We start from the raw sequence: 144,179 nt of genomic DNA, 5'->3' as shown, positions 1-144,179 counted from the left end.
TCAGGCGGAACAACATCCGCATTCTTGGGGTGCCCGAGAAATCAGAGGGCCAAACACCAGGTCAGTTCGAAGACATTGTCTTCAACCACCTCAAGCCTAAAGGGCTAAGTAACTTCTTCACGATTGAGAGTGCGCACAGGGTGCGGGGGGGGGGGGGAGGCCCAAGCCCAGGGCCCCCCCCTGCCTTATGATTGTGAGGGTCCTGAATTTCCGTGACAGGGATACGATCTGACAGGCGGCACGGGCAGGGACCCAACTGAGGTATGAAAACGCAACCCTCTCCTTTTTCCCGGACTTCACTCAAATGGTACAGAAACAGCGGCAGAACTTCTTGTCGGTGAAAAAGAAATTGAGAGACAAGGGACTAAAATACACCATGATGTTTCCGGCCCGCCTCCGGGTGGAACTTAACGGGAAGGCCTGTTTTTTTGATAACCCTGAGGTGGCGTCGGACTGGTTGGAAGGTGTGCACTTGAACGAGGCGGAGAGTCGGCAAAGAGGTGACGTGGATGAACAATAGGACTACGCACAATGCAGATAGCAGGACTTAAGTTGTTGTATGGTATGCTCGGGGGATGGGATAGGTCTACAGCGGTTCTCCTGATTTGACTTGGTAGATTAGAAATTACTCTGGGCCGGCCCGGATTGAAGAAGTAGTAGCGAGGCTGGGGGGGGGGGGGGCAAGTGGGGGGCGGGCGGGTAGATGGGTTTGTGGGCTCTCCTTCCATTTTCTACCTTTAGTTTGTTTGTAGACTAGTGTTGGGGCGACAGGCACACTGCTAGTTTGGAATGAGCGTAAGCTATATGCAGTGGTGCAAGGAGGGGGTGGGGGGCTGAGTTTTATTTTTTTTTAAATCAAGATTGTATTGTGTGCAGCTATATTTGCAATTCGCTTTTATTCTTTGATTACATCAGGTAACTTTGCTATGACTTACCACTACAATGTCTTCTGGTAGACAGGGACTGGGGATAACAGCGCTCAGTTGGAATGTGAATGGACTCGGGATAAAATTAAGAGGGGGATGGTTAATCAGTTGGTTAGGAGGCATTCCCCGGATGTGGTGTTGCTGCAGGAGACGCATCTGGTTGGTAATCATTGCATGGCCTTACATAAGGGAGGATACGAGCTGGTGGCACATGCTGGATTCACTATGGGGTCCAGGGGGACGGGCAACCTGGAGAAGAACTCCTTTCCACTGAGGATCCAGGCCACATGGGCTGATAATCGAGGCAGGTACATTGGCGTTTCGGGGCTGTGGGAGGGGAGGACTGTTACCTTTATGTCTGTGTATGTTCCGCCTGGCCTACAGACTGACACCTTCCGAGACTTGTGTGTGATTTTCCTGACTTTGCCCGTGGGGTTATTACAAAAAAAATAATAATAATAAAAAATCCCTCAACCGCTCCAAGTTATCCCTTCATGCATGGAGTGGGTGGGGCCAGTAAAACTAATTAACAAATGGGGAATGTGGGATTGAATAGTCCTATGACCCTTCCTCAACAGAACTGGGACCCCAAGAAGACTTGGTGCCTCAACTGTAAAAAGACAGGGCACCAAGCTAAGAACCCTTGCTGACCTAAAAACCAACTCACTAGTAGACCTCCAGGGGTTGCTTGTGAAGCTTTGAGGATAACTCCTTGGATTAGGAGGTCCTCCTAGCATTTAACTGGGAAGTGGGCCCAAAAGGTGAGCTGAAGATTCCAGATGGGAGTAGACATTTCCAGCAGCCACTGGTAAATGGAAACCCGCCCACTGCCCTGAGATACCTCTGCCAGTCAAACCAGTATATCCCATATGACATTAAAGGGTTAGGTTTATCCCAGGGGAGGTCACTGTTAGAGCTGCGGCTGTTGAGCGCCTAGAAATAGCTGGGTCCCTTAGTTGGAGAAGGGTGGTAGTAAGTAAAGAATGGTTCCTTGGAAATGATTCCCCAGAAGAGGTACTGGTCCAGTGCCAGTCATCACTCAAGGCAAGTAAGCCCCGAAAGAAAAAGAGCAAGAGAAAGTGTACGAAAGGTGGACAACTTTTAGCCAAGGTTCCAGTGAGCCAAGGAGATTCTACACCAGTAGTGGAGAAATCCAAAGATGGCACTGGTGTAGTCTCACCTGTCCCATAAGTCCTGACTAGTAAGGCAGCTGTTAAGCTTGAAATGGAGGCTCCTCAGATGAGAGAAAAGAGGGTGGAAGAAGGTTGGTGACTACAGGAGGTAGTACCCCCCACTCTAAAGCAGCAGACAGGCAACCTGAGCCCCAAGAAACCTGTAAGTTAGATCCTTCACCTGTCAGTAAATAAATGGAAACTACCATTACATAGCAGGCATTTCAACGCAACTTTTACATTGCAGAAGCCATTACAACACATGCCATTACAACACAGATGCCACTACAACGCATTTTCAGGTAAGTATAATAGGTACATTTTTATATTAAAATTATAATAAAATTGATGTTAATTTTGTAAAAATAAGTTTTGTGATTTTTTAAATTAATTTAAAAAATATTAATATTGAAGGGATGTGAGGGAAATATGGGTTTTGGGTGTTCAGGGGTATTAATTTACATGAATTTATAATGTTAATATTATTAAAAAATGTTAAACTTAAAAAAATATTCTTGGGGTGAGACACCCACCCTCTGGCACAGGATGTGAGGGAAACAGGAGTTTGGGAGGATATCAATTCTGAGGTATTAATTTTAATACTTGGGTTTTAACTTATTTTAATTTTTACTGTCAATAATATTAAATAACAAAATATATATATATTCTTGGGGGGTGCAATTCCCACCTTCTGTCATGGGATGTGAGGGAAATAAAGATATGGCGGTGTATTAATACACAGGAATTAATTGTAATACCTACGTAATACTTTATTTTTTCTATTATTGCTTTTTAAAAAGGAGAAAAAAATACCCTTGGGTGTGTAACACCCACCCTCAGGCACGGGATGTGAGGGAAAAAGGTGGTTTGTGTGGGGGAGAGCATTAATACTCAGGTATTCATTTTAATACCTTGGTATTGATATATTTTGATTTTAATATTGCGTATTTTTAAAAAAGCCAAAAAATATTTTTGGGGTGTACCACCCAACCTCTCGCACGGGATGTGGGGGAAACGGGGGCTTTGGCTGAGGGAGTGTTTTCATACTTTTTATTTGCTGGGTATGAATTTGTTTTAATTTTAAATATAAATATTGTTAAATAAAATACTTTTGTGTATGTAACACCCACCCTCTGGCATACTCGGGTATTCATTTTAATACTTAGGTATTCATTTTAAAACAATTAATAATTCAGAGTGGAGAAGTGTGGCTCAATGGTTAGAGCGGCAGACCCTGATGCAGAGGTCTAGCCCGGGACCAGGGTTCAATTCCCCGCCTCGGTGGGTCTTGGGCTCAAAAATTCCACGGACCTGATAATTCTTGCCTCGGTGCCTATTCCAATCATGGAGTCCCACTCTGCAACTCTGGGCAATAGCTTGCTTAATCTCCACAACGGCCCCCACAACGCTAAGGATGCCTGGCCTCCACCTTGGGGGTGCCCAGGAGTGGACACCTCACAGGGAAAGCCAGGATGGGTTCCACAGCGGTATTCGTACAAGCGCCTTGAGACCCTTGCGGGTGAGTAGTGCGCTATACAAGTAACAATTTACATTTACATTGTAAAAGACAAAAAAGATATATAGCATGGAGAGATGTACTCTATTTAATTTTAAAATAAACTGTAACTAAAGAACTCATTTAGAAGTGAAAAAAATAAATGGATTAAAATCATTTTTAAGGGCAGACAAAAAATACATATCCAACTGTATTAAAAAATATATTTAATAGTGCTTTAAAAATCTGAACAAAACATATTTCTTATGCAAATAGTAAAAAAAAAAACTCTTTAAAAAAGAGTGTTTTCCCGTGCTTTTCAATTGAAATCAATGGGAGACATTGTCCTTTTTAGGTCTCGCTGGCGAGATTTTATGTTTTTAAGTAGCTTCAGTTATGTGCTTTAAGCCCCGCCCCTCTTTCCCATTGGCCGGCATCACTGTTTATGCTAAACGGTGGCCAGCCATTGGGAAAGAGGTGTTGATGACGTACACTTTTCTCTTTTTGAGACGGCCCACTTGGACAGGCTTGTCTGACTTCCTTTTGGCGTAAAAGGTTCCTTATCTCTATGGGGGCATGTTGGCCCCTTAAAGATAGGAAACCTTTTACGCCAAAAGGAAGTCAGACTCCAAGTGGGCCGTCAAAAAAAGAAAAAAGTCTGTCATAACCGCGGCTGCCTGGCGAGCGCTTGTTTGCCAGTGAAAGAGAGCATTTCTTTAAGCCTTAATTAACTCCCGTGTACATGATTATTTCTCTCCCGTTTATCAAATAACAGTGTGTAATATTTACAGAGGGGCCGATTCACAGAACTAACTTCAGACAAAATCCTAAACTTACTACTTTTGGTATTCACAGAAGTTAGGATTTTGTCTTAAATTTGTCTTAAGACAAACTTAAGACAGACTTAAGACAAAATCCTAACTTCTGTGAATACCAAAAGTAGTAAGTTTAGGATTTTGTCTCAAGTTAGTTCTGTGAATCGGGCCCAGAGATTATAGATTTCTCTCGGTTGACAAATGCATCGCGCTGCTCCCAGTCCCACATATTGTGCCGGAGTCAGTCCTTTCACGGCATGAGCCCTCGTCGCGTGAAGCGGTATTTTCAAAGAAGGGTCATACCCGGTCCTGGCTGAACCTCCATCCATTTGACCACTTCTTTGATTGAGTTGATCCCGGGCTCCTAGGTGGTGGGAGAGGTTGCCCCACAGTGGCCGTTACTAGCAGAAATCTCCTATTAACCGCCACACTGAGGAGCGCTCTGAGGTAGTCAGCATGCCTTTCCACGATTTGATCGCTAGTTTTCATAGTGTGTAGCCGCTTCTAAGCGGCGTCCTGTGACAGACATTATAATAACGTTAGTTTCTCACGTACCTATGAGGAAGCAGAGAAGGTGCCCGGGGATGCTGGCCAGCTCCAGAGCCATGGTCCAGGGAGGGACAGTCGCGCCGGTGAGCGGGTGCAGGAGCTGCTATTCCAGGCAGGGGGTACACGAGAGACCCATGAAGAGGAGCTGGAGCCGCTGCAGTCTCAGACCTGGGACTCAGCAGATCAACAGGAAACTCCGGCTGCGTGTGGGAGTCCGGGTGTGTGGAGGGAGCAGGTGCAGCACAGCCGTGCCGGAGCCAAACCGAGGAGTCAGGCAGTGCATGGGTGATGCTCTTTATTAGGGTTCTCCTTCGTGCACATGAGGGTTCAACTCTGCACAGGGGTTCGAGAGTTGCACACTAGTCCCAGCGCTGCACAGGTGTCTCAGCTCTGCAGAGGGGTCTCAGAGCTGCATAGAAGCCTCCGTTCTGCACAGAAGCCTCAGCGCTGCACAGTAGAACGAGCACTGCACAGGGGTTTCAGCTCTGCATAGGGGTCTCAGAGCTTCACACTAGTCTCAGCGCTGCACAGGGTTTTCAGCTCTGCACAGGGGTCCGAGAGCTGCACAGTAGTCTCAGCGCTGCACACGGGCAACAGCTCTGCTTAGGGGTCTCAGAGCTGCACAGTAGTCCGAGAGCTGCACAGGTGCCTCAGCTTTGCATAGGGGTCTCAAAGCTGCATAGAAGCCTCCGCTCGCACAGGAGCCTTAGCGATGCACAGTAGAATGAGCGCTGCACAGGGTTTTCAGCTCTGCATAGGGGTCTCAGAGCTTCACACTAGTCTCAGTTGTCCGGGCGCTGCACAGGGGTCTCGAGGTGAACAGTAGTCCGAGCGCTTCACAGGGTCTCAACTCTGCATAGGGGTCTCAGAGCTACATAGAAGCCTCCGCTCCGCATAGGGGTCTCAGAGCTGCACTGTGGCCTCAGGCAGGTCAGCACAGAGGTCTCTGGTCTCCACAGGGGGTTTCTGCGCGCTCAAAGGGGTCGCCCTTTTTGCACAGTGGTCTCAATTCGGCCAGGAGGGGGTTTCCCTACAAGTGTCTCCCGGTTCTTCACATGGAGTGGGGAGAGTAGTTCTGACCTGTGCCTCCCGCTGCTCCAGAAGATCCGGGGTCCAGGCCGTGCTAGGTCTGCAGTCCCCAGAGTGTGCTCTCCCCAAAAAGAGGAAATCGTCCAGCTAGTGAGTGACGTCCCGATGCCCGCTGAACTGTGTGAAGGCCCATTGCAAATAAGTGCTAAAGAGTTCGAAAAGCGCGCAGGAAATTGCACACCCCATGGGCAAAACCTTGTCCACGTAGATGGCTCCCCCGATCCCTAGGAGCGAGAAATCCGCGGGGTGTATAGGCAGAAGGCGGACCGCTGACTTGATATCACATTTTGCCAGTTCCGCCCCAACCCACACACCTGCACTAGGCGGATCGCATCGTCCACTGAAGCATAAAGCACCCTCGAGTCCTCCTCAGCGATGAAATCGTTCATGGATTGTCCTTCGGGCCACGAGAGATGGTGTATCATCCGAAACTTCCCCTCCTCTTTTTTGGGCACTACCCCCAGTGGAGAAATGATAAGGTCATCCGCCGGCCAGTCGCTAAACGGGCCAGCTATTCTCCCTTCCTCAACCTCCTTCTCCAATTTGGCAGCCACCACTCCTGGTAACTCCTTCGCTGACTTCAAATTCACCGCCCATCTCCTCACCTTGGGACCTTGATAGCCCACCCGAAAGCCCTCCGTGAAACCCCTCCGAATTCGCAATGCCGCCTCCTAATCCGGGTAACACGAGAGCCACGGGGCCATCGCCTCCACCTTAACCGGTGTAGGCGCCCTTCTGCCCAGCCTGTTCCCTTCCCTTTGCGTTCCGCCACTGCTCCGAGGGGGTGACCAGGGTAAGACACTGTGTAAGGGCATGTTTCCCCCATACTTGAAGCACTCATGCTTGAACTTACAAGGGTAGCGCAAGCTTTATCCCCGGTTGTAGCTCCAACAGGCCCCTGTGTTATAATCGCCCGGCTTGGTGGTTCCACCTGTGGTAATGGCACCGGCAGCACCCCCCTGCCCCGCTGTGGGTGGGACACGGCGAAAAGGACCGATAAGGCACCGGCAAACCGCTGGCAGTATGGGTAGATGCCGACGAGTGCATGGATGCCATCCATTGCATCCACAATTCCTGATCCACCTCACCCCAATGCTTGTCCGTATTCGCGCTAACCCTGGCCCTGAACTCCTCATCATAGCTCGGCCAAGCAAACCCACCGAACTGCATTTGGGCCTTCATGATTATGTCCATATATTTCATTAAAGCTATGGCCCTGTCCAGGTGCTTTTCACAGTAAATACTAGCGTAAATGAGAAAAGCGGAAGTCCAATTCTACATAGACACGGGAACCCTGGCCCGCCTTGTCAACTCCTAGTCAACTCCCACTCCTCCTCCTTGGAACCCTCCTTCGCCTGCACCTCCATGTGCAACACCTTAAACACGTCCACATACTCGTGTTTCCAGATTCTACCCTTAATCTTGTCAGACAGGTGAGACCCCAGGGGCATAGCCAGCCCCATGTAGGGGAGCTTCTTCTGATGTTTGTCATCCGACCTGTCCCACTTGTCGTCCTTTCTTTTCACCTTGTCAGTCTGGACCCCAGCCATAGAGACAGACTTACCATCTACTCGCTTGTCAACCAGTGGCAGCCCACCCTTATGCAGCCCTTCGACCTACTGCACAGACCCATCCCCCATGCCCACTGACCTACTCGCCTTCTTCCTACCCCCTTTAGGGCCCCCGTCCCAAGCGCCCACCCAGTCCCCTCACCTGTTAGCGATGAGGGCAGCTCCCCGGGCCGTCCTCTGGGGGTAGAAACCTTGGTCATCTCCGCCTACTCCTTGCCTTTCGATGGCCTAGGAACCTGTAAAATACCAAGGCCACTGTTGTCCTTCACTCCCCCGTCCCGTCAGTGTCATCCCTCACCTCCCCATCCTCAAGCTCCTCATCATAGTCCAACTCCACTGCAGGCTCCACATCCACAGTCGTCCACAACATCTCTTTTACAGCCCTCTTCACACCCTTACTCTTCACAGCACTCGCTCCCCATCCCCCAGACAGACCCGACGTGGTTGCCCGCTCCCGCGCCGGAGGGATGTCTGCCGCGGACTGCCCTGCTGCTTCAAGCCGGCGTTCCGGGGCCGTTTTGCGCCCCGCCGGGCCACCCAGAATTCTGCCGACAGCCGCAGGCTTGGATCCCCACCCACCCCCCCACGTCGCTCCAACCTGAGTGGGCCCCGGCACCATCGGGCCTCAAAGTCGTCCTTTCGGTCCCTGACTGCGCCTGCTGGCCCTTGCCTCCCGCTGCGCCACCCTTCTTGCCCTTTTCTGTGCTGGCTGCCTCCTCCTGCTCTGCCCACCGTTCCTCCTCAGAAGTTGGAGTAGGGGGCCCCTCGACCTCATCCTCCCAGACATCGCCTACCCGGCCCGCATTCTGTTCTGCCCACCTTGCCTCATTGAGCTGCACAAGCAAGCACTGCTCCCGAATTCTGTCCTCCCACACCAACGCCTCCCAACTCAGGAGGGGAGGGGGCGGGCAGTAGCCCTGGAACCCCCCTCCAGGAGGCAATAACCACTCATGTGCCCCCCAAACGCGGAGGTACCCCCCTTCTCAACCCCCACCTGAGCAGGAGCCTAAATCGCCCCCCCCCAGCCCCTCCCCTTGGGGCCGGAGTGCCACCCTGGACCCTCTGGAGAGGTCAATGGGAGCATCCTCCCATTGCCCCAAGTCAGCCTCCCCACCCTCAGGGGTGGAATCAGGCACAATTACAGGGAAGGAAGGGCCCCCGCCCCCCGCCCTTCCTTCCACCACCTCGCCCTCAGATACTGAAAGCGCCTCTCCGCGCTGCAGGCCAGGTAGGCCCGCCCTCCTCCTTCACCCACCCGGACTTCACTCTCCATTAGCTGCTCCCCAGTGGGAACCTGCACAATAGCCGGCCCGCCCGTCCCCTGGACCACAAAGTCCAGCTGGGGAAAGACAACGTGCAGAGGCCAGCTCTTCCGCCTGCCCCCGTGGACAGGCTCCCTTCGGGCTTGCCCCTCCCTCGCAACTGCACTCCCGGCAGCGGCGTGTCCTCCTGACATGCAAGGACCGCCGCCGCCACCCCCACCGAGACCGCACGCGGGGGCCACGAAAAGCCCACCCACGCCAGGCTGGAGGAGATCATCCCGCGCACCCCAACAATTGAAGGGCCGCCCTTACCTCGTCCGGGGACACAGCCGCCATAACTGGAAACCGCCGCCCTACCAGGAAAAGCTCCCCTGAACCACTGACCAGTGGCTCCCGGAAACACCGCACACAGGATCAACGCCGGACCCTTCTGCCGCAATAACGGTAAACACACCAAAGCCAAATAGAACCTGGCTAAAACCCCTACTGCACTAACTAACCCCACACTTTCAAAAACTCCCCTCCCGATGATGTAGAGCGCAGGAAAAGGAAGTTGCCTTTCTCCGCTGCGCTCTTATACCCACCCCCTAACTCCACCCCTTCCCCTGCCTGGTCCTACCCTCGCGCAAATGACCCCGGGGGAAGACTAGTCTGCGAGTTTGCTTCCCCCGGGGCCCGGCACTCTGCTGCAGTTGTGTTCCTAAACATCCCCCTGCATGTTTTAAAGCTGCCTTTGTTTGCTTTGTTTTTACTAAGACTCGCTAAGCGATTTAAAGCCATGTGGCGCCGAGCCATTATCAGCCTTGGAATGAAAGGATGAAAAAGGTGAACAGCATGTTAGACTGATTTCTCTCTGCTCTAAAAGCTGTGTGTGCTACTTCAGCTCTGTGTGGCCACACTTTCCCAAATCCCAGTTCATCCGTGGGACATATGAGGTTGTTTACTACAAATCCGAGTTTTTCAGTAATACTGATGTCAGCGCTTCCGGATTATTTAGTTGTATAGGACTTGCGTTTCATCCACTAACATGCGTGATTTAAGTCTGTGGCTGTAAAACGTGTGCACAGTTTTGAGTTAAATGTGTCTTAGGCTGTTATAGGGCAAAGGCAATTTGTATTGTAAACATAAAAGGAAACTTTGAAATACATACATCATACATGCATCCCCGTTGTACTGGCCCGGCAGTGTGTCATCTAGCATTACCTTCAAATGCATGTCTGGCTTCTCTGTGTTTACAAAGAACAGCATGTTTGCTGTGGTGCTGAGAATGAAGGCCACTCGATGTCAAGAGAGGAGTGAATGTTTCAATTTAAAGTTTCTGTCCAATAAGCAACCATAAGTGGTAGTTCTCCATGTTCAAACCATTGAGTTTCCAGTTCCAAGAGTGTGAAGCAAAGCCAGTCCTGTTTTTCCATCATCTTTCTGGTACTTGTAGTCCTTTTATCAATGATAAATTAAATGCTAAAAATCACTAGAGTTAAATCCTGGCTTCAAATATTTAATCATGTTCGAAATAGGGAAATGTTAGCTTCCTGTGTGCAGTGGCGCAGCCAGTGTGTCATGGGACCTGGTGCAGGGAAAAACATGCCCATCACCCCAACGTATCCTGTTTGTATTGTCAAACACAGCAGTAATCTAGGTACAACTGGCTATCCCAGGGTTCTAGGCCCTGGTGCCACTGCAGGTGCTGCACGAATAGAAAATAAGCTGCTGCCTGTGTGAGAGATTATTCTTATTTTAAACGGTATTCCATTTCTTTCCTTCTTCTCCTTGTTTATTCAATTTGCTAACAAAACTTTGAAAAACTGCATCTCTGTTTCAATTACACTCATAAATAATGCTAGGTACTGGTTTCATCTTATGTTTGGCAAATGCAGTATTTATCAAATCTGTAGTAAATACACTGCATAGATTATTTCAGTGTCCATCTTCCTAGGCGTTATATAATTCACTTTCATACTTAAAAAATTAAGGAAAACGGTGACTTTGAATAAATACTATGACCCACTCTACTGTACACTAATACACTCTACTATACACAAAAGCACTCTTTGCCACTACACTCTATACAACTCCAGGATAGGCCACACCATTATGGTTTGCACCAGTCCACTTTATGCTGCTCCATACTACCCTACTCAACACCAATCAATTCTACTCTTTATCACTCCATTCTATACCACTTCCCTCTACTCTAAAGCAATCTACTCTACACCACTACACTCTATGCTACACCACTCTTTCACAATCTGTTCCACTCCACTCTACTGCACTATACGCTGTACCACTCTATGCCACCATACACAACTTTACTCTATGCCACTGCACTCTACATCACATAATTACTGTACACATAATTCCAATGCAACCATACCAAATAAATCCACTCTGCATTAAGCAATTCCAAGCCACACAATTATACTACTAACAAGTCCAATCCAACACACATAATTCCACTTAAACCAAATACATCCATTCCGTAACACATAGGTAAATCACATAGCCATTTACAACGCCAATAGCGTTAACTAAAAACAATGAGAGACCTATTGCATTTCTAAATGCTTGTTTAAAACTTAGGGCCTGATTAGAATGTTGATGGGACCGCCACCGACATCCAGCTGAGTGGTCGGACTGCCGCATTATGATGCGGTCAGTCGGTCTGCATAGGTCGGATCGTAGTCCCTACAATAAGGACAGTGCTTACTCAGGGATTATGATATCCCTTTCCGACAGCCTTTCCATGAAGGTTCGACCGTCATAGAATAGCTGTCGGAAAGGTACTTTGGGGCTCAGTAGCAGAGGCCCCATCCATTGGGCCTCTACTATGAGGCCCAGGGGGGGACCTGCGGTGCCACTCCAAAAATCCATGCCCTGTGTGCTAGTCACCATGTGGTGCCTGGTACATGGTGCAGAGATGTTTGTAAACATTCCTTTTGCCAATGGGGCTTGTGCTGCATCCCTTTTCCGGGCTGCAGCCCAAGCCTCAACGACAAAAGGCATTTTACTGAGTGCCTACACAGCGGTTAGGTTGTAATTTGGCGGGTGAGGCCAAAACATACACCGCTATCAATGAGAGAGTACCTTAACCTACCACCAATTACAGGTCATCACCAATGTGGAACATGTGTTTGTTGCCCTTTGACGATAGAAGGAGATCTATTCCAACATAATGGAGTGTCATGGAAACATTGCAAATTTACAAACTGCAAGACAAAGTATGTCGTTTACGGCATACTTTGCCCATGCAACATGTTGTATATAGGTAAGACCAGCCAAGAGGTGCGACAGCGGATCAGCCAACACAAATCAAGAATCAAAAAATCCATCTTATCTGCACCACTTGTCCAACATTGGATAGATCATGCACATACAGAAAATGACATCAAATGGACAGTAATCTCCAAGGTAGAACCCGACCAGCGAGGAGGTGACCTAGAGGCAAAATTATCCACACGGGAGGCAATCCTCATTCTAAAATATAACTCAGCAGTCACAGGACTGAATGAGATGTCCGAATTGTACCATCTATGATTGGACCTCTACTAAATCCTTGTTGCTCACACACGTTTTGAACAATCATCCTCAACGAGTAGTAACTTGCGAAAATAGACCTTGCATTGCACACAACGTGACACTTCCAATATTATGACAATAATAGTAGGAGCTCATGTTACATTGACAAATTTCAGACGATTGAAACTTCTGCCACAAGGAACAAGAATCCCCCGCCTCACATTGGTGACATCACCCATCCAAAATACTTTATAGACATCAATTCAGATGGCGACTATACTCCAGTTATAGTACAATTTATTTATTTTTTACAAACGGATGACTTTCGCCATATGACTACAATCCCCAGAATTCCGAGCGTGAGGAGTCGCGCACCGTTTTTATGACGACTTTTGGAACTTCCAGCGCGACGGCAGAACTGAGCATGGCGAGAGCGAGAGAGAGGAGTGACTTTGAGTCCGAGCAAGGTAGGTCGCTTCTGCACTCTCCAACACCTGATTTTCGAGCCTCGGTGTCTGCGGGCACACGAGTGCTCTGACCGGCATTGAAATAGTTAGGCGCACGATTTAAACGTAATTACATAGACTCACGGCTTGCTTCTTTTTTATGTAGGCTGACACACAGATTAAAATAAAAAGGAATCGAAAAGAAAATTATCACCACGTGCAAGGCATTGATTTTCATCCCGAAGGTAGGAGACAGTTTGAGTGAGACTATGTGTGCTTTAAATTACTTAACAGAGTGTTCAGAACGACTGAGCTGACAGCCATTTTTTGCTTACAGCTCTGACTGGTGTGCAACATTCCATTTCGAAAACGGATTTTTTCAGACTAACAAGTAGATGAAAAGCACCGCATGAAGACAAGGTATTACCTTGGGTTGTGTTTTTCTGATAAAAGTTGAAGGTTCCGCTTAGGGTTGTTTGAGTAAGACGTTGTTGTTTCTGTTTTTGCAGGACTCATCCCTCTAAGGTCCTGAGGAGAAACCCCATATTGAAGGGGTTTCGAAACGCGTCTACCTTTGGTTTTTTGTTATATGGCCAATCTTTGTAAATAAATGATTGAAAATTAACTAGCGTGTATATAGGTTTGATGGCCTGACAGAATAATGATTTCAAATGCTATGTGAAAAGAACAGTAGCACCCCACCAAATCTGAATAACTTGTTCGCATGAACATTGGTGAGGTTACTTGTTTTTCTCAAAAAAATCACAGTATTTTCCAAAAGAAATAATCCCCCCCCCCCTTTTTCACTTTTAGGATTCCCTTCACTATTCACTAATTTCACCTTCTTTTTTTACCCATCCCTGTGAGTCAGAATTGTTGCATAAGAGTTTGTACAAATGATGGTCTGTATGATAGTATATGAATGATACCCTCCCAACCATTTAAAACATTCTTTTCACTCCTTTTAGCTTACACTGCTCTGAAATTTTTAAATATATTACACTCCCTCCTTTAATATGAAACTAAAAATTAAAATGTTGTGAATATCTTTTTCTACATGTAAAAAGGAAATAAAAGGATTAATTCTACCACACTGAATTGGTGGTGATGCTACAATTGTTTAACGTCATTGTGCATTAAAAGTTTATTTGTTTTGCAGTACTGGCATCTTGTTTTGTTAAGATTGATATGTGGCGCAGCCTTACTGCGTTTTGAGCCAACCCCTTTTGGTGTTTCTTGTTGTCAATGGTTAGAGCGGCAGACCTTGATGCAGTAGTCTGACCGGGACCAGGGTTCAATTCCCGCCTCGGCGGGTCTCGGGCTCAATTTCCTCGGACCTGATAATTCTCGCCTCGGTGCCTATTCTAATCATGGGTCCCACTCTGCACCTCTGGGCAATAGCTTGCTTAATCTCTACAACGGCCCCAACAACGCGGAGGATGCCTGACTTCACCTTGGGGGTGCCCAGGAGTGGGCTCCTCACAGGGAAAGGCCAGGAAGGGTTCCTCAGCGGTATTCGTACAAGCGGCGAGATGCCTACGGGTAGTCGTGTGCTATACAAGTGCGTAATCATTTCATTTCATTTCATCATCAAAGGGTTAAAGAACGTAAACAACTTCAGGTAAGAACCCCAAAATTCCTTTAGTTAAAAAAAAGAATTAACAAAATGGCAATTTAATTTTTAAAAGAAATGCAAAACAGGCAAGTAAGAGAGTTAGTGTTTGCTAGAGATGTAGTATACGTGCAATATTGTGTAGGTAGTCTGAAGCCACTATTGACGAAAACTGTTGAATTTGACACAATAGTCGCTCTGACATTTCTTTTGTTCTTTTTGAAACAAGTTCAGACTACCTGCCAATGATTGTGCTATTCTCATTTCTTGGAAACGTTGCTCCTTCCTCAAAATTTCCAAGAAATTATAGAAGTTTGGGTGAGGTTTTCCGATTGATTTGTTGAATAAGTTGTGCCATCCCACTATGGCAATATTGGTCTGTGACCTCCCTCTAAGCAGATTGTGTAACAGTTCCACCATTCCACAGGGAAACTTGCTTCCTCCAGGACCCAACCAGGTTAGATGGCCAATCCATATGTCCTCAAAATAGTTTAGTAAGGGTGCCAATTTGTCGTTGTTTGAAGGTACAAAGCATAAAGCAGTTAGTTTGTTTAATGCATACTGCAGTTTACTGTCTGAAATATAATCCTCAGCTAAGGATGTTTTTTAAATTTTTCTCCAATAAGCCTGAGAAAAGTGAGAATAACATCCTTGAATTTGGGTATCAGGATATCATTTTGTAATGGTGTTAGTCATGGGTAATTCAGAATCAATAATCACTTGTATAGGACTTTTATTGAGTGTTTTCGATTTTACCACCGTCAAATATTCAGTGTATGTTGAGATTTGCTTATCAGGAAGTAAACTGTACACTAAAGGAACTGTAGTGTCATTGATATTGACCTGAATCCATACTAATATTATAAAGAGAGAGCCCAAACCTTTGAGGCGGGTAATCTCAGTAACCACAGCACCAATCACAACACCCAATACAGCGTTGGAAAGGGCACTTGCAGCAGAAGGACATAGGCTTTGCAGACGACCACCATATATTTTTTTTGCAGAGTTTTATATAGTGCGAACTTGTCCCGAACTGAATCAGATATCAGAGCACTTTACATAGCACCAGTTAAGTTACATGAGGACACACATTCATTTTCAGGCACGGGGAGATTAAGTGATTTGCCCAAAATCACAGGATGTTTGGCGTCGTTACCAAGACTCGAACCAAGATCCCCAGGTCTGAGGTCGAGCACCTTAGCCGTTAGGCCAACTCCTCTATACATTTAAAAGGTAAAAGAACTGTGCCAGCAAAGTAGTCCCTTGTGGGCGTGTCTGCGTTGTGCTGTGAGCGTGGGTTGGGGGCGTGACTAACGCTTGGGGTGTGTGGTACGGCTATCACATTGTGGGCTGTGGGTGTGTGCTGGGGGCGTGACTCACACTGGGGGCGTGTGTCCGCCCTTCATGCCATATGAGTCGTACATACAAGCGCCAATTACGTTGCTGCGCAGCATCAAGGGGCACGCTGGGGGCGTGACCCTCTGGGGGCGTGAGAAACGCTGGGGGCGTGTGTCCAGTCTTCATGCCATGTGAACGCAATTGCGTCACATTAAGGGGCACGCTGGGGGCGTGAGAAACACTGGGGGCGTGTGCTATGTGTGGAGAAGTGTGGCTCAATGGTTAGAGCGGCAGACCCTGATGCAGAGGTCTAGCCCGGGACCAGGGTTCAATTCCCCGCCTCGGCGGGTCTTGAGCTCAAAATTCCACGGACCTGATAATTTTCGCCTCGGTGCCTATTCCAGTCATGGAGTCCCACTCTGCAACTCTGGGCAATAGCTTGCTTAATCTCCACAACGGCCCCACAACACTAAGGATGCCTGGCCTCCACCTTGGGGGTGCCCAGGAGTGGACATCTTACAGGGAAAGCCAGGATGGGTTCCACAGCGGTATTCGTACAAGCGCCTTGAGACCCTTGCGGGTGAGTAGTGCGCTATACAAGTATCAATTTACATTTTACAATTTACATTCACGTTCCGCCCTTCATGCCATGTGGGTCGTACATGAATCAGAAGATCGTCTGCTGTGGCTGTGTGCTGGGGGCGTGACAAACACGTTCACCTGGAGGCCTCGTACGTAACGGTACTGCAGCCTCTCCTGCGCACTGTTACTGAACTCTCTCATTTAACGAAATTACACGCGCCTGCTACCATCAACCAGGGCTCTAGCCGGGTACAGGCGGCGGATCAGTACACTAATTACATGCACCTGATAACATCAACCAGGGCTGCAGCTGGACCTCAAGCGGGGGAACACGCGCCTGCTAACATCAAACAGGCCTGCATCTGGGCCTCATCGGGGGAACAAGCAAATGAGCGTGTCTGCGGGGACAATTACTGCAGCCTCTCCTACTCGCTGTCACTCAACTCTCTCATTAAACGGATTTACCCGCGGCTGATAACTCTCTCATTCAACGACATTACACGCGCCTGCTAACATCAACCAGGGCTGTAGCCGGGCTCAGGCGGCGGATCACTACACAAATTACACGCGCCTGCTAACATCAACCAGGGCTGCAGCTGGGCCTTCTCCGTCCCTATTCTAATGAAACAAAAAATGTTGTCTACCGTGAGATTTTAAAATAAATTGCCCTTGCCAAATACACACATTACACACATTCTATTTCATACCCGGACAACGTGGGGACGGGCTGCTAGTAATGTATATTTGGGTGAATGGATGGGGGTGTGGATTTAAATGTCCTACTCATTCTCCAAAGTTATAAGGTTATAGGTGTGCTAAAGATTAGTATGCTTTTTTGAGGTTTTTTTTGTCATGCAAAAGAAACGTAAAGAAAGTAAAGGTTATAGTAAGTTCATGGTTAATGTTAATGTCCGAAATGTTCTGGGGTGTTACACATTGCACGCTACTTTCCTGTTCTTTTCTTTGAATTATTCTGCTGAGGTTAGGAATTGTGAGCATAGAACTTGTTACATGCATAGGAATGTTTTGGGATACCTCCCTCGAAACTGAGCTACAAGGTTCATTAGAGGTGGATGCCAAAGTTTTGATTTGCTGGAAGTTCTCTATGACCTAAATCTATATTGCAGAGCAAGAGTAGTTATGCTCAGTGTTTTTTTTCAACAGTGTCACCAAAAGTAACCGTTCTACCTGTGCAAACTACTGCACACATCGCCAATGACTCCTGGGTTCAGTTAATCTTTCCTTACAATAAAGGTAGACACCGTACTTTAGCAGTCAATTGCCTCTGTTAGATTTGATGTAGATTGCCTCTCTTCCTGTTGCCATATTGTATTTGTCTGTAATACAAGGGAGAAAAAGTAACTTTGTGTTAGAGTTTTTAGAATTAGAAATGTTTATTACGTATGACCTGTAAAGAAAATTTGTTTTTTATTTCTGGGCTGCTTATTGACTTTTCTAAACACATATTCTTTATGCTATTGCTGGACTCTGATTTTGCCACCAATGATTTTGTATTGTGATTTACAGTCGTGGCTGCTGCCAATATCCAGTGGGGGAGGAGGGGGCGAGGGGGGGGGGGGTAGGGAAGGGGCAGCGGTGGGGGGTAGGATTATTTAATAAAAAAAACAATAAACACTTACCTTATCCTGCCCTAGCCTCGCGCTTCGGTGCTCCTTCTTGCCTGCAGCTCACGACAGTCCCTACGGCAGACTTCACAACCATATCAGACGCTGCTCTCATACTATGAGAACAGCGCCTGGATTGGCCTGAGCGGGCTACTAAGATGCTTCGCTCAGGCACAGGGAGTCTGGCACATTTCTCCACAGCCGGGTTGTAGAAAATTAACTGCGCCTGTCTGTTTGGCCGGGCACTTAGAAGTGCACTGCACTCCTCCCTGTGACCCCAGCCCACCCTCCTACACACACCTGCTCATCCAGCAACTGAAAAATAAAACAATAGTAAAATATTGTTTTATTTTTCAGTTGCTGGCTCTGAACCAGTAGGGGGACACTCCTGAGCCACTCCGGATGAGCCCCCGCTAGTGATTTGTAGGTGACGCCTATGAAAAGAAAGCCCGTTTTTAAAAATAGTTAATGTCTGTGTTTTTAACCTTGTTAGTTTCTTTGTTTGACAGTTTGTCCTTTTAGTGGTTCAGGACTTTTTCCAGTTGATATTGTTGAGTTGGATTACTCCCTTCTGGGAGTTGTTGGGTTGGCCAGTAAGGAAAGGCTTATATAAACAGAAATATTCAAATTGATTGTTATCTAAAGTACATCTCTTTTTATATTTTTTTGGTTTATTTTTAAATTAATGGTTGTGTTCCATTTTGGGTACATAAGAGGAAGTTTTTGATTATTTTGGGTTGAAATCATTTTATCTCTCAAGCTCCTTCACAAGTGCTGGTATAGATGGATTTGAGTCCTGATGTTTTTATTTTGACCTTTTTGATGGGTAAATTGCAAGTCCTGTGAAAAAAGTATAATGTCTGTATGTTTAACTGTATATGCATTACATTTCATGACCAACAGACAAGCACCTTCCCTGAGGCAAAAACCCGGTGGAGTTGGAATAGTATTTTTGCCCCATCACTGCCCATATCTTTACAGAGGCAAGCACCCAGTGGGGTTGGAGAAGTAATTTTGCCCCCCACCACTGGCTAGCACCTTCCCTGAGGCAAGCAACCAGTGGATGTGGAATAGTAATTTTGCCCCCCACCACTGACCAGCAACTTCCCTGAGGCAAGCACCAGGTGGTTTAGGTCACCTTACAGTGGTTTGCCTCCAGGTAAATAATTTCATTTTAAGGCTGTTGGTTTATGACCAAAATCTGTGAATTTGTTAGAAAATTTAAATTAATATTAGGTTTGGAAATTATTGGTGTTCTTATTAAGGGCCTGATTGCAAGTTTGGTGGTGAGGCGCCAAGTGTGCCCCGCCGCCCACCGGATTTCAAGTGTAACTTGTGTCAGGCGGGCTGTTTTTATGTTTCCACAGCGGTGCCCTGAAAATGGGCACCACAATAGCAACATCAAATACAGTACATGCACAGCATGGACAGAAAAATCCATGCCCTGGAAGAACTGGGGTGCATGCACACAGAGGGGCACATGTTGTGCCCCCCCTGAATGCACCCCATGCTGCAGAGGTTGGCCTCCTTCATTTTTTTTCTCTCCACCAGGGTTTTCATGGAGGACTAACTGCCAAGAAAACCAATTGCGGAGAGGAAACTGGTAATATGATTGGCAGGATCGCGGTCCCGTAGAGCTTTCCAAACGACTTGTGCTCCTGGGCGAAGAACGCTGAGTACGATGCAAGTATGCACTGACAGACTTGGGTCGCTCGGAGCCCCATTGATGTCAGTGGGAGCCTGTTGTATGTTGCGTACATAGGCTTCCATTGAGAAAAAAAGTATGTTGCGGAAAAGGCCGCCCTCTGTCATAAGGGACGCGTTGGTGCCCCCCCCCCCCCCGCACCATACATGCATTGGTCCCCTCTGTGAATGAGTCGTAGGGCTACAGGTGAAGGGGGGCCGCTACGGCCCCCCGATTTCCACTTCCCAAAGCTTTTAGTGTCAGAGGCTCCGAGTCGATGCAGCTGCTCGACGCGTGCATCTTCTTGGTCGCTCAGGAATCGGACCCATTGCGTTGCACGAGTCGGCCATGTTGTAGGTGTCCAGAGAGCTTCGCTGACGGGTACAAATCGCTCGGAGTGCGAGGCGATGTTCACGTCGTACTCACTCACTCGTACGGCAGAACGAGTCAGTCGGAAATTGCACTTGCAACTCAGACTCACTCCTGACGGATGTAGTCAGGAGACCTTCCGAGCAAGATCGGAATCGGGCCCTAAGTATTTGATTGACTGTTTGAAATGGTAGTCACATGGACATTGTCCTAATTGAGTCTCAGAAAACACGTTCACTGGGTATCCCAGCATTAATGTTACGTTCCCATTCTAAACCTTGTTAAGAGAAAACAATGGCGATTATTAGTCATGCGACCCAAGTACAAAGATGGGCCACGTACTAGAGAAGGTCTCTTGTTATAGGCAATTACCCTGGCTTTATCTTTGTTTCTGTGATCTCCTAATTTTGTGCACTTCTCTGTGAAAAAATCTATTAATTTTGCCCTTGAAAAAGATTCGCATTGCGTTGGGTGGTCATACAGGGACCTCAACCCCAAATATTCCTGACTGCCCCTTATGTAATTTAGCAAAACCAAAGGGGATGATGGACGGAGTGTTGAACATTACAAGCACTCACCCCGAGTCAACTGATCTGGGTTTAATCCACCATCATTCTTTAGCTCACTCCGCCACCCCAGTTCAGACATGGCCATATCCAAATCAGTCTGACCCTGTGCCTCATGGGAACAGTTCAGCCCGAACCGCCAAGCCACGTCTGCCCTGGACGGAAACATGCATCCTGGGACCAGTTTCTGGCTAATCAGTTGTTATCAGCCAGGCTAGCTTGAATTCAGTGGCAAAGTGAGCAAGGGACCCACGCCTGGGCATACCCTGCCAATTTAGGGCGAACAAAGCAAAACCAAAGGGGATGATGACGGAGTGTTGAACATTACAAGCACTCACCCCCAGTCAACCGATCTGGGTTTAGTCCATCATCATTCTTTAGCTCACTCCGCCACCCCAGTTCAGACATGGCCATATGCAAATCAGTCTGATCCTGTGCCTCATGGGAACAGTCCAGCCCGAACTGCCAAGCCATGTCTTTCCTGGACCGTAAACAAGCATCCTGGGACCGGTTTCTGGCTAATCAGCCATCATCAGCCAGGCTAGCTTGAATCCAGTGGCAAAGTGAGCACGGGACCTACGTCTGGGCATACCCTGCCAACTTAGGGCGAACAAAGCAAAATCAAAGGGGATGATGGACGGAGTGTTGAACATTGCAAGCACTCACCCCCAGTCAACTGATCTGGGTTTAATCCATCATCATTCTTCAGCTCACTCCGCCACCCCATTTCAGACATGGCCATATGCAAATCAGTCTGACCCTGTGCCTCATGGTAACAGCCCAGCCCGTACTGCCAAGCCATGTCTTCCCAGGACCAGAAACAAGCATCCTGGGACCGGTTTCTGGCTAATCAGCCGTCATCAGCCAGGCTAGCTTGAATCCAGTGGCAAAGTGAGCAAGGGACCCACGTCTGGGCATGCCCTGCCAACTTAGGGCGAACAAAGCCAAACCAAAGGTTGGCTGGGTTCAAACTGGAATGGCATGGTGAACAAAAAAACGATGGATTTAGGCCCAGATCTCTGTCCTGGGGTGATTGTATGACATTGTTCTGCATTCTATCCGTCAACTGTTGTTTTTGCATTTGTCACCCCGGGTGGGACGGGTATGCTCAGACGTGAGTCAAGTGCTCTCCATGCCACTGGAATCAAATTATCCTGGCTGATGAGGGCTGAAAGCCCGAAACTGGTCCTAGGATGATTGTTTCCAGTCCAGGGAGTACCTGGCTTGGCAGTTCGGGCTGGACTGTTCCAATGGGGCACATGGTCAAGACTGATTTGCATATGGCTGGATTCAAACTGGAATGGCATGGTGAGCAGAAAAACGATGGATTTAGGCCCAGATCTCTGTACTGGGGTGAATGTATGACATTGTTCTGCATTCTGTCCATCAACTGTTGTTTTTCCTTATGTAATTTAGCCATGTTACTTTGTGCCCATAAGCCAGTTTCATCAAATCATTTAAAATGCATTGCTTTATCTGTGCCATCTCCCTTTTCCAGATAGACAGCCAGAGTAACAGGGGAGTCATTTTCATTGTATCAGAAATATAGGGTAAGCATAGTTCTTTGTGTGTAATTACATTATTGCATGCCCTAGGAACTGACAGTAACCTTTTAGTGAACCCATCCTCTATTTTTTGGAGGGTATCCACATTAGACATACTTCATATTGCTACCCCATATGAGGCCACTGATACAGTTATTGCCAAATACATTTTGACCATCTCTGGTATTGGTTTATTGCCCAGCATCGATGCAAACCTAAAGATTGCGGCTATACTTTTATTCATCTGTAATGCCCAGTCTAAGTTATTATCAAAGATGATGCCCAAGTATGAGAAGTTAGCTACTATGTCAACCTTTCTCTCCGCGATATCACAATTCCCTTTCTTTTTGCTTTTTCCAATACACATAATTAATGACCTTTCTTTGTTCTTATTTAGGTCAAGGATTTCCATGAACGTTACATAGTTAGACATACAGTTTTGTAGGGCTAGAGGGGTTCGTGCTAGCAGCACCGCATCGTCTGCATACAGCAGGGTGGCGAGTCCCGTGGTGCATGCGCTCAGGGTGTCTATTACCTTTTCTACTAGACAGTCATTTAGTTTATTGGTGTACAATGAAAATAGGAAGGGCACAAGTACGCAGCCCTGCCTTACTCTATTTGTAATGTTAAAGGATCTGGTACACTCAACCAGTCTACCATAGCGGACTTTCGCTGTAGCGCCTGCATACAGTTGTCTTATAAAGCAACTTATTGCCTCCTCTACCCCCATTTGCTCCATGACTTGCCACAACTTATTATGGTTAACACAGTCGAATGTGGCAGAGAGATCCATAAATGCCATATAAAGATTTTCTTGCTTGGCCTGTGTATACTTGAGTCAATATGTGGCAGTGCCTGTATAGGAAACTGTCATTTTTCTTCTGCCCCTCAGCAGCGTGTGGTCACCAGGGAAGTCAGTGTACCACTGAGCACAAAATGGTGGTCGGCTGAATTTATATGTTTTAGGGGTTTTCGAAAATGTTAATTTGGAATGTATTTTTCACGTGAATCAAAAGAGGGTTCTTTTTATTCCTTTTTAGAATGACAGCCATTTTGAATAGACCTTGGCTGTACTGGTAGAGTGAAAATAGAGAAAGGACACCAGTTTTTGTTGTATTTGGAATGTACGGGCAACAACCTTTACTCTGAAGTTTATACTTCGATTACACTGTTTCCTTGCCAGTCTTTACATCAGAAAACTTTACCACGCATTTTGAACACTAGGTAGCAGTGTTCTACTATAAAACAGGAGGAATTTCAACAAAAGACGATGAGTATTAATTTGATACCTATTAAATTGTTCTGCCTATTAAATAAAAAAATAATGTTATGGGGCTATGGGTGGGTAAGCACTTTAATATTCAGGTTTTATATACAAAACCTGTGTATTTGTTTCATACCAAATAAATAGTTTCGCATGATGCCTTTTAAATGAAAAAACTGGGACGGGGTGCAGTAGGTGGAGGAGTGTGGCTCAATGGTTAGAGCGGCAGACCCTGATGCAGAGTTCTGGCCAGGGACCAGGGTTCGATTCCCGCCTCGGCGGGGTCTCGGGCTCAATTTCCTCTGACCTGTTAATTCTCGCCTCGGTGCCTATTCTAATCACGGGCCCCACGCTGCAACTCTGGGCAATAGCTTGCTTAGCCTCCACACCGGCCCCACCAGCGCTAAGGATGCCTGGCTTCACCCGGGGGGTGCCCAGGAGTGGACACTTCACAGGGAAAGCCAGGAGGGGTTCCACAGCGGTATGAGTATCAGCGCCAGGAAGCCGCATAGGCGACACCGCAAGGTGACCGTCTGGTGACAGTGCGCTCTATAAGTACCATGACATTTACATTTAGGTATAGGAGCGGTGGGTAGGTGTGTTATTACTCAGGAACTTTTAAACATAAATAAATACCTGGGTATTAATTTAATAATTTATAAGTTACAGATCAAGTTACTACGGTTTAAGAGGTAGTTGATTTAGGGTCTATGGGTGGGTAATTATGTTATTATTCAGGTATTATAACAAAAGAAGCGGAGTATTAATTTGATACCAAATACATAGTTCAGCCTATCAAATGAAAAATACCGGGATGGGGTGCAGAAGGTATAAGGGCAGTGGGTGAGTAAGTGTGTTAATACTTGTGTATTTTTAAACAAACAAATACCTGAGAATTAATTTAATTTATTAAAAGATTTTAAGCAGTATACTTTCAGGACACGGTGTAGTAGGTTTAAGGGCTATGGGTGGGTAAGCATGTTAATATTCAGGTTTAAATACAAAACCTGTGTATTTGTTTCATAACAAATAAATAATTCTGCATGATGCCTTTTAAATAATAAATACCGGGACGGGGTGCAGTCGGTGTAGGGGCAGTGGGTGGTTGAGTGTGTTAATACACGGGTATGTTTTTTGGGGAAGAAATACTTGCGTATTTACTTAATAAAAATACAATGAACAGATTAAACATAATGTTTTCAGGATGGGGCGCAGGAAGTTTAGGGGCTATGGGTGGGCAAGGGTGTTAATTTTCAAGTTTAAAAAAAAAACCTAAGTATTAGTTTGAAACCAAAATAATAGTTGTCCATGATGCCTGTTCATTTTTTTTTTAATTGGGGCGGGAAACATGAGGTATACATTTAAACTATAATATATATATATTTTTTAAAAGATTGCACATAGTTTATGGGTAGTATATTGGAAAGATTGTGACAATCTTTTGCACACCAAGAAAATGCTAATAACATTCTTTTGCAACTGAAATAATTTTATTGATCCATTTAAAGAATAAAATAACATTATTTTAACAAATATCTTTCAATAAATAAAAAGAATAAGAATCTTACCAGGTTCCAAAAGTAAAGCTAAATTTAAAGTGAGAGACTTTCTCAAGCACCGACATGGTGAACCAAAGAAATGCAGACTAAGAATGTAATTGTTTCTTTAAAAAAAAATAGGGAAGTAATCCAATGAAAAAGTAAAGTAAAATATTAAAAACGTAGGTAATATTTTCAAGGTCGTCTGCAAGAACAAGAAATCTAAACTGTTAAATTTTTGCAGCTAATTTCTACTTTTCTTGATCAAACGAGGCTGCATGCTACCTGTTGAAGGCTGTGCCTGCCTCATTCCTAGAAAACTCTGCTCTTTTTGTAAACTTTTCAAGAAAGTATATATATTATAATGACTATTGCCAATAGCGTTATTAAAGGAGGTATGCCTACCCTCTATGGCATTATTCGTTTTTTCCTCAGCAGCTAAACAGGTAGAGTAGCAGTTCCAACTTTCAATAGGGAAACATGGTTTACACCTATGTCCAGACCTGTTTAGATACCCAATCCATGTCTCTTTGAAATAGTTAGGAAGAGGTGTCAATTTCTGCTCATTTTGAGAAAAATAATCATATTCAACAATTACAGTGTAGTACTCATCCACATATTCTGGTGGGACAAATAAAGCAGCACGTTTTCTTTGTTCAAATTGCATTTTACTGCTCGAATAATAGTCTTAATAAGGCAGATGTTGGACCTTATGCCAATATACTTGTGTGAAATGGAAAAAACAACCTTGAATTGGAGTTTGCGGTTACAAAGAATTTATTGTTTTAATCATTTGAATTTCGGATTCAATAATTATTTAGACGGGCTTTTAAAAAAGTGTGTTTCATTTTACAATTGAAAGAGATTTATTGTATGTTGAAGCCTGTTTATCAGGTAGTAATGCATAAATAAGTGGTATAGTGGTATTGTTAATCCACCTTGAATTGTGTATATTTGTGCAAATAGATGAGGGGTAGTTTTAAAAGTCCCATCCATTGCCCAGATTTTACAGTTCTCAAGGGTAACTAAGTTGTGTGGAGTTGAGAATTTTAGTAATCTCTTTTCGCCATTTTCATTATCATACAACAGAAATTGTTCATTGGAAAAAGTTTTTATTAATTCTAAAGGAATAATTATGTCCGAAAAGGTTCAACAAGTTTGTAGATGTGAATTACTAGCCTGCTTTTTTTCACAGTATCATTCTTCGCAAATTTGGAACGGCAGGAATGCTGGATGCAACATGAGGTGGGGTATTTTGTGAGACCTCACTCAAAACCGAGCACGAGGTTCACTGGAGGTAGTGCTTAAGTCTTTTATTTCTTAAATGTTTTGCCTCACTTCAATTTCTGTTGCAGAGGCTGAGAGGTTATGCTCCGTTGTTTTTAACACAAGGTCACCTAGTGTAACTGCTCTACCCCGGCAACGTGCTGCAAAGTATTCAACACACTTCCAGTGTATCCGTGGCTCTGTTTCTCTTTCTGTGCAATTAAGGCACCCTTGAAATTTAAGCAATCTATTGCCACATCTGGATAGAATATAGGCTGCCTCTCATGATCGATCCATAATGAGAAAACCTAAAAAGAAAAAAACAAGTTGAGTAAGGGTAACATTAGAAGATCTACCATAAAGCATACTCTCAAACAACTGTCTAGGGGTTTGCACTGACTTGGGATTGGAATAGTAAATCTGCCCCAGGGCTCACTGTCCTGCGTCTGCCCAGGTGTTTACACTGACTTGGGGTTGGAATAGTAAATTGGTCCCAGAGCCCACTGTCCTGCGCCTGCCCAGGGGTTTGCACTGACCTGTGGTTGGAATAGTAAATCTGCCCCGCAGCTCACTGTACTGCGCCTCCCCAGGGGTTTGCGCTGACTTGGGGTTGGAATAGTAAAACTGCCCCAGAGTGTACTGTCCTGCTCCTGCCCAGGGGTTTGCACTGACCTGAGGTTGGAATAGTAAATCTGCCCCAGACCCCACTGACCTGCGCCTGCCCAGGTGTTTGCACTGACTTGTGGTTGGAATAGTAAATCCGCCCCCTCAATTAGAACATTACTTACAAAACGTGGAGTAACACGTAAACGTTAAAAAAGTATTTCAGTTTCTTCAGTTCTCACATTGTCTTTTCCCCCAATAATAACTTAACCTGGAAATGAAAAATTTCATTTTTATAAAAACTAAAATATACATTTTGTAATTCACTAAAATAGGATTCACGCTTAAGGAATGATTTCTTTAAAATACTTACTTTGGAAACAAGGTGGCACTGAAAGCCTGTACTAAAACGCCAGTCCTTCACAACACGATCGATCACCTCAGTGTGTTGCTTTGGAATGCACAGAAAATGGTGGAGCGCAAACTTTATATGTGTACTCGCCATACAACCAATTTTTAACTAAAATATGTTCCAAAAATGTTTAATTTACGTTTTTAAATACAAGACTGAACTTTATTTTTATATAATCATATTATGCATTTCAATTTAACTGGACTGTGCCTCTCATATATCGGTGCCTGCCATCTTGGACGTAGATTTTTAAAAAGAATACTAAAACACATCTTCTTAAAGACAAATTCCAATTCTATTTGCATCGTATTTAAATGTTTTGCATACTACAGTTGAACAGTATTTAACTAAAAGAATATATGATGTACTGGTATGTGTATGGTTGTGGCTTCCGTTCTAGTTGTTTGCTTGATGAAGGCATTTTACAATGCAGAGAATATAATTCCGGACTAATAGCATGCGAGGTAAAAATTGCGAAGTAAAGCCAAGCATGGTAAAACCACGCGATGTAATGGTATGCGTGCTAATGATATGCGTAGTAATGGCACTTTTAATGTACCTTTATGGAGATTCGTTGTCAAATAAATGCATTGTCATGGTATGTGCGTTGTAAAATCTTGCATTGTAATGGTATGCATTGTAACATCTTATTATCCGTCAGTGAAGAGCTAAACGAGTAGTTGTGGGTACTGACAGCTGCCAGCCTCTGCTGAGTGTTAGCCTTTTAAGACTGCACAGTTTTTGGCATGGTGGTCTGACCCCATGTCAAATAATAAGCTAGGCCCCTGTACCCTGTTGGTCATGGTGGGGTTACTTTAACTATGGGTAACCTCTTTGGGTAAGCTGGGGTTTGTCCTGGCTAAGTTAGAATTAGCAGAGGTGGGCACCTCTGATCCCAAACCAAAATGATTGGGTGGGATGACTAAGGATATAGGCAAAGGGCATTTTAAATTGGAGCCTGAAACTGTTGAGGTACGTCAGCTCCCCAGAGGGAATGACCTAGACAGGAGGATGTAAGGCAGAGTAGGCCCTCAAACAATCCAGTCTGTTTCCCTACTATTCATCGCCTAACAGACTAGGAAGACTCTCCAAGGTTTGGCTGAGTATCCTGGCCCGTGGGCTGCAGGGGCAGGCTTGAGTGAGAAATTGGGTTCTTGTTGCAGTACCTCCCACTCCACTTTTTTGCCTGGTTTTTGATGAAACTTTGACTGGCCTGTACTGGGTCCCTGCTAACCAGGTTCCCAGTACCAATGTTATTTCCCCAAAACTGTACCACCATTGGAACAACTTCAGCCAACTTAGCCAACTGCCCCTGCAGCCCACGGGCCAGGATACTCAGCCAAACCTTGGAGAGTCTTCCTAGTCTATTAGGCGACGAATAGTAGGGAAACAGACTGGATTGTTTGAGGGCCTACTCTGCCTTACATCCTCCTGTCTAGGTCATTCCCTCTGGGGAGCTGACGTACCTTGTTAGACGGGGACCTGGAGGGTCGGCCGAGCACAAGGGGAGAGGCCTCCGGTAAGGGCCGTCTCCAGCGATCGTACAGCCAAGTAACTTCCCCCCCACAAATAGACACCACACGAAGATCAGATTAACACCTTTTATAGGCAGGTCTTGAAGTAGGGTAGTACGATACAAGGAGATCAGGACACGATGATCCTCTCAATTCTAGTCTCTAGTAGGGAAAGGGGGTAGCGGGACAGTCTTGGTACCTACTGGTACTGAGGTGAAACAGCGGTAGCTCACAATCCTCGAGCTCGGTGTTCGGACGGGTCGGACCGCGGCAGCGCCAGCAGGTCCCGAAGAGGTCGTAGAGGGCAACGGGCCGCGGCAGCGCCAGCAGGTCCCAACGAGGATGACGGTTACAACGGGCCGCGGCAGCGCCAGCAGGTCCCACGAGGATGAAGGTTGCAGAAGGCCGCGGCAGCGCCAGCAGGCAGGACGATAGTTCACAAGGCAGGGCTGCGGCAGCGCCAGCAGTCCGTCAAGGATGAGTTCTTCTCGGTGTCTCTCGACTCCAGGATACAACTGCCTTCCTGCTCTGGGGCTGCCTCAGTTATAGGTCTGGCGCCCTTTGATGTCCGGACCCTCGCACGGGGAGGTCGGGAGGTCCGGGATGAGGGAGTCCAGACACCCAGCAGGGGGGTGGAGCCAGCACCCGGGGAGGCTGGGGGCGATCGGCACCTGGCGGGGGAGAGCCATCGATACTTCTTTCTCCCATTAGCCTGCCAAGTGGTCCGTTCACCTCCTGGGTGGATGGTGGTGCCGGGATGGCGGGGCCTGGCCAGGCCCAGGGTTGGGGTCGAGCTGAGGCCACGCGGCCGCGTGGTGCAGTGTCCAAGATGGCGGCTGGGCCGGGCAATGGGGCTGACGGGGGCCCGGGCCCGTGACACAGAGACATCCGGGAGCAGGCGTCCCGGAGGGGACGGGTTGCGGGTTGCTTCTGCGGGTAGCCCCCGGAGAGCCGGTGTCTGGGCCCTGTCATGCGGGGAGGGAGCGAGCCCTTCGTGGGGCCTGTCCAACATGCGTCCCCCCCAGCTGAAGGCGGGGAGAGTCACCCATCCTCTTGGGGACTCTCCTCGTCGAGGCGGAAAAAGCGGGACAGGCCATCCGCGTTGGCGTGGTCTTGGCCAGGGCGATGCTCCACAGTGAAGTCCATCCCCTGCAGGGAGATGGACCATCGCAATAGTTTGGGGTTCTCCCCCCGCATTTGCATTAGCCATTGCAGGGGCCGATGATCTGTTTGTACCCGGAAGTGGGTTCCGAAGAGGTAAGGCCGGAGCTTCTTGAGGGCCCATACTACTGCGAAGGCCTCTCGCTCAATGGTGCTCCAGCGCTGTTCTCGGGGCAGTAGGCGTCTGCTGATGAAGGCCACTGGTTGGTCGACTCCCTCGGGGTTCAGTTGGGAGAGGGCGGCCCCGATGCCATGGTCGGATGCATCAGTCTGGACGATGAACTCACAGCTGTAGTCGGGGGCCTGGAGCACAGGAGCGGTGCACAAGGCGGCCTTCAGCCTCTCGAAGGCCGCTTGACAGTCGGGAGTCCAGTTGACTGTTCTTGGGTTGGTCTTGGATGTGAGTTCCGTGAGGGGCCCCACAATGCTGCCATAGTCCTTTACGAACCGCCGATAGTACCCGGTGAGCCCCAGGAAGGCTCGGACCTCGGTTTGGGTTACGGGGGGCCGCCAGGACTGGATGGCAGCGATCTTGAGCTGGAGGGGGGCCACCCGACCGCTCCCCACTTGGTGTCCGAGGTAGGTCACGGACCCCTGGCCGATTTGGCACTTGCTGGCCTTGATGGTGAGGCCGGCCCGTTGGAGGGCCTGCAGGACCCCTCGGAGGTGGCGGAGGTGGTCTGACCAGTGGCGGCTATACACCGCGATGTCGTCCAGGTAGGCGGCGCTGAACTCTTCGAGGCCCGCCAATACCTGGTTCACCAGTCGTTGAAACGTGGCTGGAGCGTTTTTCATGCCGAAGGGCATTACTCTGAAATGGTAGTGTCCCTCCGGGGTGGAGAAAGCGGATCGTTCTTGTGCCCTGGGGGTGAGGCCGATCTGCCAGTAGCCCGCCGTCAGGTCGAAGATGCTTAGGTAGCGGGCCGCCCCCATGCGGTCAACTAGTTCGTCGGCTCGGGGGATGGGGTGAGCGTCGGTTCGGGTGACAGCGTTCAGACCCCGATAGTCGACGCAGAACCGGAGCTCGGTTGTGGTGCCCGGGGCCGCAGCTTTGGGGACCAGTACAACCGGGCTGGCCCAGGGGCTGTCCGAGGGTTCGATGACTCCGAGTGCGAGCATCTTGGAGACTTCTTCTTGGATGCAGGTGCGTACCCGATCTGGTACTCGGTACGGCCGGTGTCGGATAGGAGGACTGTTGCCAGTGTCCACGTCGTGCAGGCACCAGGGGGTGACCCCGGGTGTGAGGGAGAATAGGTTTGCAAATGGCAGCAGGAGGGCCCGACAGTCTTGGCGCTGCTCCGGGGTCAGAGCCTCGGAGAGTTGGACCCCGTCCACCGAACCATCTTTTTCCCCGGTCCCCAGTAGGTCAGGGAGGGGCTCGGAGTCCTCTTCCGCCCCACTGTCTGTAGCCACCAGCAGGCTGAGCTCCGAGCGCACGAAGTGGGGTTTGAGTCTGTTGGCGTGGAGGACCCGGAGGGGGTTCCGGGGGGATTCCATGTCGATGAGGTAGGTGACGGGGCTCTTACGCTCGATCACCTTGAAGGGCTCCGTCCACTTGTCCTGTAAGGCACAAGGTTCGATGGGGGACATCACCCATACCTGCTGGCCAGGCTCGAATTCGATGGAGGAGGCCTGTTGATCGTACCACTTCTTCATGTCCTCCTGACTGGCTTCAAGATTGGCTTTGGCGATCTCTCTGAATCGCCGGGTCTGATTACGGAGGGTCAGGAGGTACTTGTAGACGTCTGGAGGGGTCTTCAGGGGGGCCATTTCCCACTCTTCTTTAACTAGGCTGAGAGGCCCGCGAACAGGGTGTCCGTACAGGAGTTCGAAGGGGCTGAAGCCGAGGGACTTCTGGGGTACTTCTCGGTAGGCGAAGAGGAGGCACGGTAGTAGCACGTCCCACTGGCGGCATAGGGGTTCTTCCAGCCCCATGATCATCCCCTTGAGAGTGTGGTTGAATCGCTCGACCAGTCCGTTTCCTTGCGGGTGATAGGGGGTTGTGAATCGGTAGGTGACTCCGCACTGTTGCCATAAGGATTTCATATATTTTGAAATAAAGTTCGTGCCCCTGTCGCTGACGACTTCCCGGGGGAAGCCCACCCGAGAGATGATTCCCATTAAGGCTCGACCTACCACTGGTGCGGTTACAGTTCGAAGGGGAACCGCCTCAGGATAGCGGGTGGCGTGGTCCACCAGGACCAGGATGAATCGATGCCCTTGTGCTGTTCGGGGGTCCAGGGGCCCCACAATGTCTATTCCCACCCTTTCGAACGGGGTGGTCACAACGGGGAATGGTTGCAGGGGTGCCTTGAGTTTGCGGCCGCTCTTCCCACTGGCCTGGCAGGTCGGGCAGGACCGGCAGTGGTTGGAGACGTCCTTTCTCATTTTCGGCCAGTAAAAGTGAGTCACCAGGCGGTATGTTTTGTCTTGCCCCAAGTGTCCAGCCAGGGGGACATCATGGGCCAAGTTCAAAAGGAAGTCTCTGAAGCAGAGGGGCACCACCAGCACTCGACTGGCCCCCAGCTCCCCTATTCTTTGTTCACTGTACAGTAAGTCATTGTCCCAATAGATCCAGTGGGCTCCTGTGGTGTCTCCTGCGCTCTGGGCGAGCGCTTGCTGTCGCAGTCCCTCGAGGGAGGAACATGTCTTTTGCTCTTGCCGGAATTGTTCTTGGGTGGGCCCCCCTTCCTGACGCCACTGAGCCAGGTCGGGAAGGTCTTGGGGCTGAGTGGCCTCTTCTTGGGTTTGTTCCGGGGGGTCGGTAGGGATGGAGTTTCCTTCTGGAGCGATCGGGGGAGGCGGTGCTGGCCATTCGGGTTCTTCAGATCCAGGGATGGTGTCGGCGGCCATGGACCGGGTTGTTACACACGCCCAGCCCGGGAGGCCCAACATCCCCAGGTGCTCTCTTCTTTCAACGGCTGCCCACGGGGAACTCTCGAGATCGTTCCCCAGGAGGCAGTCCACGGGGGCATCGTCGCGGACAGTCACTTTTAGCATACCGGACACTCCTCCCCATTCGAAGGGGACGCAGGCCATCCGACACAGGCTCTCCGAATTGTCGGCCGATCGGACGGGGCAAAGAACGTTTGGCAGGATTTGTTCTGGGGTCACCAGGTGACAACGGACGGCCGTCACACTGGCCCCTGTGTCACGCAGGGCTTCGGCCTTACGCCCATTTATGTTCACCCACTGACTGTATTTCCTGGTGTTGGCTGGTAGGGGAGCCCGCGGGATCAGGTCTCTTCCCCCTAGGCAGGCCAGGGTCATGGCGGCGGGTTCCCACTCGGGCTGCTCCTGCTCGTACTCGTCAGGCTCTTCGGGGACTTGCTCTTCCCCTAGGGCGGCGGCAGCCATCTGGCAGGGCCCGGGTGTCTGGTTCTTTGGGCAGGTCGGGTCACTGGCATAGTGGCCGACTCGTTGGCATCGGTGACACGTAACGTTGGCTCGGAACCCCGGGCGCATCGGGGGGTTGCCCCGGCCGGCCGGGGGCGGGGTGTTGTTTGCGGGGGCGGCCGGGACGGCGTCTCTGACCCGGCCCTGTCCTCCTCCTCCTCCTCCTCGGGGACGATGATGACCTTGGTTGGTTCTGTTCTGCTCGTTTGGCCCACTCCAGGTCACTCGGGTGCTCTCCCATCGGTCAGCCTCGGCAGCGAGCTGCCGTGGGTCAGTCAATTTGCTGTCGAGGAGGTGCTGCCTGAGCTCGACGAAGCAGTTGTTGGAGAGGTGCTCCCACACAATGAGGTTGAAGAGCTGCTCGTAGGTTGTTACATTGCTACCCTTGATCCATCCCTCGAAGGCTCGGCTGAAATAGTTCACATATTCTATCCAGGTTGTACCCGGGATCCGGGTGCAGTTGCGGAACCTCTGGCGGTACATCTCGGGCGTCAGCCCATATCGACTGAGGAGGGCGGCCTTCATGTGGTCATAGGACGTCATTTGATGGTCCGGAAGCTGCAGCAGGGCATCCCGGCCTTCATTGACGAATCTCCCCCATAGACCGGCTCCCCAGTCACTTCGAGCGATCCGGTGGGCAGTCATGGCGATCTCGTAGGCCTTGAACCACTGCTGTATGTCGTCGTTCCGATAATATTCACGGACCACATCTTTGGGGATGTGGACCTTCTGTTCGGTAGTCCCTGGGGGGCGCGGTTGCTCGGGCACCCCTAGGTCTTTGTTCTGTTTGCGCATTTCTATCTCCGCCAGCTTGCACTCGTGTTCGTATGCCAGTCTTTTTTCTTCGAGTTCTCTCTGTCTCTGCTTTTCCTCTCGCTCTTCTTGGAGCCGTAAGTGTTCTAAGTTCATCTTTTGTTCTGCCAGTTTCAATCCTCCGTCTAATTTGAGCCGTGCCAACTCTAACTCGTGTAGTCTATTTTTCTCTCGTTCTCGGATCTCTTCCCGGGAGAGATCCGTTCTCCTTTCTTCCGTCAGAGTGGTGTTTGTCTCCGGGGCTTCGGGGTCCCGGGGTCCGGCGATATTTGTCTCTGCCCAGGATTCTAGGGCGTGTTTGAAGTCCTCTTTCGTGCTCAGACCGGTGGTGGCAATGCCTAGTTCTATGCAAAATTGTTTTAGCTCTCGGTGGTTGTACTCTTCCAGTTTTTCCATCTGGAATTTCTCTGCAGATCCGCTCTCTCTGGTCGTCATTGTGGATTAGTCGTAGGGTGAGTTACTCTCTGTACGGTTACGCGTTGGTTCGGATCGCGCCGCTGGCCACCAATGTTAGACGGGGACCTGGAGGGTCGGCCGAGCACAAGGGGAGAGGCCTCCGGTAAGGGCCGTCTCCAGCGATCGTACAGACAAGTAACTTCCCCCCCACAGATGGACACCACACGAAGATCAGATTAACACCTTTTATAGGCAGGTCTTGAAGTAGGGTAGTACGATACAAGGAGATCAGGACACGATGATCCTCTCAATTCTAGTCTCTAGTAGGGAAAGGGGGTAGCGGGACAGTCTTGGTACCTACTGGTACTGAGGTGAAACGGCGGTAGCTCACAATCCTCGAGCTCGGTGTTCGGACGGGTCGGACCGCGGCAGCGCCAGCAGGTCCCGAAGAGGTCGTAGAGGGCAACGGGCCGCGGCAGCGCCAGCAGGTCCCAACGAGGATGACGGTTACAACGGGCCGCGGCAGCGCCAGCAGGTCCCACGAGGATGAAGGTTGCAGAAGGCCGCGGCAGCGCCAGCAGGCAGGACGATAGTTCACAAGGCAGGGCAGCGGCAGCGCCAGCAGTCCGTCAAGGATGAGTTCTTCTCGGTGTCTCTCGACTCCAGGATACAACTGCCTTCCTGCTCTGGGGCTGCCTCAGTTATAGGTCTGGCGCCCTTTGATGTCCGGACCCTCGCACGGGGAGGTCGGGAGGTCCGGGATGAGGGAGTCCAGACACCCAGCAGGGGGGTGGAGCCAGCACCCGGGGAGGCTGGGGGCGATCGGCACCTGGCGGGGGAGAGCCATCGATACTTCTTTCTCCCATTAGCCTGCCAAGTGGTCCGTTCACCTCCTGGGTGGATGGTGGTGCCGGGATGGCGGGGCCTGGCCAGGCCCAGGGTTGGGGTCGAGCTGAGGCCACGCGGCCGCGTGGTGCAGTGTCCAAGATGGCGGCTGGGCCGGGCAATGGGGCTGACGGGGGCCCGGGCCCGTGACACAGAGACATCCGGGAGCAGGCGTCCCGGAGGGGACGGGTTGCGGGTTGCTTCTGCGGGTAGCGCCCGGAGAGCCGGTGTCTGGGCCCTGTCATGCGGGGAGGGAGCGAGCCCTTCGTGGGGCCTGTCCAACATACCTCAACAGTTTCAGGCTCCAATTTAAAATGTCCTTTGCCTATATCCTTAGTCATCCCCTAGTAAATGGTACCACTGGTACCTAGGGCATTGCAACTGCCATTGCAGGCTGCATGTCTTGGAGCAGACAAAACTCAAGAGTCGACATGGAACACATCACTATGTGCCAAGCCCGCAGACCCTACGTGAGGTATAGGTAAGTCACCCCTACTGCAGGCCTTACAGCCCTAAGGCACGGTGCACTATACCCCACATATGGACATATCTACCTGAGCAGGTATGACCCTACAATTCCAGAGTCCATTCTTGGAGATTATAAGTGCGCAGGGAAGCTACAGAGAGTACATGGGCTGGACACTCATAATTATGAGTTGCCCAGCTCCATGATAGCTTCACTGTACCTTAAGATGTTTGGTACCAAACATCTTATCTAAATAAATCCTCACTGATGCCAGTACGGATTTATTAATAAATGTACACACCTTAGAGGTGTCCCCTGAAACATGCCAGCTACGAGTGTGGCTACCAACTGGTCTGAGCCAGCCTGCTATCATTAGACAGGTGTCTGGCCTCCTAGCATTGAGAGCCTTCGCTCTCTGAGGCAGAGAGCAATGCCAGCTCTGGGCTGAGGTACTTCACACCTCTTCCAGGCAAGAATTAGACTCAATGGCAGGAAGCTTCAAAGTCGATTCTGCCTTTGAAATACTACCCAGACTCCTCCAGTTAGTGGAGCATGCCAACCCCATGCCCTGAATCCACATTTGGCGGTTCTAGATTAGGAAGGGGGCCAACATTCAGTCAGCACCACCCCTAAGGTGGGGCAGGTGATATGGACCCCACTTTTCTGATTCCTCCATCTTGTGTTGGAGAGAATTAGCCAATTGGGGCCAGGGCCGTGCTCACTCAACAAAGGAGGTAGTCACATACAGTGTAGACACCCTAAAGGCAGGTAGTCCATCAGTTACTACTTGTCACTCCCTGTTATTCCCCTAAATTTAGTATTTAGGTGGCACCCCTCGACCCTGAACTTCAGATTTGACAGATCTCAAGAAGAACTGGACAAAGAAGAGTTGCGGAACCTGAGAACTGAATACCTGCTGCAGAATGTTTGCACGAACCCCTGCCTGCTACTTCAAGGACTCGACCATCATGGTGTGCTGTTTTGTCCTGTTGCTGTGAGGCCACCAAGTGCCTCGGAGAACCACTAGCCCTTTGACAATCACCAGAGAACTCGGAGCAGAGGAGCTACTTCCCTGCAGTCCACAGGCACTGAACCCATAGAGTCCGGCTAACTGACTTGCTTCTGCCTTTAACGCATCTACCAAACCACAAGTGGTGCACCAGCTCCGGAGGGTCAGATCTGTCTCCCCACCAAGACACCAGGAGCTACCGGAGCTGTGTCGTAACAATACCCAGGGTACCAGCCCTCCCTGCAACTGACACCTAGACGTGGAGTCCAATCCGGACTTCAACTGCCTAAGAGTCCAAACTGGACTTCAACTGCCCAAGAAGCAAGCACCCATCGAGGGACATCGAGACCCTGAGACCTGCACCGTGAGTAGTCAGCTGTCCTGGAATCGACCCTGCAATCCGCCTGCCTCTGACCACAAAGACCATCTCGACGTACTGAGCCTGGCTGACCTATCTGCTCTGCACCCAGCACGCCCGGCCTGGGTACCAATGAACCAGCTGTGCTCTCATACTCCTGAGACCCTTGCGACTTGGTCCCTCATTTGGGGTCCCTCCGACTTCCTTACAAGTCTCTCTGTGCAGTCTGTCTTGCCGTGGCTCCCTGCTTCGTAGCTGCCTGCTACCAACGACTCCAGCACCCTGCTCCCGGGTCTATCGTGATCTGCTGGTGGAATATTGGACCTGGTCTTGCTACTATGCTAAAACATGATGGTCAACGCCAAGAACCAAATGTACGATTTTATATACATTTTGCTATTTTTCATCATAGAGTCATGTGTAATGCGCACGATTGCGAGTTACTGTCCCAACTTTGAAAATTCATAATAAAATAAGTTCTTACCGGTGAACAAAGTTCTTGATCTTAAAATGTATATAAAAATAAGGATTAATTTAGCAAATTGGTCTCGATTTATTCTCTGAGTGTGTGACTCATTTATTGCCTGTGTGAGTACAACAAATGCTGAGCACGTCCCTCTGATAAGCCTAACTGCTCGCCAACACTACCACAAAAAGAGCAGAAGTATTATCTAATTTTGCCTCTGTAACCAATATGGGTCTCACTGGACACTCTCAATCAATCAATCAATCAATTTAAGCTTATAAAGCACCTGGTTGCACAACCCGTGCGTCCCCGCGCTGCGACAACGTCCCATACCAGGGAAAGAGAGACAAAGAAGAATCAAACAATGGAATTATCAGATGGAAAAAGCCATGTCTTAAGCTTTTTACCGAAGAGCGTCTCAGACGATTCCAGTCGAAGCTCCAATGGGAACTTGTTCCAGTAAGATACCGCTAGGAACCTGAAAGAACGTCCGCCCATCCTAGCTCTTCTGATAGCAGGTATGCGTACCTGACCCGTACCACTGGATCTTAAACCTCGCGTGGGAACATACGGGATAAGGAGATTGTGTAAGTAAGAAGGGTCTTTCTTCTTCAAGATCCGGTGACTAATGCACATAGCCTTAAACAGAACACGTTTCCTCATCGGAAGCCGGTGTAAGGATTTGAGAGCCTTGCTGGATGACGCTCTCTTGGGGAGCATTAGAACCAGACGGGCAGCCACGTTCTGAATGTGCTGAAGTCTCTGAACGCACTTGGAGTTAGAACCCAGGTACAGAATATTCCCATAGTCCAGCCAGGATGTCACAAGGGCATGGATCATCGGCCTTCTTGCTGACACTGGGAGTACATCTAAGGTCTTGCGAAGAGTGCGTAAGACCCCCACACAGTTTCCCATCACTCACCAGCTCCAAAATATGTCTCATGTAGGGTTCCAATATAGTAAGACTCCCCCTCAGGATCCTTGGGGAAGCCGGATTTCTGGGTGAGCCAGATTTAATACTGGTAGCCACTGCTATGAGTCTATCTCCGCTAGGTACCACAAAATCACGAAGGCAGTCTGCCTCTGGGATCATGGAAACAAAACCTTTCGCTACTGGCACGACCCTGTTGCGCTGAAACGGGGAAGGTAGCATAAACCCTCCCCACTTTTTCCGCAAAAAAGTCCGCTATTTTGTTACAGGACTCAACTGAGCTCACATCAGGTGCAGTAACTCTAGCTAAAGATGTAATCTCTTTAAAGATAGAGAAAAGCTCTTTCGAGGAGTTCTCTGCTGTTACAATCCTGTTATTATAGAAGGTATCCGAGCCTTCCTGATCAGAGCATGGTATTTCCTAAGACTGGATTTAAATTCAAGCTTTGCTGGATCATCGAACTTTCTCCTCCAAATTCTCTTGAGGCACTTACAGGCAGATTTGGCCATTCTCAGATCATTGCTGAACCAAGGCGCGGTCTTTCCCTGCATGCCTGATGCTTTAGAGGACCAAGAAGCTGTGGTATCTAGTGCCTCTAGGTTGCGATTTTCAAGAGCATCGCATGCCGACACAATGTCACTGCCCCCGGGTGGCCACCCCTTCAGAAGGGCCATATTGAAGCTAGACGTGGAGAAATTCGCCCATTTTCTACTCAGTTTGGTGGTGCTCATTTTATGTGGACCGGCAGACTGCGGCCGCATAATCTCAAAGGAGACAATAAAATGATCAGACCAGGGGATCGGAATGGGAGGCTTAATAAATAAAGCGTCCAAGTTGGCAAAAATCGGGTCCAGTTGTTGTATTTCTATCTAGGACCCTAATTCGATATTCCTAATTTATGCCCTTATATGGCTATAATAAATAATATCCTTATAAAGGCATAAGAATCATATCCATATTTAGTCGTAGCCCATGCAGTCCAAATTAGGCAAGGCTACTTCCCCAGACTCCTAGAAAGTACAACGCGTTCTTTAAACAAAGCAAACCTCCAGCAACCTGGGAAATCCCCATGCTTATGTTTTGATTTGTCCTAGAACTCCCGCGAGCACTGAAAGAAAGGCCAGTTCTTAGTGACATCTTTATTGACGTCTTATGTCCAACCTTATGTCAAACCCGGCACCTTTCAGGTATAAATATACCAACGTTGCCTTAAGCAAACACACAGTGGTTTGGAGCAGAGCGGCTATCTACTTGCCCGAGAGCCCAGCTGATGCAAGAGCCCACGGACGCCGCCCCTCCCTTTTGACGCACTGAGAGAGACGCTGTCTTTTCTCCTGCCGAGAAATCCAGCTCCGGTGTTTTCCAGCCGCCCTAGCGGGTTGCTGGGATATCGAGTCCTGAGAAAGAGATACCAGACCTCCTGCTTTCTATTACCCAGGTACGGAGGTGACTAAACCCTTAAGAGAATTCTTGATTCAGATTCTTGGCAAAACCAACTTAACTTAAACTGCTACTTACTTACTCCTTCCCACGTATTAGGCTTAGGTCAGGTACACCGGGGTAGGCATATCTAGAAGCACCAGTTGAGTACGTTAGTCAATGTTTTTATGTATGTATATATTTTATCTATTTTAAAGTATCATATGGCTAAGAAACCATATCAATGCTTTTACAGTATTATTTCATAATACTCCTTTTACTGTACGCACTTTACTTTATGATAAGTATTGCAATTGTGGCAATTCATTTCTCTTGCATGAGAAAGAAGACTGCTCAATAAATAACACCTTTTATTGAAAACGCCCGTCTCTCTATTCTCTGCACTCTGGTGAAACTAAGTATGTACAATTGACTGAGTGAAATAGCTGTCTATTGTTTTCACACGACTCTAGAGATACACTCTTATTCTGAGGGAGCAAAGTTGTCATGTTTTATGGTTGTCAGAAGCTAATCCCTTCTTGTCTATCCAGGGAAGTTAAACTCCTCCTTGTTTATTCGAGAAAGTTTCTAGTGACCTCTGAGCTAGCTGGCAAAACTAATTAAGTCTAATATAGTCAGTAGAGACCTAGATGACCTCAGTCCTGCGTCTAAACTACTGTTTATATCATTCCAATGCGCAGAGCCTATTGGGAATATAGGAACTACACTACACAGTAAATGGCCGCGTTGCTGGGTAGGGCGTCTGATTTGAGCATTAGATGGAGATCTGCTAGCGCCTGACTGACATCCTGAACGCCGTTGTCAGCTGGATCCTCCAAGTGCAAATTTAGATCTCCAACCAACATTAGTTTAGAGTAGCACAAAGCAGGTTGCATTATACGTTCAATCAGACTGAGGGCAAAACCAATGTGAGGACCAGGGGGGCGGGAAATGAGAAAACCCTTTAAACAACAATCTAAAGGGGCTAAGATGGAGAAGAACCCTGATTCGCAATCCTCGATCTCAGTGGATTGTAAGGTACACTGGATAGACATTTTATGTATAATTGCTATTCCCCCGCCGCTCTTTTTCATTCGGTCAACCCTAACGATGGCTTCCAAGATGTTAGGAGCAGACTCCTTGTTTAGCCAGGTTTCTGTAAGAAAAAGCACATCCGGCTGAACGTCTTCTAGAAAAATCATAAACATCCAGTTTATGTTTCTGCAGGGATCGGCAGTGTACTTCCTTTTAGTGCACTATATAGAGAGCCAGCTTCCTACAGTTTCTATTGGGCATGAAACAGAAAATGCTTCTTTTTTTACTTCTTCTTTACCATTAATCCCCCAGCAGCATCTGCTTGAAACTTGTTCAAGCACTACTAAGCTGGACACTTTAGTTTTCTTCCAAATTTTCTACAGTTTCATCAAAGTTTTCAGTAGAACGTGCACATAACCATAACTGCAGAGTGGTACGCTTAGGCATAAGACTTTATTAAAGCAACCACATCAGATGTGGCTTCTGAAGTGCATCTCATTGCTATTGCTCAGTATTGATTATTTTAATTAATAGTGAAATTGCACTCATTTCTTAAACAAAAGGAAAATCTGAAGTCTTTAGCAGATGTAATTTCTTCGGATGGTTCCATTTACAGATGCCCGATTTGTGAACAGAAACTGGTCAATCCCCTCTAGTCCACATAGATGTCATTTTGTCTGCTGCAAACATATTAAAGACTAAATATACTAACAAAGCACTTGAAAGGACGTAGCTTTCTTTTTATTTCTTTACCTTTCAATATCGACAACGTGTGGTGCATTTAACCTTTCCTTCTGCGAATATGAGCAAAGGGACTTTTTGCTTCTATAATGATGTACTGACATTTATTAGACCATTAGACCGTTGGTAGTTTCATTAAGGAAGAGGACAGAAATTTAGAGAAGGATCTGAAATTGTTGATATAGCTTGATTTAGCTGTTTTCAAGTTAATATCCTTCTGAGGCATTCATTACGGATTTGTTTTGTGGGAGATACAGTAGGGTTGAAATTCCCAATGCTGGGATTCACACACTATGGGCCAGATGTACAACGGTATTTTGAGGTCACAAATGCCCCAGTTCGTACAATCGTAAAAATGACATTTTAAATGTACATATGTCAAATTGAGATTTGTTAACTAGTTACCAAATTTGCATTTGCAATTCGGTATTTACATAATACATTACCACCAATTGGAAAACCGGTGGTAACTCATTCACAAATGGGAAGAGGTACCTGTGGGGCTTCTTCCCTATTGAGAATGTGTTTAAAATATTTTTTAAGAGCAGGCACTGATCCAAAAGAACACGGACTTGTCTTAAAAAATTAAACAAATGTTTCATTTCATTTTTTGAAACAAATTCCATTTTACTTTAAGGAAAACGTACTGCATTAGAAAAAATAAATGTTTGCCTTATTTTACTCATTGCGTGCTGCCGTCGGCCGTTGAACGTCGCGCGCACTGCCTTCCTAGTGCTGCGCACGTTCCTACGGCCGACGTGGCCCTGCCCGCGCAAGGAAACGCCCGCACTGCGGCGGAATTACCACCGCGGGTAACGGGTTAAAAGCAACTTGAAAAGACCAGTCCCGCATTTTCTGTATACTTTCAGATATTTATCTGAGAGAGGCAACACAAAGTACCCCCCGCAACCTGGGACAAAGATTAGAAACCCTAATTCTGGATAAAAGTAAATATCTTGGTTGTTTGAAATAATGCATGCCTTATGAACGTCTGTAAGTTGCTTCACGCGTGCACGACTATTTTCTACATAATGAATTGATGTATTATTTCATAGGAATCACATGTGTTGTCTTTTACAACAATAGGCACACATTGCTATTCACGCCACAAGGCATTCATTAATGATACAGGCACCAATTATAATGTTGCGTTTTGAATGTATTTGTCGATTGTCCTTGTGCATGGTACAGCAAGCTTCATTTGTCCATCTGACCCCCCGACAAGTACTTAGCACCACTTATTATTCACCAGTACTGTCAATATCCACAGGATGACTGAAAATGCACACTGGATATCACTAGCCAGCACTGGCGAAATATAGGCACAAGTACAGCCTACACTGGAGACATATATCTAATGCCAGTATTCCACACTGTATTTTCCTTTACAGGTAACTTAAAATTTTTGAGAGGACAACAAAATGGGCGGTCCTCTCTGCATGACACACATTCCTTAGCGTGAATGTAAATATGCAATACACGTGGTAATTTTTTATCACTCACTTTATTTTCACTTTATTACACGCATTTTGAGAGGTCCTGAAGAAAGCCTGATATTTTTTCCAAGGGCTGAAACATGTCGACCACCTGATGATACATACAGCTACATATAGGTGACTGTAAGAACTCATCCACTCTCCATTAATTTTAATCATACCCCAGAACTCCAAGAATAAATCAACTGGCAGTATTCTGGAGGTATTTTTAACGATAAATTCACACACTTAGTCACACATCACATCACCTCAAAAAAAACTGCTCCACTGTAATTCAGGTGTTGAAGCACAGCCAGGTGGCATTCGGCCGCCTGGCTGGAACCCGATGATGAAGCATGACACCAACCAGGTTGGTGTGTGAGGGTTTTATTAACAAACCTTACAGGTGCTATTACTTCACATTTTTGTCAGACAATAATTTGTTCCTGGCCGTCTTCTTTTGTTTTTCAATAAAAGCAATCACAGCCATGGTGGTCTGCTGAACCCAGTAGGCCACCCTTCCTGCGATGGCTATCATTTCCAATGGGTCACAATATGTGCCCTACCTCATCAATATTCACGAGGTTGGCCGTTTTGTGACCCATTAGGAATGGCTATAAAACTTTAATACATTAGGAATTTAGAATTCCTAATTCCAAAATACGTTTTGGTAATCGCAATTCCAAAATGCTAATACATCTGGCCCTAAATTCCGTCGTTTATTGGTTTCTCCATTGAAGTGGAAATAACCACACAGTGCCAGAGATAATGGACCCTTTACCATAATACGGAGTCAATAAAACTGAGCCACCTAATACCACATCACTGAGATAACTGAAAACAATAACCCTGTACCATTGATAAGACTAATGGGACAGTTACTTACTTGGTAACCCACTTCTCCTTCACGGGAATATCAAAGAAGTCAAAGAAGCCAAAAACAACTGTCTAACTAATCATACTTTCGGGTGAGAAAAACACAATGGTGCTATCAATAAGGTAACACTCCTGAGGGCGTGCAGATGCAACTGCTGGCTCATATAAAGAGTCATTTTTCACCCTCATTAGGCTGCTGCCTGCGTAACTCAATTATCCTCCCCTTAATGAATTTTTATCTAGAAAAGGTGTTGCACCTTGGTTTTCACAGTTAGCATTTTTAAAGTTTAGTCGGCTCTTTTTTAATGATAGAAGAAATTTGTCCAACACAGTCTGTAGATTAGTTACAAAATTGTAGTATATAGATTCAAGCCCGACTGGGACTATTTCCTCATTTAAGGCATTTGTTATAGGCAGCAAACACACAGAAGAAGTCTCTTGGTGCTGAGTAAGTGCCAGCTATTGAATGAGGAGTATTACATTGCAAAAAAGCCAAGCTCCTGAACTTCTGGCAATGTGTGGCATCTAGCTAACCTAGAGTCCAATATTCTGCCCACTCTCCAGATGCCGGGACCCCTCTCCCTGTAAGGAGCTTGATAGCCCACCCTAGAGATATGGCTTCCTGAGGGCTACATGCCCATGTGAAAACCGATTTGGCAACTGATTTCCCCTCTCTGCCCCTGATGCCAATCTGTCTAATATAACAAAGAAGCAGCACCCCTCAAGTGTGTCCACCATCTGCTCTTCAAAGTTAGCTTTGCTTTGAAGCTCTCCTTTAGGTCGCACAACATATGTGGCTTACAGCCCAGAAAAGGAGACACCTTTTCTAAATTTAGGCCTCAATTGTGCCTAGAAGTCATTTACACTACTCCTCATTAGGGCAAAAAGTTGTCTGGTGGCCAGCAACTGTACAGGCCACTGTAAAGCAAGGGTAACAGAGTGGTAACTTGATAAAAGTTGCCTTGGCATAATATGTACATTAAATTCAACCTGGGCAACATGTCATGTTTAATGTAATTTATATTTTGATATCAGGAATCATTATTCTCTGTAGCCCCATTCAGAAGTTAGCACAGCTGATGGGTCAGTATGTAACCCTGAACTCGCCAATGGAGCTCCCATTTCTTACACAGCAAAACAACAATTTATTGGGTTTGCTGTTAGAACATATTCATATTTATTAGTACATGTTCCACTTTCTACTATACAGCACCATGCTTGAGGGCCTGACAGGCAGAACTTGTGGTGACTTACATATATTTGAAGAGGATATGTTGACTTTGTCAAGGGTGAAATGACAAAGTCGAGTTTTCAGTCAAAAGCCTGCTCGTCCAGTTAAAAGTGGCAGGCCAGGGGGTCACGTTTTACACTGTCACTCGCAGGGTGGCACAATACGTGCTGCAGCCCTGGAGGGACAGTTTAACTTACAGGCCCTTGGTACCCTGGGCACCATATACTAAGGCCCTTTAAGTAAGATAACCTATGCTAATTGAGTACAGCCAATCAACCATATATTTTCATGGAGCTTAGGGCACTGACAAGGAGGTCTGGTTGGCAGGACTTAGTGGTATACACCCGTTTCAACGCATCTTTTACTCCGCACTACCATTACAACGCGACTTTTACTCCGCATACCATTACAACGCATTGCGCTGGGGGGCGCTCTAGGATAGGGAATAAGTATAATTTACTATCCAACACCTTCCCTAGGGTCCACGGGGACTGGAGTTAGAATAGTAAATTATACTTACCACTATCCAGCGCCCCAAAGCGCTATGCGTTGTAACGGTATGCGGAGTAAAAGTCGCGTTGTAATGGTCTGCGGAGTAAAAGTATGCGTTGTAACGTCATACATCCGGACTTAGTGCACTCTCGAAGTCGAACAACCAGCAGCCACATTGATAAATGTTAGGGTGATCATGAAAAAAGGGCAATTTCCTTATCAAGGCTGAATGCAAGTGCTTGGTCAGGGACACGTATAGTTTGGACAGAAATGATAGTTAGAGTGGGAATATGGAGAGGGGCACGGAAACAGGTGGTGAGGATATGGAGTTACCAATTAGCAGGTTGCATGGGTATTAGGGCGACAGTCACATTTAGTAGTTGAGGTTATTGTTTGTGGCTACTGGGCGACAGCCAAATAAACAGAACTGTCTGGAGGGTAACCAGTCGCCGCAGCTACTTGGCTGGCAGAGTGGTGGGGGCAAGGAGGGGGGATGGGACAACAGAGGAAAACAGAAAAAAAAGAAACTAAAACAAAACTTATCTAATGCAAGGCTGTCACTCTTCTGCTTCTTCCTCGCTGCAGCTCAGGCTCCGCTGTGAACACTCCTGAGGCTGCGCTCATGTTTGAAAGCAGCATCAGGATTGACCTGAGCGCTGTGAATTTGTGTTTTTTAGGCTAGCAGGGTTAGCAATGCTCCTCCGCCATATCGGAGGAACCACCACCGGGAGTAACTGAATAACGTCTTGGCATGGCTCTTCAGGGTGGGCAAAAGATATGATGTTTGGAGGTCACCTGGGGGAGTTAGAGGACAGTAACAATTATTGAGTTTAGACTCGCTAAACTCCAGACGGGTTCCCAATTCGCAATGAAAACGTAGTTTTCTATGATAAGTTCATTAGCATTTTATTTCGAATGTTCAAGTTTGCCATAATTCATTTGTGAATTTTACAATTTCCTTCATGTATTAGTAACATAATCCAATTCTTATGCTACTGGCATCAATATAGATAATGCGCTATTTTAACAACACCCAATGCATTTCGGGTCGAAAATACATGACCCTTCGTCAGGGGTCTGTTGAATGAAAACAAAACAGGACCAGATTAGTCACTCTTCATATTATCTAAATATAAAATACAAAATGCGTTTAACACATACGAAGCAGAATGCACAATAAAACATTCATCTGTCAAAAAAACCGTAAACAGCGTTCTCAAATGATCGAAGTCAATTGTGCTCACGTCGCACTCCTCAATGATTTACAACACATTATAGATCTAAACTTCCTGTTCATTACGAAAACATTAAAGTGTAGCATATCTTATATCACAAACTCGCATGTTAACACACTAGAGTAACACTCACGTTAAGCTTGGCGCGGTCGCGCTTCCCGGTGCATTCAAAGCTGTTACCTGACTACAAAACAAAAGAGCTACTCATAGGTTGGCTTGAGTTACACGTGATCGCGGCATCAACCAATAGCGTTGAAATACCGTGGTCATGTGATATGAGTGCCGTGACTTCACAAACTGAAGGCGCCGTAGAAGGCGACTGAAACTACATTGCCCATGATCAGTTCACTCGATTCATCATTAGAACCAAACAATGTTATTGACTGAAACAATGATTAACATGCAAACGCTTAAATGAATACCAAAATGAAAATATAAACAACAGCATCTGATGTAGAAACGAACATCAAATGTTATACATTACCACCTTCTTTGGGGGAACAAAACAGAGTTGAAACGCTAGCTGTAATTTGAATTATGCTATAATACCCATGCATGCTCAATGCGATCATTTAAACCCCGAGGCAGGGTAGAATTGAGTCTCGTTATCCAGTAAAATTCCGCTCTCAGTCTCTGTTTTATCGGATCCATGTCTGGGCTCTGTGTGATCGACTCAATGACCATGAATTTTAATTGCGAGATCTGATGATTCATCTCATTCCAATGGCTTGCAACTGATGACTTGAGATTACGTTGTCTAATGTTGCTTTTGTGTTCCGTAATTCGGATTTTAACTTTGCGCTCAGTTTGGCCAATGTATATTTTGCCACATGGGCATTTGATCATGTATATGCAGTTGGATGTGTCACACGTACTGGAATGTTGCAATGCAATTGAAAAACCCTTAGTAGGATGAGTGAGTGTTTTGCCGCAGATGACGTTATTGCAATGGATGCAATTAAAACATTTCGCCATACCTTTCCATTTGGTTTTGTCTTTGACCGGTGCATTTAACAATTCTTTTAAGTTCTTTGATCTTTGAAATGCGAAGGTTATGTGATCATCATATAATCCTTGTAATTCGGGTTCCAACTGAATCAAATGCCAATGTTTAATAATGCATTTTTTAATTCTGGCCGAGTCTGATGAATACTTGAGTACGCACACGGTTTTTTGTTGTTGAGATTTTTGCCTTCTCTGTGTTAAAAGATCTATTCTCTTGATTTTGTCTACTTTCATCAAAGCATGCTGTAATACATCTTGTGGATAACCTCTTAGTTTGTACTTTGTTGTCTGTTGTTCGAAGGATTTGACTAGTTCTTGTTCTGTGGATATGATTCGCTTCAGTCGTATGTACTGAGACATTGGCAAATGTTTTTTCAATGGCTCTGGATGAAAACTTTGGAATGCCAAGCATGCATTTCTATCCGTGGGTTTATGAAAAACTTTGGTGCTGATGTCTTGATTGTTAATGGTGATACTCACATCCAGAAAAGCTATCGTTGTTTTAGAGACAGTGTGGGTGAACTTGATTCTCTCATTCTGATTGTTCAAACACTTTATGTTGTTGACCAATGTATCTTCTGTACCGTGCCATATTAAAAAGATATCATCGATGAATCTCTTAAACATGATTATACCTGCTTTCCACTCCGGATTGTCCAGGATGTAGTCTTTCTCGAATTTCTGCATGAAAATGTTCGCATATGAGGGAGCCCCCCCAAAACCCATTGATGTACCATTGGATTGGTTGTAGAAGCGACCATTCCACTCGAAATAACTATGGTATAATGCGAACTGCATCAACTCTAATATCAAAAGTCTCTGATATTCTTCAAGATCACTGTGTAATAAACACCATTCCAATGCTTCAATGCCTTCCCTGTGGGGAATGGAAGTGTACAGAGACACTACATCGATAGTGCATAAATAATACGACTCTCCTTGTAGTAATTTGACTTCCTTCAGCATGTTCAAAAAAGTTGTGGTGTCCTTGATGTATGTCTCACTGCTTTGAACTAACGGTTGCAAAAATGTATCTACAAATTTACCTACTGGTTCCGAGATTGATCCACAGGCGGAGACTATGGGTCTAAACGGCGGTTTGATGGGGTCTTTGTGGATCTTGGGCAACATATACAGTTGCGGTCTTCTTGGATATGTGATGTGAAAATAGGCATGAGTTTTCTGAGTTATCCATTTCATGGTTAAAGCATGATCCACGATTTGATATAATACCTTCTGGTATTCTTGTGTGGGATCTGAACTGAGAGGGAGGTATATGTCTTGATTAAAGACATGCTCATTAACACTTGAGTTGTAGAATTCAGTGTCCATGACTATAAGGGCGCCGCCCTTGTCTGCTCTCTGGAAGGTTAAACTTTTGTCTTGGTTCAAATTTTTCAGAGTATTCCATTCTTTTGGATTCAGGTTGTTATGTTTCGGTTTACCGAACGGTATTTTTTGAATGTCAACCATTACCGATCTTTCGAAGGCTTCTATTGATTTGTGGGTCATAGGAGCGCAAAAGGAACTTGGTGGTCTGAATTCATGGTCCCATGTGGGACTCTGTGACTGTAGACTGCTCTCTTTGAAGAAGTATCTCAATTTCAAGTTTCTAAAAAACTTAAAGAGGGCTAATTCCGTTTCTCCAACGTTAGATCTATATGTTGGAACAAAGGTGGTGCCCTTGTTCAGCGTATTCAACTGTATTTGTGACAACTGTTTTGAAGATATGTTGATGACTAAGTTGTCTTCTGAACTTGACTCCGTGTCCGTTTGGCCACTTCTTCTTCTGTTTCCTTTTCTCTTTGCTCTTCTTGTCGTGACGTGGTTGGTGGAGCGTTCGCTGCTGGACTGACGTCTAAAAAAGACGGCTGTTGAACAGGCACTTGACTGGTAGATGGAATCACGGATTTCTCCTTGCTTATGATGATTGGTGGCCTATTTTGGGCAACATCTGATTCCGATACCACACTTTCTTGCGAGGATGTGGCAGCCGATTGTTTCTGTTTGGGTTGAGTTTGCCATTTGCTTTGTTGATATATTTCCGCCCACGAGTATACTTCGTCTAACTTGTAGTCTAAAGTATCGCGACAATACTTCCTTAACTTTCTCTCGTTCACTTCTTTGGCGTAACGGTCTAGTCTCTGATTTATCTCCTCTAATGTTTTATCCAAATCAGGAATTTTATTCAATTGCTCTTTGAGATTCTTAATTTCTTCTTCCAATTCCAACAGGACTTTTGAAAGTTCCTCTACTATCAATAGCATCAAGTCCAGAGAACATTTATTCAATATTTGATACCACCTCTCTAGAAACTTTTTACTGTTGGCGCAAAGCATTGGTTTCAGCGCTATTCTGAGGCCCCTGGGGATTCTTAAATTTTTGTGGTAGTGTATCAGCGTGGTTGCGTGCAACCTCTGGTTGACTTCTCTCTTGCTTATATATTCGAATTGTCGAAGGATTTGAGCTGTGGTTGATTTATGCGGAGTGATGCATCTGGTCTCCTGAATGAGATCATAAATGTCTTTGGCTGCTTCTGTGGAATATGCTAAAGTTTCTGCTCTGTTGGTTGTAGATTGTGCTATGTCATCCATCTTTAATTTGGTTATTGGTGCTACTAAGGATCGGGTATGACTGCAAAGTGATACTAAAAAAGAATGGTATCCCGAGCACTCCTCTTAGGTGTAGATTAATACTATTACTTTTGGTCTCCCACGTCGTCGCACACAGTCATGAGCGTGCCTTATGAACAGTAACAATTATTGAGTTTAGACTCGCTAAACTCCAGACGGGTTCCCAATTCGCAATGAAAACTTAGTTTTCTATGATAAGTTCATTAGCATTTTATTTCGAATGTTCAAGTTTGCCATAATTCATTTGTGAATTTTACAATTTCCTTCATGTATTAGTAACATAATCCAATTCTTATGCTACTGGCATCAATATAGATAATGCGCTATTTTAACAACACCCAATGCATTTCGGGTCGAAAATACATGACCCTTCGTCAGGGGTCTGTTGAATGAAAACAAAACAGGACCAGATTAGTCACTCTTCATATTATCTAAATATAAAATACAAAATGCGTTTAACACATACGAAGCAGAATGCACAATAAAACATTCATCTGTCAAAAAAACCGTAAACAGCGTTCTCAAATGATCGAAGTCAATTGTGCTCACGTCGCACTCCTCAATGATTTACAACACATTATAGATCTAAACTTCCTGTTCATTACGAAAACATTAAAGTGTAGCATATCTTATATCACAAACTCGCATGTTAACACACTAGAGTAACACTCACGTTAAGCTTGGCGCGGTCGCGCTTCCCGGTGCATTCAAAGCTGTTACCTGACTACAAAACAAAAGAGCTACTCATAGGTTGGCTTGAGTTACACGTGATCGCGGCATCAACCAATAGCGTTGAAATACCGTGGTCATGTGATATGAGTGCCGTGACTTCACAAACTGAAGGCGCCGTAGAAGGCGACTGAAACTACATTGCCCATGATCAGTTCACTCGATTCATCATTAGAACCAAACAATGTTATTGACTGAAACAATGATTAACATGCAAACGCTTAAATGAATACCAAAATGAAAATATAAACAACAGCATCTGATGTAGAAACGAACATCAAATGTTATACATTACCACCTTCTTTGGGGGAACAAAACAGAGTTGAAACGCTAGCTGTAATTTGAATTATGCTATAATACCCATGCATGCTCAATGCGATCATTTAAACCCCGAGGCAGGGTAGAATTGAGTCTCTTTATCCAGTAAAATTCCGCTCTCAGTCTCTGTTTTATCGGATCCATGTCTGGGCTCTGTGTGATCGACTCAATGACCATGAATTTTAATTGCGAGATCTGATGATTCATCTCATTCCAATGGCTTGCAACTGATGACTTGAGATTACGTTGTCTAATGTTGCTTTTGTGTTCCGTAATTCGGATTTTAACTTTGCGCTCAGTTTGGCCAATGTATATTTTGCCACATGGGCATTTGATCATGTATATGCAGTTGGATGTGTCACACGTACTGGAATGTTGCAATGCAATTGAAAAACCCTTAGTAGGATGAGTGAGTGTTTTGCCGCAGATGACGTTATTGCAATGGATGCAATTAAAACATCTGCGGCAAAACACTCACTCATCCTACTAAGGGTTTTTCAATTGCATTGCAACATTCCAGTACGTGTGACACATCCAACTGCATATACATGATCAAATGCCCATGTGGCAAAATATACATTGGCCAAACTGAGCGCAAATTTAAAATCCGAATTACGGAACACAAAAGCAACATTAGACAACGTAATCTCAAGTCATCAGTTGCAAGCCATTGGAATGAGATGAATCATCAGATCTCGCAATTAAAATTCATGGTCATTGAGTCGATCACACAGAGCCCAGACATGGATCCGATAAAACAGAGACTGAGAGCGGAATTTTACTGGATAAAGAGACTCAATTCTACCCTGCCTCGGGGTTTAAATGATCGCATTGAGCATGCATGGGTATTATAGCATAATTCAAATTACAGCTAGCGTTTCAACTCTGTTTTGTTCCCCCAAAGAAGGTGGTAATGTATAACATTTGATGTTCGTTTCTACATCAGATGCTGTTGTTTATATTTTCATTTTGGTATTCATTTAAGCGTTTGCATGTTAATCATTGTTTCAGTCAATAACATTGTTTGGTTCTAATGATGAATCAAGTGAACTGATCATGGGCAATGTAGTTTCAGTCGCCTTCTACGGCGCCTTCAGTTTGTGAAGTCACGGCACTCATATCACATGACCACGGTATTTCAACGCTATTGGTTGATGCCGCGATCACGTGTAACTCAAGCCAACCTATGAGTAGCTCTTTTGTTTTGTAGTCAGGTAACAGCTTTGAATGCACCGGGAAGCGCGACCGCGCCAAGCTTAACGTGAGTGTTACTCTAGTGTGTTAACAAGCGAGTTTGTGATATAAGATATGCTACACTTTAATGTTTTCGTAATGAACAGGAAGTTTAGATCTATAATGTGTTGTAAATCATTGAGGAGTGCGACGTGAGCACAATTGACTTCGATCATTTGAGAACGCTGTTTACGGTTTTTTTGACAGATGAATGTTTTATTGTGCATTCTGCTTCGTATGTGTTAAACGCATTTTGTATTTTATATTTAGATAATATGAAGAGTGACTAATCTGGTCCTGTTTTGTTTTCATTCAACAGACCCCTGACGAAGGGTCATGTATTTTCGACCCGAAATGCATTGGGTGTTGTTAAAATAGCGCATTATCTATATTGATGCCAGTAGCATAAGAATTGGATTATGTTACTAATACATGAAGGAAATTGTAAAATTCACAAATGAATTATGGCAAACTTGAACATTCGAAATAAAATGCTAATGAACTTATCATAGAAAACTACGTTTTCATTGCGAATTGGGAACCCGTCTGGAGTTTAGCGAGTCTAAACTCAATAATTGTTACTGTTCATAAGGCACGCTCATGACTGTGTGCGACGACGTGGGAGACCAAAAGTAATAGTATTAATCTACACCTAAGAGGAGTGCTCGGGATACCATTCTTTTTTAGTATCACTTTGCAGTCATACCCGATCCTTAGTAGCACCAATAACCAAATTAAAGATGGATGACATAGCACAATCTACAACCAACAGAGCAGAAACTTTAGCATATTCCACAGAAGCAGCCAAAGACATTTATGATCTCATTCAGGAGACCAGATGCATCACTCCGCATAAATCAACCACAGCTCAAATCCTTCGACAATTCGAATATATAAGCAAGAGAGAAGTCAACCAGAGGTTGCACGCAACCACGCTGATACACTACCACAAAAATTTAAGAATCCCCAGGGGCCTCAAAATAGCGCTGAAACCAATGCTTTGCGCCAACAGTAAAAAGTTTCTAGAGAGGTGGTATCAAATATTGAATAAATGTTCTCTGGACTTGATGCTATTGATAGTAGAGGAACTTTCAAAAGTCCTGTTGGAATTGGAAGAAGAAATTAAGAATCTCAAAGAGCAATTGAATAAAATTCCTGATTTGGATAAAACATTAGAGGAGATAAATCAGAGACTAGACCGTTACGCCAAAGAAGTGAACGAGAGAAAGTTAAGGAAGTATCGTCGCGATACTTTAGACTACAAGTTAGACGAAGTATACTCGTGGGCGGAAATATATCAACAAAGCAAATGGCAAACTCAACCCAAACAGAAACAATCGGCTGCCACATCCTCGCAAGAAAGTGTGGTATCGGAATCAGATGTTGCCCAAAATAGGCCACCAATCATCATAAGCAAGGAGAAATCCGTGATTCCATCTACCAGTCAAGTGCCTGTTCAACAGCCGTCTTTTTTAGACGTCAGTCCAGCAGCGAACGCTCCACCAACCACGTCACGACAAGAAGAGCAAAGAGAAAAGGAAACAGAAGAAGAAGTGGCCAAACGGACACGGAGTCAAGTTCAGAAGACAACTTAGTCATCAACATATCTTCAAAACAGTTGTCACAAATACAGTTGAATACGCTGAACAAGGGCACCACCTTTGTTCCAACATATAGATCTAACGTTGGAGAAACGGAATTAGCCCTCTTTAAGTTTTTTAGAAACTTGAAATTGAGATACTTCTTCAAAGAGAGCAGTCTACAGTCACAGAGTCCCACATGGGACCATGAATTCAGACCACCAAGTTCCTTTTGCGCTCCTATGACCCACAAATCAATAGAAGCCTTCGAAAGATCGGTAATGGTTGACATTCAAAAAATACCGTTCGGTAAACCGAAACATAACAACCTGAATCCAAAAGAATGGAATACTCTGAAAAATTTGAACCAAGACAAAAGTTTAACCTTCCAGAGAGCAGACAAGGGCGGCGCCCTTATAGTCATGGACACTGAATTCTACAACTCAAGTGTTAATGAGCATGTCTTTAATCAAGACATATACCTCCCTCTCAGTTCAGATCCCACACAAGAATACCAGAAGGTATTATATCAAATCGTGGATCATGCTTTAACCATGAAATGGATAACTCAGAAAACTCATGCCTATTTTCACATCACATATCCAAGAAGACCGCAACTGTATATGTTGCCCAAGATCCACAAAGACCCCATCAAACCGCCGTTTAGACCCATAGTCTCCGCCTGTGGATCAATCTCGGAACCAGTAGGTAAATTTGTAGATACATTTTTGCAACCGTTAGTTCAAAGCAGTGAGACATACATCAAGGACACCACAACTTTTTTGAACATGCTGAAGGAAGTCAAATTACTACAAGGAGAGTCGTATTATTTATGCACTATCGATGTAGTGTCTCTGTACACTTCCATTCCCCACAGGGAAGGCATTGAAGCATTGGAATGGTGTTTATTACACAGTGATCTTGAAGAATATCAGAGACTTTTGATATTAGAGTTGATGCAGTTCGCATTATACCATAGTTATTTCGAGTGGAATGGTCGCTTCTACAACCAATCCAATGGTACATCAATGGGTTTTGGGGGGGCTCCCTCATATGCGAACATTTTCATGCAGAAATTCGAGAAAGACTACATCCTGGACAATCCGGAGTGGAAAGCAGGTATAATCATGTTTAAGAGATTCATCGATGATATCTTTTTAATATGGCACGGTACAGAAGATACATTGGTCAACAACATAAAGTGTTTGAACAATCAGAATGAGAGAATCAAGTTCACCCACACTGTCTCTAAAACAACGATAGCTTTTCTGGATGTGAGTATCACCATTAACAATCAAGACATCAGCACCAAAGTTTTTCATAAACCCACGGATAGAAATGCATGCTTGGCATTCCAAAGTTTTCATCCAGAGCCATTGAAAAAACATTTGCCAATGTCTCAGTACATACGACTGAAGCGAATCATATCCACAGAACAAGAACTAGTCAAATCCTTCGAACAACAGACAACAAAGTACAAACTAAGAGGTTATCCACAAGATGTATTACAGCATGCTTTGATGAAAGTAGACAAAATCAAGAGAATAGATCTTTTAACACAGAGAAGGCAAAAATCTCAACAACAAAAAACCGTGTGCGTACTCAAGTATTCATCAGACTCGGCCAGAATTAAAAAATGCATTATTAAACATTGGCATTTGATTCAGTTGGAACCCGAATTACAAGGATTATATGATGATCACATAACCTTCGCATTTCAAAGATCAAAGAACTTAAAAGAATTGTTAAATGCACCGGTCAAAGACAAAACCAAATGGAAAGGTATGGCGAAATGTTTTAATTGCATCCATTGCAATAACGTCATCTGCGGCAAAACACTCACTCATCCTACTAAGGGTTTTTCAATTGCATTGCAACATTCCAGTACGTGTGACACATCCAACTGCATATACATGATCAAATGCCCATGTGGCAAAATATACATTGGCCAAACTGAGCGCAAAGTTAAAATCCGAATTACGGAACACAAAAGCAACATTAGACAACGTAATCTCAAGTCATCAGTTGCAAGCCATTGGAATGAGATGAATCATCAGATCTCGCAATTAAAATTCATGGTCATTGAGTCGATCACACAGAGCCCAGACATGGATCCGATAAAACAGAGACTGAGAGCGGAATTTTACTGGATAAAGAGACTCAATTCTACCCTGCCTCGGGGTTTAAATGATCGCATTGAGCATGCATGGGTATTATAGCATAATTCAAATTACAGCTAGCGTTTCAACTCTGTTTTGTTCCCCCAAAGAAGGTGGTAATGTATAACATTTGATGTTCGTTTCTACATCAGATGCTGTTGTTTATATTTTCATTTTGGTATTCATTTAAGCGTTTGCATGTTAATCATTGTTTCAGTCAATAACATTGTTTGGTTCTAATGATGAATCGAGTGAACTGATCATGGGCAATGTAGTTTCAGTCGCCTTCTACGGCGCCTTCAGTTTGTGAAGTCACGGCACTCATATCACATGACCACGGTATTTCAACGCTATTGGTTGATGCCGCGATCACGTGTAACTCAAGCCAACCTATGAGTAGCTCTTTTGTTTTGTAGTCAGGTAACAGCTTTGAATGCACCGGGAAGCGCGACCGCGCCAAGCTTAACGTGAGTGTTACTCTAGTGTGTTAACATGCGAGTTTGTGATATAAGATATGCTACACTTTAATGTTTTCGTAATGAACAGGAAGTTTAGATCTATAATGTGTTGTAAATCATTGAGGAGTGCGACGTGAGCACAATTGACTTCGATCATTTGAGAACGCTGTTTACGGTTTTTTTGACAGATGAATGTTTTATTGTGCATTCTGCTTCGTATGTGTTAAACGCATTTTGTATTTTATATTTAGATAATATGAAGAGTGACCAATCTGGTCCTGTTTTGTTTTCATTCAACAGACCCCTGACGAAGGGTCATGTATTTTCGACCCGAAATGCATTGGGTGTTGTTAAAATAGCGCATTATCTATATTGATGCCAGTAGCATAAGAATTGGATTATGTTACTAATACATGAAGGAAATTGTAAAATTCACAAATGAATTATGGCAAACTTGAACATTCGAAATAAAATGCTAATGAACTTATCATAGAAAACTACGTTTTCATTGCGAATTGGGAACCCGTCTGGAGTTTAGCGAGTCTAAACTCAATAATTGTTACTGTTCATAAGGCACGCTCATGACTGTGTGCGACGACGTGGGAGACCAAAAGTAATAGTATTAATCTACACCTAAGAGGAGTGCTCGGGATACCATTCTTTTTTAGTATCACTTTGCAGTCATACCCGATCCTTAGTAGCACCAATAACCAAATTAAAGATGGATGACATAGCACAATCTACAACCAACAGAGCAGAAACTTTAGCATATTCCACAGAAGCAGCCAAAGACATTTATGATCTCATTCAGGAGACCAGATGCATCACTCCGCATAAATCAACCACAGCTCAAATCCTTCGACAATTCGAATATATAAGCAAGAGAGAAGTCAACCAGAGGTTGCACGCAACCACGCTGATACACTACCACAAAAATTTAAGAATCCCCAGGGGCCTCAGAATAGCGCTGAAACCAATGCTTTGCGCCAACAGTAAAAAGTTTCTAGAGAGGTGGTATCAAATATTGAATAAATGTTCTCTGGACTTGATGCTATTGATAGTAGAGGAACTTTCAAAAGTCCTGTTGGAATTGGAAGAAGAAATTAAGAATCTCAAAGAGCAATTGAATAAAATTCCTGATTTGGATAAAACATTAGAGGAGATAAATCAGAGACTAGACCGTTACGCCAAAGAAGTGAACGAGAGAAAGTTAAGGAAGTATCGTCGCGATACTTTAGACTACAAGTTAGACGAAGTATACTCGTGGGCGGAAATGGCAAACTCAACCCAAACAGAAACAATCGGCTGCCACATCCTCGCAAGAAAGTGTGGTATCGGAATCAGATGTTGCCCAAAATAGGCCACCAATCATCATAAGCAAGGAGAAATCCGTGATTCCATCTACCAGTCAAGTGCCTGTTCAACAGCCGTCTTTTTTAGACGTCAGTCCAGCAGCGAACGCTCCACCAACCACGTCACGACAAGAAGAGCAAAGAGAAAAGGAAACAGAAGAAGAAGTGGCCAAACGGACACGGAGTCAAGTTCAGAAGACAACTTAGTCATCAACATATCTTCAAAACAGTTGTCACAAATACAGTTGAATACGCTGAACAAGGGCACCACCTTTGTTCCAACATATAGATCTAACGTTGGAGAAACGGAATTAGCCCTCTTTAAGTTTTTTAGAAACTTGAAATTGAGATACTTCTTCAAAGAGAGCAGTCTACAGTCACAGAGTCCCACATGGGACCATGAATTCAGACCACCAAGTTCCTTTTGCGCTCCTATGACCCACAAATCAATAGAAGCCTTCGAAAGATCGGTAATGGTTGACATTCAAAAAATACCGTTCGGTAAACCGAAACATAACAACCTGAATCCAAAAGAATGGAATACTCTGAAAAATTTGAACCAAGACAAAAGTTTAACCTTCCAGAGAGCAGACAAGGGCGGCGCCCTTATAGTCATGGACACTGAATTCTACAACTCAAGTGTTAATGAGCATGTCTTTAATCAAGACATATACCTCCCTCTCAGTTCAGATCCCACACAAGAATACCAGAAGGTATTATATCAAATCGTGGATCATGCTTTAACCATGAAATGGATAACTCAGAAAACTCATGCCTATTTTCACATCACATATCCAAGAAGACCGCAACTGTATATGTTGCCCAAGATCCACAAAGACCCCATCAAACCGCCGTTTAGACCCATAGTCTCCGCCTGTGGATCAATCTCGGAACCAGTAGGTAAATTTGTAGATACATTTTTGCAACCGTTAGTTCAAAGCAGTGAGACATACATCAAGGACACCACAACTTTTTTGAACATGCTGAAGGAAGTCAAATTACTACAAGGAGAGTCGTATTATTTATGCACTATCGATGTAGTGTCTCTGTACACTTCCATTCCCCACAGGGAAGGCATTGAAGCATTGGAATGGTGTTTATTACACAGTGATCTTGAAGAATATCAGAGACTTTTGATATTAGAGTTGATGCAGTTCGCATTATACCATAGTTATTTCGAGTGGAATGGTCGCTTCTACAACCAATCCAATGGTACATCAATGGGTTTTGGGGGGGCTCCCTCATATGCGAACATTTTCATGCAGAAATTCGAGAAAGACTACATCCTGGACAATCCGGAGTGGAAAGCAGGTATAATCATGTTTAAGAGATTCATCGATGATATCTTTTTAATATGGCACGGTACAGAAGATACATTGGTCAACAACATAAAGTGTTTGAACAATCAGAATGAGAGAATCAAGTTCACCCACACTGTCTCTAAAACAACGATAGCTTTTCTGGATGTGAGTATCACCATTAACAATCAAGACATCAGCACCAAAGTTTTTCATAAACCCACGGATAGAAATGCATGCTTGGCATTCCAAAGTTTTCATCCAGAGCCATTGAAAAAACATTTGCCAATGTCTCAGTACATACGACTGAAGCGAATCATATCCACAGAACAAGAACTAGTCAAATCCTTCGAACAACAGACAACAAAGTACAAACTAAGAGGTTATCCACAAGATGTATTACAGCATGCTTTGATGAAAGTAGACAAAATCAAGAGAATAGATCTTTTAACACAGAGAAGGCAAAAATCTCAACAACAAAAAACCGTGTGCGTACTCAAGTATTCATCAGACTCGGCCAGAATTAAAAAATGCATTATTAAACATTGGCATTTGATTCAGTTGGAACCCGAATTACAAGGATTATATGATGATCACATAACCTTCGCATTTCAAAGATCAAAGAACTTAAAAGAATTGTTAAATGCACCGGTCAAAGACAAAACCAAATGGAAAGGTATGGCGAAATGTTTTAATTGCATCCATTGCAATAACGTCATCTGCGGCAAAACACTCACTCATCCTACTAAGGGTTTTTCAATTGCATTGCAACATTCCAGTACGTGTGACACATCCAACTGCATATACATGATCAAATGCCCATGTGGCAAAATATACATTGGCCAAACTGAGCGCAAAGTTAAAATCCGAATTACGGAACACAAAAGCAACATTAGACAACGTAATCTCAAGTCATCAGTTGCAAGCCATTGGAATGAGATGAATCATCAGATCTCGCAATTAAAATTCATGGTCATTGAGTCGATCACACAGAGCCCAGACATGGATCCGATAAAACAGAGACTGAGAGCGGAATTTTACTGGATAAAGAGACTCAATTCTACCCTGCCTCGGGGTTTAAATGATCGCATGGAGCATGCATGGGTATTATAGCATAATTCAAATTACAGCTAGCGTTTCAACTCTGTTTTGTTCCCCCAAAGAAGGTGGTAATGTATAACATTTGATGTTCGTTTCTACATCAGATGCTGTTGTTTATATTTTCATTTTGGTATTCATTTAAGCGTTTGCATGTTAATCATTGTTTCAGTCAATAACATTGTTTGGTTCTAATGATGAATCGAGTGAACTGATCATGGGCAATGTAGTTTCAGTCGCCTTCTACGGCGCCTTCAGTTTGTGAAGTCATGGCACTCATATCACATGACCACGGTATTTCAACGCTATTGGTTGATGCCGCGATCACGTGTAACTCAAGCCAACCTATGAGTAGCTCTTTTGTTTTGTAGTCAGGTAACAGCTTTGAATGCACCGGGAAGCGCGACCGCGCCAAGCTTAACGTGAGTGTTACTCTAGTGTGTTAACATGCGAGTTTGTGATATAAGATATGCTACACTTTAATGTTTTCGTAATGAACAGGAAGTTTAGATCTATAATGTGTTGTAAATCATTGAGGAGTGCGACGTGAGCACAATTGACTTCGATCATTTGAGAACGCTGTTTACGGTTTTTTTGACAGATGAATGTTTTATTGTGCATTCTGCTTCGTATGTGTTAAACGCATTTTGTATTTTATATTTAGATAATATGAAGAGTGACTAATCTGGTCCTGTTTTGTTTTCATTCAACAGACCCCTGACGAAGGGTCATGTATTTTCGACCCGAAATGCATTGGGTGTTGTTAAAATAGCGCATTATCTATATTGATGCCAGTAGCATAAGAATTGGATTATGTTACTAATACATGAAGGAAATTGTAAAATTCACAAATGAATTATGGCAAACTTGAACATTCGAAATAAAATGCTAATGAACTTATCATAGAAAACTACGTTTTCATTGCGAATTGGGAACCCGTCTGGAGTTTAGCGAGTCTAAACTCAATAATTGTTACTGTTCATAAGGCACGCTCATGACTGTGTGCGACGACGTGGGAGACCAAAAGTAATAGTATTAATCTACACCTAAGAGGAGTGCTCGGGATACCATTCTTTTGGAGTTAGAGGACAGGACACATGAAGGCAACATTTGGGGTAGGTTCAATGGACGGTTTTTGAAAGGATGTTTTAAGGGAGTAGATGGTGTGGTCATTTGGAGAAATATGTCAAGGTTGTGGGAGCTACGGTTGGAAGGGGATATGTTATAATATGTGTTTGTGAAGTGGGGTTCTTACTATGTTTGTAATGTTTTGAGACTAGCTAAAAACGTTCATTTACTCTTATTTTTTGGTCTTTCTTGCATGCCAGCTTACCCGAAGATAGCAATGTTTTTGTAAATAATGGCTGGTGGCTATTTGGAATGCAGTCCTGTGCCTTGCGCTTCATTCTGCATGCATATTTCTTCACTTTGTACACTTCCTCATTAGAAATTGATTTTTTCTTTTTGCTCGAGGTAAATACTGAATCGGATGTTGAAATAACTGATTCAAGTACCCACAAATATTGGCTGTCCACAAGATTCGGTTTTTTTAATTCTGTTTATTGTGATTGTCAAGAGTTTTTTGTTTTTCAATCCACATGTATACATTACAGTTCGTATTAATTTGATAGGAATGCATATTCATGGATTGTAATATACATTTGTTATTTAATCGAATAATCCTTAGGCCTACAGCTGGTGCTGTCTAGGACATGTCTTGGTGCCTTGATACCCTCACGGGTGATAAGCAGCGCTCTACAAATCCACCTTCCAGTACATGACTTTGTGCTGAAGAGCCGGCTGCGGCCTGAATCGCCTTCCACTGCCGTCCCATCTGTTGACTTGAAATCAGTAACTGAACCAATCAATATGTGATAAGGATAAACAGGTCCGGGAGCTTCACCACGCCCGTTATACCATTAAAGTAAGCCACTAAGGGCCAGATGTAGGTAGCCAAATACTGGTCGGTAACGGCCGAATTCGGCCGTTACCGACCGGTATTTGGCTTTTGAGATGTAGGGGGCAGGAAACAGGCCATTTCGGTAATTTTACCGATTCGGTAAATATACCGGTCGGTAAATTTACCGACCGGTATTTTTACAGAATCGGTAAAATTGAGATGTAGGTGAGACTCTTCTGAGTCCCAAAAACCCTACAAATTCGGTATTTTACCATCAAATTCAATTTGATGGTAAAATACCGATTCAGGTGTGCATGCACATGTGTGCATGCACACCTGTGCCATATGACAGGCAGACCTGCCCTTAGGGCAGGTATGCCTGCCACATGGCCCCCGAACCTTTTTTGCAGGGGGTGACACCCCCTGCACCCTTGTCAAATTCGGTATTTACCGATTCGGTAAATACCGACCGGTAATGCCCCATTCATTCCTATGGGCTTCAAAGCCCATAGGAATGAATGGGGCATTACCGGTCGGTATTTACCGAATCGGTAAATACCGACTTTTAAAGATTCGGTAAATCCACATCTGGATTTACCTACATCTCGGTACTTCATATTTACCGACTCTTAAATACCGAATCGGTAAAATTCGGTATTTAAGAGCCGGTAAATATGATTTACCTACATCTGGCCCTTAGTCACTAAGCTGGCCTTTAATTAAATGCAATGTCTAAGATTATACATGAGGTTGTGTGAAACATTTAAGTGACACTTGTAGAAATCTTAATCACCTGAGATTTGTCCAACAATAATAATTTACATTCCTACACAAGTAGAGTGTGTGCTTGAAGGGCCAGAAGGTTTGGTGTCTATTGGACCCGCAACTCTATTTTCTATTTGTCTTGTTTGAGCCGACATACAATGGCAAGAGCATTACGGCTACTGGATCTACAGAAGTGGTTTAATGATTGCCTCAACAAGTTCTCCACTGTGCCTAGAATGGCTTCTCAACAACAGCTACTTTGCCTACATGCAGCTCTGTACTGCGCGTGCAGCACCTTCTCCACTGTGCGTAAAAAGTTTCAATCGCTGCCTTATATCAGTGTCTATATCGGTCTCACACAGTAGTTACCTTTAGAGCCGGCACTGCTATGATATTTCGTGCATTTCAAGACCAAAACATATTTTTTTCTTTTAGCTAATGTTTTATTAACGACCAGGAAAAAGCAGCTCCCCCAACAATAAAGATTTTAGAGTAAACATTACAAAACAAACATACACAAATCCAAAATGCTAGCAGCCAGCATTGTACCTATTGGCATTCTCAATGCTTGTTCTCTATTATTGTTGTAGTCATCTCTTAACTGTCCTTCATCAGTCATTTTAAGTCTGGCACAGAGATAGCTTCAGCTGTCTTGTCAGCCTCCTGTAGCAATATACAAGTAAAAAATGCATTCAAACATACATATACATGTTGAAGCTCTTCATCAATTGGTTGGTTTTTTGTCATACATATGTTGCTTCCGCCCACCACAACATACAATATAGGGAATGGCTCGGCCCCTTCAGCCATTGGCTCTCTTCTAATGTGAGTAGCAGCCGTTTTCTGATAACATCTGCACATCAGCTTAAAGAGATATGAACTTCTGTGCCTAAGTGTGTGGGCCGATGGTTTACGTTGACAATTACTATTTCTTTCCACATCTTGTCTTTTTTCAAAATCATTTGTATTCATCTTTGTCTATTTAAACTAGGTGGCCTATTTACTAGAATGTCACGCTGTGCTGCGCAGCAAGTCGTATTGTTGCACTGCACTGCGTGACAGGGAAAGGGCAGGAATGCGCCGTATTTTAGGCGATATGGCGCATTCCTGCCTTCTTCCCTGCACCAATGCAGGCACCGCATGGTGCAAGGGTGTCTGAGCAGCATGCAGGATTGTTTTTGTGCAGGAAGGGTCACCTTCCTGCACAAAACATAGTAAGAACCCCACTTCACAAACACATATTATAACATATCCCCTTCCAACCGTAGCTCCCACAACCTTGACATATTTCTCCAAATGACCACACCATCTACTCCCTTAAAACATCCTTTCAAAAACCGTCCATTGAACCTACCCCAAATGTTGCCTTCATGTGTCCTGTCCTCTAACTCCAAAAGAATGGTATCCCGAGCACTCCTCTTAGGTGTAGATTAATACTATTACTTTTGGTCTCCCACGTCGTCGCACACAGTCATGAGCGTGCCTTATGAACAGTAACAATTATTGAGTTTAGACTCGCTAAACTCCAGACGGGTTCCCAATTCGCAATGAAAACGTAGTTTTCTATGATAAGTTCATTAGCATTTTATTTCGAATGTTCAAGTTTGCCATAATTCATTTGTGAATTTTACAATTTCCTTCATGTATTAGTAACATAATCCAATTCTTATGCTACTGGCATCAATATAGATAATGCGCTATTTTAACAACACCCAATGCATTTCGGGTCGAAAATACATGACCCTTCGTCAGGGGTCTGTTGAATGAAAACAAAACAGGACCAGATTAGTCACTCTTCATATTATCTAAATATAAAATACAAAATGCGTTTAACACATACGAAGCAGAATGCACAATAAAACATTCATCTGTCAAAAAAACCGTAAACAGCGTTCTCAAATGATCGAAGTCAATTGTGCTCACGTCGCACTCCTCAATGATTTACAACACATTATAGATCTAAACTTCCTGTTCATTACGAAAACATTAAAGTGTACATCCTGAGAGGCATATTTTTCTTTCTATGTGTGCTACAGAATACAGGACATAGAGAAAGAGGAAGTAACGAGGAGAAATAAAGATATTTATCCTTGTTCTGTTCCACCTGAGAAGGGGCATCTTTTTGGTGCATTCCCAGGTCTATCAGTTGGAGGTAAATCTGGGAATGGGTCAAAAACCCCGGCAGTTGCATGGGAACACCCACGCAACGCCCATGGAACATCTTCCCAGAGCATAGTAAGGCAACGCAGTGATTTGCGTTGCATTATCTTACTCCGGATTTATGAAGCCACTCAGGGACACGCAAAGTGGCCTTGTGTGGCTTCATAAATCACATGTAAGGTTTGCGTTGCTCTTGCACCATGTTGCGTGGTGCAAGAGCGACGTTAACCGGCTTATAAACCCGCAGCGATGTCTTCCAGTCACAGTAATTTAAAGACAATGGCACCTTTTCTTTGCGAAATAAAATATCATATTTTCCTGCGATAGTCACTGAAACTACAATGGGTATACCTGTACACACGACATTTCACAGCCACGTTCTTGTTTCAGCCATTCACGTTTGCTCTCTCTTCACCCCTCTGTCCTAAATAATGAATATTAAGTCACAGCGCCAAATCGTTTCGCATCAGGCCCGCGAGTAGATGTCCAAGACTGACTCAATCCTTCCCTCAGAATTTATGAGAGGAGAAAACCCCTGTGCTCCAGAACTCCGTCTCTGTGCTCCAGAAGCAGGAAGGTTTGTGTTTTGTTTTTCCTCGACTGCCCGCAGTACACTGAGTTTGTGTTTGCAATTTTAGTTAGCACCAACACTGCACAAAAGCTGTGGGCGCTTCACATGAGCACAGGTTACACTAGAAAAGGTCATATTTTTTTCTGTAACACATGGAGATTTACAGCCTGATTCATCATTCTCCCGTTTTGCGAGCCCCTAATAGCGATTCATAACGAATCGCTATTAAGGACTTGCAAAACGGGATTCATGTAGGAATTGCAATAAATATTGCGATTCCTAATTGTTCCTTATTTGCGAGTAGCAAATTGCTAATCGCAAATAAGGAATAACTCCCCATTCAATCCTAAAAGGCCCATAGGAATGAATGGGGAGTATTCCTTATTTGTGATTAGCAATTTGCTACTCGCAAATAAGATAGCGATTTAAAGGGTGCCAGGGGTGTCCAAAGGACACCCTGTAGCACCCCTTAAATGCAAATCGAAACAGGTGTTGCGCACACACATGTCCAAAGGACATGTGTGTGTGCAACATGCAACTTAGAAAAATGCTTTTAAAAGCATTTTTGTAAGTTTTCGCTATTTACCACGAGGTTTGACCTCGAGGTAAATAGCGGGCCGAAATTGCGAATTCGCAATTTTAAAATGGATGATGAATTGCATTTAAGGAATCTCAAATAGAGATTCCTTAAATGTAATTCCTCGCAAAATAGCAAAATCGCTATTACCGATTTTTGCATTTGGGATGATGAATCCCAAATGCACAAATAGCGCTTGCAAAGGGCCAGATTCTCAGAATCTTGCCCTTTGCGAGCGCAATTTAGCTTGATGAATCAAGTGATTTTCCCAGAATCACAGCATGTTGAGCCGACACCGGAGCTTGAACCTGGTTTCCCAGTCGGCAGACGTGGCTGTAGCGCCCCCACCCTCTGTGATAATACTACTCATCTGTAATGATGCACACAGTAACTTTCCCTGGAGTTAGATACAGTAAGTTACATTACACACACCTACTTTCCCTGGTTACAGCGCTCGCTCACCTGCCTAGTCTCACTCTCGTCCTGCCCCCAGCAGGATCCGCAGCGCCCCCGCATTCGTCCCTCCATTGTAAATTCCTGGACAGAAGAAGGGTTGCAGGGTGGGGGGGAAGGAGGCCCCGGAGAAGGTGAAGAGCAGAGACCGGTCATCCACATTGTAGAACGAGAGTCTGCCCGCCCCATAGTCCAGGAAGAGACCCACAGCCCTGGGAGGCATACGAGTGGTCAGGAGGGTGCGGGGGGAGGTGAGCGCTTTGTATTCACCATCTCTGAGCCACACTGTCCAGTATCCACCTTTAGGTGATAGTGTGATCTCCCCCTTCCTGTTCACAGCCTCGTCACACACTCCCAGGTCCCAGGCCGTCTTGTCCCCCACCTCCACCTCCCAGTAATGCCTCCCGGAGCTCAGCCTCTCCCTCCCCAGGACATTGATGACAGGATGGAATCTCTGGGGCGTGTCGGGCAGATCCTGCGCTCTGTCTCCCAGCCTCACGCTCCTCCCGTCCTCGGACAGGACGAGCCGGAGATGTGCAGTGTCCGGATCCAGAGTCACTGCAGCTGCAGGAGAGAGAAGCAGAAACCAGAGCTCAGCAATCAATCACAGCAGTAATTACTCACCCAACCACGGAGCACCTGTGTACTCACAATACAACACCTCTCAGCCCTCTTTCCATACACAATCATACAGTCCTCACACTTTTTGGCTGGCTCCTTTAGTCGAAATAAAATGCTCTAGTATTGGAAAAACAAGTCACAAACCAGCTCTGGAGAGGAGGCCTGTGCTGCGCGCCAGGCTCTAGACTGCCGGTCTAGGTTCTAACACTGTGGGAAAAAGTTTCACACCACAAAAGTAACCGAAGATGAAATGTAAGTAAACAGGTTCTCAGCGTAATCAGCATAAGTAACTAATTTAAATTAATGGCACTAATATAGTTTTATGAAAGTAAATTATAAATAGAGTTCGGAAACAGCAGGAAACCCCTCAGTGCTCCCAACCCCTCGTCTTCACACCGCCATAGTGACATCCACCCAAGTTCCCCTCTTTAGCAGTGAAATAGTAATTTCCCTCTCCACGGTCTTGGCCATAAGCACCATAAGGTCACATTTCTGCTAAACTTTCTGCCGACAATTTTACAGCTTTTCACAAAAAACAGGCTGATGTTTAAAAGTCGAAAAACAAAATATGGGAGAAATATGGAGAAACAAAATCCGTGTGAGAAATGTTACAAACAAAGGCGTCCACGTGCATATGCTGCCTCCTGTTAGACAAGTTTTATTTAATTGTATAATATAAACGACTGAAAGGCCTGGTTTTTCGTTATTTACTTCTAAACTGAGCTTTCTTGGTGTTTTTTTTATAATGTAAATTCAATCGCAACACTACAAACATCACTTTAAGGTTTCTGCACAGAGGGGGCAATCGAGGCAGGCTTATTTCGGATACTTTGATTCACGCAGCCCTGGTTGATTAGGACTCCAATGCAATGTTTTAAATCTTACCAGATATTAATCACGTAATATCCGATTATTTCAATGCGATAATGCAATTAATACAAGCTGGCACATCTGATATACCCAGGAGCAGTGCGGCGCTGGACTCTCAAATATGAACCCCTGGAACAATCTGGGTTGTGGGGTCCGCCTGAGACTTGACAAAGGAAACCAGAATAGGGTTTCTTGACCCATAACAGAATAAACCTGACCAGAGGGAGGTTACTGAACAGAGTGGAGCACTGGTGAGGCGGTGCAAGGAAACATCTGGGAGCGCGGGGAGGAGGCAGCGGCCATTGTTTGGTGATGAGGGAGTGCAAAGCCAAGGGCTGTGTAGGGACCGAGGCTGTGCAGAGATTAGACTATGTTGTGCAGGGATTGAGGCTGTGCAGATTGCATAATACTGTGCAGGGACCGATGCATGCAGAACTTGGACTATGCTGCGTAGGGACTGAGGCAGTGCATAGTTTGGACTATGCTGTGAAGGGATTGAAAGTGCAGAGACTTGACTATGCAGTGTAGGGATTGGGGCTGTGCAGATTTAACGGTGCAGTGAAGAGATTGAGGTGGTGCAGAGACTTCACTTTGCCGTGTAGGGATTGAGGCTGTGCAGAAATTGGACTTGACCGTGCATAGATTGCTGCTGCGCAGATTTGATTATAGAGGGATTGAGGCAGTGCAGAGGCTTGATAATGCTGTGTTGGGATTGAGGCAGCGGAGAAGAGATTGGACTATGCTGTGCAGAGACTTTATTATACTGTTTAGGGATTGAGGCAGTGCAGAGACTTGATAATGCTGTGTTGGGATTGAGGCAGAGGTGCAGAGATTGGACTAGGCTGTGCAGCGATTGTTGCTGTGCAGAGACTTGATAATGCTGTGTTGGGATTGAGGCAGCGGAGAAAAGATTGGACTATGCTGTGCAGAGACTTTATTATACTGTTTAGGGATTGAGGCAGTGCAGAGACTTGATAATGCTGTGTTGGGATTGAGGCAGAGGCGCAGAGATTGGACTAGGCTGTGCAGCGATTGTTGCTGTGCAGAGACTTGATAATGCTGTGTTGGGATTGAGGCAGCGGAGAAGAGATTGGACTATGCTGTGCAGAGACTTTATTAGACCGTTTAGGGATTGAGGCAGTGCAGAGACTTGATAATGCTGTGTTGGGATTGAGGCTGTGGTGCAGAGATTGGACTATGCTCTGCAGAGACTTGATTATGCTGCGAAGGAATGTGGACAGTGTTACATTGTGCAATGAGTATGTCCGAGTATAGAGGTATACATACAGGGTGGAGCTCTTCTGGGACTGTGGGCCTCTGCGGACAGTGGGTTGCTTGGAGTTCTGTGGGTGTGCAGAGACTGGAGCTCTGTGCAGAGACTGGAGCGCTGTGCAGGTGGCGTCTAGAGTGGTGGTTGTGATGGGACTGCAGAGCAGCTTAGAAGGTTGTGTAACTAATGGTGGTGGGCTTTTCTGGAGGTGATGAGCTGCATAGAGGTGAGAGATATGCAGAGTCTAAGGAACTGTCGTGAACACTGACTGCTCCCATTTTAGTCTCTTTTCATACCGTGACTGCTTTTAGCTTTTCTTTATCTTTTATAGTAAGCGTGAAGTTCTAAGACACACGATAAATGCTGATATTGTGGCTGCCTGCTATCTAGGCTGACGTTTTACTGTTTTAGTAATGAATGTTGACATCACGTTATGCCCCCTTGCTGTACAGGTTGACTTGCTTTTAATGAGGGAAGGTGTCCTCCTCACTCAAGAGTATATTTAGCTTCTACGGCAGAGTTCAGATAACATTTTACCATTGCAAGTCCCTGTTTCTCAGTGCTATCTTGGGTTGTGTTATTCATAAACCTAAGATTGTTTGGACTGCCAGTGTGTCCCTGAACTCACCTCACGTGACCAACAGTGACCAGAAAACTCTGCGTGCACAGGGTTGCTCAGTGGGCGAAGGCTCAGGCTGCAGTCCAACTGGCCTTCTAATTCAATGTTGATTAATTGAACCAAGTCCTTGCATCAGAGGGTTAGAAATCGGACACCTTGGATCTGAGGAACCCCCATAGAAAAACTGTGGTGATGAAGGGCTGTGTACAGAAAGGCGGATTGTGCACATTCAGGGCTGCCTGCGCGGGGATGGTTCTGCAGAGAACGGAAGTCTGTGCAGAGAGGGACTGTGCCTGTGAAGAGGAAGGGTCAGACAGTAAGTAAAAGCCTGGTCTGGAATGGGCCAAGCCGGTCACTGATTGGAGCGATAGAGAATGAAGTGCTGTGGGGGGAGGAATGACTGTGCAGACAGCGAAGGACTGTGATTGTAAAGAGGAGAGGGCTGTGCAGAGAGAGGAGCTCCAGAGAGAGTGGAGGGATGTGCAGGTACAGGAGGAGCTCTACAGGGAGTGGGGGACTGTGGAGAAAGAGGAGCGCTGGAGGGAGTGTAGAGAGTGAAGCGCTGTGAAGAGAGAACGATCTATGAGTGGAGAGCTGTGCAGGGAGAGGAGCTGTAGAGGGAGTGTAAAGAGTGGAGGGCTGTGCAGGTGAAGGAGGAGCTCCAGAGTGAGTGGCGAGACTGAAGGGCTGTGCAGAGAGAGGAGCTCCAGAGTAAGTGGAAATGATGGTGGTCTGTACAGGTAAAGGAGGAGCTCCAGAGGGAGTGTAAAGGATGGAGGTCTGTGCAGAAAGAGGAGCTCCAGAGGGAGTGTAAAGGATGGAGGTCTGTGCAGGTAAAGGAGGAGCTCCAGAGGGAAAGGCTGGAGGTCTGTTAGAATCCTTCTACTAGAGCACAGTGAGCTGCATACAAATTGAAAGGCATAGGTTTAGAATCGTATTCTTATTTCCCTCAGTGTTTAGTTATCCTACAGTTGCCAGAAAGGTTTGGCTTGTGTAGTAAAACATTTTAATAAATATGACACCCCAACGAATTGTGTTACATTTTAAATCCGGACTTTACGGCCTGGTTTGCTTTAAAACAGGGATGTACACCTGGTACAAAGTTCTGTTTTGGGCCTTACTTTCCAGCTAAAATCCCGAATAGTGTTGGATGGTGGCCTGAAAGTAACACAAAGTAGCTCTATGCGCTATTTTACATCAAGGATGTGTCCCATGGGTGCTAGATGCATGCGAATCCCTATCTACTAACTTTCATAAAGCATGAAAACAATTACACCTCCTCGAGTCAGGTGTAAAGTTTATTTTCTTCAAACCTTTCCAACTTTGCATATGTTCTGTGCAAACTGGTAAAGTGTTAAACTTTGGAACAGCAGCACAATATCTTAGTATATTTGGTGCTGTTGTGCTCTGTCTTTTTCATGCAGTGCAGCACAGCAACTCTTCTACTGTGCATCGTGAAAACTTAGTAAATCTGTCCCCTTGTTTCTCCAGGCGAAGCACTTAAAACAAACAATGCCTACACCTTGCAGTCCTCATTGTCTAAAGTAACATTTCCTATACATTGATTTTCACCCTTGTATGACTCATTGTCTCAGTATAATATGTTTGTGATGGAAAGTGATCTGATAGTCTACACTGGGATGTGTAGAGCTATAGAAAAATAAATGCGAGAGAGGGGCTAAGGTGAGACGAGGAGCACCAGTGGAGGGTGGTAGTGAGGGAATCTGTGAAGAAGGAGGTCAATAGGAGGGGGGGGGGTAGGGTGGCAAAGATTGTCACAGAGGGCACTCCCAATGCTAAGCCGGCCCTGCCAGCAGCACAACACATCCCAGCAGCAATATAGAACCCAGAAGTGCTACAGACACCAGCAGCGGTGGAGACCTCAGCAGAGGTGCAGACCAAGGAAATGCTACAGATCCCTGCAGCAGTGCAGATTCCAGCAAGAAGGGCACAGACTGCAGCAGCAGTACAGATTCGAGCAGTGCTGCAGACTCCAGCAGTGGTGCAGACCAAGAAATGCTACAGATCCCAGCAGCACTGCAGGCTCCAGCAGAGGTGCAGACCAAGGAAATCCTACAGATCCCTGCAGCACTGCAGGCTCCAGCAGTGGTGCACATGCCAATGGCAGAGAAGACCCCAGCAGTGGCACAGACCCAAGCAGCTCTACAGATCACTATTCCAGCCGTGCTGCAGATCCCAGAAGGGTGAAGATCCTGGCATTGGCACAGACCACAGCAGAATACAGACCGCAACAGAGGTGCAGATCCAAGCGAGGGTGCAGATAGCAGTAGAGGTACAGATCCAAGCAGCAGTGCAGACCATAGAAGCCGTGCAGATGCCAGGAGTGGCACAGACCACAGCAGAATACAGACGCAACAGAGGTGCAATCCAAGCAGAGGTGCAGATCAAAGCAATGGTGCAGATCCTAGAAGCAACGAAAAACCCAGCAATGACACAGACCACAGCAGAGTTACAGACCCCAGCAGCAATGCTCATCGTCTGTTCTCTCCCAAAGAGCTGCTGTGACCTCTGATGTGCTCTATTGCCAAATCACGAATAATACCAAAGCAAGAAAGAAGAGTCCATCTACCTAACAGCAGAGACCCTCAGACATGCTGCACATTGTTAATAATTGAATGATATCAAATGAATGAACATAGAGACTCTTCGATTCAAATCCTTGAAAACACTCACATAAGAAAAAACAAATGAGAAATAAGTGAGGAAACCAAAAGAAGGACAATCTGTAGTTACCTGCAAAGCGGCGGGCCCATCTCCACTCTAGAATACAAATATAGGAAATTAAAGTAGTAGAAACACACATGGAAAATACACAAATCTGGATCTACATTAGAGTTTACAATTATAAAGATATGTTTTATGTGGAAATGTTCTGTAATCTAATTCACTAAAAAGTCAATTGCCCTTGCCCCTAACCAATACTCCAATTCCAAACTCCAACTGCTCCCCACCCCTTAGTCAAATCCTAATACATAAACATAAACTAGCCTAACTCTATTCAGGTCGGGCTTGTGCCCCATGTGAATAAACCAACTCAGAAAGTAAGATTCCGATCAGCAAGAGGCTTGTTCAACTTTAGTGTGGCTTTTCGCCATCCTGGGCCATGGTGCTGGATCAATTCTGTGAGCACCAATGCACGGTGGCTCCTTGGCACTCCGGCTGGCCGCCTAGCTGTATGGAGTCGCCCTTGAATCCCTGTTTTTTGCTAGTGCATTTCTGCATTATCTCTTTGACTTATCTTGGTCCTAATTTTCATAGGAATTTTGAGGCAAAGGAGCTCCTTTGGCGCAAACATTTAAATCAAGACCAGAATGTCTTCTGAGACCCTGTGCATCATATACAAGTGTCTGCCCTCCATCACTTATCACTCAGTTGAACTATATTTATTTAAAAATTGTACAGCGCAGCAACTTATCTTGCTGTGCTGCTTGATTGGGCAGGAATGCACCAAATTTAACATTATACAGCACATCCCTGTCTTTTCCCTGCACTGGCACACAATATGCTGCAGGCACTCTTGAACCATGGGGCAAGGGTGTCTGCAATGTAAGAAGGATTGTTGACATGCAGGAAGGGGCACCTTCTTGAACAAAAACAATCCTCTGTGGCATTTTCCTCTTTCTATGTGCACTGCAGAAGGCGACACTGCACACTGCAGGGCGTATAGAAAGAGGAAGCAACGAGGAGAAATAAAGATATTTCTCCCTGTTACGCCTCGCCTTTTGATGCATTCCCAGGTCTAACAGAAATTATAAATATGGTGAAAATGTGCAAAAATCCATGGGAACACCCACGCTTCACCCATGGAACGCCTCCCTGGGACACAGCAACATAACACAGCAATTTGGGCTGCGTTACTCTCGATTTATCAAGCCACACAAGGCCGTGCAAGGTGGCCTAGCGTGGCTTGATAAATCTAACTTAAGAGTTGCGCTGCTCTTGCGTCCCATTGAGTGGTGCAAGGACGACACAACTCTTTCATAAATATTCCTCTCAACCTGCAAGTGGTTTATTGAATCAGATGCAAGAGCAGAAGAGATGGACACTTCACTACCACAGCACAAGCATCTAAAATAGTCTTCGACTGGATAATATCTGCACCCAAAGTCTCATGAGCTGTAGAGTAAAATAAAGTTCTTATTAACTCCTGTGCTCACCAGGTACATAGATGGTCTCCTGCGTGATTAAGAAATATATCCTACTTATCAGTAGGAATGACATCTGTGCCGTTAGTTCTTGGGAAATGAGCCTGTTACATAACGTAAGCTTATTGTAACCTCAAGCTCCATGCCTAGGAGGCAAATGTCTTTGGAAATCTGTTGTGACATTGAGAGCTAAAGTAACAAAGTTATTATTAATTTATTTTGCATGTTCTATAGTGTTGTGAGTTGCTTTTCGGATACTTCACAGCTGACAGCATAAAAACAAGTGAAATGACAGCGGAGAGTCTAATCTGAAGACTGTATCCTGTATCCGAAGTTCTACAATCACAACCTTTGGTCTGTGATGGGTTCAATTAGAAATCACATATGGATATTTCTGGCTTTAACAGTTTCCAGAACTGTAAAGGGCTGGGATCAGATCTCAAGGAAAAGGCAAGGCCATTACATAATCTGTTTCATGTTCTTGAAAGATTGTTGATGTATAACGTGAGCGGATGATGAGAGGAGGTTTTAGCCGGGGGTGGTGTGTACAGCTAATTTCTGCACAATTGTTGCCTGAATAAGTCTTGTGAAACATTCATTTAAAAAAAATATAACCTGGTAGTTTTTCTCAAAAGCACCTAAAAGAGTGCAGTACACAGAAAAATAAACATGCACAACTGTATCTTGTTATGTAGTTCTGAAATTATACATTCTTTTGATGTCCTGAGGTACATAAACTACCAGGTATATGAAAATGGATTCATAATTAGTGTCTGGGATGGCAGGAGTAAACACACAGTGTCTCTGCCCAACTGGCCAGTGCATGCAGTTAACATATTATACTGAGGTTCCGTGACGATTTGACTCGTGTTTTTAACATTGTCGTAAATACATAATTTTGGTATCAGTGAACCGCAAATGATCCATTTAGTATACCCTGGTATTTTCGCGATGCTACGAGCAAGAGCACTCCTGTTACCAACACATTTGTGTTTTACCCATGGCATCCATCTTAGAACACGGAAGCCATTTTGTATTCCTTGCCCTCACATAGTCAATGGACACGCAATGACTTCTTTTTATTTAAGGACACGTAGGCCTTAACCGGCGATTCACCTTGCTAGTGACACGTGCACCTTAGGCCAGCAACGCTGTGGCAGCATGACTCGGCAAGAACTGCCTCCCCAGCCTGAGGCCAGTCCTGCTATACTGGTTCTTGTGTTCGTTGGCCTGATCATGATTAGGCGGCCGAAGCTGGTAACCGTGCCCATTTACGACCCACAAACATTTCTTATCCTGTCTTTCTATCTTCTGCACCTGGCTCTGCTCCTTTCCTTCTGGGCCTTTATTAGGGGGAGGTAACGAAATTTACGATGAGGCGGTCCGGGTCTTGAATGAAGAATTGACATGGGATTATGATGGACTAGTGGGAACCCCTCATTTGTAATGTTTTGACATCAGATACCGTTGACGATTCCTGTGCAACGCCAAATATTTATTGTTTAAAGACACGAATGTTTAGAACTGTGGTAACATGTAAAGAATTTGCCTGAAGCCCAATATTTAGTATATAAGGAGCAACCCTCTTTGTACAAATTGAACAGGCTCCTAGATACTGCCCATGTGTAGTTTCTGTGACTTCTGTGTCCCTGCAGTAATAAACCTTTGGTCTTTGACGCCACCATCGAGAAGCCCGTGTTTCTGTTTGTTTGTGCACCGAGACAGGTGGAACTCCGGGGTCTTCGGGTGTTATCCCTGACACCTCTGGACGGAACCAAAAAGTCCAGAACTCCAATTGGCGCCCAACGTGGGGCGACGTCATTCGGTACCGGTCCAAAAGCCTGAAGAGTTCGAGGAGCTTCGTGTGAAGATTTCAGAGGGAGGCGCCCCACTTCATCGATCCCGGCATATCGCAAAAGTGGCCCCGACGTTCTCTTCCACGAGGGTTCCCGTTCAGACGGCTGCAGTGGTCCGTTGCCTTGACCGTCGCCCTGTCTTGGACCCGAGGTGCAGTCCTCAGTACGGCGAAACGTGACGGGTTTCTCCTTGGTGACGTCTTCAGTGCCTCAGTTAAGTATTCAGTGGTTGCTAGTTGGTTATTTTGTAAGGGTTGCTCCTATTTGGATAATCCTTTTAGTTCTCAGTTCAGTTCAGTTCTGTAAGGTTATCACTGGTTATTCTGGTTACGATAATCATTCTGTTCAGTTCAGGTATCGATACAATTGTCAGTTCTGGTAGGCCTAAGTTCTTGGTTCGAGTGCGCATCTTTTCTGTTTGTGTCTTGTTTGTTTTGTGTTTCGGATTATAAAATGGTAAGTCGGAAAAATTGTATGTTGTCTTGTTTTAGTTGCAACAGTGATTCCCGGTTGGAGGACTCGTGTTTGGTTCCTCCGATTGGAACTCCCCTTTATGATCTATATTGCAAATTTGGTGTGGGCCCTATCTCTTATAATGAGGTATGGATCCACTACACAGAGAAAGATGGTGTCCTTAGTTGGCCACTACATGGTAGTTTTGAACCTGAAGTTCTCGATAATCTAGAAAGAAGGTTGTTTAAGAAGAAAGCCCGGCCGGCAATGTTTGATTCTTTCCGTTATTGGCGAAAGGAATCTAAACAGAGAGAAATTAAAAAGTTGAAGAAAGAACAGAAAGAGCAAGAGTTGACTTTAGAACAGTCTGCTAGGCAGCTGCAACTCAACGAGTCTGAGAAAGCGATGGAGGTGGCCGATAGAGAGCGTAATTTAGCGATAGACAAGTGCTATCCTGCTTTGCCATCGAGTACGGCTAAGATAGTAGAGGACCCTGAAAAGGATCCCCTGTTGTCTTACCTGTTACGATCACCCCCACCGTATGCACAGGGTGCTACGGCTCCACCTATACCGAATGTTCAATTACCGGTTGCTGGACAACCTGGTGTCCCTGTTCCCGCTCCCCTGAATCAAGTTCCTGTACCTCCTGTGGTCAATATTAATGTTCCTTCGACAACCCCTCTTCTAGGGTTGCCGGCTTCTTTACCTATGCCTGTGTCGCTTACACCTGCTACTTCACAAGCTATTTTTCCTGCTACTCCTACTGTTCCTGATCTATCTGTTCCAACTGCTACTCTATTCACTGCCTCTGTTAATATTATGACTCCGCTTTCTGTTCGTCGAAGAATCACTGATTCTGTCTCCAATATTCTATCTCCCTTCTATAAAACTCTGATTAAGACTCCTACCTCTGACTCTGTGCAGAGACGTAGTCAGCTTCCCAGTACTGAAGAAAAAGGAATATTAGATTCCACTGCTCTTAGATGGGTTTCGAAAGTTGGAAGATATAATGTACAAAATGTATTAGATACATTTATGCAATGGAACGAACCGACACAACGATATGTGTTCGATGAAATGTGTTTCCTTCTACGTGAGGAATTGGAAGAGGATGACCCTGAATCAAATCTAGGAGAATTAATTAATGTTCAGAAAGAGTTTGCTGCAGGTATGATAGTTGGACAAAATATAAAAGAAGCGATGGAACTGATTTTAAGTTATAGGAATGACCCATCCCTTCGTTCACCGAGAGAATTAGAGAAACGTAGTACGAAACGAAATCGTCAATATCCAATGAGAGAGGTTCCACCAATTTGGCGTGAAGCTGTGCAAGCTAATGCAAACCTTGGTATTGCAGCCGCTCCGGCCCAATTCCAGAGAGTATGGATACATATTCCATGGAAGCGAGCTGAAGTATTAGCAGTGAAACAGGCCTTGCCAGATCCGCGTAAAAATCCTGCAGGGTACTACAAAGAGTTGGCTCAAACAGTTGACGCTTGTGTATTGAATCTTGCTGACATAGATCTGCTATTTGGTAATGTAGTACCGCAACCAATTTGGGCTAAAATTCGTAAAGAGAATCATCCAGTTGCCCTAGGTGGTGACTGGGCAGCTATAATTGCAGCGGATGGTCAACAAATAGGTGGTTCCAAACCTGAACCTTTAATTGCTAATTTGCCTGGTAGAATAATCGATTTAATGAAAACCTTGATGCCAGCATTGCGCGTTAACTGGGACAAATTGTCCGCGTGCAAACAAAAGAAAGACGAAAGCGTCTCCGACTTTTTCACAAGATTCGAAGAGACTTTCGTGGATCATAGTGGCCAGGATATGAGCACAGAAGGAGGCCAGAGATTATTTGTTGATAAATTTGTGCACAATCTGTTGCCAGAACTTAGTGGTAAATTAAAGAATTCTGAAAGTGCGTGGGCTGTCTCTACGACTGCGCAAATACTTGCGACTGCTCAGTACTATGAAAATAGGGATAAAGAAGAGAAGGAAAAATCAGATAAAAAGACGAAAGATTTAAAAACTAAAGTACTTTTACAGCAAGCTTATCCGCCTCGAATGAATCAAACTAATATGCAGCAAGGGTCATATCAAAGAACGGATTATAATTTTCAAAGGCCACAATACCAATGGAATCAATGTGCTTATTGCAAAAAGGAAGGTCATTACAAAAGTGAATGTCCAGTTCGAACGCAAAATAATGCTGCGGCAGCTCAGAGAGGTCGTGGTAGTTCTATGCAAAACTCTAGAGGTCGAGGACGAGGTGCTATGCCTCCGCAGACGAGTGATCGCCCCTCTAATTATTTCGACCAGCGAAATGGACAATCTGCCCAACAGAATAGGTCTCCACAGTATCATGTCGAAGACTATTATGAAACTAGTGAGGAAATTCAGCAAAGTGAGTACTAGGACAGCCATGGACAAAGAGAGGGAGTAGTATCAGTTCCAGTAGATCAGAGTGGGCCTTATGTCGCAGTAGCAACATCAGGTATAGTCGAACCGTTTCTGTTGGATACTGGTGCAGCAAAAAGTTCTATCATACATGCGAAACTCCCTGGCGCACCTTTGTCTGGCTCAACAAACGTTTCAGTAGGTTTTTCGGGCGCTCCTGTTCACAACCCTGTTTCTGGTCCTTTGTCTATTTCAGTTGGACCCCGTCAATTGAAAGCACCCCTGATTTTGACGACAGGTTGTAACGAAAATCTGCTTGGTTTAGACTTGTTAAAACGCCTGTACGCGACATTGTACTGTTCTCCAGCAGGAGTACAGCTTACGTTGGGTAAAAGAATAATATCCCCGATGTACTTGTCGATGGATGCGCTCCCACCAGAGCTGCGTTCACTCCCTGATACTCTTTGGGCGACTGGTCCTAATGATGTAGGTCTATTGGAAATTCCACCCTATGTAGTAACTTTGAAAGCAAATGTTAAGCTTCCACGAATTCCACAATACAGAATCTCTAGTGAAGGTGAGCGTGCGCTCCTACTGATAGTACAAGACCTGATCAAGAAAGATGTTGTAGAAGAGACTAGAGGTAATGTCTGTAATAGTCCTGTACTGCCTATTTTAAAACGAACTGACCCTACAAAGCCTCCAGTATATAGGTTTGTAATTGATCTTAGAGAGGTTAATAAAATTGTGATCCCACAGTTTCCTGTGGTTCCAGACATTACTGCATTGTTAACGTTGATTCCTGCTACAGCAGCATGGTTTTCAGTTGTCGACTTGAAAAATGCCTTTTTCAGCATTCCGATAGCCGAGGAAAGCAGAGATATCTTCGGTTTCTCTCTAGGAGGACGAAGTTTTAGATTTAAACGCGCTCCACAAGGTTATTGTGAAAGCCCATCCATTTACAGTCAAGCATTAAAAAGCCAGTTAGATTCCTTCGTACTTCCTCGTGGTTCTGCTTTAGTACAGTATGTCGATGATCTTCTAGTGGCTGCCGATGACAAGGAAACTTGCAAAACAGCTACGATTTCTTTATTGCATCACTTGTCAGATTTGAATCACAAGGTGTCACCTTCAAAAATGCAATACTGCTGCCAAGAAGTGACCTACCTAGGTCATCTCTTGTCAAAGGAGGGAAGGAAGTTGACCCCAGAGAGAATAAAAGCAATTACACAGATGAACGTTCCTAGCACGCAGAGAGAAGTACGTGCCTTTTTGGGTATTACCTCATATTGTAGGCAATGGATCCCAAATTTTTCTCTTCTAGCAAAACCATTGGTAGCCTTGACTGGGAAAGGTGTTCCGAGTCCGGTACCATGGTCTGCTGAATGTCAGCAGAGTTTTTCTGAGTTACGAAATGCACTGTGTTCAGCACCTGTATTGGGTACACCCGACTACAGTAAGCCATTCACGCTCTATGTCCACGAGAGAGAAGGTTGTGCATTGAGTGTTTTGACGCAGAAATTTGGTGATAAACAACGCCCTTGTGCGTATTTTTCATCAACATTAGATCCAGTAGCTAGAGCATTGCCTAGTTGCTTGAGAGCTACAGCCGCAGCTGCAGCTTCCATTCGACAATCTGCTGGTTTAGTAATGAACAACATGCTAGTAGTTATGGTTCCTCATGCTGTGGATACACTCATGAACCGAACCAAGACGCAACACCTTACCAGTGCTAGATTATCAGGTTATGAACTGACACTGTTAGCTAGTCATATTCAGATCAAAAGATGCAATGTATTGAATCCAGCAACATTGTTGCCGACTAGCCAAGAGTCGAGTGATTCCGAACCACACGACTGTTGTTTCAAAACTGAGGAAGAAACAAAAGGACGAATCGATCTAAAAGACACTCCGTTGTCAGATCCAGATGGCACGTTGTATGTTGACGGGTCTTGCTTCAAATTGGAGAATGGTGATGTGACTGCTGCTTATGCAGTAACAACTTTGAGTACGATTGTGGAAACTGCAAGAGTGAGTCAGAATTCTGCCCAGGCTGCAGAATTGATCGCGCTAACAAGAGCGTGCGTTTTAGCTAAGGGAAAGAGAGTGAATGTGTTCACAGATAGTCAGTACGCGTTCGGCGTGGCCCATAGTTTTGGCCGTTTGTGGAAAGAAAGAGGTTTCATTACGTCCCATGGGACTAAGATTCAACATGGTCAGCTAGTTAATGACTTGTTGGAATCTCTAACCTTGCCGACTGAAGTTGCGATTGTGAAATGCAGTGCTCATAAAGCAATCACGGATGATGTTGGTCGTGGGAATGCTTTTGCTGATGAGATTGCAAAACAGACAGCTAGAAATATGATGAGTAGAATGTATGTTGCAACGTCTGCAAGATGGATTTCTGAGTCTGGAATGTGTGAAGACACAGTGGAAAGCGTGAAGGAAATTCAGAAAGAGGCGACTGAGGAGGAGAAACTTGCATGGAGAGAGAGCACGGGTAAATTGGACTCGAGTGGGTGTTGGATTGATTTGTCGGAACAACAGCGTTGGATGTTGCCTGATGCGTATGTGCTCGCAGTAGTAACGATGGCACATGGAACAGCGCACATCAGTTCAAAAGGGATTTGTAAGATGTTGGCTCCGGTCTGGAAGAACGACGGGATTAGTAAGTGTGCAGAGAGAGTGGTGAGGAATTGTATGGTATGCTTGATGCATAATCCTGGCAAGGGAATACCAACACCTGCAGGTCACTTCGCTCCTCCTTCCTGCCCCTTTGAGGTGATCCAGCTAGACTTCATTCACATGGATCGTTGCAATAATCTGAAATACGTCCTAGTGGTAGTTTGTGCTTTCTCCAGATGGATCGAAGCATACCCACTGAAGGACAATACTGCCTTATCCACTGCCAAAATTCTTCTTAAAGAATACTTCCCCAGATACGGAATGCCACGGATTGTATGGTCAGACAACGGAAGTGAGTTCGTAGGGAAAGTTATGCAGAGTGTGTGTGCCGGCCTAGGGATTAGACAGAAATTTCATAGTGCGAATCATCCCCAGTCCGCGGGTTTAGTCGAGGGTTACAATGGCACCCTTAAACTGAAACTCGCTAAGATACAAGCATCCACGGGTTTGTCCTGGCCAGACGCATTGCCTTTGGCTTTGCTATCAACAAGAGCAACTGTACATTCTAGAGTAGGGCTTAGTCCTTACGAAATAGTTTTTGGCCGTCCTGCAAATGTTTGGGGGGTACCTAGACCGAAAGAATTTAAGCAGCTGGAATACCCAATGTTAATTGATTACCTTTTCGACTTGACTGCTAAATTGAGTCTTATTCACCAACAGGTTTTCGATGCATTGCCAAAGCCACCGGAGAGTCCAGGCCATCAGCTGAAACCGGGTGATCAGGTGGTCATCAGAAATTTTGCAAGAACAAAAAATCTTCAGCCCAGATTCATTGGCCCTTTCCAAGTCCTGCTAGCAACGAGAACTGCTATTCGTGTGGCCGGAAGGAAAAACTGGATCCATACGACACATGCTAAACGTGTGCCTCTGCCACTCCCGTACGACAACTGGGTAAAGAAAGGAATCGGTGCCTCTGAAACGGAACAAATCCCCAGGTTCATACCTTTCAGCGATGCAGAACTAATCACGGATTCACCAAATTCTGACTCTCCTCCTGAAACTGCTCTTTTGAACCCTGAACATTTGTCATCTGCACCAAAAGAACATTTGCCATCTGCGAACGTGAACATTGCAACGTTAGCTGAAAATACATTGTTTCCAGATCAGACAGCTCCTGCAAAACTGAGATACAACTTACGTTCTCGCAATATGGACAAATAAAGCAGGAAACTGCCTATTTTCAGATTTGAATTTGCTATACATTGCCTCCAGCCAGGAAGTTTGCTAATACTTTGTATTGTTTCTTTTTGTTTTAAAATTGCCTTGCCGTCTGGGTAGCCGTAGGGTCGTGGCTGTGTGCCTAGTTGAATCTGCGGGGGTCAGACACAAGGTCGATCTTTCTGTTAGTTCTGGGAACTCCCAGGGCTGATAGAGGCATTTTCATCTACGTACACATCATCAGTGGTCGCGAACGGTCGTAGAAGATGGAGCTTCCTGAGCTACAACGAGAAAATGTAATTTATGTTCGCAGAAATAGACTGTACAGAATACTACACAACAAATGCTTTCTAATGCAATGTGCAGTTACATTTTTAATTGTTTTGATAACGTTGGTGGGTGGAATCGTCTTTGGTGTACATTTGATTTTTATGCCAGTAACTACAGTACCTTCCCTTGATCCTACTACTTCTACGGTTTCTTCTATGCATTCTTTTCACTCATTTCCTGAACACGAACAAGCTCGACGCTCAGAATTTATTAACAATACATTTGTACAGCTCTTGCATCAACACCAACTGATAGTTAATACTACAGACTGCTGGGTGTGTGGCTTGATACCTCACACTATGGATAAAGGCATTCCCTATCTAGTCTTGCCTTTCAGCTATAATGGATCATTTCAGGCCTTTCAGACCATTTTTTCATACGCCCTTGAGACCTATCCTCCGCGTCCACCACGGTCCACTAAATACAACTCAGCCAACAAAGCTTTAGTCCAGGGAATTATTGATATGATTAAAGACGTCAATAATACTCCATCTTATCCTAGAGATGAATTACTGATGTATTTGAGTTGGAACTCTACAGAGTATCGCCTTAGTTTGGGAGAAAGCAAGCGTAAAAGCTCCACTTCAGTTTGGGTCGTGCCTCACCGAGGTCAGGTCTGTTTGCAAGGAAATGGGAGAAATCCGAGAGCTCAACTAGGGAGGAGTGAGTGCGTTGAGACTTACGTATTTCCGTCTAACTCCTCCCCTGCCTTTCTGACTGCTAGGGGTACCTACTTCATTTGTCAGGACAGAGCATATACATGGCTGTCTGCTGACTTTTCAGGTTCATGTTATATTGCTCGATTGTTACCCCCGACATACACTGCTTCTTCAGATTATCACAAAACCAGAGTAGCAAGAGGTGTCTTCAGCAAGGAAGATACCGCTGGTCAAGAAGCTGGAGACTTTTTCAAAGGTTTCCTTCCGTTTTGGGGGCCTATGGCCAATAGTAGAAATCTTCGTCAACTAACACGGGTAGTTGAATCTACTATTACAGAAACTGCTGATGCCCTTAGTAACTTAACAGCTGAACTTCAGGCGGATCGTCTCATGACGTTGCAGAACCGTATGGTTCTAGACGTAATACTTGCAGATCGAGGTGGGGTATGCAGAATGATCCAATCGAGCTGCTGTGTCTTTATTCCAAATAATGCTCCAACAGTCTATGAAGCAATCTCTAAGCTACATAAGATTTCCGACTCTATACACGTAGATAAGGGAAACTGGTCCTTCATGGAGTGGTTTTGGACTCTGGTATCAGCGTGGGGATGGAAGGTTCTGATGGTCATTGGTGTCATCCTAGTATTGCTGTTCTCGTGCTGTCTTATTATCCAATGTGGTCCCGCTCTGTGTAGCCTCTGTGCTGCAACCTGTTTCAGAAAACCACCTGCATTAGGAGAAAAGGCACGAGACAGGATGATGATACAACAACATGTCACTAACCTAATGAGCATAGAATTAGACTCTGACTCTGATATAGACTGAGTAATTGCCTATGTAAGGGCAAAAGGAGGGTCTGAGGTTCCGTGACGATTTGACTCGTGTTTTTAACATTGTCGTAAATACATAATTTTGGTATCAGTGAACCGCAAATGATCCATTTAGTATACCCTGGTATTTTCGCGATGCTACGAGCAAGAGCACTCCTGTTACCAACACATTTGTGTTTTACCCATGGCATCCATCTTAGAACACGGAAGCCATTTTGTATTCCTTGCCCTCACATAGTCAATGGACACGCAATGACTTCTTTTTATTTAAGGACACGTAGGCCTTAACCGGCGATTCACCTTGCTAGTGACACGTGCACCTTAGGCCAGCAACGCTGTGGCAGCATGACTCGGCAAGAACTGCCTCCCCAGCCTGAGGCCAGTCCTGCTATACTGGTTCTTGTGTTCGTTGGCCTGATCATGATTAGGCGGCCGAAGCTGGTAACCGTGCCCATTTACGACCCACAAACATTTCTTATCCTGTCTTTCTATCTTCTGCACCTGGCTCTGCTCCTTTCCTTCTGGGCCTTTATTAGGGGGAGGTAACGAAATTTACGATGAGGCGGTCCGGGTCTTGAATGAAGAATTGACATGGGATTATGATGGACTAGTGGGAACCCCTCATTTGTAATGTTTTGACATCAGATACCGTTGACGATTCCTGTGCAACGCCAAATATTTATTGTTTAAAGACACGAATGTTTAGAACTGTGGTAACATGTAAAGAATTTGCCTGAAGCCCAATATTTAGTATATAAGGAGCAACCCTCTTTGTACAAATTGAACAGGCTCCTAGATACTGCCCATGTGTAGTTTCTGTGACTTCTGTGTCCCTGCAGTAATAAACCTTTGGTCTTTGACGCCACCATCGAGAAGCCCGTGTTTCTGTTTGTTTGTGCACCGAGACAGGTGGAACTCCGGGGTCTTCGGGTGTTATCCCTGACACCTCTGGACGGAACCAAAAAGTCCAGAACTCCAATACCACTGTCCCGGTACCCAAGAGGTTTATGACAATACCCCCACAGTGTGAGCACAAGAAGATACCAGGGTAGACCAGGACGCTAATCAGCTAATTTATTTCCCCCCCTCCTGGGGCACGGCTGGAATCTAAGCTCTGCCTCCCTAAACTTCCTGAGAGCCTGAATAAAATATTACTTACCTTTGGTAACAATCGCTTTGGTGGATTCTTTACCTCCCTACATATTCTTCACCTTATGAGTCTTCTCCAGGTGCCAGATTTGATCTAGAACATTTGCAAAAGTTCCCTTGCACAAAAGGGGGCGCCATGACACCAAGCCAACCCCTGCACCTCCCTGGATGTGAAGGAACAGAGCCATATTTGGTGCCATCTTACAAACTGATGTCAGTTCTCCGCCCTTCTCTCCACGCCTTTAGAGGCAGGAACAAACCTTACAAGCTTAAAGAAATGCAGTGCAAAAAACCAGCACGGTAACCACTCCTCAGTCACAGGCAAATTGAAAAGAAATCTGCATGTAGATACAGCGGCCATCAGAAAGTTTGTTACCAAAAATAAGCAACTTTTTATTTAAGGCAAGGGGTCAGCGAGGGACCTGCAGATCCAGTGCCTCATGAATCAGTACTCAAGAGTAAACCCTGAAAACAGGTCTGAGTAGAGGAAGTACACTGGGCATTGACAGACAAGAAATAGATTGTGAAAGACGCAACTGGATACCAGATAGATTGGTAGCGGTCCAACCAACTGCAAAACAAGTCAGAAGCCTAGCCAAGGGACAAACCTCTGCACGCACGAGGAAAACAACAACCATAACATGGAAACTCCTAGGAGAAAAAGAGTCAGACACTTCGACAGTAATGCTCAGTAATACCCAGAAGGAATGGTCTGACAGATAATAAGCAGAAGGATCCAGCAAGCCAACAACAAAGCAAAAGTTATTCAAAGGGAAGGAAAGCAGAACACTCTGAACCCCGACCCTTCTGAATCAGAAGGAGATGTCAAACACAATCACTACTTCTAGGTAAGACATATGACTAGCAGGGAGCCTTGTCATGCTAATGAAAGGCAGCAACCAACAAAAGGAATGTCAATCATCGACCAAACACAAGTTCAAACATGAAGTAAACCAACAGAAAGGAAAGCCACAAAGCAACAAGGAAAAAAATACACCAGCTTCTAGATCCTCAAACATTCAACAGAACCCAAAGAGTCAAGGATGGTTGCAATATGCAGGCAAAGTCCATAATCCTGCACACAGCCAACAACAACCTGGTAACTTAGTCAATAAAACTGCTCCCTGAAAGCTGCACGCAAATGGGATCTATTGACCTGTATAAATGTTTAAAGGAAGTTGCATCATAGCCAAAACGATGTCAAAACATAGAAGCATCAACTCCAGAAAATGGCAGCAAATATCATGTGAACACAAGGCTATAGAACCTCGAGAAAGTAGGCCACCAAGAACAGTGATGGACCAGAGAGAAAATAGAGCACAAGGGCATCCAATCTTAAATAATTCACTTGCTCACTAATGCAAAAGAGCCACCCAGCACTTTTCATCTCTGATCAAAGGCAAATAGAGAAACAAAAAGGAAAGAAGAAGAACCTGCTACCATGGCCACTCGTACAATGTGACATCACTTACCAAACTCTAAATAAATATTTGAATGTCCAATACACCATACATCCATAGGTGAAGCACATGGCATGCAGGGAAGTGAACCTTTTGAGGTTATCTGTCTCCAGGTCGGAAGGCATCAATCAGGAACGATGGACAACAGAACCCAACTAAAGCGGTTTCTGAAGTAACCACAGATCAGTGAGCAAGACTCAGAACTGCCCTGCCTAACGTTATTATTTCCAACTGTAGCCGTCATCAGTTACAACTGTCGAGGTTTTCCACAGAAGAAAGCCAGGAAGGCCTTAAAATGTATACATTGATCAGATGAAGCAGCACACCACATACCAAACCAGACAGAATATGCTGATTAGGATAAAACAAGTAGCACCATGGACGCGAATGACGAACAGCATTAAACTCAAAACAGGAATTATCTGAATGTGATACATGAATATGAGATGGCGAACAGTGTCTGGGCCAGAAGATGACAAACGAAGGTTAACCTATGACTAACTGTAATAATCTTTAGTCGTGTTTTCAACAACTGTAATTCAAGGCGTGTTTTATTTATTTATTTATTTATTTAAACTTATAAAGCGCACAGCTACCCGCAGTGGGGTTCCCGGCGCTTAGGGACAGACTAAAGAAGAAGAACTTGCATGCTGATTTTACTGAAAGGAAGATTCAATTCACTGCTGAAAAAGCCAAGTTTTAAGTCCCTTGCGGAAACGAAAAAGATTGGTTTCTGTCTTTAGGGACACAGGAAGAGCATTCCAGAATTTAGGACCCAAATGGGCAAAAGAGCGACCTCCCATTTTTGCTAGCCTAAATCTAGGAACCGAGAAGTCGCCATTCCCTGAGGATCGCAAAGTTCGGCTTGGCTTATATGCCTGGATAAGGCCCTGAAGATATTTGGGGGCTAAGCCTTGTTGGATTTTGAAAACGTGGCAGAGTGCTTTGAATTTAATTCGGCTCAGAATTTTGAGCCAATGAAGGTCACTGAGTGCGGGAGAGGCAGATGTTCTCCTGGGAACATTGCGGAGGAGACGGGCAGCCACGTTCTGAACCACCTGGAGTTTTTTTATGGTTGTCAAGTTGGCTCCAAGGTAAAGGACGTTGCCGTAATCCAGGCGGGAAACCACCAACGCCTGGACTACGGTTCTTTGTGTGGAGGGAGGCAACATCCAAAGGATTTTTTGAAGCCATCTTAAGGTGGCAAAACAAATAGAGGCCACCTTAACAGCCTGCGGTCTCATTGTGAGTTTCTCATCGATGAGAATCCCGAGATTGCGTACTACAGTAGCGGGCTGAGGGGTAGATCCCATATCCTTGGGCCAATGGTGGGGGCCCCAAAGATCCTTACCCTTGCCCAATATCACAACCTCGGTCTTGTCACCGTTCAATTTCAGAAAATTGCTCTTCATCCAGTCGGATACTCGAGTCAAACCTTCTTTCAGAGCAGAGGTATTGTTGCACTCTTTGTTAGAGAGGGAAAAAATAATTTGTGTATTGTCGGCGTAGGAGTATAAAGTGAGGCCGGCTTTCTCCACAATAGTGGCCAGGGGTCTCACATAGATATTAAATAATAAAGGACTAAGTATAGACCCCTGGGGAACGCCGTACGCCGATGGACAAACTATAGAGGAGGCAGAGAAAACCTGAACAGTGCGATCTCTTAAAAAAGAAGCTATCCAGGCTAGTGCAGCGCACTCCACTCCCAGGGACCGAAGAGTCGCAAGGAGGATGGAATGAGACACAGTGTCGAACGCCGCGCTCAGATCGAGAAGAATGAGAGCGGATGTCTCTCCGTGATCGACACTGTCGCAGGCTCTCGGTCACTCCTAGGAGTGTGGTTTCAGTCGAATGATGTGCTCTGAAGCCTGACTGGGACGGATGTAAAAATCTCTGATATAATAAAAAGATAAATAAATAAAAAAATAAGAACTATCTGTCCAGTCATTTCCCTCAACAGGGCAGAAAAACAGAAGCCCCAAACACTGGAACCCCAAGGAGGTCACCCCTTAACAACATCTGGCCACAAATACAAGCATACCATTAAGGGGGTAGGACTACATGAAAACAAACAAAAGGTACAAGTCGAACTAGGGCGCCTTATTCCAGCCCAAGCAGATGTGACCCACTGCAGAAACTCCTTCCAGAATTAGGACACAGCTTCCAAGAACATGAGGAACAAGGTTGATGTGTACCTTTTACAACCACAACACACATAAACAGGTGCACTAGACCGGTAAAAATGAGTGAGCAAATCCAGAAGATCTTATAGGGACCCTGCAAGTCATGGCACTTTCCAACTGCTCTAGATAATAGGTGACGGTTTTCTCAATGTTCAACAGAAGTGCATCTTCTGTACCGCTCTTGAACCCCCATCAGCCTCTCTGTGCATCCTCGAGGACTTCTGTATAGATATCAACAACCAGGACGGAATATGTCAGTCTGGGCCCCTCTAGAACGTGCTCAGCTCCATCTGGGAGGCCCCGAAGGGTCAATCCTGCAAGTCACTCTGTGCAGCCATTGGGCTACCAAACCTGGCACTAAGGCCAGAGATACAGTGCACTGTAGGTTTTGTGAGCGTGAAATTCTTTCATGCATCAGGCTATATGTGGATAACTTAAGGATTAACGAGCCTCAAAGAAGTTGCCGTTTTGAGGGGGAAAAAAACTCAATGAATAATATCCACCATACGCCGCGGGCTTTATCCACAGTTTGGGTGGATATCTGTGGACATTTTCTGCCCGAGACCAATGAGGCTAGCTGTTGAAATGAGGGTGATGGGGCAGCCCTCGCCTAAATCTGGCTGAAAGACTATCTGAGAGATGTTATGCAATGTCCTTATTATTTATGGAACTGATGTCACGCATCACTTGGCACAGCAGTGGCGGCTGGTAAACTTTGGAAGGGGCATAAACACACATGGACAGTATTAGATTGTAAAACATGATCATGGGAGTGCCCTTTCTTTATGTACTTAATAATCCTGCCATATCATAGAAGGCGTGGGTGTGATAGAACAACTTTGCTGTCTATGCGAAGCTAATGGCAATTTGTTGCAAAATGTGTTATTTTTCCCTAATGTAAAATCGGTCAACTGTGCATTTAATTTTCCAGACCTTAGCACGGGTTAAAGTCTCCGATGGACAAATAATCACCAATAGACGCCACTTCGTGATGAAATTGTGCTGTACTGTGTCGTGATTACCGGGATATTGGTGATTGTTTGTCCATAGGAGACTTTTTGGAGAGCCTACACGTTTATCCTCCCGGCACAGGATATTGATGAACACTCGGAAGCACACCACTCTTTTTACTTGCTACTCTGAACGTTGCTGGTCAACTGAGAAGATTCTACTTGTATTAGCCCTGAGGAAGTCTGTGGCTTACACCACACAAGGACGAAACACGTGTTGGTGGCTAGGACTGTTCATTTGGAGAAGTTTTACGAAATAAAAAGAAGATTAAGAAGATCCTTTCGACTCTGATTCATTAGGGATTCAAACTTTGGTGGAATAAGCTCAGGATATATTCTTTGTTTCTATTAAAAATAAAAGTCTTAAATAGTTTACAAAAAATGGATTCTGAAGTAGCGAAACAGAGCATTCAGCAGGAAATTCCAGAGTTTGGCAGTCAGAAATAAAAAGGAACTGCCACCTCTTCTCGTCTGGCGAACCTTGGGAAGGCCCAGAAGCTTTAGAATGTTGGATCGCATCGATCTGCCCTGGTGATAGGCAGACAATCTACTTCTTAAATATAAAGGGCCTTTTTGCTCAAAGGCTCCATAAGCGAAGATGAATGCCTTGAATTTAATGCGGCTGACAATGGACATCCAATGTAGACTGCGTAAGGAGGCAGCTACAGATGAACGAGCCAGGATCTTCAAAATCAGACATGCTGAAGTATTTTGAATGATCTGCAAACGATGCAGCAGGTAAGCCGGTAGACCCAGGTACAGACTATTTGCGAAGTCTAACTTGGAAGTAATCAAGGCATAGATGATGGTCTTGCAACTGTCCTCAGGAACCAGATGGAGCCTCTTCCTGAGAGATTTTACTGCAAGGAAACAACTAGCGGAAACAGCTTTAATCTGCGGCTTCAAAGACCGATAGAATCAAATTTGAAGCCTAGATTGCTTACTGATGTGAAATGGAAGGGCAGCACAATATCACTCCAAAGTAATTGCATCACTCCTGTACCTAGAGGGAGTGCCTGGCTGTCCAGCATTTACAAACAAGCGAGGCTCAGGTAGAAAGGCATTCATCATTACCTTTCATATGCTCAGTCAGAGTTACAGTCACGAAAAAACAATAATAGCGTTGCAAATTAGGTGAGGAGGTGGAGCACCATAGTCCAAATCAAGAAACCCCTACTGTGGAATAGGGTGAACAATGCATCCTTTGTATGACTAACATTAACTTTTATTATAGATTCCCGTTAATTAAATATGTTTTACCTTAAGATGACAGCAGAGAAAGTGAAATCAATCACTGAGCTATCTGTGTTGAAAGGTATTGCATCCTTTGGTCTCCTAGTTCCTTGCTGCTCAGCCTGTGTGAATGTAATGTAATAGAATGTTCATGAGTGCATGGTTTGGATGAGTGGTCATCTAACCTGCAACTGAATAAACCTACCTGTCAAATCAAAACTACTGGCTACTGGGCTGATTACCTACAAGGGCCTTACCTTGGATACAAAAAAGGTCACTTGTCAAATCACAGCAGGTCCACTCTTCCTCTTTTCTTTATGATGCTGGTTCTCCAAAGTGCATAACATTGGGCAAATAAATCTATAAGTATTTTACTAACATTTAAAGATGCCTGTCTGTATTATAGAGTCGTCTGTAATTACTGCATTCATTTCATTACCAGCTCTGAAGCTCTTTCATAGATTTGGATCTAAGTATCTTCGGAACAAAACATTTGACAACTAAATATATGGGTTAGCTGATAAATCTAGACATTCAAAGTTTACTAGACGCTCTTATAGTTAACACTAATGACAAGTTTGTGGTTTCATACCCAATGATTCAATTATCTTTATCTGTAGGTCCACTTCCTCTTCTACTACCTCCTCCTTCTCTTTCTTCTCCGCTAAGGTATAGAAGTCCGTTTGCTGATCTTTCATATTTTCATACCTTGGAAAGGGACAAGTACAAATGCTATGAAATTCCCATCTGCTCAGAAGTTACAGATAGAAGCGTAATTATGCACAGAGTCAAATAAATATGAAGAAATAAAAACAAGCATTTACAATGCAATAAGTCTCGCATTTACCTGAGTTTGAGCTATTGACATTGCAAATAACAATGCCTTTTATATTTGTTTTCGTTATAAAAACATAAAGAAAATGCATTGTCATTTACAATACCAATAGCTTTAACTTGTGTAACTGTGAGACCTATTGTATTGCAAATGCTTGTTTTTATACGTTGTGCGCTGTGGATGCATGTCTGCGGCACTTTGCGGGGGCACCCCTCAGGATTCGTTACGCCACTGATGCATGCGCCTGTGTGATTGGTTTTGCGAGGGCCTCTGACCACCTGTTGTGTAATGTTGGACATTGTTTATTTGTCCTTGTTTGTGCACCAATTCTCTGTTTTTGGTGCTCATATCCTTGTACTGTATGCATGTAGATAGTGTATGTATGTGTGCGTGCATGTTTTTGGGGTGTAGGCTGATGAATATCTAGTCTGTGTACCTCAGTTTTGTGCGTACTGCTTTTCTTTGTGGCCACCTTATGTGTTTGTCTTATGTGTAGTGTGCATTTGCACCTCTGCTGTGTGCGCACCTGTATAGTGCCTGTGCCCGTATGCCTTCGAATCTCTGTTCTGTGTTCGTCTATCTTGTGTTCACAATGTGTCACTGTGCTGCCTTTGTGTGTAGTGTGAATGTTATACATAAATACAGGTTACTATGTCTACAGTGTGGGCCCCTGTGTAACGTGCTGCAGGGGCAACTGTACTCTTTGTAGTTGGTGTGTCTGTGGTGGGTGCGTGTCTCTGTTGTCTGATGTGCAGACGGCTGAGTTGTATGCTGCTCCGTGGCAGGGTTGCGTGTGTGTGTCTGCCTGTGAACGCCGTAGGGGGGCGGAGGGCTTGGCCTCCATTGTGGAGGGGACACTGGGCACATCCACAGGGGCGACCCTGCACAGACCACCCAGACCAGATGGGCAGAACTTAAGTCTTAAAGCCTTTAGTCCTACTTTTATGTCTGGCTTGTCACAGTTTTTGCATCTCAAAATCTGGTCACCCTAAATGAGGTACAATCTCTGTGCACTAGCATGCCTAATGGCATGTTAAAATAAGCCACAACCAGCAGCTGGCAGACATTTTGAGGAAAGAAAAGGGTCAAATAGTGATTTACTTTGGTGCAGGTCTTGGCTGTGCTACTTTCACAGAATTGGCAACGCGATCAATCAATCAGTCGACTCCTAGAGCGCTGCTTGTCATCCGTGAGGGCGAACTCTGGTGAGAGCAGGAGGGTCGGATAGCTCTGGGTAGATTAACCAACACTTTCCTTAAGCAACTTTTTATGAAAGAAGAAATGTTCTATTTTGGTAAATTTTGGATCCAATTTAATATAATTTTGAAATTGCTTACATTGCTATTCGTGAGGAAACGAGTGTGACAGAGTATTCATTCAGTTTGGCTTTCCAGTCCGGTACATTTTCGCTGTTCGCTTGCCTCTGTGGAAGCATTTTGTGCTTCTTGCGTCACAGGCCCTTTGTGGCAGTTCCCTCCCGCCCCCTCCCTTTTCACATTTCAGTCTGACTGGCCTCGTCATGATCATTAGCGATTCATTCAATGACGTTTTGTCACCTAAATAAAATGCTCTTGACCCCGAAAGGTCCCCGCATTCCCATTCAAACTGCACCTAATGCCCGAGTTTTTTCGGCAGCCCCCTTAAAGGGCCAGCACCTTTGTGTCACGTGATACCGACAAACGTGTAAGTAAGGTCGTGAAACACAACTTGCGAAGAGACATATCTCGCAGCTGGAACCTCCCGTGAGCCTAGAATAATGATGTTCCTTTACATAGTGCATGTCGACTAGGTTTTTCGGTTTCTGGGTGCCAGAAACATTGGCCATTTCTATATGGTATTTCTATAGCACGATCCTAGCCAAAAGGCAGCGAAATGCGGTACTTGGTCGAGGACAAGAATAAAGTCAATGAGGAATAGGAGAATATAGAGATGTTGTTCCAGAACCTGGGTGCAGGTATGGAAAGTGCTTGCTGCCTTGTCATAAAAACATGTTTTTTTGCACTTCTTAATCTGTAGTCTGATGGTGTCCGCCTGTGGGTGTGTTGAGAACCACCAAAGATGAAGAGCTTCTCTGCAAGATAAGAGTGGGTATTGGTTGTGATGTGAGATGAATAAGAATTATATGACCTCTAACTGTGAAGGAATGCATAAGGAGTTCACCTAGGTCAATGGAATAAACAGAAGGACCTCCCAAAGGGAAGTATATGACTGATAATCTATACTGTGAAATAAAGAAATGAGATGCATCCATAGAACTAGACCCCGCCCCACCCCATGCCCTCCGACCACAAAAGAAACCTGGGCATCATCTTGGATATTACCCTTACCATGGGACATCAGATCCTTGCGCTCACCTCCACCAGCTTTCACATTCTCCACATGCTCAGAAAAATCATCAAATGGCTCCCTCCTGACAACAGAAAGACTGTCACCCAGGCCCTTATCACAAACTGACTGGACTACAGCAATGACCTCTACTATGGCACCTGCAGCACAAGCTGCAAACCATCCAAAACTCCGCAGCCAGGCTAGGACTCAACCTTCCTCCTCCTCATCCTTGTTTAGGCCTCTGTAGGACATCTGATCTTTCAGCGCCAGGACACCCGTTGGGTAACAGTGCACTTTACAAATGGCATTAACACACACACCCGTATCCATAGAAGCAAGACAGGAGGCAGTGCTTTCTATTACATGGCAGCCAAATCCTGGAATGACCTCCCCCACACATTAGGATAGCCCCATCGCTTACAGAGTTCTGCAAAATAGTGAAAACCTGGCTCTTCAACTGAACCATCTTGCATAGCCCGCACCTACTCAGCACCTGCATACCCTCATGGGTGTCACGCTCACGCTCTACAAATCCCCATTACATTTCATTACAGTACAACAAAGATCAAAAAGGGACAAAGAATTTATACAGTGGGGAGAATCAAATGGTCAATTGATCTGTACAACACTAAATATGTTAATGATTTATATGATATATAGTAAATGTGAGTAAATAATATATCAATGCTCTCCAAGTTAAACAGTAAAGAAAAAGTACGTTAGAAAACTAATATTACTGTTAATACCATGTCATTATATAGCACATCATATCACACTTCTACTGTTTCTAGGTGCTGTAAAAACTTAGGTTATAAACCGTTTTATTGTTATTTAATTTCCCAAAGCCATAAGGAGGGATGCCCAAGTCTGCGGGTCTTTAGAATTACTGCATATGGTTCAGTAGCAACCATTCAACCCAGTAAGCCATACAATGAATATTTAAATACGGCTTTATATTATAAAATATGCAAATTGAGAGGAAAACCCTAATCCAAGGGGATAATTAATGTAGAAAAGAGAAAACCGGAGAAAAAGAAAAACAATGGCAAAAGATGGTCTGGAAACAAAGAAAAAGAGTAGTGTATAAATGAAAGTTGAAAAAGACAGAAGTAAAAAAAGCAAATAATAAGCAAAAAGTAAGATGTGGACCACATTAAGACAATAGAAATTAGTGCATGAATTTAAAGGAAACAGAAAGCAACAAAAACCCAAAAACATCCAGAGGCACATATAGGAGACAGTAAAATAGAATATAAACTAGTAAAGGAAACTATAAAAAAATAAAAACATTATAAATGGAAAAATAAACACAAAAAGGGCAAATAAATGGAAAAAAGAAACTGAATAATAAGATGGAAAAGGAGATGGAGAAAACATAAGACTATGGAGTACGGTAAAGTTATTAAAAAGAACTAAATATAAAGAAAAAATATCATCCAACATCTCCCCCTTGAATAGCGTGTTTCCAAGTAAGCATGGTCGCTTTGCTCTTCGCACCTAAGTAGAAGATAGTGAGCTATTGAAAAATGGGCGCACACAAGGGGCAAAAATACATAAAGAAGACTGCAGTGTGATATAATTCATTTTAATGACTCCTCTTTAATGTTTTGATATGGTGAGCTAATCAAAGAAGATAATTGTACCTGCTCAACACGGTCTTCGCATCCTAGGGAGTGAAACATACACAGATCAGCACGTGACAATACAATTTACGTTCACAGTAAAATTAACATTTTGAAAACGTTATTCACAAGTTCACTACTTACATAACATTTTTATATGATAAGATACTGTTTGATTGGGTTTGTTCTATTACACTGATCATCACAGATTGTAGCTCTTTTAAATGATGTTAATGTATGCTTTTATTGTGAATTGTATTTGTATATTTATTCTCTTATACAGCAGAAATGCTGCGAATAAAGATTTGCTTGACTGGACTTAACTACTAATTACAAGAACCTATATTCAAATATAAACAAACAGGTTAATAATGAACACACATTTCTATTACTGACCTTCGATTATGAAGTATTAAGCACAGATTTACTCGATTAACCCATGTCATGTCATGTCAAAGGTTCTTATATAGCGCCTTATCACCGCAAGGTCTCAAGGCGCTTGTTTGGGAACCCGTCCTGGCTTTTTCCTTGTGAGATAACCCCTACTGGGCATCCCCAAGGTGAAAGCCAGGCATCCCGCCGCGGGGGGCCGTAGTGGAGATTAAGCAAGCCATGAAAACATTCAATCCAATGGAGCTCTACTGTAATAGTAAAGTACACTACTATTACAAAAGTGTTAAATGGTCCTTCCTGAATATAAGATTAGACCACATACACAAAGAGCAGAAGATTATATGGAGGTGAAGTAAATTCTAAATAATGTGTAATCAGTATCTCATCCTATCCAGGACCCTTGGACTCCGTATGGAGCAGGGCACCTCTTTCTCTGGGCACAGGAGCAGCCACGAATTGCGGATATAAGTGCATGAGGCATCTAAGCCTTTCAATGCAGCTCCATGAGGCCCCACTCATGATCCTGCAGTAGGAGTGGTCAGTACCTTTGTGGTAATCAACTGTGGAAATTCAAGACTGTCCTGCAACCGAACTACTCAATGTTTGTGCCACATTGGTCAGTGAGGTCAACTATCTGACTATACCTTTAAATATCATGGACTATGGTCCCATAAAGACCATTCACACTGGGAATAAAAGGTTAAACAAACCTTTGACAGTAATGCAATACAGGTGAATTGAGATACTCTCTATGTACATAAAGCCAATGACAACTCAGTAATTTAGCACGAAAGAACACAATAGAACATAACACGTCACTTTAAACTAATAACTAACTCTTAGGCAGACAACTGAAGGGTTAGCGACAGACATTTGTGGGGCGAACAATGGAATCTCTAGAATGTGAGGGAGAGACAAATATATACTTCCTCAGTTAGAAAGATATGTGCACATGCCTTCATGTGCAATTAAACTCCCTTACTTTGCAGCCCGTACCAGGAAGGGGTATATTTGTAAGGCAAATGACACAAGTGACCAGACAGGATTGAATGTCCAGTCTCTCTAAACAAGGCAGCTCTCAGTGGCATACAAGATTCTGCTTGTCCCATAACTTCTCTGCTTCAATCTACTATCAAAACAAAATGTGCTGAGAAGTCCCATCCATATCTGTGCTCCTCTACCTGAATGGTGTTGCTGTAGAGGGCCAATGATCTCACAGTTACTACTGGGTCCAGACTCTCTACAGCTGTGAGTGCCTACTCTGCTCCAGGCCAGATACATCTCTTCTTCTCTCTTCAATCAGAAACCTCACAGGGCTCTCTGTGGACTAAACGAGTGACCCAGGCCCTCTCTCACAGCTTGAAGAAACCCAGACCTCTGCAGAATGTTCTCTATTTTCTCCAGATCTATTGCACTGGGAATACTGGAAATACATGTTACCCGTTACTCTGCTTAACACAGTTCCCCTGGGGTGCATTAGATCTACTTGGCATTTCCAAAAATAAAAAAACAGTTTCAAATTTTCGATCCTGTGAGGAAACAAAGAAACATCAGACCTATTCTAATCCACACATCTTAGGTCCCTCAGGACTCAGTGGTGTCAGCTGAATGGAAAGTCTTTATGGAACAATGCATGTGCAGGCAGATCTGTAGGGCCAAACAAATATCGGTCCATTAGGGCTAGTAAACTCAAAACTAATCACAGTCCTGAAAGCAGCTAATAGACAAATCCATCCCAGGATTTGCAAAGGGGCAGCAGAATCTTTAGATCAGAAAATTGATAAGATCCATTACAAAATCCTGAACCCTCGTCCTCTGGAATCCTTGAACACTCTGCTAATCACTAAACAAGTTTTGCTACTTTTTTGTTCCTTAATCGTTTCCTCGTCACTTCATGATCTTGTCTAGCCTGGTTCATGAAAGTCAACAGGACTGGATGCTATTACCGTAGTCAATGCTTCAATGAGAAAAGGCTTTGTGCTAGAAGCGATGGACTGAGCAAGGGTGACATAACTTCTTAGACAAACTAAACTAGAAGCCCCTTCCACCATCAACTAATTCCAATGATTCCTGTGTGTGCGAAGGTGTTGGAGGAAGTGACCAATGGACAGTAACGTTTCATGAAAATTGAAAGTCAGATTAGAGTAGGAGCCAACAAAACCATGTGATGTTAATATATCTGCCTGTTATCCCTTGGTTGCTGGATTAGACCTTGGTTGATAGGCTGTGGTCAGGATGATTGCACTGCTTTGTAAACAGAATGGTAATGTTGACGTCTGAATCTTTATTCTGATAACACAGCTGCCGCTAGATGTTATACTAGAAGCAGCCCACAGACTCTGTCTTCATCTCCCAATATCAATCTACATAGTCTGATACTGCTGGACCTTTAAAGAACAGGAATCCCTAGAGAGCCTCCTATCTCTCATTTGTACTAATAACCCTTTTCCCTAGTTCCTTTTTTAAAGGCCTCTGTTACAGGTTGTCAGACCCATTCGAGAAGGTCACACGGCAGAAAAGGGCTACTGGGTCTCCCTGTAGGGTTTGAGGTCGTCTGACACTGGTGTCAGAGACATAATAAGTCCAGTACTTGTCTTTTAAGAAAAGAGAGTACTTTTTAATCACAGAGTAGTATTAAATACTACAAAGGGAACTTGATATACAAGCTAGTGATCTGATTACAATTCTCTCTTGTGGCTTTACATCTGTCAAGCCCCCATAGGCTAATCCCAACCTGGATGACTCCTGATGGCTGGTTCCCCCAGTAGTTACAGTAGAAGCATGAATGAAGCTCAGGTGCAGTCTTACTTATCCCCACAGATCAAAGGGAACTCAGTTCACATTCTTGAGCGAAGACAGTTCCAGGAGCCACCGTGGTGGTCAGGCAAGGTACACGTTAGGATACATGTGGCAGCCTCGCTTCACTCTGCAGAGCAGAAGCCCTGGCACTAGAGCTGCCAGATTTAGAAGCATACAGATTATTGGTGTAACCACAGAGGAACCTACTCCATATCTGCCATGATTATGATCCTTCAATGGTCCGACAGAGTAAGGGCCATTGAAGACTGACCTCTACTATGTCCACCCACCTAATTTAGATGGCCGGATGTGCTGGTCAGTTTTCACTGCCCGTCACTGCCAGGAAAACCCTGGCAGTGAAAACTGCTCTATGCCTCCCAGCCGAGAACTCCCATGGCAAGGGAAGTATTTCCCCCCCCCAAAAAAAAATCTCATATGGGAAAATAAAAACTGTGTCATGTTGACAGAGCTGTGCATCAAGTTAAAAAAGCATTGTCAGGAACTGCTGCGTCAGAGGACCCTACTAATGTTTTAAAAATATCTATATTTGGTGGGTGGAGTACACTCGGCCTAGTGGTCATTAACTCCTCCACCAGGTCAAAGGAGAATACTACGTCTGCCAAAATGTAAATCGGACCAAGAGTTTCATTATTTGGAGATATGGGTTGTTTAAAGGTATACCATATAACATATTAGGTGCTGTAGCATTATTGATAAAAGTGATAAAGACTTTGTCTTGTCTTCAGATTGCAATGCTGCTCCAGTTGAAGACAGTGTCCAGCTGTGTTACATGTCAGAGTATCAATATCCTGTGTTTCTGTTTTATCTTTTATCCCTGTTCCTTTTCCCTGTGTTTACTTCTAACCAACATATTCCTTTGTGTATTTTATGTAGTGGGTTCAGAGAGTTGTGGAAGCATACATCACTCCCACTAGATAAGGCTTACATTATTGATACTTTCGGGCACTAATGAAGGCTTGCTGATCTTCTTGTTCTCTAGATTTCTTACCTTCAATAACTCCACATCCTGTTGCTGACACTTCAATTCCATCTCAGTAATCCAACTTCTTAGGACAAATTGCTGTTCATCTAATTTTGTTACTGACTCCTTGATGCTCTGCAGACTTTTTTTCTCTTCCTCCTCTAAGTTGCTGAGGTGACGAGATTTTTCCTCCTCCAAAAACATCTGGAGCTTCTCAAACTCCTTAGTGATTTGCTCTCTCTGGCTCTTGAACTTGGCCTGCAACATACAAATAATTCATATATTCACGTTGCTAGCACCTCATAAATATGTAATACATTTATCAAGGGACTTTGGGGTGACATAGGTTTCCTTGCCATTAACTGGGTGATTGAGGGCCTTCATATCTGTAATACCAGAGGCAGGAGTGTCCAGTAGGACAGCAGAAGGCATTGAAGTAGTTTTTTACCTACATGAAGCTCACCTGTTCTTCTCTTGATACACACTTTTTAATACATGATAAATACAATACCAGATAAAAACTGACTCAAGACAGCGATCTGTTTCCTAAAAACCTCACAGCCTACGAATCTGCACTCATCCATGCCTATCAAAAATTCAGAGATTTCACAGTAAAGAAATTATTTCTAACCACATGAGCTACAATATGAATCCCTTAAATGTCCATCTACAAATCCGTGTAATAGACAAACATAAGCATCTGCTACGTGAGGCAAGCATTAACAAAGCTGATAGGTCCCGTGAGTGAGAGAGTGTGTGTGTGCGCGTTTCTTTCCATGCTCAACTTACAATAAAGGCCTTCAGGTTCCATATCAAGGAGCTTAACTCACAGCATGAAGGAGTTGCTTTTTTTTATTGAAGGTTAAACATCCCACTCCTTCCCCTGCACCGTCTTCAATACTGCTCCAGCCCAGGCAGTGCCATGCCTACTCCGACCTCTAACCCTCCCTGCTGCATTCCAAAGTCAGTAGAAGACACAAGAGAATTGTTGTGTTTTATGCAGCTACTGCTTGCCACAGTCCTATTCCTGTACTGCTGGAATACAATGTCTTCATGTGTAAAACTCTGAGGCCTCTGCCAGTCTAGTTTTTGCAAAGTCAGTGTGGGCTACACTATGTCTGGTAGGGCTGTGGACTGTTTAATATATTTCAGTGTAAATTAGACTGACATCCCTTGTTTCATGCACACCCTTATTGAATTGTCAGTGTGGTTCTTTGAGTTGAAAGAGTTATTTCTACTTGGCTCCTGCAACAGGGACAAACACACTGGTGCCAAGTGTGTAGTCAAGATGTAAATCATAACACAGCACAACTCTCCGTGCTGTGTCACCTCATACACAGCAAAGTGCTAAGTAGTTTTTGTTAGTGTTGATCAATCTAGTTTTGAGTTTATTTGTGTCTTTATTTTGTAGCAATAATACTGCTATGTTGATTGTTCGATGTGTTTTCAATAATCTTCATATTATTGCTGGAGTTTAAGAGACAACATAAATATTGTGTAACAAAAAAATAATTTGTTTTTTTCATTTAAATATCGCCTCAACGCATTTCGGATACCTCTCTCTCTTTGTCAGGAAGACTCTTAAAGCATTAGGTATTAACCTACAAACAAGTGGTAAAACATAGTCAATGCCTCAAAAACCATTCATTTATTTGCATGGAAAAAAAACTACTTACTCACTTAGCATGAAGGGAACATGACATATCTTGTATCGTTGATATGGAGACCCATTTCCAATGAGTGAAATATAATATTTTTCTCAATGAATTCAATGACACTATTGAATGAGTGCATACACATACCAAAGTGTTTATACATTTAATGCTGGATTGTAAAGTATACTGTGTGTTACCACTGCCTATCGAGCCATAAGTCTTGTCGATCTCTCAAAATCTCCCGTGACAGGTCCCGTAAAAGAAACTGGTAGAACCAGCATGTCTATGTTTTGGAGCCTCTGGAGAGAATGTTGTACACTTCCTGCATAGGCGTGTATGTAGGCCTAAAAAGAACTAGACCTTCAACAGTGGAAAGCTATTGGATGGATTGGATGTAGGAATCTATAAAGGAAACAAAGGGTGTTTTAGCTGAAAAGATGTCATACACTATCAGCATTCACAAGAGTCAGACAGTATCCATAACTCTACCAATCTGGCCAGTAGTTCTGATTTTTAGGTCTCGCCCTGGCGAAAGCGCGCGAAGCGTGTTCTCGCTACGAGAACTATAGTCGTCGGCTCAGCTTACAACGAGCCAAAGTGGAGACAAGAGACTGGCACGCGCAGCATGCCGGAATCGGATCAGGTCGCGCGTATTAACACGCGCTCCGATTCCCGCATGCTGTACTGGCACAATGCATCAGGACGCACGCACACAGCCCCACATATACACACGCACACACACAGCTACACCCACACACGCGCACACACCCCCCCACTCACCGGGCTCTTTTCTCGCTGCGCTGCTACGGGATGTTCTGTGAGTTGGAGAACCTGCCTCGCACTGTTATGCCTTGCCTGCTCTCTCCCCGGAACCCCATCATTCCCGGAATCCCTGCTTTCTTCTGGGCTCCCTCTGCCTCCAAGGTGCCGCGCTCCGGACGAGCTACGTCACCGCTAACCTGCCACAGAGACGGGAAATATCCTGGAACTTCGCAGGCTCCTGCCTATCAAAGTAGAGCCCGCCTCTCTCTCGTTATTAGTCAGTGCTTGTTTTTACTATAGCGAACGCGAAAGCGATCGCTTTCAGTGCTGCTTGTTATGTGTGTGAGAGAATGAACAGGTCTACCAAATAAGCATCTTCCTCACCATTTTCTTTGCACCCTAATCAGCACGCTGCCCATACCCGCCCATTTACAGCAGGCTCATGGCTCTGAATAAACACCCATTAGGTGGCTGTGTATTATGAAACTACCACAACATTTATGCAGATGAACTGGTGTGTCCGCTTGTATCAGCCGCTTGCTTGACTCTGCATTATTGGACCAGCACTTAGATCTGCCCACCTGCCACAGCCCAGGAGCCCCAGCAAACATGCCAAACGGAGGTCACGGAGCTAAACCACAATATGTCTCCCGTGTTTCTGCTCCAAGGGGCATTGCACCACGCTCAGCATCACCTGTCAGTACCAGCACGAGGAGTCATCCAGTTATCAAGTCACATGACCACCAGCTGCATATTAAAAATACCTGTGTTTAACAGAATGCCCCAAACTTGTCTTCCACACTGTGTGGTCTCTGTCCCTGTCCGTTTGTCATTCCACTTCACTTGGAAGTAGAGCACCAGCACTTGGAGCCGTCCAGGTGGTACGGACCCTATTGTGTGTGCAAGTTTGCCTGATTTTTGGCGACCTCCTCCTGTATGATGTATTCTGATAACCTTCCTATTAAAGCCCAGACATGAGCAATCCCACTGCAGGCACATGTTTATTTATTCACCTGTGCAGCCTTTTGGTGCATGGCGGCAGCGCAGCTGCAGTGAGTGCCCCTCGCCCATTCTCCCACACATTGAATGAGTGCCCCGCGCCCATCTGCAGGGCAGACAATTAGTGCCTCCTCACTTGAGGGATCCTCTTGTGTTGCTCTCTTTTGATCTCAGACCATAGAGAGTCTGTATCCCGATTCTGTCTGCCCCTTCCTTGTTTGGCTTCTCATGTTCCTTCTTCTCTTTTGTAATTTTGCGCTCTTCGTCTGCTGCAGGTTGCTGCAGTCCTCTCACAGGGACCTTCCTGTAGCTTGTGCTGCCGCCATTCACACCTCCGCCTTGGCACAGTTCAGGTGTTAAATCTGCCACAACACTAAAGGCTGCTCCTTTTGTTCAGTGTTGCCGTTTTCACCACTCGGTGCCCCTTGCACCTCGTTTCACCAGCTGCGCGGTGAGTTCACTATGTGTGGCCTGAGAATCATTAAATATTTCGCCCTGTTTCAAGTTGGAAAGAGCAGCCCGTACAAGGAATGTGTAAGCCAAAAGTACTACTTTTAATGTGGAATTATGCTTAGTTAGCCCGGAAAAAGTATTGTTGAGCGAACTTATGTACAGCTGTGGCAGACAAAATAACACAATTAACAATTAACTGTATTTAGGTTGCGCTGCCTACCATTTGTTTGGTATGTAGGCTGTGATGACGTACATTACTACCCAACTCAGCTCAACTTTTTATCGACCTCTGAAGAATAAAAAACAGAATATGGAGCCTGTTATTAGTATTATTTTGAGTTTTATAAAGCGCTAGCTAGACCTGAAGGAATCAGAGCGCTTTACATGTTATGTGGTCATGTTTTTACTCTACGGTGGTTTTATTAGTTCTCTCAGCTCTTTTACCAGCTTCCAAGCTGAGAAACAAATCACCTAGCTCCACAAACGTGCCTCATAGAAGGATGCTACAGTCTCCAGGCACTTCTGAATGAATGGGCTTGGTGTTCTGTAGCATTCTCAGATTGTCTCCAGCTCACCCCAGAAACAATTCTAGATTTGCAAACTTTCCTTTAAAAAACCGTCTCATCTGCTACTTTGGGCAAATTACTCAGAATCCCATATCACATTTGATAACAGTACAGAACCAGCATAGGGGCGTAGCTATCCAAAGTCCAGCAGGTACAGTGGCACCAGGGGCCGATTGCATCCCTTCTATGGCTGATCTGTTATTTATTTTTTATTTTTAACCTCCGAACGATGAGATGGGGGCTGGCTGTTTTTTAGGTCGAGCCTAGGCAGCGCTTGTTTTCACCTGTCGCCTGCCCAAGATCAGGAAGCAGGCACACTGAACCGGCACCTCCTCACCACTTCTTGTCAGCCAATAGCAACCCCCATGCCCAGCATACACAGAGAACTACACTGCTATGGCACAGCACTACCAACTGCCTCCCTGCCCCTACACTGTTACCCCGCGGTGCAGCCACAGGAAAGTGGCTACATTGCCCGTGTCTGCCCCGCAGCATGTTGTCCCTGCCATGGAGGTTTCCCACAGTCGGTGCAGTTAATAAGTACAAGGACCCAAAGATATGTGGCATCGCAGAATAAGAACGGACGTGGTACAGGTAGGCTTTTTTTTATTTATTTATTCGTTTTCACTTTTATATAGCGCAAACTTTACCCGCAGGTATCAGAGCTCTTTATATCAGCATGCTTATAACAAGCAAGACTAGCACTCTATATTACTGCCAACTTTGCTTAGCATAAGCAACAGCTAACCATTCACAAACAATGTTTATATACCAATTGCAAATTAAAAAAAAATTCATGCAAAGCATTGTCATTTACAATGCCAGTAACTCAAACTTTAATGCTGCGAGACCTATTGCATTGTAAATGCTTGTTTACTTTGCTTTTAGAATGCTGCTTACATATGGTCTGTGTGTGCCTCTAGAATCACGAGCTACTGTTTGGAGACCCCTGCTCCAGATGGTATATCTTGCCTCTCAAATGTCCAGATGCAACACACTTAACTTTGCCACCAAGCAGGACTAGACCTATGAGCAGCAGCATAAAAGGAGCAAGTGCATGCTGGGCAGGCTGTTGGCATAGGACAGTCCTCGGAGACTCGGCTGTGCTAACAGTGAGGGTGATAACCTCCGAGGGGCAGACAGGCTAGAGGGTGGGGTTTAGGAAGAAGGCAATATTGAGGTGGTTGTAAGACTAAAGCTAAGGCTCCACCCCGCCAAAGAGCAAAGGGCTAAGAACAGAGTTTGAACCATAAATCCCATAGCAACTGTTACAAATTGCCATCTTTGGTGTGGTATTTGCCCAAATTCACTTACAAGACAGAAGGCCACTATTATGCTTAATCTTCTTGCATTTATTTAAATAGCTGCCAAGGATAAACTACAGTTCCCATCTTGATTAGAGGTACCTACAGCATGCAATCACAAAGGCAACAACCAATCATGTAAAAGCAAATCTAAAATCCTTGACTGGGAGCAACAAGTCCTCTTTTCTTGCTGCTCGCAGTCAAGATAAGTACTTATCCTTTATTTCCTAATATAACAATTATGTTTCTATTTCTATTTAACTTTAAATTTGTGCTGTGTGTTGGTTAATAGATATTTCTACCTGACTTTACCCCTTGAATTGTGCAGTCCAAGTGTTACCTGTGTGCTTGCTGAGAGATAGTGTGCTCAGGAGCCTCACTGAGCCGCACACTTGCTGCTGTTTCTGACCCTCTTCTCAGTGCACTGCGGTCGTTCAACCTCTCTCTTCCTCAGCAACATGTCGGAAGGAAGCTGGCTTTCAGGGTGCGTCTCCTTCGTATTGGCGGCCCACAAAGCTTTCTTCAAGAAGCCGTTTCCTTCGTCATTGTCCCACTAGTTATCAAGTCCGGGCAGGACATCTTCCTTGGAGACCTCAATTTCCATCTGGATGACTCCACAGACACCAAATCTGCCAATCTCCTGGAATGCATGGGCAACATTGGCCTTACACACAGATAAAGAGACACTCTGGACCCGATTTTCACGGCCAGCGACAGTGTCACACACAGGCATGCCACAGAACTCACCTGGACTGACCACACCATTGTGCACCTCACCATTGCAGGATCACCATGCACTGCCACCAGCCTGTCCAGCTCTCCCTACCACAGCTGGAACAAAGTGACGCAGGCCCAAGGGATGGATGCCCTCAACACCACCCAGTCCACCCCGCAACTAACCTGGATCAAGCATTCCAGAACTTCACCCCCAGGAACACCAATGCCGCCAACTGAGTTGCCCCCATTAAACGCCAAGAAACGCAGATCCACCAAACAAGCCAGCGGGTACACGCCAGAACTCAGGACAATGATCAGCAGCTGCAAACAACTGGAAAGAAGATGGCGCCCCAGCAGAGACACCACAGACCGAGCCACCTTGAAGTCAGCCCTCAACAAATACCACCAACGACTCAAGACGCTAAAAAGATGCCCTGGTAAACCTAATTGAAGCAAGCGGCAACCACACCAAGGAACTCTATAGCCTCATCAGAGAGTTCTCATGCCCTACGGCCACCGAGAAAAGGATTCCTCCGTCACAGGATCTCCGCTACGCGCTAGCAAACCACTTAAACAACAAGCTATCCATTGTCTACTTCAAACCCCACCCCTCTGAGCACCACATTCTCCTCACTCCAACGGTAACCTCCCCCGATCAGCCACTTGCCACATGGGTACAGCTCATCACACAGAACACAACCGCCATCATAGTCTACATCCACTCTGGAGGACCACGGACCCCTGCCCCCCACCACCTCTTCAACCTCGGAGGCGAGGATATCAGCCACCAACTTGCCACCATCCTCATTGCCACAGCCACCTTTCCAGACACATGGAAGCATGCAGAAGTCATTCCTTTCCTCAAGAAATCCTCCACCAGCCCCACCGCATCTTGCTGGTCCCTTTCCGCAGCAAAGTCCTTGAGAAGATCATCAAACAGCACCACACAGAATACCCAGAGAGAAACAGCCTGTTTGATGCCTCCCAATCCGGTTTTCGTGCCAAGCACAGCACAAAAACTGCCCTGATCGCAGGTACTGATGACATCCGCACCCTTCTCGACAGAGGAGAATCGGCAGCCCAGATTCTTACTGACCTCTCCACAGTGTTTGACACCATATCCCACCACACACTCCTCAAGAGACTGCATCACATTGGGATCCAGGGAGGTGTCTTCGGATGGATTTCATGGTTCCGCACGGGTCAAACTCAAGAGAATCTGCCGACCTCCCTTTGCTTCGGAACCCAAGAGCACCATCTGTGGTGTTCCTCAAGGGCCGTCCCTAAGCACCACCCTCTTCAATACCTACATGACACCTCAAGCCGACCTTGTCAGAACCCACAATCTCATCATCATATCCTACGCCGACGACACCCAACTCATCCTCTCAATCTAGGCAGGAACCACCTCCACGAAGACCAACTTCCACAACTGCATGGAGAACGTCGACGACTGGATGAAGACTAACTGTCCGTAGCTCAGCACTGACAAGACGGAAGTGCTGATCTTTGGCAACAACACCGCTCCTTGGACCGACACCTGGTGGCCCGCTGAACTTCAGATCACTCCTACACCGACCAACCACGCCTGCAACCTGTGCATCATTCTGAACAGCAAGCTCAACATGAAGCGACAGATCAACGAAGTTTCCTCCACCTACTTCTACATCCTCTGCAAGCTTAGAAGACTCTTCAAATGGCTCCCCATCAGCTCAAGGAAATCGTCACTTAATCCCTAGTCACCAGCTAGCTGGACTACGGCAATGCAGTGTGGCAGAAACCACCACCAAACATATGGAGAGATTACAGACAATACAGAACTCAGCAGCCAGACTTATCCTCACCTGCTCAAATGAACCCATATCAAACCCCACACCTTAGGAACTACCACTTGCTCCCCGTCCAGAAAAGATGCCAATTCAAGATATTGACACTTGCTTACAAAGCCCTTCATGGCCTAGGACCAGCGTTCATCAACCACTGCCTGAATTTCCACAAACCGTCCAGAGACATTCACTGTACCGCCCTCACCCTCACACAAACACCGCACATCTGCCGAAGCCACATCAGAGGCCGGTCCTGCTCCGACCACACGACCAAGTCCTGGAATGGCCTTCCTCTTCATCTCCAGACATCCCCTTCACTGGCGGAATTCAGGGAGAGACTCAAGACCTGACTTTTCGAATGAGCCTCGCTACACAGTGCCTGGATATCCTCACTGGTGATTAGCAGTGCTACACAAATACAGTTTGATTAATTGATGGATTGATTTAGTGAAAGAAAGTCTTCATTTTTTTAAAGAGGCAAGTATTATCCCACTACATTTGCCTTTTTAACCCCCTCCTTTCTTTCCTAAAGTGTATGTCTCAACCACAAACCACATGTTTTAAAAAAGTTTCCAATCAAGAGATGCCCTAAGAAAACACCATTGTTCAACTCTTGGTCAGTTCTTCTCCAATCAGGAGGACTTTGGCGCTACTGGCGGCTTTACTGCCTAATTCCTACATCCTACATAGTAGTCTTCTTCTGGATTTCACTAGAGACCTTTTTACTCTACTAATAGCTTTAGCAATTGTTATCGTTGCTGTTCCTATATTTCAAAATTCTTGATCTGCTCCTGCAAGAAATGAGAACTTGTTGCTCCCTAACAAGAGATTTACAGGGTTGCTTTAAATAATTAGTTGGTGCCTTTGCAACTGCATATTATAGTTTTTTCATTAAGTATGATGAAACTGTATCTTATTGTAGCTGTTATTTAAATAAATGCAAGAAAAGAAAGCATAAGAGGAGCCTCCGTGTCATTAATACAAATCAAGACTTTGTTTCGCTAAAGCTAATAAAATCTCAATTTTTGGCTTCTTTTGCTGAACCTGTTTTTTTGTTTGCTGTAGAACTCTGCACTTTTCTCCAGTTAACAGTGGCAAAGTGCTTGAGTTCTCCCTCCCAAACATGGTACAGCTGGTATACCCTGTATAGGATGTTGGCTTAGTATATGGTGCTCACTTTTGTAAGTGTAGCACCTTGCACTAATCCAGACAACACTTATGGTGATTATAGAGGTCTTAGAAAGCTCTATAAGTTCCAGCTGTGGAAAGCAGCCGTTAAGCCTAGCCCAGACGGAGTGTAAAGCAACTCGTTTACCAATACTAATCATATAGTGCAGGTTAAGTGAAAAAGAATATCACAGTGTAGTTATAAAGAAATGTATTTATTATAAACACTCACTACCACATTGCAATATCTCCTACCCAGGGATATAATCACAATACTTTAGTAGAAGAACAAGTAATTAGCACAATACACAATGGTCTCCAGGGGGAGACCAAACCATATACGAAAATAGTGGAATGCGAACGACGACCTAAGTCGAGACTGGACCCAGGAGATGCAGAAGTGTCAGGGATTCAAGGAACCACCGATGGAAAGTACCCAGGAACACCACGGAGGCCGTGTGCAGAGTGGGAACACGACAGAGTGCTCAAAACAAGTCAATAGGTAAGTTGTGGTTGTAGTTTTTAAGAAGAAGGACCCTTCCCAGAAGACCCTGAAGAAACCCAGTGGAAGAAGGAAGGTTGGAGAGTCACCCCAACCGTGGATACCCCGAGAACCAAGATACCTACATCAGGGAAGCCGGGTGAAGGGCATGGATACGAGGCGGGTGAGGGGCATGGACACGAGGCGGATGAGAGCCGACGCGTGAGCACAGAGCTCAGCGCCGCCCCGTCATTTATCCTGATTTAGGGGCACAAAGCAAACCCCCCAACTCCCATAAGTAGCAGGGGAATGTTCCTGGATACCTCAGCGACCTGGAAGAAGACTATGGCACAGGCAGATTAGGGTGAACTGCTGCCTGGAGAGGAGCCAAGTCGCGATCCCAAGATGGCGGCATAGCAGCTCCGTGTATCTGTCGAAAGGAGTGAAGGCTGGGGCTGAGGACATTGACCGGAGCAGCCAGCAAGGGCAGCGCACAAGCCTGGTGTCTGTCGGGTGTACAGAGGCATGTACTGGAGGGCTTCAGCAGTTGGATGCCCGATGCACAGCAGAACCGGCTGACTGCCGAGGCGCAAGATGGCGCTGGGCGCAGCCTGACGAGGAGCAGTGGCGGGGGAGACCCAGAGTGAGGAGCGGCCCGAGAAGCGCGGCGCTGCTGCTGGGTGGCTGAAGAGGCTGGCGGAGTCAGCATTGAGACATTGTGCCTTGGTGTGGCACCATACGGAGTGAAGACTGCGGTGAGCGGGGCCTCCCTCTCCCCCCCCCTTCTGTGCCTGGGACGGAATCGGCGGCCGGCCGGTGCTGTGGCGATGCAAATGGCGGCACGATAGCGGGACGGGTGAAGCCGTGATTGTGAAGGCCGCCTGACAGAACTGCCTCGGTCCTGGAGGTGACGCAGGACGGTGTTGCTGTGCCTGCCCGAGCCGTGCATCGGGACTCGAGGCGGGCGGGTCCGCTGGAATTGGAGGAATTCACGTATTGCAGCCCCGAGACTCTTGCGCTTCTAAATGCCTGTTCTGGCGGCAATAGCGGGAATACAGCGGGCCAGATGCGGCTTGGAGCCCTGAGATCCCGTGTGCAGTGGAACGCAACAGGAGGCAGCAGCTGGGATGAGCTGAACAGGTGAAGGGACCCAGAGGAGAGCCTACATTGGGAACCCCCGTGCAAACTGGGGGAAGTGGCCATAAACAGCTCACCTGCACTTGACTGACCCAGGAGGTCACAGCATCTCATTACCTGTACGCTGGTGCTGGAGAGCAGTTGGGTGAATGTGGTGGATGACTCCCCCCTATTGAAGGTCCTGAGGTTGGCAGCCTTGGGTATGGTGCACTGAGGGGATTTTTGACAGGCCCTGGAGGCCACAGCAGTTTGGTGACTGGGCAATAGAGCTGGAGAGCGGTGGGCATGCACAGATGGTAACTCCCTTCCTCTTGAAGTCGTTGAAGCCAGAGAATTTGCATGTGGTGGATCACAGGAGTGACTAATCTGAGACCACAGGAAGGGCTTGCCACAACGTGGGAAGTTTAAGGAGCGGCTGTAGAGACGACTGTGCGGGCCGACAGGTGATCAGGGTAGGAAGCGGCTGAGGTGCCGCCAATGTGAAGCGGTGGAGTTGGCGGAAGAAGTGGAGGGACTACTCCTGTGGTGGCCGCGACTGTGAGGCCGCACAGTGGACTGAGCAGTGGTGAGAACTGCAGTGGTGGACTGATCTAGGCTGACGGGAGGGGCGCCGCGGTTGTAAGCGGATGGCCGAGAGCCAACCCTGATGCTGGTGTAGAGACCCCTTCATTTCTACAAGGACTATAATCCACTGGCCGGGGTGTGCCTGTCTAGAGGCAAGATTGGACCAGACAAAGACGACTTCCCTGAAGGACCCATCTGGAGAGTGGTTCTGCTGGGGGACCGAGAGCGCAGGGTAGAACGGCCTGGCTGGGCTTGGCAATTTAACCCAACTGGGCGAGTGAGGCTACAAGAGGGGGGCAACCGGCGCACTAGAGATTGTCGAATTGCCTTGGTCGTGTATGCACGCTGAACAGCGGCAGAGCAGCAGTGCATCATAGTGACAGTTTGGTGACCAAGAGATCCCACGGTCCAGTGGGGGCATGGGGAAGCCAAGGGGAAAGCAGGCGGGAGCACCTCCGGAACAGGAAGAAGATACAATGGCCACAGAGACGTGAGAGGGATCGCAACAACGTCCAGAGGGGATGCTTCAACAGAAAGTCGATCAAATACTACAAGCCATTGCAGACACTAGGGAAGCCTTGCAAAAGGACATCGGTCATGCGACACAAGGGGCTGGGATTGCTTCGAGCGGACCATGCGAAGCTGGCCGACAGGGTGAAACAAACAGAAGTATCCATAGAGGTCCTAGAACCGGCTCAGAAGTCGATGGCAGCACAGATGGCCAATTTTCAGACTAGGCTGTGGACTCTGGAAAAGCGTGCGGAAGATGCAGAAAGGAGGAATCGATGGAACAATATCCGAGTGGTGGGGCTGCCGGAAGGGGTGGAAGGGCAGGGCATGGTGGAATACCAGGAAAACTGGCTGAAGGTCACAGTTGCACCAGCCTGACTGACAACCTTTTTCACCCTAGAGAGAGCCCACAGGGTGCCTGCCAGGCTGCTGGCCCCCTGGAGGCCGCTGAGACCAGTGGTGGCCGGGCTACTTCACTACAAGGACAGAGATCTTCTGTTGAAACAGGCCAGGAGGGCAGGCCCCTATACGGTGGACAACAACAAGGTCACATTGTTTCCGGATTACACATTTGCGGTCCAGCGCCGCAGGGTATCGTTTGTGGCTGTTAAGAGGGCACTGCGAGACGAGGGCATTCAATACTTGCTGATGTTTCCGGCGCAACTAAAAATAACGATGGACGACAAGTCAACATTCCATGGAAGCCCAGAGGAGGCCTGGGACTGGTTGGAGATGTATAAAGCAGGACTCGGGGAAGCGAGGAGTGGTGTAACTATGGATGGGATGAGGCCACAACCATGAAGGATGCGGCGCAACCGCCGTCGCCAACCAGCGGCCCAGAAACGACGACGCAAACTGAGATGGAGCGCACGGCCGCTTTGCAGGCTGACACAGCTATCTCGCACGAGGGGGCAGGGCTGCACCCTGAGGGGTCGAACTCAGCTGGAGGGTCCCAGGAAGAGGATGAGGAACAATCGGAGGTTGGGAGCCAGAAGCTTCCCCATGTGACAGCTGGGACTGCGGACGAGATCGTTGATGGGTGATGTAGACATTGGCTGATCCGGAATGGAGTGCTGGGTGGGGAGGGGAGGGGGGACCAGGGAGGGGGGCTTGCTGTAATCCTGGTTGGATGGTAACTGTTTATCTGGAGATAGGGAGTAAGGTGGGACTATGGAACATATGCAGAAGAGACCTCGTAAATGCTTGGCCCTGGAAGGGGGGGGGCTCAATGATACGGGGGTTGAGCGCAGGACGATGGACAACTAGGTGTCTGATTCTCTGAAACATAGGGCTTACCTCCCGTATGTTTCTGTGGGTTGGTTCCTTAGGAGTTTAGTGGTGTGTTTGAGTAATGGTTTGGGTGGGTTCTAATGTTGTAGTGCCTGTTCTGGGGGGTGGGAGGGGTGAGGAGGGCTTGGGAAGTTTATGACACCGGTGTGCTCTTAGACATGAGGTGGGTGCGCTGGAGGAAAGGAATGAATAATGGGTACATTACATGATTTGAAATGTAGAAATATTTAAACATTAAACAAACATTAAACATGCTGGGGCTCCATACGATGCAGAGGCGGCACAGGGTGCATACCTACCTGGTACGGCGAGGGGTACATATAGCTTTCCTTCAGGAAACCCATCTTAACCTAACTGAGGGGGCAGCCCTAAAAAAAGAGGTGGAGGGGGCAGTTATTCTACACAACCTATTCTGCGTTTGCAAGGGGTATATTAGTGTGGGTTAGGGTGGGGTCCCTTTTCAGCCACTGCATCATTTGATTGATCCCGAACGGAGGTTTGTGGCAGTAAAGGGACGGCTTGTTGGAATGGATGCTGCGTTATGCAGTGTTTATGACACTAATGTCGACCAACCCTCCTATTTTGAGAAATTGTCAGGGAGCCAAGCGTCGTATCTAACTATGGCGGCAATAGTGGGGGAGACGTTAATTCTATGAAAGATGTGGAGCGAGATAGATCTCACCCCCCGCTATCTGGAGCTTCGGTGCATAGGATCTCCAAGGCAAGAGGTATCTGGCAAACCAACTGGGATCTTATAGACACATGGCGTGCCCAGCATTTAGAAGAGAGGGATTACTCGTAATATTCCGGCCTTCACGATTTGCATGTGCCGCTCGATGCAATATTATGTGCCCCTGCTGTTCATTCCAAGGTGACAAGTGGTGAATACCTGGCAAGAACGCTGTCAGAACATAACCCGTTATTAGTGCGCATAAGGTGGAGTCTGGAGAGGGCGGTCATACCGACCTGACAGCTCAGACCGGAAGCATTGGAGGATCCGGTCTTTGGGGAAGAGCTGAGGACAGGTATCGAACGATACTTCGAGGAGAACGAGGGGACCGGGTCGTCAATGGCAATCAAGTGGGATGCATTTAAGGTTGTGGCTAGGGGGATCGGTATTAGTAAGGTGGCGAGGGTATGGAAAACAATTTCGACTGACTTAGAAAGGGCGGAAGGCCAGCTGCGAGACTTGGAGAAGGTTCGGCCGGGGAATCCAGAGGCACAAGCTGAGGTCTCGGAAGCATGAGAGACAGTGGTGGTTCAGGTGGAGAGACTGCGCTCCTTTGATTATAAGAGTTATAGAGCAAGGATGCATGCTGAGGGGGACAAATCGAGCGCGCTGCTGGCGTGGTTGGCTAATCCGACCCCCAGGGGAATGCCGATATTGGGCCTGGTAGCCACATCGGGGGAGGTGGTGCACACGCAGACGGGGATAAACGGCTTGTTCCTGGAGTATTACACTGTGCTGTACTGTAGCCAACTGACTTGGGGCCCGGACGCTGCACGCGAATATTAGGAGGAGGTAGCTCTCCCGAGCTTGATCAAGGAGCAGGGGGGTCAATTGGGCAGCGAGATTATGGTAGGAGAGATAAGGAGTGCGATTCAACATATGGCTCATAACAAAACTCCTGAGGAAGACTGCCTCCCCATAGAGTTTTACTCTAAATATGCAGATTGCTTGGCACCTCGGTTGCAATTGATCTATCGGGAGGCGTACGAGGCAGGGAGGCTACCTAATACCACCAGGGAGGCTATTATTATCCCTCTCCTGAAGCCAGGGAGGGAAGCTACGGACATGAATGCATATCGCCCGCTGTCAATGTTGACGACTGACTACGAAATCTTAAATAGAATATTGGCGTCGCGCCTCCTCCCCTATATGTCACAGCTGATACACCGAGACCTATCCGGTTTTATCCCTAAACGTTATACAACTTTTAATATGCGACGGCTATTGCGACTCCTAGAGAACTGCCGAGACCGGATGCCATATGCCTTGATTCTATCGTTGGACATAGAGAAGGCATTTGACAGCCTGGAATGGCCCTTTCTTTTTCAGATCATGTGTAAGATGGGGTTGGGGGGAGGACTTCGTGAGATGGACCCAAATACTGTATACGTCAGCGACGGCTCGGGTGCGGACGGGGGGAATGGTATCAGCTGCCTGCACAGTAGGACGGGGAACACAGCAGGGTTGCCCGCTTTCTCAACTGTTATTTGCGCTGGCGATTGAACCCCTGGTGGTGCAAGCTAGATCAGGGAAACATTATACTGGACTCGAGATGCGTGGAGACATGCATTATATCTCACTTTATGCAGATAACCTGTTGATGTTTCTGGAGGGCCCTGGCAGGGACTTAACGGGAGCAGCGGAGCTGCTGCTTGCGTTTGGTGCGGCGTCAGGGCTGTGCGTGAAGTGGGAGAAGACTAGCCTGTTCCCAGTGCGTCGGTCAATGGGAATCCCCGATGGACTGCTTGGAATACGGTGGGAGCCCTGCTGCCTACTGTATCTGGGGACTAGCATTTATCATGAGCAAATCGATCTTCTAGAGGGAAATGTGAATAGGGCAGTGCGAGGAATCAAGGGCAGTATGGCATTTTGGAGTACTCTGCCGCTCTCAGTGTCTGGAAGGGTAGCACTTCTGATAATGGTAGCACTCCCTAGGTTACTATATTATTTCAGTATGCTGCCGGTCTGGATTCCAGGCCAGGAATTTAGGATGCTAAGATCTATGGTAGGGAGATTTTTATGGGGGAGCGGCAGGAGGCGAGTGGCTCTGGCCACGATGATGAGACAGAGAGCTGAGGAGGGATGGCCGGTGCCGGACTTTGAACTGTATTATCTAGCAGTCCAACTGCAGTGGCTCACGCAGGCAGTTTCTCGAGAATTCAGGGGGGAGGATGGTCCAGAGGATCGTTGGATTCCACGGCATGTCTTATCCATTGTGGTTTTGGGCCAGCGGTTGCGGTTGCGGGTTGCATCGTTGACTTCTGAAGAGTCAGCGTTAAGGGCAAGCTGGAATAGAAGTAGGTTAGGTGAGACTCGACCGTACGCACCGGAGATATCTCTTGGAATGTGTACGGCCCTTCGACAAGAACTGGGATTGCAGGTGGTTGGGGACTTGTACGAGGACGGAGCTCTCTTGCCCTACCAGTCACTGCAGGACAAATATGGATTGCCAAGGGGTGATTTCTTGTTGCATGCTGCTTTAGTGGCAGCAATTCAGGAATACTGGGGGGAAGGCACGCTGGAACCGCAGACATCCCCGACGTGCCAATATGTAGTAATGGCCGCAGGGACGATAAAAGCAGTAACGTGCCTGTATTGGCAAATGATGGGGGAGGGGCGTCAACCGCTAACTCGACTGCGAGATCTGGGCAAAGACATACCTGAATTGACTTGGTCTAAATTAGTGAAGAGGGAGTGGAAGGGTACATGGAATGCTAGATTCCAACGTATCCATTTCTACGTTATACATCGGGCTACCTAACACCAGAACAGATAAATAAATATTTTAATGTGGAGGGCACATATTGCCCTAGGTGTCGTACGAATGCTGCAGACTTCCTGCACATGATGTGGAGTTGCCCGCAGCTCGGCACATACTGGGTGGAGGTAGTTGAGGTTCTATACAGGGTGACAGATAGGCAGATAGAATCCACCATGGGAGCATGCATACTGCACTGGTACCCTCATACAGTGTGCACCAAAGTAAAGTGTAAATTCATTGATTTGGGGTTGCATTTGGCCAAGCGGGAACTAACGAGAAAGTGGAAATCCACGCAGGGCACTAGTGTAGAGCGATGGAGAACGGAATTCAGGAGCTGGGCGGCTAGCGAGGGCATGGTCAGGCTCCAACAAGCCAGAAGAGCAAATAAAGAAAAGGCATTGGAAACGGCACAAGCATGGGAAGCCCTAGTGGTACTATTGATAGGGCCGGAGCCGGACTCGGACTCTGACTCCTTGGGGGACCCGCAGGAACCTGCTGAGATATGCTGAATATAGTTGGGATATGGGTGGCCATAGGGAGGGCAGAAGCGAGCCAGGGCATGGTGGGGATTGGAAGACAGCCCAACCCTGGGAGGCCGTTAGTGCACCCTAACATGTTACAGATGATTGGACATCCTGGTCTAGAGTACATAGAGCACACCGGTGTAAGGGATACGGCGGGAGCGGACGAAGCTTGAGCCAGCGGGGGTACCGTGTTGGGCCCCATCACATTGGTGGTGCATATGATGCAAGTTGCGTTACTAGCATTAGAGCATGGAGGGGCGGCTGGAACGATTACTCTGATGTTGATATTTATGCACGCTTCAGTCTACCTGAGGACAATGACTGTATGCACTGTATCCTATATGTTGCCCTTACTGATGAAGGTCTTGTGAGAGGGAAGTTGTTTGCATTGAAAACCAATAAAATATTTTTCAAACAGAATCAGGGAAGCCGGGTGCGAAGTGACGTCGAAACCGCCGTACACCACAATGGAGGACTTCAGTGAAGATGCCGCAGGCGAAGAAGGTGAAAGAGTCCAGTGGAACTCGAAGGTGGATTCAAGATGAGAGGTACCTGCATGCAGAGGGGCCAGAGGCTATGCCACTCAGGAGTGACCAGGAGGCACGGAAGGCGAATTCCCACCGATGTCAGAGATGCAGGAGAGTTGAGGGTGACCTTGGTGCTGCAGCTGTACGGACCAGGAGACGAGAAGGAAGACCTGGAACCAGGGGGTCGGTGTCCGTCAGGAGCAACAACAAGCCTTGGCAATGGCAACAAATGTACTAGTCAAAAAGGTGCAGTGTAAGGACCAGCAAGGTGCCAGTGACTCACCACGAGCAGGTAAGTCAGAGCAGGCTCAGAGCAAGCAGGGGAGCCCACTGTAGGCAAAAAAGACCCTCAAGAGGACCCACAGGCTCGAGGCACAGGAGTCGCAAGAGGACCTCGAGCAGCTCACCAATGATGACGGCTCAAGTTGCAGAGGATGCGGTGAGGAAGAAGACCTGGGTAGCAGGAAATACTTGTGGATGGAGCTTCTTGGAGCCCGAAGATCTCTGGTGAAGAGAGTCAATAAGCCTTAGCAATTGCAAGTCGACGCGGTGCACAGGAGTACTGCTCCTGCGTTTCGGACATGGGATACTGGCATCAAACTTGCTGGGAAGACAGTGCAGGCTTTGAGGGAGTTGCAGACCTACCACCTGTGTTGCTGAACCTTTAAGAGTCCCTGGGAGCTCAGGAACAACAGATCAGACAGCTTGGTTGAGGTGCCTGCAAATGCAGGGAGTGGCTCCTTCATTCCAAGAGAGATTCTTTTGGGTGTTTTGGATGTCCACAGGCTTGTAGAAGAACCTGTTTGGAGCACAGGGACAGATGACGCAGAAGACTGGCAGGACGAAGAGACCGGGGCAGGAGGAGTGTTCCCAGTTGCAGTCTCAGTTCCCAAAGTGAAGTCCAAAGTGCCCAGACGGTTGAAGATGAAGTAATTTCGGATCTGAATCTTGTCGCATGACGAATCAAAGGAACCACCCACAGGTCAGCCCTTAAGTACCCTGAGGAAAGGGTTGGTACGATTCAGGGATTACTCCCACAGGAGGGGCTGGACAGTGGGGTGGATACGCCCATGTACTTTGTCCAGTTTCAACCAGGGCGCGCTCACACTTATAACCAAGCACCCTGCCTTCAGGATTGGAAGACCTGCCTTAGGGGTGACTTATAGGTTTTAAGTGCAGTGACCTCAGATATAAGAAAACTAATATCTGCTGTAAGTGGTGCTAGCACCAACTTACACAGGCTGCAATGGCAGGCCTATAGTCACAATTTGAGTGGTGGAGGAGTGTGGTTCAATGGTTAGAGCGGCAGACCCTGATGCAGAGTTCTGGCCAGGGACCAGGGTTCGATTCCTGCCTCGGCGGGGTCTCGGGCTCAATTTCCTCGAACCTGTTAATTCTCGCCTCGGTGCCTATTCTAATCACGGGCCCCACGCTGCAACTCTGGGCAATAGCTTGCTTAGCCTCCACACCGGCCCCAACAGCGCTAAGGATGCCTGGCTTCACCCTGGGGGTGCCCAGGAGTTGACACTTCACAGGGAAAGCCAGGAGGGGTTCCACAGCGGTATGAGTATCAGCGCCAGGAAGCCGAATAGGCAAAACCGCAAGGTGACCGTCTGGTGACAGTGCGCCCTATAAGTACCATGACATTTACATTTACATTTACATGGGTGGAACAATATGCAGTGTAGTTTAAAACGGTCATTTCAACGTGGCAAAATAGGCCTTTTGCCAGGCCTAAACCTTCCTTTTTAATACTTATACGTTACTCCTAAGGTAGGCCCTGCATTTCAACAGGGCAGTGTGCATGGTATTTACAAAGTAGGACATGTATGTTTAATGTTTTACATGTCCTGGCTGTGGAATATCTCAAACGTTGTTTTCACAGTGTTAAGGCGGTCTCCCCAATAGACTAACACTGGTTTATCTTATTACATTTTATAAGTGCTAAATTCAATTTGAGAGCAGCTAGGAAAATATTTCAAGGACTCATTTGAATCGAAATGTAAAAACAACTTTAATGGTATAGTAAGGATTTCATTTACTACTTTGAAAATTACACTTCTAAAAAGCTGCAATTTCCCTGCCTAAAGTTTTTGGAAACGTTTTGTGAGTGGCCAGCTACCGCTGGACTGTTGATGGCTCCCCCAATAGGTAATGTGTGTTGCTTCTAGTCCTAGGACAAAGAGAATTGGTACACAGAGGTGTTGTTGTTCCCATGGCTGGCAGAGTGGGCTGGGGGTTATGCCCTGAACACAGGGCCCCAGAAGGGACTTCAATGGTCAGTTGTCTGAACTTCTGTATGAGCTACAGGGATACAACTTATATTTGGCCTTTCACTGCAGCTGCCCAATGGCAACTGGCACAGGACTTAACACTGCACTTTGGTCTCTGTCTGACACTGTGTTTTTTTCAGAAGTGTTCTCCTGTGGGGATTGGCACTTAGAGAACTAAAGTCCGAAGAGAAAATATTAAATCGGGGTGAACCCAGTTAGCATGTCAGACACGCGATCCTTAACAATCAGTGTCTAATTGCGCCTTGGTCTTGTTCTTTCACGACCATTGACTATCACTGGCACTTTGTGATTCTTGGCGCTATTTCTCCTTAATACTTTTTAAAATTCTTAACTAATTTTGTTTATTGCATTTTACGTTGTTTTCTATATTGTTTTGGGGGTTTTATTATCTCATTATCTTGAGATACCAGAAAGTCTTTAGACGAGGCAGTTGGAGCAGGATTGAATCTGCTATTCGGGTAAAGACTGAATCAGTTGGCTACCACATACAAATGATCACAGCCTGGTAGATACTTCACCCCTGTTCAGTAAAGTTCTACACATGTTCAAACACATAGCTACAAACCCCTATGTGACACATAAAGGCTGACTGCTTCAACCATATTCGCATAGAGTATTAGACACTGTTCGTTTCTCCAAAAAACACATGCGTAGTTGTTTCAAAGGAGTCTGTAGAAAACATGTCCAAGCCCTGGGAAATTCGTCAATGACAACAGGAAGGCTTGAGGAGCTGGAACCCGCTAATGCCGCTGCCACTTACACAATGCAGCTTCTCCCGATGGTACAGTCAAAAGGATGGATTCAAAGACATTAAAGGGTATGGTGCCTCCTTTGACATGAGGCAGAGGAGAAAGAAGCAAAATACTCAGGATTTACTCCGTCCACATTTTGCATGATGTGAAAATAGTTCTGGATTGGTTTGGCTAGTACTTTTCTAATCCAGTTCCTAATAGTCAAACCCTGAAAGAATAATAGTTATATGTGTTTTTATGCACTAATAATATGTCAACGCCTAGTCAGGGGATAGGAAGCACTATATATATGCAAATGTCTCATGAATAATGAACTTTGAAATCATTCCCACCCACAGTAATCAAGATGTATGGCAAGCACTTGCTATCTTCTCTGCTATATAGTATCTTGAGTAGCTTTACTGGACTGGATTTTCAAAACAGCTTAAGAATATTAAACACATTTCCACTTGCATCACCTCTAAGGGTGAGCCACTAGGGTAGTGGAATACCAGAAATCAATCATTACGTCCTACTGAAATATTTAAAAGACATTATTATGAAATAAATATTAAAAAAAGGAAGTTTTGGTTGGGGGAGATTGAAGTTTGGTTTATACATAGCAGGATTGATTGCGGATATTGTGGAGACATGAACCATGGAATAACGCCTCATGGTAACGGGAATCGGTAAAGAGAAATTAATGGTGATGGAACTTGGCTCTCAAAGATTAGTTAAATACATACGTATAGAATGTACCTGCCCCACTCAACTTCGTGTTCATGAGTACTTGATGATTCCTATTGTATAATTCTGAGAATGCCCATGCAGTTTTTGTCATGTTTGTTTAAAATGACAATAAAGATATATTAAAAAAAGGATAAAACATCATAAATGTTCATATTCCTGGCTTTCTGAATGGGCATTTGTATATTATTGATTAATTTTATCCTATGTATGTAATGATTTTTAAATGTGATGAATTTTATGTGGTACTGTGCTTTGATGGTTTAAAATTTTTAACCAATAAAGCTTGCTTTGACTTTGACTTTGGCATGGGCATTTAAAGGTTAAATTCCTACACTGTGAACACTTTGGGAATGTGTTTTAAACTGATATTGTTTTCTCTCTAAATACTTTGATGTACTTGTTTTATTAATATGTTTTATGACCATATATTTGTCGAACAAACAACTACTACTGAAAACATCCAAACTTATAAGTAACTTTTCACAAATTGTATACATGATAACTAATATGAGCAGATAGCTGATGAATCTCGAATGCTTAATAATAGTAGACAAGATAATTAGAAATATTTTTCAGTGAAAGAGCAGAAGACATGGAAAAAAGACCTGGGGGGTGGGGTCACTGTTCCTATAGGAGCAGAGGAACAGAGTATGAGCACTGCACGAGGAGCCCTACACCCCACATAGAGTGAAAGTCCCCTGCCTCTAACCAGAAGGCTTAGTTGCTAATCTTCACGGTGGGCCGATCTCCATACACAGACTTTACAGGTACCACCCACGTAGGGGGAACCTAGCATGTTGATATAAAGTAGAGAAAATATATTTCACCATTTCCTTTGGTCCTGAAGAAGCGATGCAGACCTTGCATAGACCAGAGAGGCACGAAACATGTTGACCCACGTTAAATCACACTAACTACTTGGGCCTATCATTAACCTTTGAAGTAGCACTCACAATCTTTTAACCTAACGGGAGAGTCTACAGAATAAAGATGCCTAGTCAGTTCTACTTCACCACCCATACTTCACTCATCACCCCACTTTGGACACCCTCGCACTCATCTGACGGCAACCAAATTAACAAGATCTCCCCCAAAGTGACCTTTTGGGTGAATCGTAGGACATTGCAGCACCGGCACGATGAAAAGCACTCACCCTATGGTGAAGCAGGACATCCCCAGGGATGTTTGAGGGCAAAAAGAAATAGTTTTGTTGACTGTCCGCCCTGTGGTTTGTCCGCACCTTTCCTATAGGAACAGTGACCTCCCAGGTCTTGAACTAATTACAATTTTGAGCACAGGTACTGGACCTTCATCAGCTCCAAGTCCTCTTCTTTTTTTGATACCGACATGGAAATATACCCCGATTGCTTACCTTTGGCAATAGAAAAGAAGGTAACTTCTGCATCTGGGTTTTATGACTGGCCACCTGCCTTCGCTAAAACCTATGGGTGGATTTACACCAAAAGAGGATAAAACTATCTTTTAAAATCCTGGAGGTTACGAACCATAATAAAGGAAGGTGGTGGGGGAAGCTATAGGAATGCTGAATGCCCACGTGACCACGGGCAAATTACACTCGAAGGAAAAGCCACCAAATCGAAGGAGGGAACTGGATACTGCACAAGACACCCTGTTAAGATTCCTTAAAACAGGGATCTCAAATGCTTAGCTCAGGAGGTAAGCAGCTCCCCATAGTGCAGCCCGGCACAGTAAGTAATACAGAAAGTTTAGCCACTTTATGAGAGGTAACTATTTTAGGGGAGTAGAATTGTATTTACATTCTAAACTCCACGTCTATATATTTTTCAGATATATGTAGACATGGAGTAAATAATAGTACATTAATACTTACTTACACCTACATAATTTCATGTGATTGTATTAGTCAATATCCTGATATTTGGTTATGACAGGTGATCACTACCAGTAATCCTGCAAGGTGTTGCTACTGTAATGATTGCATTTGATGTGGCTACTAATGCAACAATGGTTAAAGCCATTAGCAGTTCGGGACTATTTCCACTGATCAGAAGTAGCTCTCATTATAGAAAAGGATGGAGGCCCTTGCCTTAACATGTAGTGATGCACTTTAATAATATCCTTGTTACCATCAGACTTGGACTGTGGTCACCTCCCCCAAGAACACACCAAAGCAAAAATCGGGGACACAGTTGATCACCTTTACACAAAATCCAAACAAAACCTCTGAAAAACCCTTGGGTCTTAAAGTGACTGTATGCCTTCATATTCTTGGATGCTGCAGGTGAAAGTTTCAAAGTACAGTCAGGAAAACCCTAATCCAGGTATGGCCAACCCCTGATAAGAAATCTGTGGTCTTGCTGGAAACTAGTAAATTGAGACAATGCTTAGAGTGCTTGCTCCCCCCTACTGATATATCAGGTGCTGTTCTCTTACCTCCAGTTCTGTCACTTTCGTCTCTTCTTTGCAATGCAGTTCAAGAATATCCTCCAGCGTTTTCTTCAATCCGTCAAGATAACTCTGAAACTTCTTCTAAAAGAAGAAAGTCCACACGTTCAAAACCATAAACATATTATGCAACTATCTTTCAGAGGTTGAGATACACACTATATATTGGTCTTTTGATAATATTGTCTGTTACTGCCAAAGGTACATGAAGATGCCTCTCTCAGAGGGAATGCTAGAAGGGCAGTAACTCCTATTGCCGGTTATCTGGACAGTACATCTGACAACATTTTAGCTGGGCAGTAATTCTGTAATCCATAGTCTCTGGGCAAACACTTCTCATGGTATGTTCTTCTCTGCAAGTGTCTATTGATATTCACCAGAAACGTTTTTAGTTTTTTTGATAACCAACATGCTTAGATGCCATATTGGGATGATTTTATATTTCTAGCATAAGAAAGCTGGTGATGGACTTTTTTATCAGGCACATGATTTATCATGACAGGTATAGTCATTGGGACGAGAATTTCTATGATTGGCATGTTCTCTACACCGAGGTTATGATGATTGGTTTGCTACCAAAGGAATTCCGTTGCACTGGTTAGGTAGTATAGGTAAATGTATTATGCATGATTAATTAAAACCGTTGCATTCAGAAGATTAAGGTAAATAAAAAATAAATGAAAAAAAATTGCATTAAAACCAATTTAAGATAAAATACAAGGTTAAAAAAATGCTTTAGTTAGGTAGTTTAGGTTCTATGATGCTATGCATGTTTTATAGCAAAGGAATTGTGAGGATTGACATGTTCTCAGATATACAATTTTTGATGATGGGCACGGTAGTCGATGGAGCATTTATGATGAGACGCATGTTGTGATATCCTGTGGTAACTATTTAGCAATCTCTGGATTTATGATTATCTTCTCCATCACTTGATTTCTGATTTGTAGTGGTTGATTTCGGCCTTTCCATTTCCCTCGTGGCATTTAGGGGTGACGCTGAACTTCCCACAATCCTTTTTCGATATTCGTCAGACTCTCACCGGTCTTACTCAGGAGGCATGTTAATCTGCTTCATCGCATTCCCCTCACTCCCTTTCTTGCTTCCCTCTTGTTTTATCATACTATTTTACCTGATCACTTATTTTTTTAGGATTAATTCGCTGGTGTATAGTTCTTAATGCTCCCCATTACTTCCTCGACTTAGCTTTAGCTTGTTAGTCATCTTGTTCACTAGGGTCACACAATTTCTAACCTGGAAACTGGTACTTTTGTTACTATTCTTTTTAAAAAAAATGTAACCATATTTTATACTCTTGTTTTCATGCATTTGGCGATATTGCTACCTTTACTTATTTTTGTTTTTTACTGACTGTACATATGCGTTACTGCCTACCTTTTACTTTTGCTTCCCTACCCTGTAGGGGTTTGTCACTTTTTGTTTTCACTCAGTGGGTGTGAAAATTGCACAAGCCCAATGAGGGCACTCCCTGCTTTAACAATGCGAGACCCTGGAGAAGTCCTTAGAGGTCAAGGGGGAACCCATAAACTTTTTTTTAGAGTTGCTACTATTTCTCTACTGGGGCTTTGTGGGACTGGTGGTGGTGGCAGTGTGACAAGTATTGAAGGGTTAGATCATTACCCCCTGTTCCCTTCACGGGGAAGTACATATCCAGGTCTCATCCGTGTAAAAGATTTGCCAGTCTTCATTAAATAAAGGCTTTCGCTTCCATTTGTGTGGAACATGTCAAAAGAAAGTGTATCAATATATTGAGTAAGAGGCAGGTATGCTCATCTGGGGAAGTGCACTTCAGATTCCACGTTGACAACACTGATGTGTGGCAATCCAAATGGTGGAGAGTTCTACACAAAGAAGAAGTAGTTTCCACTTTGATTTGAGGCCCGAGCCAAACACCAGAAAGAAGATCAGGATGAGGATCAAGATACAGATTAAAGGAGAAAATATGTTCAAGGTCTTCAGATGAAAGGTCTCCTTAAGCATATTAGAGATTTACTGGGGTTTGAAGAGAAACCTTAAGTTTCTATTCCCAATACAGTAGAACACCAGTGGATGATTGATCTCTACATGATTTCCTTACAAATATGGTGTAGAAAGAATGGAAGGACATTCTTAAAGCCTCTATTCCTTGTTTTTTTGAATAAGCGGTACCTACAACAAGGTTTTGTGGGCGATTTTCTTCCAACCCCCAAAGTGAACCCTATATTGGCATCTCTGGCAGCATCCTCAAACCTGGCCTCTGAAGATGTGACTCTCTTCCTAAAGTAGTGGACAGGAAGTTAGAAGCTGCCTTTAAATATCATATGCTGCAGCCAATTGTTCAATCAGGTTGAGTTCCTACACAGCGTATGCTACACAAGTTCATCTGAAAAACAATCAGCAACTGTTTGCATGTAAGTTAGTGAGGACCCAAACTTTTGACAATTTTTGGGCAGCTACATCATCTGGAGGTGCAAACATTGTGAGGCTTTAGGATCCAGGACAGTTATAAAAGTGACTATTCCAGAGTGGGGGAAAGATTGCAACTATTCATGTCATCTGTTGGAGGAATAGATCAAGACGTGGGTTTTTGCAAACATAAAAAACGGTTATGTTATCCCATTTATGAGCAATCCCCCACAGGACCGGTACGTTTCTAACCGATTACCAAGAGAAGAACACAAACAAAGAGTTATGCTCCTGGGGGAATAGGAGTTATTGGAGACGCTAGCTATTATACCAGTTCCACCACAAAAGAAAACCCAAGGGTTTTACTCTACACTTTTTCTGGAGCCAAAACCAGATGGTGCTTTTCGAACACAGCCAAAACTAAAACCACTGAACTAGTATGTCCTGTAAAAGACTTTTCAGATGGTCCACCTCCACCTTCCCACCTCCTGCTGAAAGTCACTAATCCCACTGATAGCGGTAGGTGACTTCTTGGTGACAATGGACTTCCAAGATGCTTATTTCCATTTCCCTATTCATCAAGATAGTCAAACATTTTGCAGTCGGGCTTGTCATTTCCATTTCTGACATTTGGTCTAGCTATGTTTCTGAAAGTTTTCACAAAATGTACTGGAGCCAGTGTTAGCATATCTTCAATTGAAAGGAAACACAAGGAGATGATGGACGGAGTGCTGAAGCTTTTCAGACACTCACTTTGCCCCCCCAGTTCAGACCCAGCTATATGCAACTCAGTCTTGACCCTGTGCCTCATGGCAACAGTCCAGCCCGAACTGCCAAGCCAGGTCTTCCCTGAATCGGAAACAAGCATCCTGGGACCGGTTCGGAGTAACAACCCTCACCAGCCAGGCTAGCTTGAATCCAGTGACAAAGTGAGCAAGGGATCCACGTCTACAAATTTAGGGCGAACTAAGCAAACACAAGGAGATGATGGACAGAGTGTTGAAACTTTTCAGACACTCACCCCCAGTTCAGACCCAGCTGGATTTAACCCAGATCTCTTGACTGGGGGTGAATGTTTTCATTTGTTCTGCATTCTGTCCATCAATTGTGTGTCTTTTGCTTACTTGCCCTAAGTGTACAAGGTATGCCCACACGTCGGTCTCGGGCTCACTGTGCCACTAGATTCAAGCTATCCTAGCTGATGAGGGGTGAAACTACAAAACTGTTCCTAGGATGCTTGTTTCCGGTCCAGGGAATACTTAGCAGTTCGGTCTGGACTGTTCCCATGAGGCACAGGGCCAGACTGATTTTCATATGGCCATGTCTGAACTGGGGTGGCGGTGTGAGCTGAAGAATGATGATGGATTAAACCCAGATCAGTTGACTGGGGGTGAGTGCTTGCAATGTTCATCACTCCATCCATCATCCACTTTGGTACTACTCAGTAATTTTGGTGGCACCCTTTTGGCCACAACATCCGTGGTTCTCCCTTCTGATGTCACTCTCCAAAGGAGAATTCCTTCATCTCTCCCTTCAACATTCCCCTCTTCAGTTCCCGTGCCTCCTGATGTCACAGCTGAAACATCTCAGTTTGAAAGCCTAGAACTTGAAAGGGTAAGCTTGCTACATTTAGGGTGTTCAGCAGACGTGCTGAAGATATTCAGGAGTCACAGAAGCTATCAACCTTAGTGTCTTACAAAATGCATTGGAGATCTTTCCAGAAGTGTTGTGGTCAGAAAGCCCATGATCCTTTCACACTAGATACCATTCATGTCTTGGTGGCCTTAAATACTTGTTTTACATGGATTGGCACCCTCTACCTTGTCAGCTAAACGCATGGCCATAAAAGCTCTCAAAGGGCGATGATTATGCAAAGATATTGCAGTTTCTGTGCCCTTTTTGACCTGGGACCTTGTGCTAGTGCTGAGAGGCTTGCAGTTGGTTCTTTTTTAACCCCATGAAGAGTCTGATCTGTGGGGTTATCCGTTAAAAAAGATTTTTTTAAAGTCACAACTTTGGCAAGGAGCTGAATGCATCATTCATCTCTTTTCCCAATTAATGTTTCTTTCCAGACAGGGTTAAATTATGGTTAGATCCTACATTTGTTTCTAAAATGTCATCATCTTACCAGCTATGTCAGGGAATAGTTCTTCCTGTTTTATAGTCAGAAAGTGATGAAAGTAATCCTTCTTTTCTGGCTGTAAAAAAGGCTTTGTCAATTTATTTGGATCATCCAAAAGACTTTAAACAAACCAGTGTGTGTATCATATGAAACAGCGATTGAAAGGTAAAAAATGTACTTCTCAGAGACATGCACATGGATTTGTCAGCCTATTTCGCAGGCTTACAAAGCGTTAAATGAATTTCCACCTTCTATTCATGTTCGTTCAGTCAGGGTAACTTCTGCAACTTGGGTGGAAACAGGAGATCTGTGGGGCCGCCATATGGTCTTCACATTAGACTTTTATAAAACATGTCAAATTAGATTTGTGTAGTTCAGAAGATGGTAAATGTGCTTGTATTGTGTTGCATGCTGCAACACACAGAGTAATAATAAACCTACATCTGCATCAGTAATTGTCAATGGATTCATTAAAAACTTGATACATCCTCACTAAGGAAGGACTGGGATGAGGAGGACAAGATGAGCGAGTTCTTTTTTAATTACTCATCAGTAATCTTTATTATGCCGATGTGTAGACCTGCGCGACCCAGTCCACAAGTGCTAACACCTCCGATCATGGATCTTGTAACAAATAAGCGGTGGGTTCTTCAACACTACTATAGAGACTAAAAAAAAGGACAACAAAATACTGGGACTTCGATGAGGAGGACTACAAATCGGGGTAATGACGATTACTTGCAAGTAAATGAAACATTCCTCTGTAGTCGGTCTACCCTGAGGCGCTCTATCTGCGGATTTAGGGGGGACGAAGACATCCACACTATTTGGGGTTACACGTGTCCAGTTTCTGACATTTCTTTGAGCCGAATGGTTGCCGCCTTGATCTATATCTTATCTCCAATTGGTCAGAGGGTTATCTAAGTCCTCTGGCACTGTGTTTTTTTAATGTATAGATCGTCAATTTTATATAGTCGAAATCTGCACTGAGTCTGGGGACATCAGGTTGCCCTACACGTTGCTTCCTGTATTCCTCTGCTGCTTATGATCTAAGAACGTGATCTAGACATACAGTGGACGCTTTTCATATCCATCATCTGATTTCCGCATGAGACTGAGAAATAGAGATTATTAAGCCCTGATGAAGTTCCAACAGGAACGAAACACGTTGGCTGAGGCCTTTTAAAGTTTGAATAAATAAAGGATTGATTTGTCACAATATCACAAAGCTTTGGACTTTTCTCTTTGGTGCACCATCCTTGTCTTCAAAAGTTGAGATTTGTCTCTACAGTAGAGCGTCTGTGTGGCAAGCTCTGGGTGTTGTGTGCACAAAACCAATATTAACAAGTCTACTTTGAACCGATGTGCTTAACCGTGGTCAGCCACACATTCTGTTTTTTATAACTGAAACATTCCTGTCACGGCTGCGCCCAGTAACTATTGGTCCGGTCATTCTGGTTCTCTCATCATCCAGTCTACATCCATTCTGTGACTGGAGGAGCATCAACGAATTTGAACATTGCAGGATAGCAATAGACAATAGCGGTGGAGTGTACATTGATAGAGAGTGGCACTATGCCGGTAAAAATGCAATTTTGAAAAGTGTGAGCTCCATACAATGTGTTATCAATTCAGTACAACTAGACAAGAGTTAAAGTACATTTTTACTTTTACGAAAAAATTGGTTTGAATTTGATTTTTCAGATCATTGATGAAATAACTTAGAGCATAGCTTGTTTTTGAAAATCTACAAATTTGTACTTACTACAGATAAGCTGTTAAAAAGTTTTTTTAATAAAGTATATTTCTGAGGTTATAAGGTATATTTTGTTAACGTTTTGGCATTCCCACTATTGTTGGGTATGAACTTAAGTTTTAAAATGGCTCATCTTTGGAGACAATAGGAATACAAATAAGAGGGGAGAACATTGCATTGGTCAAGACTGTGTGGATATTTGATCAAATCAGTCAGATGATCGCAACGTGGCATAAGCCAGTTTGAATAATGTTACATTAGTGAAGGAGTGAAGCCTTGTTGGTTGTATAGGAATGGAAGACACTAATGCAGGTTTCAAGGATAAATGTGAAAAAGAACAAATTACATAACATGCTTTGACATTAAACGTCATCAATGATAAAATGGTTTTAGTGTGAATTTATATAGATCACCCAAGAGATATGTACTGCTTAATTTTCTAATAAGGACTAGAAACTATGAGGTTAAAATTTAACAACCATGGTTCTAAGGATTTATTGCAAACTACGTAGGTTTTAGAGCACTAGGATCATCAGATGGGTGAGTAATATGCTGCTATGTATTGAAAAATTATTTTTGCCTGTTTAGATCTTTAAACTATTTACCTTAATGGGTTACACTGCTTGTACACAATGAGCATGCTTGCATAGATGCACCAATAAATAATGTTCCCGAGAATGTTGTTAATGTATTATACGTATTTTGTGTATGAAATCCATATGAGTGATAAAAAAAATATAGATTTTGTTATATAATGCATTCTAGAGGTGAATGTAATTTCTTAGCCATTCAGGAGCACTTGACTTGCAAAACACATGTTGGCCAAAGTGCATGTTGCTTTGACTAGAAGATAAATGAATATTTGTGATGACTCTAGAAGCCCCTCACCATTTTTAATTAAACCTAAAATGTGTATCAACACCATCTGTTGATACACATTTTAGGTTTGAGGGAAAAGTTGTTGCCTACAGCGTATGCCTGCCCCATCCCGGACCTCATCCATTTTGCAGGGATACATGTGTACCCCTTCCAATGCCTCCAAAAGAATTACAATGGCTTCTGCACCTGTACTGGGGAGTTGAATAAGTAGCTGGTGGAAGTTGTCCTGAGTCTGCAATCACTTGCTCTATCCAAAGTATGTATACTTATACACTTTTTATAGTACAATCTTGGTCTGTCTCTTAGTTACTCAGCTTTTTTTCTCTTTGTGTCCTTGTTTTGCTGATATATATACTTTTACTCTGCAGTATTCACAATGAGCAGTCTTTGTATTGTTTCAGGGATGTTAAAGGTCTTTGTAATTCTATCAAAAAACATGACTCATTTAACTAGGCTGCAATGTCACATTGCTTTATTGCAGGAAACACACCTTGTTAAAAATATATGCATTCCTTACAAAAGCAATGAGTGGGCAAAGTATTCTGTTCTATGCTATCAATCATAAGAAAGGTGTTATGGTCCTATTTCATGAATCTTAACCCTAGATGAGGGGACATCACCGGATGAAACCAGGACCACTAGCCCTGGAGCCTGGAGGACTAGCACCTGGCTGCTCGCCAAAACCAGTGTGGCCAGAGAGAAATAGAGAAGAGAATTGCAAGGAGCAACGTCCAGGAAAGCCCTATTGTGAAGACTATGCGAGGTGTGAGGAATCTGCTCTTGCACCAATCGGGCCGTACGTAGTCTGTGTGCTGTATTGTTTGGCGATCCCCTAGCTGCGAGACTCTGATTGTAAAAAATGTGATCACATCTCCCCCGTCCTCAAAAATCTCAATTGGCTCTCAATAGAAGGAAGATCCACCTACAAGATTGCCTGCATCACTCACAAAGCTCTTCACCAAAACACCCCGTCTTACCTTACAACAAAACTACACAAAGCAGGTTGCTCCAGGTCCCTGAGGAGCACAAACTCCCTTGTCTTGATCCCACCCAGACTCAAATGTCAAAAGACCCAGGGCCCGATGTAGGTCGGTCGGTAACGGCCGAAAATCGGTATTTTCGGCCGTTACCGACCGGTATTTGATGTTTGGTATGTAGGGACACATATTTTACAGAATCGGTAAATTTACCGATCGGTAAATTTACCGATTCTGTAAAATACCGAAATCGGTATTTATACCTATTCGGTATTTTTGGTATGTAGGTGGGACTCTTCTGAGTCCCACAACCCTTACCGATTCGGTATTTTACCATCAAATATATTTGATGGTAAAATACCGATTCAGGTGTGCATGCACATGTGTGCATGCACACCTGTGCCATATGACAGACAGACCTGCCCTTAGGGCAGGTATGCCTGCCACATGGCCCCCGAATCTTTTTTGGGGGTGCCTGCACCCTTGTCAAAATCTGTATTTACCGATTCGGTAAATACCGACCGGTAATGCCCAATTCATTCCTATGGGCTTCAAAGCCCATAGGAATGAATGGGGCATTACCGGTCGGTATTTACCGAATCGGTAAATACAGATATTTACCGATTCGGTAAAAGGAACATCTGGATGTTCCTACATCTCCACCCCTTAGATTTACCGATTTTTAATTACCGATAAAAATCGATAAATCTATTTTACCTACATCGGGCCCCCAATCCTGTGCGTTCTCTGGTAACGCTCCTACAATTTGGAACTCTCTCCCTAAGGATCTTCGCTGCAACCCCTCTTACCCTCTCTTCACAAAGGAACTCAAAGTACTTCTTCTCAACAAGTATTGGGATATCTAATGTTACTGACTCTGACCATGTTCACTCCTTTCTCTTCCCTTGTCAACTCCTCTTCCCACCCCCTCTTAATCCCTTCATTCTCTCACTCCCCCTCTCTCTCCTAACTTTTAATTATTCATTTTCCACTTAATTTTATCTCTCCGTTTCTTTGCCCCCTTAGCCCTGTTGAATGCATTATCATACTGTAACTCTTTATCGCTTAATTGTTAATTTTATCTCATTATGTTCACCATCCTTGTAAAGCGCTCTGATACTCTTGGGTCCAGTAGCGCTATATAAAACCTTTGAAATAAATAAACTGAAGGGGAGTCTGGTCTACACCTTTCCCAGACCTGTGTATACACACTATGTGCTCCTGGGCAGCCTCTCGAATGGGAGCACCATGTAGCTTAGTTCCACCCAGTTTTGTAGCACACATACCTTGTACTCCTGGGCAGCTTCTCGAATGGGGAGCACTGTGTGAGGCTTGTGATCACGTGACATGCTGCAGACCACACAGATGGGATCCTGGTCATCTTCACAGAACAGTTTCAGTTTCTCTTCGTGTTCTCTGCACAGATTCGCCTCCTCGGGGGTCGGACTCGGTATCTGAAGCTGTTTAACGATTTCCACCATGTTCGACATCTGCCTGTTGGGTCGAAGGGTTTTACTTTGAGATATTTCCCTGCACTGAGGACAGAAGTCTGTCTCCAGCCGCTCCCAGCACCGAGTGATACAGGACAGACAGAAGGCATGTCCACACTCCACGGACACGGGGTCTGTGAAATATTCCAGGCAGATGGAGCACGTGGCCTCCTCCTTCAGGCTCCGGAGCGGGTTTGCCGCAGCCATGTTCCTTCCTGCCCTACCCGAGAGGAAGTAGTGCAGTGGTGGTGAAGTTAAGTTTCGTTTCTCTCAGTTTGTGAAGTGGGAGTGTTTGTCCCTCCTTCCTTACGCCCCTCTCACCTTCACTGGCTGGTGCACTTGCACTGAGAGGGCCTGCAGCAGAGAAGGGGATAAGCTGTGGTCGCATGCAGCAGAGCTGAAGCGTCTGTCTCTAACCTGAGCCTATGTGCAGCAGAGCAAGGCGTGTCTGCAGCGGAGCTGGGAGTATTAATGTATGACCTCAGAGTGTCTGCATCTGAGCTGGGAGCGCCAGTAGTTTACCCAGGAGCATTCGAATCTGTACTGGGGGTGCCCGCAGGCGTATGAGCCAGCTAGGCCCCTACAGTTCCTGCGGTGCAGGGCTAACCTTTCAGGAGCCTCACAAACTCTCGGGGGGTGGCAATATCTGTCAAAACAGTTTGACGTGTGGATTGTGGCTGGAGGTATTTTAAAACTGTCCGGACCCGCGGCCACAGTGCACAGCGAAACATACGGAGTCACAGAAACCTTTATTGGTTTATTCTGCTACACGAACGTGGGGATTGCAGCTGGAAGACACTCATTAGCCTGATACTTCGAGTCAAGTGATGACGGGAGTTCCCCTGAGGAAGGGATTCCCGAAATGCATTGGGAACACACATTGGACACTTCACGTTGAGTTCACGAGAAGCAGAATGTTATGATCAAAGTATATTACATATACAATGGATTAGACAAGAAATGTGTCAAGAAGAACCTTTTTCAGTTCGTTGTTATTATTATGAATAATGTTGTTGATGCATTGGGCAACTAATGAAATTGGAAAAAATTGTATGAAAAATGATTGCACCACATGGGCAGTAGTAGTGCACCTTGATGTATGTGATAGAAGCCGTACACATCTAGCACTAAATATCTGTCAGATTGTACTTTGCTTTCTCTTGTAACCTGCACACGTGTCACTTTTTCCTCCTGTATTGTACCGTTTGCTACCTCATGCTCACAATTGTCACTTTTGCCTCATGTAACTTAACGTTTGCTTTTGTAATTTGTTCACTTGTTATTTTCTCCTCATGTATCTTTACTGTTCCTATTGTGAAGCGCTCTGACGCCTTCGGGTAAAGTCCGCGCTATATAAAAACGCATATAAATAAATACATTTACATTTGCGGGGGGGGGGGGCATCGGTTTGCGCTGCGCCACTGGGGGCCGTATTACACATGACTGCGCCACTGGGTGCCTGCAGGTGACCCTAGAATGTCTGAGTCTGTCCACCTCTGTGAGTGTCGGGGTCTGTGCTGTGAGTGTAAGGGAGTACAAGATATTTATGACAAATCAACGTTTACCCAAGAGGGCACCTTGGTGCTAAAAACAAAACTAACTTAACAGAAGACGGAGGCATCGGGAGATGGGAGCGAGTGCAGCAGAGCAAGGAGCGTCTGTCTGTGCGCCGGGAGTGTCTGAATGTTTACTGTGAGCGCCACCATCAGGAGGCCTCCATCAGCTCTGATTACTATGTTATTTATGGAATGGCATTTTACTGTCTTGGCTGTTAATAAACTGTACCTTGCACGCTGGGATTGAATGGTAACAGCAACACTACGAGTCCCAGAATGCAATCCACCGGTAGCTAAAAAGTCGGGGCAGGTTGAGGGGCCATGGGGTTACTTATCAGTTCTGGATCAGAGTAGTGTGAGACTGCTTATCTGTGTGGGTGAGAGTGCTATCAGTAATGCCTGCCTGCTTACCTGTGAGTAGTGTCAGAGAGCCGTTAGTAGTGTGACGTTCTGACATAGTTGTCAGGGCTAGGCAGGGCACTGTGACCATTTCACGGACCGGCCGTAATTTGGATCTGACGTCCGTTGTCTCTGATGATCCCTTTTACCGACGCCTTTTGTTAAACATTTTGGGACTTGGAGAACATCACTGGTCCCCTGCATGAAGCCTCAACTCCCTGATGGGGCGGACTCCTACTCATCCTCGGAGCAGCCCCACCCTGGCCATTGTCACTCTGTCTGGCAGATTGCCACATAGAGAATGACAATGTGCCAAGTCTGGGTTGTTAAAACATGTTCTTGGCCTCCTAATGCCTCGGTCTAGGGCACACAAAAAATCCAGATGATCAAAAGAAGGCAGTGAAAGAAGTTAAAAAGAAGGGGCTACAGTTCTTTTCACAGTCTCATCATTTTAGAACTGATGATTTTTCAATATTATATTCAACGAAGCCATGGTTGCTGCTTTTTAATTTTATGCAACTAACAACCATTGACAAGCCAATAGTTCTGGCTTGTTGTATGTAGGTGTAACTTTACTTGATGTGTTATATATCTGGATACAATGAAAGTAGAGGCAACATATCAGTCAGGCGTTACACTATACTATGCACAGATTTTTAGCTCAGGTGTTTTAAGCAGCACTTATTTACATTGAACACCCCCTCTGGAGAGACCCCCCAGTTTTTTTATCTCACTTAAAGCCCAGGAAACAACACCATGTCACAGTCACCTCATGTCCTGGCACTCTGCATCATGCATGACTCATGACTTCCACTTTTTCATATTGTCTGTGTGCAGGGGCATGGTGAACCCTACCCCCACCACACTCCTTGCTGTAGGAACTACAGCATGGGTGAAGTTCTTGATGGGCCTCTTCTCTATGCAACTCTGCAGACAAAGGCTCAGCTCATAATTAATATGAAAAGGTGGGCGAGTGAGTAAGTGAAGGGATGGGTGGATGGCTGGATGGATTAGTGAAAGCGTGAAAAAATGAATGAAAGGGTGAATGGATGGGTAATGAGAGAAAGGATGGATGGATGAGTGAGTGGAAGGATGGATGAGAAAAGGTAAATAGATGGATTTATGGGTGGAAGGGTAGATGGATGGGTAAAATGGTGGATGGATGATGGAAAGGGTAAATGATGGGAGAGTGAATGGGTGGATGGATGAGTGAAATGATGGATGGATTAATGAATTGCTAAAGTGAAAGGGTGACTGGATGGACGGATGAGTGAAAGGGTGGATGTAGGGATGGATGAGCGAGTGAAAGGGAGCGTAGATGGACAAAAGGATGGATAGATGAGTGAAAGGGTGGATGGATGAGAGAAAAGATGGACGGATGAGTAAAAGGATGGATGAGTGATAGGGTCAATAGGTGGATTAATGAGTATGAGTAGATGGATGGCTAAGTGAAAGGGTAGATGGAGAGAGAAAGGGAGAATGGATGGATGATTAAAATGGTGAATGGGTGGAAGGAGGAGTGACTGGGTGGATGGATGAGTCAGGAGATGATGGGTGAAAGGGTAAATGGCTGGATGGATGAGTGAATGGATGGATGAGTGGAAAAGTGGTTGGATGAGTGTACGGATGGGTAGGGTAAAAGGGTGGATGGAGGGATGGATGAATGAAATGATGGATAGAAGGATACATGATGGATAGGTTGGCAAATGGTTGAATATGTTTGGCTATGGATCAGCTTATTTATATACTATTGCGCTATCGCCTCTGATGTGTCTGTAAAATGTACCTTTTGTCCCGAAGTTTTGTCCCGAATTTGGACCTCCTGTCCTGAATTTTTGTCCTGAATTTTGACCTTTTGTCCTGAATTTTTACACTCACTGTCCTGAAATTGCACCCATGCCAATTGGTCATCCTAAGGTAGGGAATTGGGGACTCCGCTTGCATCCTTAACTCCTGTGCCTTGCAGCATGTGCCTACTCTAGTTTCAGCGACGGTAACCAGCCACCACTCACACAGCAGTAGAGGCTCTCATGTGCCCCGAACAAAATAGCATCAACTCTCACCACAGAGAAAAAACTACTACCCCCTCTTCAAAAAATAGACCCCTAAGCCCTAAGAGCCATAATAGCAGCACCTGCTTCTGGGGTTCATCAGCATCTTTCCATAGCAGTGTTGAGTCCCGCTGGACCTCCCACAAGACTCCCAAATCTCGGTGGCTACCTTGTGGACCACCAGTATCAATGCCACAGCCTACTACTGCACTACTAAACAGCACAACCCAAAGAAGACGCACAGACCGGATCGACCTGGCGACCTCTTGACTCAGACATCTAAGAGGGCGACTGAAGTGACGGTGGCAAAATAGACAGTCATGAAGTAAGAGACATCGGTACCCCCTGAGGAAGCTGATCATGAAGCAAGGGCAGGAGGGGCATTTAGGCCGAGGTAAAACCAAACGAGCTGTGAAGAAAACCACTGTGGGGCCTGGAGTCGATGTAGTAATTGAGAGTGGTTGGAGAGTGTGCAGAGTGCGATGGCAGAGAAACCTTTGAAAACTCACAAGCCGCCCATGTGTGAATGTGAAGTCTGAAAAGCCCTGAGGAATCTGTGGCTGTTGATATTATGGCACCAGCTGGGGTGTCCCAAAGGATACATAGCACAAACAAAAGGGGAGAGGGGGGTCCAAGGGAAACGGTTTAAAGACCTGCAAGGAAACATTTCCCCTACAAAGTACAATCTCAACACAAAACAAATCCTTTGGTCTAAACTAGGTGCACACAAGTGCCTGTGAAGTGACAGACTGGTGTACACGCAATCTCGACTTGGGAGAAATCCCTTTCAGGACGAATACCCTCACCCACCAGAGGTGGCATGCTTCGTCATATGGGTATCTCCTCTAAGGGGGAAGACCTAGTCTTACTAAGGGCTACAACTTCTTCTCTGAGAAGAAGGAGCTCAGGGATGTTTTGAGATGTTTCTACACTATCAAATGGAATGGTAAAATACTTAAATGACTCATCCTCCACATTGGGCTACAACTCCAGTGCTTCAACCTGTTGCAGTGTAAACAAGGTGCCATCTTGGAATTGGAAGCAACAAAAAAGTGATGGATGATTTGCTTGAATGAATCTCAGCCACTGATAACTGCTCTGAGCCACAATCCAGCCAACCATGCCATCTCAGACCGGAACCAGCCATGAAGACCCAGGTCACGTGCCAGAAGGAAGCCCCCGTGTGTCTTCTTGCATTAAGCCACAAGCCCCTCCTGCTCCGGGCTAGGAGCCCTCAGTCTGCACTGCACTCTGCTAGGATCAGCCAGATTGTGTGAGAGCAGCCTCTGAGGCAGTGGAGCCTGTGATTCAGGCACACGCTACCATTGAAAGTGAGAGTAACAGAAAACTTCACACATTTTAAACATAACTTGACAACTTACACACCTATAGTAAAGGCCATTTCCAAAGTCCAGTAAACAGTCTTTCTGTTAAATGTTTGATAACAGGTTTAAGTCAACAAGAGATTCTTGGATTGAGAGAGGAGATGGGTAACTGCCCACTTTTCTTATGCCCTAAAATGGTACTGACTGCTTTTGAAGTTCACTGACTAACTTTCTTGTGTTCTGATTCTTCACACCATTGTGCTTCTCTTGACACGGTTAGATTGATTTTCTCTCTTTGGCTCCAGTCTGTCACCCAAGAAAGATAGTGACAGCAAGATTCACTAATAACAAGAGATTAAAGAGAGGGGCAGAAAGAGATCAGAGAGAAGGAGGATCCTTTGCACCGCTAATATAATCACTGACGTATAAGTCTAATACCTTCCTTACGAATGGCCCTGTATCCAATGGGAATTAACAACCCAATCAGAATTACAATATCCACAGTTGCTCTTCATATCCAGCTCTTTGCATCCAGACATTTTGATTGAAGCAGCCATGTCCAAGTGAAACTTCAGGGAGACATGAGGAATTACCACTTAAAGCGAGTTCTGTTCCACCTTTCTCTTGTAAGAAATGATTTCTGAGGGGCCATTAGGGTCCTTCTTGTAACTCCATGCAGATGCCTCCATCCTCCCCTAAGTTAACAACACCGTTGGTATCAATAACAGGCAGCTCCTCCGCTGCGCCCTAGTCTTTCACTCAACTATTGGAGATTATTTTACAGGAGATTAAATATCTCAAGACTTTGCAAGAACAAAAGCGGAAAAGTGGAACATTTAAAAAATCTTCTAAATGGTATTGAGGCCAACCTTTCACTCATCACAGATCGGCTTGAGGGAGTAGAGCAGAGGGTATCCGATCCCGAAGATCAGAAAAATTTAGAATACTTCAAAAAGGAGAAATACGAGATGGAAAATTATTCTCGCCGTTCTTATCTTCATTTTTTCGAGTGCTGGAAAATAAGAAAGTCACTGTCCCACTGATATTGAAACTGGTTCGTTAATATAGTTTTCCTGACTGCAACAGACCTCACAGCAATGAGAGCACATCATGTCCTCTGCCAGATTCGCAATACCCAATCAAAGTACCCATTGACAATCCAGGTCAACTTCTCGGATTTCCGTATAAAAGAGACACCAGAAGAGGTCTCTTTTTGTGTTTTCCTGACATGACAGCAGCAGCAGCCAAGAGATGCCGAGACTTTAGACATTTGTGGGATTCATTGAAGTCAGTAGGCGTAAAGGCTCAACTTGTTCAGCAGTCCAAGATGAACATTTTGTACAAGGGCAGCTTGGAGATTTTTTCCCAAATTCAGGATGCACAAGAATTTTTTTCATGGCAGCCCATATGAAAGTGGGCTCTGTGTTATAACAAAGCGCGGCTTCCGTGTACAAAAATGTTATGCACATGGCAGCCCATGAAGGGGTCGCCGTGGTGAATGATTAGCAGGAAATAAAATGAGTTGTCCCTAAGGGGAACATATAACCACCCACTGCATAATTAAACTGTAGCTGGCAGTTGTTGCTTGGCATAAAACAGAAATGATGTTTTGGGAGCACCAACCAATAACAAGCCAGCGAAAGAAGAGCAACATAGGAGGTGACCAATGGCAAGCAGCAGGTGGGATGAAACTCAGTACAGTGATTACAGCAGATCTTCCAGAAAGACCTAACAACTGGACAATGTCAAAGAGTAACTTGACGACAAAGCCAATATTAACAGCAGTTGATAAAGTAAGGCAGCAAGACTTGATGGCTGGGGTTACAATTAAATCAAAGACTGGAGGTATGGAAAATGATAAAGGAGTACAAAACAGATGTAAGCAATCATACTGAAAGTATGCAATATAAAAACAAGATCAGAAAGAGAAAAACATGTTTTGGAGATTGAAAGGCACCCAAACATAAGAGACACAAATGAACAACAAGAGTAACATCAATGGAGAGATCATAAGGCAAAAAAGGAAGGGAGTTAGGGGAAGGGTTACGAAGCAAAAAGAAAACATGACAATGACATGGTTATGTAGATGTTCACGAAGGGCGATACCTGCATCATTGGACTCTATATCAGGATCGTAAAAATGACAACCATATTGTGTTGGACCCGGCCTTGTGGCGTGGTCCTACCCCTCCCGCATGGCGGGCCCGGGACGACATCGGCCCTCCATCAACCCGCTGTCGCCTCCACTGGCACTACTCTCCACGAACCTTCGACAAGAGCAGCCACCCTGACAACCCACGGCTCTCCCCCCTGGAACCCGGCGAACCCTACTCGCCCCCAACTCTGCAGGTCCGGCTACCACTCCGGACCACCCTTTCAGGCCCGACTCCATCTTGGGCCCATCACGTCCCGAGTACGTGGCCTCGGCCCGACCCCGGCCGCGGCCTCAGCAGAGCCCGACATCGAGGCACCAAGATCCACCCAGGTGGTAGAGTGGCCACTCGACGGATCTAGGAGGAGGGGAGTTTCAATGGCCCTCCAGCCGTCCCCGGACGCCTGGTATCGATCGCCCTCCGGCCTCCCTGGGTGCTGGCTCCACCCCCCTGCTGAGTGTCTGGACACACTCATACCGGCCCCTCTGACCCCCAGGCGCGAGGGTCCGGACATCAAAGGACTCCAGTCCTATATCTGGGCCAGCCCTGGATAGGGACGGCAGTTGTATCTTGGACCTGAAGCCTGCTGATCTGATCGCGGCTGACCCTGAGAAGAACTCAACCTCGGAACGCTGAGCCCTGCTGACGCTGTCGCGGCTCCCTCTTCACAACAAGGACTGAACCACCTGAGCCCTGCGGACGCTGTCGCGGCTCGAGCTGAACTCGTAACCATCGGAGCCCTGCTGACGCTGTCGCGGCTCGACCATTGCAAAGACCTCGGAGCCCTGCTGACGCTGTCGCGGCCCGAACTGAACTCGTAACCATCGGAGCCCTGCTGACGCTGTCGCGGCTTGTTCTCTCTAAATCCTCAGAGCCCTGCTGGCGCTGTCGCAGCCCGACCACGCCGAACCATCCCCGGAGCCCTGCTGATGCTGTCGCGGCTCTTTGTACCCCCCAGCTCGAGGATTGAGAGCTGTGCGCCGGGCATCCTGGTGCCCATTGTTACCAAGACTTTCCCGCTACCCCGTTCCCCAGAAACCGAGACTTTAAGGGTCCCTCGACCCCTGTGTACAGATTGCTGCTAAAACTTGCCTTTATAAATATAAAGACTCTTAAGAATCTACTCTCGTGTGGTGTCCCTCTGTAGTGGTGTGTTGGCTCGACAGGTACGATTGTACGAGAGGAGCCTCGCCAAGGAGGCCTCTCGACGGCGCTCGGCCTATTCCATAGGATTGGTGGGTCTCAGGGTGGTCTGGCAGACATCTTCTGTCTCCCCTGGGGACGCCTTTCTAACATTGGTGGCAGGCGACGGGATCCGAGCAGACGCAAATCGTACAGCGAGTAACTCGCCCACTACTAACAGAGACCCACAGCAACTATGACCACTAAAGAAGCCGGAATATCCCTACAGTTCCAAAAGGAACTATTGGAGGATTACACCCATAAAGAACTCAAACAATTTTGCAAAGACTTAGGTATCGCTACCACCGGACTAAGCACCAAAGAAGATTTTAAAAAAGCGCTACAAACCTGGGTGGAGGCTGAA

General features: G+C 45.3%; 1 protein-coding gene across 1 annotated transcript; it reads right to left on the bottom strand.

The window, feature by feature from the left end:
- Window positions 1-64,093: 64,093 nt before the first annotated feature.
- Window positions 64,094-135,426, bottom strand: LOC144753945 (E3 ubiquitin-protein ligase TRIM39-like). Its single transcript, XM_078641471.1, has 8 exons — window positions 134,946-135,426; window positions 125,508-125,603; window positions 101,372-101,602; window positions 97,192-97,214; window positions 92,978-93,093; window positions 73,568-73,594; window positions 67,443-67,997; window positions 64,094-64,485 (listed from the first exon to the last, which is right to left on the bottom strand). Exons 1-7 carry the CDS (start codon window positions 135,354-135,356, stop codon window positions 67,453-67,455), a joined length of 1,449 nt encoding a protein of 482 aa, XP_078497597.1. The 5' UTR covers window positions 135,357-135,426; the 3' UTR covers window positions 64,094-64,485; window positions 67,443-67,452.
- Between the last annotated feature and the right edge of the window lie 8,753 nt (window positions 135,427-144,179).

Source organism: Lissotriton helveticus, chromosome 5_1, assembly GCF_964261635.1.
Source record: "Lissotriton helveticus chromosome 5_1, aLisHel1.1, whole genome shotgun sequence".
Lineage (NCBI taxonomy): Eukaryota > Metazoa > Chordata > Amphibia > Caudata > Salamandridae > Lissotriton > Lissotriton helveticus.
The sequence above is the reverse complement of the archived record's forward strand: the minus strand, read 5'-3'. Positions and strand labels throughout refer to the sequence as shown.

Bases quoted from the DNA above. Each gene is read 5' to 3' on its own strand.
- LOC144753945 (XM_078641471.1), bottom strand. From the start codon at position 135,356: ATGGCTGCGGCAAACCCGCTCCGGAGCCTGAAGGAGGAGGCCACGTGC. The intron at 125,604-134,945 runs GTATGTGTGCTA...TTCTTCTTTTAG, and splicing joins AAGCTGCCCAGGAGTACAAG to AAGAAGTTTCAGAGTTATCT. The intron at 101,603-125,507 runs GTAAGAGAACAG...TGTATGTTGCAG, and splicing joins CGAAAGTGACAGAACTGGAG to GCCAAGTTCAAGAGCCAGAG.